At 33.7% G+C, this 144,179-nt stretch overlaps 9 protein-coding genes, 2 long non-coding RNA genes and 1 other non-coding gene across 21 annotated transcripts; 3 read left to right on the top strand and 9 right to left on the bottom strand.

Moving 5' to 3' along the window:
- Positions 1-18,800: 18,800 nt before the first annotated feature.
- On the bottom strand, positions 18,801-21,396 carry LOC133036634 (uncharacterized). Of its 4 annotated transcripts, none has more exons than XR_009687211.1 (4): positions 20,412-21,395; positions 20,027-20,331; positions 19,786-19,888; positions 18,801-19,487 (listed from the first exon to the last, which is right to left on the bottom strand). It is a non-coding gene; the product is annotated as an uncharacterized LOC133036634 (long non-coding RNA). The 4 variants fall into 4 exon arrangements; XR_009687209.1 differs by having other exon boundaries at positions 18,801-19,177; positions 19,455-19,487; positions 20,027-21,391; XR_009687210.1 differs by having other exon boundaries at positions 18,801-19,523; positions 20,027-21,396.
- Positions 21,397-24,742: 3,346 nt separating this feature from the next.
- LOC115712318 (cytochrome P450 71B26) lies at positions 24,743-26,616 on the bottom strand. The gene is made up of 2 exons (XM_030640577.2): positions 25,649-26,616; positions 24,743-25,563 (listed from the first exon to the last, which is right to left on the bottom strand). Exons 1-2 carry the CDS (start codon positions 26,537-26,539, stop codon positions 24,931-24,933), a joined length of 1,524 nt encoding a protein of 507 aa, XP_030496437.1. The 5' UTR covers positions 26,540-26,616; the 3' UTR covers positions 24,743-24,930.
- Positions 26,617-65,022: 38,406 nt separating this feature from the next.
- On the bottom strand, positions 65,023-67,287 carry LOC115710689 (uncharacterized). Its single transcript, XM_061113481.1, has 3 exons — positions 66,379-67,287; positions 65,188-66,282; positions 65,023-65,094 (listed from the first exon to the last, which is right to left on the bottom strand). The coding sequence occupies exons 1-3, from the start codon at positions 67,285-67,287 to the stop codon at positions 65,023-65,025; spliced, it is 2,076 nt and encodes a 691-aa protein (XP_060969464.1).
- LOC133037536 (small nucleolar RNA R71) lies at positions 66,608-66,714 on the top strand. The gene has a single exon (XR_009687623.1). It is a non-coding gene; the product is annotated as a small nucleolar RNA R71 (small nucleolar RNA).
- A 3,596-nt stretch (positions 67,288-70,883) lies between the features above and the next one.
- On the bottom strand, positions 70,884-72,742 carry LOC115711988 (cytochrome P450 71B34). The gene is made up of 2 exons (XM_030640190.2): positions 71,778-72,742; positions 70,884-71,687 (listed from the first exon to the last, which is right to left on the bottom strand). The coding sequence occupies exons 1-2, from the start codon at positions 72,675-72,677 to the stop codon at positions 71,055-71,057; spliced, it is 1,533 nt and encodes a 510-aa protein (XP_030496050.2). The 5' UTR covers positions 72,678-72,742; the 3' UTR covers positions 70,884-71,054.
- A 7,980-nt stretch (positions 72,743-80,722) lies between these two features.
- Positions 80,723-93,982, bottom strand: LOC115712068 (uncharacterized). 4 transcript variants are annotated; one of them, XM_061113208.1, is made up of 10 exons: positions 93,812-93,982; positions 93,573-93,676; positions 92,969-93,071; positions 82,374-82,625; positions 82,075-82,293; positions 81,907-81,999; positions 81,717-81,827; positions 81,528-81,640; positions 81,268-81,448; positions 80,723-81,190 (listed from the first exon to the last, which is right to left on the bottom strand). In XM_061113208.1, exons 4-10 carry the CDS (start codon positions 82,623-82,625, stop codon positions 80,999-81,001), a joined length of 1,161 nt encoding a protein of 386 aa, XP_060969191.1. In that variant the 5' UTR covers positions 92,969-93,071; positions 93,573-93,676; positions 93,812-93,982; the 3' UTR covers positions 80,723-80,998. The 4 variants fall into 4 exon arrangements, with proteins under 4 accessions (XP_060969191.1, XP_060969193.1, XP_060969192.1 ...); XM_061113210.1 differs by having other exon boundaries at positions 92,969-93,025; XM_061113209.1 differs by lacking the exon at positions 93,812-93,982 and having other exon boundaries at positions 93,573-93,791.
- Positions 93,983-97,791: 3,809 nt separating this feature from the next.
- LOC115714997 (uncharacterized) lies at positions 97,792-99,091 on the top strand. Its single transcript, XR_004011157.2, has 2 exons — positions 97,792-98,237; positions 98,397-99,091. It is a non-coding gene; the product is annotated as an uncharacterized LOC115714997 (long non-coding RNA).
- Positions 99,092-99,999: 908 nt separating this feature from the next.
- LOC115713838 (serine/threonine-protein kinase AFC1) lies at positions 100,000-104,360 on the top strand. 2 transcript variants are annotated; one of them, XM_030642321.2, is made up of 12 exons: positions 100,000-100,361; positions 101,020-101,206; positions 101,815-101,841; positions 101,944-102,097; positions 102,186-102,234; positions 102,335-102,449; positions 102,643-102,734; positions 102,930-103,086; positions 103,165-103,229; positions 103,336-103,433; positions 103,541-103,643; positions 103,727-104,360. In XM_030642321.2, the coding sequence occupies exons 1-12, from the start codon at positions 100,260-100,262 to the stop codon at positions 103,874-103,876; spliced, it is 1,299 nt and encodes a 432-aa protein (XP_030498181.1). In that variant the 5' UTR covers positions 100,000-100,259; the 3' UTR covers positions 103,877-104,360. The 2 variants fall into 2 exon arrangements, with proteins under 2 accessions (XP_030498181.1, XP_030498182.1); XM_030642322.2 differs by lacking the exon at positions 101,020-101,206 and having other exon boundaries at positions 100,235-100,361.
- Positions 104,361-105,712: 1,352 nt separating this feature from the next.
- LOC115713106 (uncharacterized) lies at positions 105,713-106,342 on the bottom strand. The gene has a single exon (XM_030641592.2). It carries the CDS (start codon positions 106,340-106,342, stop codon positions 105,713-105,715), a length of 630 nt encoding a protein of 209 aa, XP_030497452.2.
- Positions 106,343-107,367: 1,025 nt separating this feature from the next.
- LOC115714590 (NDR1/HIN1-like protein 13) lies at positions 107,368-109,151 on the bottom strand. The gene has a single exon (XM_030643336.2). The coding sequence runs from the start codon at positions 108,620-108,622 to the stop codon at positions 107,519-107,521; it is 1,104 nt and encodes a 367-aa protein (XP_030499196.2). The 5' UTR covers positions 108,623-109,151; the 3' UTR covers positions 107,368-107,518.
- A 119-nt stretch (positions 109,152-109,270) lies between these two features.
- On the bottom strand, positions 109,271-111,910 carry LOC115711978 (pentatricopeptide repeat-containing protein At1g13040, mitochondrial). 3 transcript variants are annotated; one of them, XM_030640182.2, is made up of 4 exons: positions 110,200-111,910; positions 110,051-110,108; positions 109,873-109,944; positions 109,271-109,752 (listed from the first exon to the last, which is right to left on the bottom strand). In XM_030640182.2, exon 1 carries the CDS (start codon positions 111,824-111,826, stop codon positions 110,279-110,281), a length of 1,548 nt encoding a protein of 515 aa, XP_030496042.2. In that variant the 5' UTR covers positions 111,827-111,910; the 3' UTR covers positions 109,271-109,752; positions 109,873-109,944; positions 110,051-110,108; positions 110,200-110,278. The 3 variants fall into 3 exon arrangements, with proteins under 3 accessions (XP_030496042.2, XP_060969190.1, XP_030496038.2); XM_061113207.1 differs by having other exon boundaries at positions 109,271-109,768; positions 110,051-111,910; XM_030640178.2 differs by having other exon boundaries at positions 109,873-111,910.
- Positions 111,911-130,460: 18,550 nt separating this feature from the next.
- On the bottom strand, positions 130,461-135,613 carry LOC115713539 (large ribosomal subunit protein uL30z). Its single transcript, XM_030642022.2, has 6 exons — positions 135,433-135,613; positions 132,036-132,229; positions 131,344-131,441; positions 131,120-131,257; positions 130,910-131,012; positions 130,461-130,818 (listed from the first exon to the last, which is right to left on the bottom strand). Exons 2-6 carry the CDS (start codon positions 132,219-132,221, stop codon positions 130,603-130,605), a joined length of 741 nt encoding a protein of 246 aa, XP_030497882.1. The 5' UTR covers positions 132,222-132,229; positions 135,433-135,613; the 3' UTR covers positions 130,461-130,602.
- Positions 135,614-144,179: the final 8,566 nt, after the last annotated feature.

Genomic DNA, 144,179 nt, shown 5'->3' with positions numbered 1-144,179 from the left:
GTCTGTCCGTGTGGTATACCTTAGTACCCCCTGAGTGGCATAGAAACTTTGTTTTTAAGGCACTCAGTTTTATTTAACATGCGGAGGTTGTATACACTTAGACGGTACAAACTCTTTACACAAAGTCTAAGTTACATTTTTGGCTATTGGTAATATTTTCTGAGGTGATCGGCGTTCCAGACCCTTGGTACAATGGTTCCGTCCATCCTTTTTAGCTTGTATGTGCCTGAACCGATTTCATCCTCAATTTCATATGGTCCTTCCCAATTTGGCCCAAGTACCCCCACTCCGGGTTCTTGGGTGGCTGGGAAGACTGTTCTTAAGATCCCAAATAGCAAAATTTTCTGTTTTTAACTTTGCAATTAAAATATTTGGACGCCTTCTTTTGATAAGCTTCCATCGGTATTTGAGACTCGTCCCGGAGTTCTTCCACTTGATCCAGAGCTTCTTGAAGTAAAGCTTGATTCGTGGCTGGATCGTAAGTCGTTCTCCTGTGGGACGGGAATAACATTTCTACCGGGACCATCGCTTCGCAACCGTACGCCATTGAAAACGGCGAGTGGCCGGTCGTGGTTCTAGGGGTCGTCCGGTAGGCCCATAACACTCTTGGCAACTCTTCGGGCCAGTTGTTTTTGCAGGCCAGTAGCTTTTTCTTTAGGGTGACCTTTAGGATTTTGTTGACTGCTTCCGCTTGACCGTTTGTTTGCGGCCTTGCCACCACAGAGAAGCTTTTTACTACTCCGTGTTGGTTGCAGAAGTCAGTAAATTCTTCGCAATTAAATTGCTTTCCATTGTCAGAGACTATTTTGTGAGGTGTTATGGTGAGATTTCTCTCACCTAGAAACTCGAGACAAGACTCCTATTTAAAGGACACGTATATTCAGATTTCCAATGAAAGCTGAATTGTCCATGAGAGACTCCTCGAAGTTTGAACCTCGCCAGGATAAAGCCAGCGAGATCTTGCGAGTACGACCAAAGTCGGATCGCGTAACTGTAATTCGCGTTATGCAAAATGAGAGAATGGATCCAACTCGCATGTGTCGGGACATATGCGAGTATCATCTCTATACTTCTGCGAAAGCATAGAGATCAACCCTCTATGGTGCGATTTGGTCCCAACGACCCAATAGCCTTGATAAACCGATATAGACTCGCGTGTCTAGGTTCTATCAGCTCGATATGCGATGTCTACAAGAGGCGATTGCTTAAGGACTCAGACAGTTCAAATGTAATGATAACCCTGCGAGCTCAACAACGGAACATGAACAGTCAACTCGTAGATGCGGAAGATGATTATGTTGATGGACTCAGTAACTGTCACCCATTTATTAATGTTAACGTTGTTTGGGTTTAATTATTGCAATTCAATATGTAAATAATGGATTAACAATGAATGTGATCCTTACGTAACCGATTGGACGCCTGCTTTGTATATAAAGGGGTGATCCACCATGAAATGGCACCTACGAATCCTTTGCTACAGTGGACTAAGCAGATCACAATCTGACTGAACCACTATAATTCTTTGTCTTATTGATATTTTCTAGCTTTGTTGATTGTTCTCGCATTCCCAGTCGAGTACTCGCCATTCTAGGTCGAATACTCGCACTTGTCGTTTCTCTAAAAATTCTCTTTTATATTAATTAAATAATATATTTTGGTGTTGCGAAATTCACTCGACAACATTTGGCGCCGTCTGTGGGAATCGACTAAAGATTTCATTCATTTCAAAGAACACTAATAATCATGGCTGGAAATCACGCTAACGGAGCTAACAACGGGTCCATCAATATTGGAATGATGAGTGTACCGCTGTCTGGAGCCGGAGTGCCACCTGTGGACGTCATTAACGGCGGAGTAGGGAGAAGCAATATCAGACCTCTCAACCTATTCCCTGAAACGACTGGCCCTCAAGTCGGGGACACGTCCACGCCACCAGCAGCCATGCATTTTCCCCCGTCACTCCGGCGGTGGTCTCCGACGGAATGGTCCAGCTCATTACTGATCAATATGCTACAATCAGGATCAACTGCGGGCACTACAAGCCGAAGTAGATGGACAGAGCCGAGCTCGACGCCCTCCTCGAGTTCCTGCCATTCACAACGATAACCCTCAGGTAACAACTTCTAGACGTCATACTAACCGTGTACGCAGGGAACGAAGAACTAACCCTGAAGCTCTGGACCTGAACCATCCAATGTCAAGGGATCAATCCGCAAGGTTTCCAAACCAGAGCGCACAAATCGACGAAGATCCTAAGCGCCGTAATCCTCGCAGCCGATCATCAAGAGATAACGACGCAGAATCATCCTCTTCGTCGTCGCATGGTCGCACTCCGAGCAGGTATACAAGGTCCGGCTCTGTACAGACACAACAGGGAGGACGTTATCAGGTACACCGAGGTGATCTATGTGATCATCTCAACGCAGTTTTTAGGGCACGCTCTCGCGGCCCACATAATACCGAGACACTCCGTGATCCCCATGCGGGCGATCAGGGTGTCAACACTGATAATAACCCGCCTATCACGCCGATCGCGACCACTGGGATTAATGTCCAAGCAAACCTTGCCGCAGTAGTTGCGAGCCCTGCAATTGCAGCGACTCCAGCTCCTGCGACAGGAGGAATTGACCAAAGCATGCTTCTGCAGGCTTTGAAAATGCTCGAGCAGCAACGTAAGCCTATATATAAGCTGCATGGCACCTCGGCTTTTACTATTGAGGGGCGACAAGCTCAACTTCCAAAAGGGTTTCGTCTATCCGAATCCCTCAAATATAAAGGTACTTCTAACCCGATAGACTATTTAGAAAAATTTAATACTATAATGGAAGTAGACCAGGTACCACAGCTCGCAAAGTGCCACATTCTTGCGGCAACACTCGAGGAAAATGCTCATGATTGGTTCACCCAATTACCCGAGGCATCAATATCGACGTGGGAAACTTTCGTCGACCTATTCCTCACGCATTTCCAGGCCACAATGACGTATAGGCCACCTTATACGACTTTGGCCAACATCAAACAAGAACCTGGTGAGTCTTTACAAGACTATTTCAAACGTTTTAACGCAGAAGTAACAAAGGTCGAGAAGGCCCCCGAGTCTTCGCTTGTTTGCATGTTAATAACAGGTATCTTGTCGAGGACCGACTTTTGGAAGGAACTACAAGCTCGAAGGCCCGAGTCCTTAGTAGAGTTCTTCGCCATGGCCGAACCTCACAAAAGAATTGAGAATTCTCTAGCGAGTTTGAGAAGGGGAAGGACAAGCGCCGGTCACCCATACCGCGGTCAGGATCTCGCAGTCCACGAGGGAAGAACTCCAGGGGCCGAAGCCTGAGAAGACGCAGCCCGCGAAGACAACGAAGTCCGAAGCTGGCCAAGTCTCCTCCAAAGAAGAAGTCCTCGCCAAAAAGGAAGGGTGGACCTCGCTTCGTCAATTATACTGAACTCGCAGTCCCTCGAGACCATATCTACGCGATTGAAGAAAGAAACGGAGTCTTCAAGAAGCCGCCCCCATCAGGGGAAATCACGACCGGAGGGATACTAAAAAATTCTGTAAGTACCACAAGGACATTTGTCACACTACTCTAGAATGTTGGGTCTTGCAGGATGAAATAGAGGAGCTGATCCGGAGAGGGAAATTCGACAAGTACAAAAGAAGCGAGGAAAGTCATCCCCAAGCGGATGACAAAGGAGAAAACCAGAATGCGAGTGGCTCCAGAACACCTCGCAATATCCTGACTATAATTGGAGGACCACACATCGCAGGCGACTCTCGCAAATCACAAGAACGGTATGCCAGAGAAGCCAAGGAGAAGCCGCTTACCAATGTGAATAATCTTGGTGAACGGCCCGAGAAGCTCTTTAAGAAAGAATGCGACGACATCATCTTTATGGAAAGTGATGCGAGATGGGTCCATCACCCGCATTCTGATGCACTGGTGATAGTCGCCAATATTGGTGGGGACAATGTCCATCGCATACAGGTTGACAATGGGAGTTCAGTGAATCTGCTGAATTTCCAAGCCTTCAAACAAATGGGGTTGCAGGAAAAGGATTTGCGACCTACGACATCGAGCATTTATGGCTTTTCGGGAGATGTCATAGCAATTAAAGGAATGATCAAACTCTCAATCACTTTGGGAACTGCCCCAGTAACAGCCAAGTCAATGGCAGACTTCGCAGTAATCGACCAATACTCAGCGTATAACGCCGTAATTGGTCTACCAATCCTGAAGGAGATGAAGATCGTAACCTCGATCTATCATCTGACAATGAAGTTCCCTACTCCCGCTGGAGTAGGTTCGGTGCGGGGAGTCCAATCCGACTCACGAGAATGTTATAACGCAACCGTTAAACTCGCAGAAAAAAGGACAGTAAATGTTATCTACCTTTTGGAAGCACCACCTCCTCGCCAGGAGATCCTCAGGATCGAGGAGGTGCCACACATAGACGAACCGGACTTGGATCCAAGAATCCTCGATCACACCGCCGCAGCCCAAGCCGCGGAAGACACAATCGAGGTACCTATAGATCCTGTAGATAATAACAAGGTTTTAAAAATTGGTTCTAAATTAAATTTACAGCTGCGAGAACAATTAACGACCTTTTTAAAGCAAAATCTTGATGTCTTAGCCTGGAAACATTCAGATATGGTCGGGATATCTTCGCAAGTCATGTGTCATCGCTTGAACATTGACCCCGAAGTGCGAGGTGTCCGACAAAAGCGCCGCAAAATGGACCCCGCGAGGTACCAAGCGCTGAAAGAAGAAGTCGACGGCCTCCTTGCCTGCGGCTTTATACGGGAGTCATTTTACCCCAACTGGTTAGCAAACCCCGTACTTGTGCCAAAGCCTAATGGCTCATGGCGCACATGTGTTGACTTTACAGATCTAAACAAAGCCTGTCCCAAAGACAGCTTTCCTCATCCTAGCATTGACCAGCTTGTCGATGCCACTGCAGGTCACGAACTTTTGAGCTTCATGGATGCATACTCGGGATATAATCAAATCCCGATGTATGAACCAGACCAGGAGCATACCTTGTTCATTACTGATCGAGGATTATACTGTTACAAAGTAATGCCTTTTGGTTTAATAAACGCAGGTGCGACTTATCAAAGGCTAGTGAATATGATGTTCGCAGATCTCATTGGAAAGACCATGGAGGTATATGTTGACGATATGCTTGTAAAATCACAACATGCGAAAGATCATATTACCCACTTAGAGGCCATGTTCGATATATTACGGCAATATAAGATGCGTTTAAATCCACTGAAATGCGTCTTTGGAGTTGGCTCTGGGAAATTCCTTGGTTTCATGGCTAACCAGCGAGGAATAGAAGCCAATCCTGCGAAGATCAGGGCATTGGTGGAGATGCCATCACCGACCAAGCCAAAGGAGGTTCAAAGCCTCACAGGTAAAGTCGCAGCTTTAAACCGCTTTATATCCAGATCTTCTGATAAGTGCAAGGAGTTTTTTCAGATTTTGAAAGGCAACAAAAGGTTTCATTGGAACGAAAAATGCGAGCAAGCATTTCAAGCTTTAAAAACGCACTTGTGGCAGCCTCCGATCTTGTTGAAGCCATTGTCCGGAGAAGTCTTCTCCATCTATTTGGTCGTCTCAGAATATGCGATTAGTTTGGTACTAATACGCGAGGACCAAGGACACCAATACCCAGTGTATTACGTCAGTAAGCGATTACTGGATGTCGAGACGCGTTATCCCCAAATGGAGAAATTGGCTTTCGCCTTGATAATATCCTCAAGGAAATTGCGACCCTACTTCCAGGCTCACAGCATTGAAGTTTTGACGAACTTCCCCTTAAGACAAGTTCTAGCGAAACCAGAAGCATCGGGGAGATTGTTAAAATGGGCGATGGAGTTGAGTCAGTTCGACATCAAGTATAAACCGAGAACTGCGATCAAGGGGCAAGCCTTGGCAGATTTTATACTTGAATTCCCCAGCACCGAGGTGGCAGTCGTAGAGGACAGAAGTGACATTGCTATAGCAGGCAGAGAAACATGGACATTGTACGTCGATGGAGCCTCAAATAGCGAAGGTTCTGGTAGTGGGATCTTGTTAATCAGTCCCAATAATTTCAAGGTACACGCTGCTTTACGTTTTGAGTTTTCTGCATCTAACAATGAAGCCGAGTATGAGGCTTTAATCGCAGGATTGAAACTTGCCCTCGAGATGAAAGTCGAGTATCTTCAGGCTTTTAGTGACTCCCAAATCGTGGTATGCTAGGTGAATGGAGAATACTTAGCAAGAGGCGGGAGATTGGTTAAATACTTAGCCATTGTTCGCGAAATAATGCAGAAGTTCAAAAATGTAGTCGTATCTCGAGTACCGCGTGCTCAAAATGCCCACGCAGACGCATTGGCCCGTTTGGCCTCAACTAGAGAAGCCGAATTGCTCGATGTGATTCCGGTAGACGTATTGGCTCACCCAACCATAAATCAAGAAGTAATCATGGAGATAGATGACGTTCAGGAGATTACCTGGATGACTCCTATCCTCGCATATCTGGAGAAGGGGCTCTTACCCGATGATAAAGTAGAGGCAAGAAAATTGCGACAGCGAGCAGCCCGTTATGTAATATATGACCAAAGGTTGTATCGCAGAAGTTTTAGTCAACCACTTCTCAAATGTATCAGTGGAGAGGATTGTGGTTACATACTTCGTGAAGTACACGAGGGGATTTGTGGCAATCATACCGGAGGTAATTCCCTTGCGTTAAAAATTATGCGACAAGGGTATTACTGGCCAACATTGCGACAAGATGCTGTCGCGTTTGCAAAGAAGTGTGACAGATGTCAGCGAATAGCCACTTACACCCACCAGCCTCCGAGTAACCTCCATTCTATCACGAGTCCATGGCCCTTTGCAATATGGGGAATTGATCTAATCGGCGAGTTACCCAAAGGAAAAGGCGGAGTCAAATATGCGGTAGTCGCAGTCGATTACTTCACGAAGTGGGCCGAAGCCAAAGCACTCGCAACCATCACAGCAACGAAATTGCGCTAGTTTGTCTATACCTCCATCATTTGTCGTTTTGGCATTCCGCATAAACTCATTTCAGACAATGGAAAACAGTTTGACTGCAAAGAGATGCGACAGCTATGCGACGATTTGGGAATTAAAAAGGCTTTTTCCGCAGTTGCTTACCCGCAGAGTAACGGACAAGCTGAAGCCATTAATAAAATAATCAAACACACCATAAAAGGGAAACTAGAAGATCGCAAAGGAGCTTGGCCAGACGAGTTACCGCAAGTCCTATGGTCTTATAATACGACCCCTCGATCTACAACTGGCGAAACACCCTTCTCACTTTCTTATTGGTGCGAGGCCATGTTGCCAGTTGAGGTTGGGGCAGGTTCCCTACGCAGAGATATTTTCAACATCTCGCAGAACAACGAGAATCAGCTATTCTGCCTTGATCTTTTGGAGGAAAAGTGTGACCAAGCGCACCTAAAAAATGCGGCTTACCAACAGCGAACTGCAAGATACTTTAACTCCAAAGTGAAAGTAAAAGCCCTGCGAGCAGGAGACTTGGTCCTTAGAAGAGTAATGCCAAACACCAAAAACCCGTCGCATGGGGTCTTTGGGGATAATTGGGAAGGACCATACCTCATCGCAGAAAAAATTGGTGATGCAACGTATCGACTCGCAACACTCGATGGAACTGCGATTCCACGAGCATGGAATGGCGAGAGTTTGAAATTTTATTATCAATAGTACTCGTATTATTCGATTATGTTCACTCTTGTACTTATACTTAGATATTTTTCATTCAAAAGAAAAAAAATCCTAAGTATAGGGGGGTATATATGCCCGAATGTACTATTGATTATATGAATGAAATTACTTGTTAAATTTTCAAAAATTTTATCAGCTTTGTAAATATTCCTACTTATTACACCAAGCTGTAATTGAAGTCGCAAATATATATATATAAAACGCGAGTACCCTTGTACTGCGAAAATGTTAAAGGATAGTTATCCCCGCAAGGATATAAATTTGTCCAAAATAAAAAGAAATTTGTCCAAGTACAAAAGCGCGAGTACCCCTGTACCTCATATATAAAAAAGAGAAGTAAAATTAAAAAACATAATTAAACATCTGGAGCAGTAGGAGCAGTCTCATCCGCGACTTTGCTGATGACCTCGTTCTCGACTTCTTCAGCTTCTGCACCCTCGACCTCATCAGGAAGGTTCCCTCCCCCACCTTGGGTCTGAATAGGCGACATGGCACGAAAAGCCTCGGCCATCTCAGCAGCTTCTGCCCCAAGAAGAGAGAAGTCGAAGTCTGGAACTTTGGAAAGAGTGGTATAAATATAATCAGACACTGCCTGATCATACTGCTTCTTCCAATTCTCTCTCAGTGTCCAACTCGCGGGTCATCTCCTCGATCGTCGCCTGCGATTTCTTGACCTCGAGCTCCGCCTGCTCCTTAGCCTTGCTGATTTCTTCGAGCTCATTCTCCTTCCTAGCCACTTCTTGCTTCAGCCTTTTTATGTTCTCCTGAAACTGGGCATTCTGCCTCTTCAGCGAGTCGGCTTCCTTCGAAGGAGTAGCAGCAGCTTTTATGAACAAAGTCATCGACTGCGCGGCCAGCTCAGCAGAGCGCGTAACAAGATCCTCATAAGGGATCTCGGCCAGGAACTTCTCTTGCATGGCTAGGAAGTCGCGAGCTCGAACAGGTGGATCGATTACGACTTTCTTCCCCTTGTCCTGTGCGGTCTTGGCCAACTTCTTGGAAGAGTCTGTGGCAAGGGTAGCCATCGCATCGCTCTTCCTCTTTTGGGCGACAATGGGCGAAGTCGGCGTTGCTCCACCCTTCGGCTTGATCTTCAGGACAGGTGCGGACTTCAAAAAAGTCATATCTGCGAAGATAAATGAAAGATAAGTATAAGTCAAACTCTACCTATTAGTTTATAACAAGAGATAAATTACCTGAGATTGGTCGAGGAGTTTGCTTAGAAAGGCGTTTGTCTATTCGCTCTTGCTGCCTCTCAGATGGTTCTTTGTATACTGGCTCCCTTTGAAGACTTGCGTTCTCAGGAATCAGCTGATGTTCTCGCAACTTCGCAGTTGTACACAGTAATCGCCAGTCGCGATCTTGTACCGGAAGGCTCCCGAGGATTTCAGCTGTCTCTCTGCTAGTCGCGTCAAGTGCCGGTCGAACTGGTCTATCTGCGAGAACAACAAAGAGCGAGTAAGCAAAAGATCTCAAAAGTAATTCAGAAAATGTCTAAGTTAAAAAATACGTGACATACTAGGTCTGCGATTAAAGTCAGTTCTAATCCCAGGGACTTTAAAGACATAAAACCACTTCGATTTCCAATCCCCCATGTTCGACACCATTCCTTCAACTCCGTTGATCTCAGAAGTCGCCCACTTGCTAAAGCAGTAGAAGCCATTATGAAGACCTACACTATTTATGTCGTAGAAATAGCTGAACTCTTCTACTGAGGGGGCCCTATGGACATACTCCATGTACATCGCATAGAAGGCTAGGGCAGTGCGGTAGCTGTTTGGAGTTAGCTGAAAAGGCGATACATCATATCTCCTGAGAATAGCTGCGATAAAGGGATGAAAGGGGACCGATACCCCACACCAAAGGATGGGTATTGAGACTACCACATCCTCTGTGGGAATGATCGCAGGGTTAGTAAACGGAAGATGCGCTCTCTGAGATGGCTTAGGTCGTGGAAACGCGAGTCGCAGCAAATTTAACCTCACAAAGGTGGTGAAGTAGTCTGATTTGGAAACCCTCGAAATTAAATCCTCACACGCGAAGGGCTCATTCAGCTGGGAATCGTCAACTGAATCTGTCCCACTCCCTTCCGCCTCCTCTTCGTCCTCACCTGACTCGCGAACTGGAGTCGTCCATTCATCGTCCATCTCCTCGACCTCGATGTCAAGAGCATGCCTCGAGTGGATAAGGTAGTCGCGGGCTGACACCGTGGACTCGCTGTCTCGAATGTCGATGGTCCCAGGTTCTGCGAGTTCCTGCACCATATCTTTTCGATGTCCACAGAAGACATCGGGCCTAGCTCTATTAGAGTGGCCTCCTCTTCGAAAAGCGAGGTGGGGAGAAAGCTGTCCTCCTCCTTGTTAACTTCACCGTCGAATGCACGGCCTCCGGAGCCGAGCTGTTGGCTATCCGACAAATCGCTCATCTGAAAGATAGAAGATCTTTTCAGCGTGATGGATGTGTGAAAAGCAAAGTAAGTGATCTCACCCGCATTAAACTATAAAGTCGCACTCGATAGAATGGTCAGCATCCTTGCGAATACTGACCACCCCCTCAATATGCGAGAAGAGATAATACTTTCTTGGGCGAGTAATTCACGCATCCTGGGCCAAGCGGTATACCTCCAGAAACAGCTGGGTGTATCCCAGTGACTCAAGGGGCATGCGTTTTCGAGCATAACCCTGAAGTTACTGGGATACCCCCACCGTTCCGAGACTACCTATCAGCCAAAGAGTACGATCATTTGAGTATCATCGCATATTGCAAATGGCTGGGTGTACCTCAGTATCTCAAGGGGCATATAATCGCATATATGACCATTAGAATACTGAGATACACCCACCATTTGGAACGGCGATTGATACCCTCACAACTCAGCCCACGACATATAAAAATCCTAAAAGATCTAGCTATCAGTCAAAAGAAGGTAAATCTTGGCAATTCGCGAGTATTCGAATTGTTCATCTGAATACCAGCGAATATTCGAGTTGTTCATCTGAATACCCGCGAGTGTTCAAGACGTGAAACAGTGCCGATATATCGTGTGCGATTATGTCAGTTTACAGGTCATATTCTATGAATTTACCCAGGTTTATTACCTAAAACACATAGCCTCATAAACATACCCCATACAAGCATACATTCCTAAAAAAGCCTCAAAAATACCAAAACCCAGAAAGTAAAGCATTTTTTCTCCAAACAGAAAACGAAAATGCAATGACTTGAAAACTAACCTTTAGTTTTGATTTCTGCGATTGCTCTCAATCACTTCTGAGATTGAGAATATTGTAGAAAGAGTGGTAGAAATCTGGGCAAAAAATGAAAGTGGGTTTTGAAGTCTCTGTAATGGAGGGAAGGAGGAAGTTAAGAACAAGAGGGAAAAATGGAAGTTTTGATTCGTATCAAAGGGTTTAAATACCCATATCCCTTATTAATTGGGATAACGACACGTGGCAACCAGAATGTCTAAGGTCGCCAATTCTAACGGCCAACGATGGCCACGCCTACACAAAAATCGAGGAGTTTTGTGACGTGGCACCATAAATGCAATAAAAAGTAATAATTACAGCCGTCATTTTTCGAAACCCTCGACGGGACAACCAAAAGGTCACCTCCTCGTGACAACCTTTCACCTGTCTCTCGAGTAATAGTTTCCCTCTGTGACCGCATTTGTCACATCGCGAAACTAGGGGCATGTGTTATGGTGAGATTTCTCTCACCTAGAAACTCGAGATAAGACTCCTATTTAAAGGACACGTATATTCAGATTTCCAATGAAAGCTGAATTGTCCATGAGAGACTCCTCGAAGTTTGAACCTCGCCAGGATAAAGCCAACGAGATCTTGCGAGTACGACCAAAGTCGGATCGCGTAACTGTAATTCGCGTTATGCAGGATGAGAGAATGGATCCAACTCGCATGTGTCGGGACATATGCGAGTATCCTCTCTATACTTTTGTGAAAGCATAGAGATCAACCCTCTATGGTGCGATTTGGTCCCAACGACCCAATAGCCTTGATAAACTGATATAGACTCTCGTGTCTAGGTTCTATCAGCTCGATATGCGATGTCTACAAGAGGCGATTGCTTAAGGACTCAGACAGTCCAAACGTAATGATAACCCTGCGAGCTCAACAACGGAACATGAACAGTCAACTCGTAGATGCGGAAGACGCATACGTTGATGGACTCAGTAACTGTCACCCATTTATTAATGTTAACGTTGTTTGGGTTTAATTATTGCAATTCAATATGTAAATAATGGATTAACAATGAATGTGATCCTTATGTAACCGATTGGACGCCTGCTTTGTATATAAAGGGGTGATCCACCATGAAATGGCAACTACGAATCATTTGCTATAGTGGACTAAGCAGATCACAATCTGACTGAACCACTATAATTCTTTGTCTTATTGATATTTTCCAGCTTCGTTGATTGTTCTCGCATTCCCAGTCGAGTACTCGCCATTCTAGGTCGAATACTCGCACTTGTCGTTTCTCTAAAAATTCTCTTTTATATTAATTAAATAATATATTTTGGTGTTGCGAAATTCACTCGACAACATGAGGCAGGCCATATCGACACACTATGTTTTTGATAACAAAGTCTAGTGCTTTTTAAGCAGTTATAGTCTTCATAGGCTCAGCCTCCATCCATTTGGTGAAATAGTCTACTGCTACTATTGCATACTTTACTCCTCCCTTTCCTGTTGGCAGGGACCCAATAAGATCTATTCCCCAAACCGCGAAGGGCCAGGGACTAGTCATCAGGGTAATTTCATTGGGAGGAGCTCTCGGTATGTTCGCGAACCTTTGGCACGAATCACACTTTTGGACGTAGTCTATACAATCTTTTTTCATTGTTGGCCAGAAGTATCCCTGTCTACATTTTTCTTTGAGAGACTGGGTCCTCCTGTATGATCTCCACAGAACCCTTCGTGGACCTCTAGCATGATTTGTCTAGCTTCAGGGTCCGATACACACCTTAAATAAGGAATGCTGAGTCCTCTTCGGTAGAGAATTTGATCCATCATTACATAACGATGAGCCTGATACTGAATCTTTCGAGACAGTGCCCTTTCTTGGGGCAACTCACGTTTTGTTATGTATTCTATGATGGGGACCATCCAGCTAGGTTCTTGCCCAACCGTTGTTATGGCCTCTTTTACTTTGATGCTTGGCTCTACCAAGCGTTCCACTGGTACTACCCCTAGTCCTTCGATTTCACTATCTGAAGCTAACTTAGCCAGACAGTCCACGTGATCGTTCTTTTCTCGGGGGATTCTTTCTACCTTGTAGTCCGTGAACTCGTGGAGCAGCTCCCGGACTATTGTTACATACGCGGCCATTCGCTCGCCACGTGTTTGGTATTCTCCCGATATCTGATTTACGACCAGCTGGGAGTCACTGTAGACTTCCACTCTTTTGGCCCCTACGGCTTTTGCTAACCTCAGCCCTGCTATCAAGGCCTCGTATTCGGCCTCGTTGTTTGAAGCTGAGAAGTCGAACCGTAGGGCTGCCTGGAGTCGTAGTCCGGTCGAGGATATCATTGCCACCCCTGCTCCGGATCCATTTTTATTGGAGGCTCCGTCCACAAATACTCTCCATGTGGGGACCGATGGTGTTGGCGCATTTGCGGTTGCCTCGGCTTCATTGCATTCGGTAATGAAGTCGGCCAAGGCTTGGCCTTTTATGGAGATTCGGGGAACGTAGTGTAAGTCAAACTGACTTAACTCCATTGCCCACTTGAGGAGCCTTCCAGATGCTTCTGGTTTTTGGAGGACTTGCCGGAGCGGGTGGTTGGTCAGTACCTTGATCGGATGTGCTTGGATATATGACCTTAATTTTCTTGAGGCCATCAGGAGGCAGAAAACTAGTTTCTCGATGATGGGGTACCTTGTTTCCGCTCCTATCATGCGCTTGCTAACATAGTACACGAGATGTTGGGTTTTCTTTTCTTCCCGGACTAGGGCAGCGCTGACCGTGTGCTCCGAGAACAGGTTTTGATAGGATAGGAGGCTTGGCCATATGCTCTTTCAGTTTTTTGAATGCCTCCTCGCACTCGTCCGACCACTCAAACTTTTGACACTTCTTCAGTATGTTAAAGAAGGGGATCCACTTGTCTGTAGACCGGGAGATGAAACGGCTCAGGGCAGCAACCTTTCCGGTTAGGCTCTGCACATCTTTATGCTTTTTGGGGGATGGCATGCTCAGGAGAGCTTGGATTCTTTCCGGGTTTGCCTCGATCCCCCTCTGGCTGACGATGAAGCCTAGGAACTTCCCTGACTTGACCCCAAAGGTGCATTTCTTTGGGTTGAGCTTCATGCCGTATCTCCGGACTACCTCAAAACACTCCTCTAAGTCGTCTGCATGGCTATTTCATGCTTTGGACTTGACGAGCATATCGTCCACGTATACCTCCATGTTTCGCCCCAAGAGGCCTTTGAACATCCGGTTGACCATTCTTTGGTAGGTTGCTCCAGCGTTCTTCAGTCCGAAAGGCATGACTAGGTAGCAGTATACCCCCTTATCGGTCCTGAAGCTAGTGCACTCTTGGTCCGCCGTGTGCATCATTATTTGGTTATACCTGGCGTAGGCGTCCATGAAAGATAGTAATTTGAATCCGGAAGTGGCGTCTACCATCTGGTCGATCCTGGGGAGCGGGAAGCAGTCTTTTGGACAAGCTATGTTTAGAACAGTGAAATCTATACAAACTCGCCAAGTTCTATTCGGCTTGGGCACCAGGACCGGATTGGCTAGCCATTCTGGATAGTATACGTCGCGGATCATGCTGTTAGTCAGAAGCTTATCCACCTCTTTCTCTAGGGCCTCGGCTTTCACCGAGTCGAGAGGGCGTCGCTTTTGTTGGACTGGTGGAATGTCCGGGTTGACGTTGAGGAAGTGGGTGATGACGTGGGGACTTATGCCAGTCATGTCCTCTTGGTGCCATGCAAAAATGTCGATGGCACCCTTCAGTGTTTTTATTATTTTTTCTTTTTCCTCCGGATCTAGGCTCTTTCCCAGCCGGAGTACTTTGGTGGAGTCGAAGTCGCACACTGATATTTCCTCGACATCCTCCATTGGTTCCACAATTTTTTCGGACCCCACTCGGGGATCCAACACATCTTCTTCAGCCATTTCTGGCTCAATGGTTTCTCGGACCATCAGTACGGGCAGGTGGGTTGCAACATTGTAACATTGCCTTGCCTCCCCCTGATTTCCTCTCACCGTCCCTATTCCAGCTTCCTGGGTAGGGAACTTTAAGCACAGGTGCCGAATGGATGTGACTGCGCCAAAGTCTACCAGGGTCGGTCGGCCGAGGATCGCGTTGTAAGCGGTCGAGAAGTCCACCACCACAAAGGTACAATACTTGAATGTGCTCTGGGGGGTGTCCGGGCACAAGGTGACTGGAAGTGTCACTTTTTCAATTGGGATAAGCGTCGTTCCATTAAACCCTGTGAGTTGGGAACCACTGGGTGAGAGGTCTCGGTCCGTCAGGCCTATTGCAGTGAAGGCCTCCTTGAAAAGTAGATTCACGGAGCTTCCGTTGTCAATCAAGACTCTGGCCACCACCTTATTAGCGATGGGGGTCTCGATGACCAGCGGATCATGATGAGGGAAGCGCACCGTCTTGGCGTCTTCTTCCATGAATGTGATGGGTTGATCCATCAGCCGGGGCCTTTGAGCTGGGAGTTGAGTAACCTCCCAAACCTCATTGTGCTTTACGGCCCCAGCATACCGCTTTAGTTCTTTGCGGGTGGTTCCTCCAATATGGGGTCCTCCGGAGATCATGGCTACCCTCCCATTTGGTCTGGGCGGCAGAACAAGGACGTGCTGGGCGTCGCCCGCGGGAGCAACTGGAGCCAATACTCCTGCTGCACCCCCGGTGTTCCCTGGGGCACAACCCCTATCGCCTGGCCCGGATTGAGGTGAGGCAGCCGATTCTTGATCCACTCATAGAGGTGGCCCAATCGGGTCAGGTTTTCAATCTCCTCTTTGAGATTCTTGCATTCATTGGTGCTATGACCAATGTCGTTGTGGTACTCGCATCTTTTGCTTGGATCCATCCGGGAGCTATCTTTGTACAAAGGATGTCGTCTCCGATAGTGCGTATTTTGCCTAGTAGCAAAGTACACACGCTCTTGGGAGTCTGTCAGCTCCGTGTACTGCGTGTACTGGGGAGTGTACCCCCTTTTCTGACGCTTCTCTCCCGTCCGGGTGCTGCCTTTGGAGGATCTTTTACTCCTCGAGCCCTGGGAAGGGCCTGCCAGGCTAGTGGTTGGAGCGGAGTGCGAGGGAGCTTGCCCATTTATCCCTAAGGGATTTCCAAAATGGGATGATGCGGGTGCCAAGGCCTGGCCCTGACTATATCCGGGAGTGGCAGAGAACTGTATGCCACTCATCGGCGGAGCCGCGGTCGGGACAGTACCCGAGGGCGGTGCTCCGGGCATGTACCCTGCTATCCCGGTGGGATAGTATCCTCCATAGGTCACTATTTGGGCCTCTTCAAGGTTGATATATTTTTGGACTCTCTTCTGGAAGTCCTGAAGGCTAGCAGCCCCCTCTTGTTGTAGTTCGTTCCAGAAGGGAGTCCCTGTACGAATGCCTGCCTGGAGAAGGGCAAGTTGTTGTCCGTCATCAACTTTCTTGGTCTTTGAGGCTTCCTCTCGGAACCTCTTTATATACTTTTTCAAGGTCTCGGTGGGCAGTTGCTTGATGTTAGTCAAGGCACTGACCTCTAGGTTGACCTTTCTTGCAGCGACAAACTGTCTCCGGAAGTTGGTCTGTAACTTGTTCCAATAGCCTACGGATCCTGGTTCCAACTTCTTGAACCATTCCTCTGCGGACCCACTTAGAGTAAGCGGGAAGCACGGACATTTTGCGTCATTGCTGACTCTCATGACCGTCATGGCACGGTTAAACCGTGACAAGTGGTCGCTTGGATCGGAGTTCCCGGTATAAGCTGCCATTTCGGGCATCTTAAAGTTCTTGGGGAGCTCGGCCTCCAGGATGTGCTTAGCACATGGCTCCCGGTCCTCACATTCTGAGTCAGGGTCTTCCCCTTTTTGTCTCCGGGAGACTCGGGCGATATCTTTTCAGAGTATGGCGAGTTCCGCCATGATTCCTTCATTTAACGTACCCGTGGAGACCGCGGGCCCGTATCTTTTTTGGTCAAGGTGATCTCGGAGGTCACCTTGATTCCCATTGATTTGATTTCTCAAATCAACAGGAGGACATCTCTGTCCTCTTCTTCCTCTACCTCCGGGCTCCTAGTGCACGGAAATGCTTTTTCGGTCCTCTCGATCCTGAGGGCCAAGACTCCCTTTTTGGAGCTTGCCCCTCTGCGGACCTTTCCCTTTAGGGAAATCTGAGCAGACCTTTCGCGAGTCCTGCGCCTTTTTCTTCCGCCCAGGGGTAGAGGTAGGGTTTTTCTTTTGGTTCCCTTCAGCGGGATACCTTATGGGGCTAGGCTCCCTAGACTTTTGCTGTTGGGTGCTAGGCGAGGATTCCTCTGGTTCCTTGCCGAGTCCAGCAGTCATTGCTTTGGGATGGACGTGAATACCAGCCGTCTCCATGGCTTTTTGCATGGCCAACATCACTTCTTGCATTTTTTAGTTTTGTGCTTTTTGGGCTTCGATCTCGGCTTCGTGATCGATAGCTTTTTGCCTTAAAAGCACCAACTCTGAGTAGCTACCTTCGTCGTAGGCATACTCATCGAGATTTCCATCGTATTCGTCATCAGGAATTCCTTCTTCTCCCTCAGAACCCTCAGCTGCTCTTGAGGCTACATCCTCCTCATTTGGATCTTGAGCATCCTCTAGTGGGCGAGGTTGACGAGTACTTCTAGTCTCCACCATTTTTGTAAAGTGAAGTGTTTGTTTGCAGAAGCTTTCTTCAGCTCTCAATGAAAGCACCAAAATGTTGACCGAGGTTTTCGGCAACCAATAAAATATTATAAGATTATAGAGCTGTGAGAAAATTAGAGAAGGATTTTTACGTGGTTCGGGCGTTAATGAGCCTTAGTCCACGAGTCTATATTATTTATGGATGTCTTTAATACAGAGAATGTATTTGGTGAGTATTTCACTCTTATAAATACAGAGAATGTTCTTGGTGAGTATTTACTCTTCTTGCTCTTATGCAACCCAAGATTCTCGACCCCATTTAATGAGCTTCGAGGGGGTATTTATAGTGTTTTTGGTGGGGTGATCCCCAGAACTATTGTACAAGTGTATCTGTAAGTATCCATAAAGTTGGGCATTCCCAATGAATATACCATGAGTAATGCATAGTCAAATCCCTAGGTGTTGTAGGGCTTTTATGTGGAATGTCCTTATTGTCTTTTGACTGATGTGACTCTTCACAGTGTAGGCGTCGATCTACTTAAATGATCATTACTTTGTAGCTGCAGATTGGGGGTTGTGTCGTCAGACTTTATTGCGTGTTAGCAGTTCCAACACGTTTCCTCCCATGCGGCATTAAATGCGACTTGATTGCTCAGGGGAAGCCTGACACCTCGCGGAGATGCCTTAGTATTACTTGGGCTTCCGGGAGCGTATGGGGCTACAAAAAAACCCATTTTCATTGACTAGTTTTTTGGTCATTAAAACTCGTTATTTAGTCACCCAAAACTTTTTGTGACTAATTATTTTTAGTCACCATTTAGTCGCTGAATGTCGGTTGTAAAAGAGATTTAGTGACTAATATATTTAGTCACAAATAATATTATTTTCTATGACTAAAATTTAGTTACAAAATATATTAAAGTTAGTCACAGTAAGATTGATGTATTGGTCACATAAATACAAATATTCACTTTCAACAACCAAAAAAGTAAACTTTAACAACTAAAATTTAGTCATAAAAAACTAATATTTTGCGACTAAATAATTTAGTTGACAATAATAAATAAAGAATTACATAAATTAATTATTCAGTGACTAATATTTAGTCATAAAAACTAATTTATAATTTCTTTTAATTTAAAATATATTCATTTAAATTATATAATAAAAACAAATTATTCAAAAAGCTATATTTAAATAATATTGAACACATTTATTCATTACATAAAAATTACAATAGAAATCATAAAAAATTTAATTACATAATCTTTGCTTGAATTGTATTGTCTATGAACTACAACAACAAACTCCATATGGATCAGAGTTGCTAACATGGAAAACAGAAAAAAGTTACCCCAATACAAACCAAACTAAATGAACAAAAAAAACACTAACACTAGATTAGGAAAACAAACAAACATAAAAAAAAAATGTGAAGCCCCTATCTCCAACTCAGAAGCTAGAAGCCCCTATACATTCTTGTAGAAATAGGTATACACCTTTTTATAGTTGAAATAGTTCGTATCCAGCAAGTCCAAGCACTGACCAAAGTTCTGGATCAAAGAACACCTGTGAAAGTACCCCAACAATAACATTTTAAAATCAAAACAAATTTAAAAATGCACTTAAACATCAAACATCAAACAGCATAACAGAGCATAACATCAAAGTATGCATATTTACTTTTCTTTAAATTTCCATATTCTATTGTGTATATATATATATATAGGGAAATGTAATTCTTAAATTCACCATCAATGTGGTCCAAAGTCTGCATAATTTTTTTTTTGAACTAAATATTAAAATTAGATATTGTGTGCAAGTTGAATCATTTACAGAAGTTGACCTCTTCATACCACCAGCATCACCACACCAAAGTCTGCATAATAGACCAACATATCAGGATATGAGCCATCTACCTTTGCCAAGCGTACAAAGAAAATAAAAGCTATCATTCACCAAGGTCTCCAATTTGAAAGTTTGGCAGCAAGTTACAAAGTCCTTAATACAAATTAACTTTAATGCATTTATATCTTGGATGTACATATATTTCATTAAAAAATCAATCACATTATTAAGGTTTAGAATAATACCACTTTAAACATCACCATAAAAAACATAAAAGACGTACATTTCCATTCGTATTAATACTAATAAGAAACTAACACGAAACATACCATACAAATATGATTATGTCATTGTTTCAGGCATTTTTCCAAACAAGGTATGTACACTAGCAGATGCTTTCAAAACACCCACTATTGAATCCCACTTAGGCACCTGCGAAGCAAAAAAAAAATAGAGTGAGAGTGAGGGCGAGAAGAGAGTTGGCTTTGGGTCTCGAGAGACGAAGGATGATTCAGATACAATGAGGAGAGGGTTTCAGATCAGAAATTGAATATAGCTTATAATGTATACCTTTGCTTGGAACAATTATGACTGGAGCTGGTTTGCAATTGTGGAAGCAAAACTCACTTACGCTTCCTTGAATAACACTGAACACAATCCAATTCCACATATATATTTATGTTAATAATAAGAAAATACTTAGTATATGTGTATTATAATGGAAGCAGCCTCTGGAAACTACATGACACTATGAGATTAGTCAATGAGTATTGTTATAGTGCTTGAATGATGAGGATTAAGCTTAACTGTATCAAAGTCCCCACTCGACACTATAAAACGTCCCTCGCAAAATTCTGATTCTAATTGAATAAAAACTAAACACAGCAAATCATTTGATTATAACACAAAATTTTTTAATTATCAAAATCTAATAATGGCAAGTCAAAATAAATACCAGTGACAAACCACTTTGCATTGATCACAGCGAGTAGTGGTGGAGAAATAAACAACGACACATTAATTCAGAGTAACCATGGAAACGACGCTGTAACTTGATTCCGTATTCACCTCGAGCTCAGCCTAGCCACCTCTTCGGAGGCCAAAAGGACCAAACTCCTAATCTCTTCCTTCCTAGATACAGAAAGGCTCCATTTTTTGTGGAAGCCAAAATATCGTTTGGGTTTAAAAGTATATATATTGCAGATATTTTGTATATATATAATTTAGGATTTTATAAATACCTGCTGGCATATTAATTATATGTTTTAATTAATTAACAAATGACAAATTAATTGTCTCACATTCTTTGCAGAAGCACTAAAGGCCATATATGCCCAAGTTTTTTCACTATTTGTTGTGATTTGCAATACTACAAAACAATCAGTAACAAACAAAATATTTCACCATTTTTCTTCAGCTGGCCTATTTTATACTATTGCTAAATTGAATCAAAATTACAACAATTATTGTAAAAAAATATAAGAAAATCTCAAACCCAGAAAAATCAAATGAATTCTATATATATATATATCATTTTCTAGATTTGTTGATGAAAATTATTATTAGATAAGTTTGGATCAGATCTAACCTCTTCGTAGCCGGAGATGCTTCATGGGCGGAGATTCTTTGTGGCCATCGTCATGGTCGGAGAGGGAACAAAACGGGGTTGGGCGATGCCGACTGAGATGCTCGGGGTTGGGCGACGCCTCCGACGAGATGAGGATGAGAACGGGCGTGGGTTTCTTTGGGTATAAGGGGCGTGAGTTTTTCTGGGTATAAGGGGTGTGGGTTTCGTGGGTTTCATTGGGTATCAGGGGCGTGTCATTGGGTATCAAGGGACCTGGGTGGTGGGGTTAGCGAGCTGTCAAAAGAGAAAAGAAAAAAAACATTAGGCGGGAGATGAAAATGATAGGCGGGAGTTTTTGGGTGTGTAATATTTTTTTTCAATAAGCAATATAAAAAATGTCATTTGGTTTGCAGATGAATACATTAATATTTATAAAATTATAAGTTTTAATATTTTTCTCAAAAAAAAAAGTTTTAATATAATTTATGTTAATCATATTTTTTAAGGATTAAATTAGTAGTTAATATATATTCAATATAGCAATAATTAACCTTATGTTTTAAAAGGTAACTAAATAAATACTTGGTACATATAAATTATTAATAATTGTAAAAATAAATTATTTTAAGACTGATATTTTAGTTGTAAAAGATCATTAACTTTTACTGACTAACTATTTCATCACAAATTTCAAATTTTTAGTGACTAAAAAATTTTAGTCACTAAAAATTATTAGTCTCGCTACTATTATAATTTTGTGCCACAATTTTAGTGACTAAATACTATTTTAGTCACTAAATATAACAAACTGTGACTAAAAAATTGGTCATTGATTTTTTTGGTTCTAATAAAACATTGTCTCATGACTAAAAATATTTGTGACTAAAAATTAGTCGCAAAATCTATCTATTAGTGACTAAGTTGATTTGGTCACAAAAAATCTAGTCGCTGAAAACTTATTTTCTTGTAGTTGTCTTCTCCGGGAGGCATGTCCCGAATGTTGCCTTATTTACATAAAGACTTAGCAAATAATTTAAACGTTAAGTTGTTTGATCCACGTGTCCTTGTCCGGTTGGTCCACGTATATTGGGCAAAATCAGGGGCAACAAGAACAAATCAAGAGAAAGAACAAAGCATAAAGTGTAAAAGAGAGAAATCGAGCTTACCTGATCAATTTCTGTGACAGGAAGCTCCAAAACCTTGTAATCAACCATTGATGATAGTGGATATCAAGCTAATCTCTGAGACGAGCTTGACAGAGACGTAGCCCAGTTTTTGGGTGAACTCTGAAACAAATTTCTGGTGTTTTCTCTCCTTATTTTTCTTTTTCACTCATTTAATCTAACTTGTGTTTGTGTGTGGGTGTGGATCTGAGTTTTTTGGCCTAGAATCGAGCAAGTTCTTGAAGAAAACTTGCTCTGCTAGGGTTTCGAGTTTGGGAGGCTGAGTGTTGTGTCTGTGTGGCTAGGGTTTCTAGACTCTTCGATCAGAGTCTTTAAACCAAAAGTTCAAATACGATACTAAGTTTGGTGTCGTGGAGTTTGAACGGTGCTGTTTTAGTCTAAGGGTTAATTTAGACGAGTAAAGGTCGTTTTTGACCTTGATACTGATATTATATAGTTTTGTTGGTGTAGGGTAAAAGGGTCAAAATCCTACACTCTACATATAGTTGGGGTTGGAATATTCCCAGAAATGGTGGCTAAGAAATGGTGGCTAAAGATAGATAGACGTTCATAGATGATGGCTGGGTTTTGATTTCTTCTTTGTTGGGGTCAAATATTTTTGGATTTTAAATAATGAGTTTAATGTTTATATTTTTTTGAAATATTGATATTTTTTTGAGTGTGCTGTTATTTTTTTTTCTCTTTTCGTTTTAGTTTTTTTTTTTTTTGTTATTATTTGTGAATTTAATCTTTATATCCTTCATATCTTCAGTGTGTATGTATATGTCAATATATCCCTATTTTATATTCAAGGCTTCTTCAGTTTTTTTTTTTTTTGGTTTTATTATTATTTTCTATGATTTGATGTATGGTTGTCAATTGACAAGGACAATTGATAAAAATAATAATAAAAAATATAATGGCGACTCAATTGTATTGAACTATCTTGAATTGAAACAATGGACTGAAAAAAAGTCTTAATACCGATAACCATGTTAAATATATATATATATATAAATTTATATATATATTTATTTTGAGATGAATGTTAAATATTAATTATATAAATATTTATGATATTATAATATATATTTTTTAAAATTAAATAAGGTTTTTTTTTTTATGTAAAATAATTTAGGTGTGAGAATATCGCTTTTAAAAGTCAAAATCACCATTTGATAAAAATATTGCTATTGAGCATTAATAGTATCAAATACATTGTATAGGTAGCGCTTCACGATTAGTTAGTGATATTATCTAAAAATTATTTTTTTAAAATTATATAAAAACGTATACTTAATTAAACTAATAAAAATATAACACTAAAAAAATACTAAGCACTTTTACCAATTCTCATTTGATAAATACTAATAGAGTCGTCCCTAATAATATCTCTTAAATATGGTAAGAGAAAGACCAATTTCTTTTCTCATTCTCTCATAAGCAAAAATTACATTATTTGGTTGATATTTCGTCGATATTTTCCAATATTCGTTTTGTCCAAAAATGGAAAAATATCTCCGATATTTCCATGAAAGTATCTGAGATAATATTGTTCGTTTTTTATTTAGAAAAAGAAAAAAGAAAAAGAAAGGAACAATCAAGAAATGTTAACTCATGAATGCGATTTAGTGATAGTGATTATTTATGTGGCTATGGGATTTTTTTATTATCCTTGTTCCCAATTTTAGTATGAAGTTTGTACAAGTAATTGGATCACAATTTACCATTTATGGAGAAACATGGGTAGAGAATATCATCAAGGACTTGATCCCCTGTCCATTTCAAACATTTATTCATGACATGTTCAAAATTACATGCAGATATATATTCAAACTTGGTATCAATATTTTCTACATTAATTAGATTGTACTTTTGAACCTCTTTCAAGTTAATATTGATGTTTCTTATTGAAAATGAATGTCAAATATTATCATATTTATAAGTTAGTGTAATCAAAACGATATTATAATATCTAATTAATAGATTTATATTTATTATTTAATTAATTTGTTCTATAAGTCTATTATTAATTTTCATATTTTTTGTTAAATATATGTATAGATGTTTTCATCAACATCAATATTTTCTTCCTTACTCATATTCAATAGTCTTGTTTATTGTTGTAAAAGACCTATTTATTTATTTAATTATTCAAACACATAAAGAAATACTTAATTCTACGTACATGCAGTTCTGTTTGATGTGTACCTAGGCTGCTAACTCTTTCAAACACAGTACGCTATAAATATATATACTAATATACATATATATAAATTTTTATATATAGATGATACATATCGTAACAAAAAACTCTATTACAGTTACAATATAATAAATATTCAATTTTATTTTTTTTTTAATAATAATACCTAAATTATATTTTTAGAACTTAATAGTTAAATATTAAATTATTATTTACATCTCATTTTCTTATTAGTATATTTAAATTAACTTTTTAAAAAAATTAAAAATTTAATGACTTGAACCAATCAAGAATTATGACGTGGTAATTTATGTAATACTTAATGTCCATGTACTTAAATTAGGTATTATTACTGTAAAAAAATAAACTTATGTATTTATTTGCAACTGCAAATTAAACTTAAATATTTATACCGCAAATTACTATTACATTATTATTTTTGTGAGTACAAGTGCATACAAGCAAGCATGTGCCCATATTTATTATGAGACAAAAATATAGTCAATTTGCATACAATAAAAATTATGAAGTTGATTAGCTATGTTTGAATCTCCAAGGGCCATTGATAGCTAACTGGGACAAGTTTAAGAGCAGATTTCTTAAAGATTGTAAATCCAGCCCCCTCCCCCATTTCAATATCCGACTCCTTCATCCCAACTGGCAATTTCCAATCAAAGCAGCACAAGAGATTGGCTAGTGTGAACTCCACCATAGTCAGTCCCATAGTCATCCCTGGGCACCCTCTTCGACCTGATCCAAATGGCAAGTACTCAAAGTTTTGCCCTTTGAAATCAATGGAGTTATCATTAAACCTTTCTGGGATGAACTCTTCTGGGCTATGCCAATATTTAGGATCCCTTCCTATGGCATAAAAGTTTACTTGAATGAGTGTTTTTGGATTAATTTGATAGCCACCAACCTTGAATTGAGATATGCTTTTTCTTAGCAAAATTGGTGATGCAGGGTGTAACCTCAGAGTCTCTTTCACAACCATTTTGAGATAATGAAGTTGGTCAATGTCACTTTCAGTGATCATAACTTTGTTTTTCTTCAAACAATAATTTCTGATTTCATCTTGTATTTTCTTCATCACCCTTGGATTTTTAGCTAGCTCTGCCATTGCCCAAGTTACTGTGATCGAAGCTGTGTCCACTCCAGCAACAAATATATCCTAAAACATATAACATGAAATTATTAGCTCAAAACCTATTGAAGTTTAAAAAAATAGGACAAAGTTTATCTATATATGTTATTACCATGATGAGTGCCTTAGTACAATCTCTAGTGAAAGGTTCTTCATTGGTGGAGTCATCTTCACCAGTCTCCATGCTCAGCAGCAAATCAACAAGATCTTCTCTCCCTTTTTCTGGGGTTCGATTTAGATGCTCAGCAATCACAATTTGAAAGAAATCATCCAATTCACGGAAGATATTCTCACATTTGGCATGAGCACCACTCAGTCTATCAACAATCCATCCCACATGAGGAAACAGATCAGAGAATGCAAAGGTTCCGACGACACCCATTGCGCGATGAATCATTTCTTCAAACTCGTCGCTGTCGAGTCCACACTCAGGAAATCTCTTCCCAAAGGCTGTCCTGAAAGTCATGCTTGCCATAAGAGTAGACATCTTGACACTGAGATTAACAGGAGTGGCTGAAACCGATGACTCGCGGAGAAAATCATTAAGAGAATGAATTTCTTCATCTCTAATGAAATCAAAGGATTGAACACTCTTGCTGCTGAGTAACTTGAGAGAACATAGTTTCCTTATCTGCCTCCAATGTTCACCATAAGGTGAGAAAGTTATGTCAATGTTGTTGTAAGAAAGTTTTGTAGGGCCAGTTAAAGTTGGCCTATTGCAACAAGCCAAGTCATTGGTTTTCAAGACCTCTTCTGCAGCTTCAGCTGAAGATATAACTATGGCTGGTACTGTCCCAAAATGAAGCCCCATAATATGGCCATATGTTTTTGAGAGATTCCATAGAGATTGATGGGGTAGTGAACCAAGTTGGTGTAAGTTACCTATGATTGGAAGTTTTGGAGGAGCAGGAGGAAGTTTTGGCTTGTTTTCATTATTGGCTTTGATCTTATTTTTCACAAGAAAAATTAGAGTTAAAAGCAAGGCAAGAAGAAGAAACAACATGTTAGGAAACCAGATATTGATTAACTAATCTATGTGTCGTGGTGAGACTAAAGGCAAATATATAAAGATATTTAAAACTTCATAACTTCATAACTATATATAGAAAAATAATGTGGACTTTACTATTAAATTAAAGACTTTTAATATGATTTCAAAAAAAGACTTCAAATATGAACAATAATTTAAAATTGTTGCATATGAACTTTTTTCTTATTTGAACAAGTTACGTATGAAATGTTCAAATATAAAAATATTAGGCATATTATATATACTAGCAAAAATTAGCTGCGAGGCACGTATACCAAATTTTATTCTAGTTTTTTTATATGTTATTTGAAAGTAATACAAGTAAAAATTAAAGAAAAAATATTATTAGTTATTAGGTGAGATTATTATTGTGTGTATCTAAATATTATAGTTTATAATGTTGTCAATTAAAAGTGAATACCGAATGCAATATATTAGTGTTTAAGAAAGCTTGATGATTTAAATATGTTCTTAAGTTAATCCAAAAATAAATTTAAAATTGATGTTCCAATACTTAAAGAAACATTACTTAAATGGGTGTAAGATAAAAAGAAAATTAAAAATCAATATTTAAATTGTTGATAATTGAAGATAGCATTTGTCTAAAAATTGTAGATAAGAAAACTAATGATAGTCATTGGTGGATTTCAATCTTCATTTGCTTCGATAGACACAATAGTGTAATTTTTATATTTTGCACTTTTCATTCTAGCTGGGTCCGCATATATGTGGATTGTCTATTTTTTCGTTGATAAATTGAATATGGTAGTGCGACAAAAAGTGAAAATCATGTTTAAGAAAAAGTGATAGTATTCTATAACAAAATACTATTAAATTATTTGAATTTAAATTATTTAAAAATACTATATTTTATTAAAATAAAACTCTATACGATTAAAATTTCATATTTATCTTTATTCAAAAAGAAAAAAAAAATTGATAAAAAAAAAAGAAAAAAAATGAAAAGTTTCTATTATTATCTCTACTGCCTTTCTAGATGTAAATAATGGTCTCTTCTTTATTCTATATTCTTCTTTATTTTTTGTATATTGTGTTTGCAGCATATATGTAAATTATTACGTAACTTTAAAAAATTTTCTCCTCGAAACTAATGCATATGCCGAGCACTTAGAATCATTTATTTATTTTATTATATATAAATAAAAAGTGACCCATGAATTTCTCATAAACTATTTTATTTTTAATATAAATAAATAGTCACCCATGAATTTCTCATTCTGTTATATAGGCACACTTTATATAGAATAGACATAAAGAAAAATTAATTTTTTATTTTTAATTTCAATCACACTCAAAGTTTATCCAATTATTATGATTTGGTAACTATAAGAGGGTATTTGTTATAAGTTGTGGTCTGTGTAGGAATGTTGGGAGGGTAATCAAAGGGAACATATTTTGATATTACCCATTAAAAATTTGTGGGACCTACCACATTCTTACATAAGACACTATAAGAAATGTCATTTTTGCCAGTACATTTTGGTGTTGGCAAAAGTTGGTATTGCGCTGGTAAAATAGAATTTACCTATGTGTGTTGGCAAAAGGGGGTTGGCAAATCAATGTTGGTATTAGAAATTTTGCCAGCATAAAATGAAAAGCGCAGGCAAAAAAAACTTTTTCCAGTGCATAAATGTGCTGGTAAAAGTTAGATTTTAGCCACTGCAAATGTACGCTGGTAAAACTTTGATCTCTTTGCCAGCGCAGTTTGCGAAATGCGCTGGTAAAAGTTACTTTTACCAGCGCAGTAGCGAACTGTGCTGGTAAAAGTGACATTTCTTGTAGTGAGAAAAAGAGAATTAGTAAAAGTAACCGTTAGTGGATAGCACCATCCTCAGTATCATACCGATATTGGTACAGTGCAATTAAGTATCGAGTCTCATATAGCTTAAAATTTTTTTTTTAAGAAATATCGCTAACCAATCGTACGACACCACCAAAGAAGATGTTCTCTTCAAATTCCCCACATTCCAATATTTCCTCCACAACAAGGACCCCCTAAGGTGTTGATTGGAATGGATCCTAATGACTTTTCTTAAAATGAATCCATTCACATGTTTGGTTTGGCATTTATAATTGGAAAGTTTATTCCTTTATAATTATATTTGTGTGGCTATAAGTGTTGGAAATATAATCGATTCAACAGATGCATTTAACTATGCATGATTGTATATTGAACTGAACACAGTTCTTCAAACCAGAAAGAAATAGATAGAGAGACTTTGTTGAAGAAAAATGAAATATTGGATACAAGTTAGTCATGAGGGAGTGAGATTTCAGATATATATATATATAGCTTGTCCAAAAACTAAGAAAATAATAGAATAAACTAACAAGCTTTCCCCTTATTGTTCTAACTGAATAAATTGACCATGACTAACAATTTCCACCTTGGTCGAATTATTCAGTGTATACAAAAGAATGAACAACAAATAAAGCAACCAAAAACAAAAAATTACAGATCACAAATGGTGGTGATCATTAGTAGATTCAGACAATGTCTGAAATTGGCAGTGGTGAGTTGCTTGATGAGTATGTCCGAGGCATTGTCCTCTGTTGAAACTTTCTTGAGCTTCACTTCTCCTTCTGCTATGACATCTCTAATGAAGTGAAGTCGCACATCAATGTGTTTGGTTCTTTCATGGAACATATGGTTTTTGGATAAGTGCAGAGCACTTTGACTATCACAGCGTACCTCAATGCACCTTTGTTCTAGACTAAGTTCCCTGATGATTCCTTTCAACCACATAGCTTCTTTCATTGCTTCAGTACAGGCAATGTATTCTGCCTCAGTAGTGGATAGGGCAACAATGTTTGGGAGGTTTGCTTTCTAACTGATTATGAAATTACCTAGTTGAAAAACCCAACCAGTTTGTGATATTTTGGTGTCCATATCACCTTCATAATCAGAGTCTACATAGCCTTTGACCTCTGGTGCTTGAGATTTTGAGCCATACATAAGTCCCATATCAGATGTGCCCTTTAAGTACCTTACCACCCACTTTGCTGCCTTCCAATGTTCTATCCCTAGGTTTCCCATAAACGTGCTTATGACACTCACTGCTTGGCTTAAATTAGATCTGGTACAGACCATGATGTACATCAGGCTTCCCACCAATTTAGAGTAGGGTATGTTCTCCATGTAGTTGTGATCAGATTTTGTAGTGGGGGCTTGTGAGTGAGACAATTTTGTCATGTGAGTCATAGGTGTGCTGACTAGTTTTACCTCTGAAAAACCAAATTTTTGCAGCACTTTTGAAATGTAATCTTTTTGAGATAGCATTAGTCTCTTTCCCTGCCTATCTCTGAGTATCTCAATGCCCAAAATCTTCTTGGCATGCCCGAGATCCTTCATTTCAAATTCAGAACTCGGTATATCTTTCACTTTTCTTATCTCACTCATAAGTTTGCTTGCTATTAGCATATCATCAACATATAGGAGTAAGAAGACTGTACTCCTGGTGTTGGATGTTTTGACATACACACAAATGTCGTAGGCACTCTCTTGAAACCTGATTTGGTGATGAAATCAACAAATCTTTTATACTATTGCCTAGGTGACTGTTTTAGGCCATAGAGTGATCTTTTTAACAAGCAAACATAGTCTTCTTTGCCCTTCTCCACATAGCCTTCTAGTTGCTGCATTAGAATCTCCCCTTCCAATTCACCATGCAAAAAGGTTGTTTTGACATCCATTTGTTCCAATTCAAGGTCATCCATTGTTGTTAGTGCTTGGATTAGTCTTATAGAGACGTGTTTCACCACTAGTGAGAAGATTTCTGTGTAATCCACCCTTTCTCTTTGTGTGAATCCTTTTGCCACTAACCTCGCTTTGTATCTTACTTCTTCAGAACCATGAATACCATCATTGATCCTAAGAACCCACTTGCAGCCAAGTACCCTTATTCCTGCAGGTTTTAAAATCAGAACCCAGGTCTTTTTTTTCTTGAAAGATACTATCTCTTCATCCATTGCTCTTCCCCATTTTTTCTTATCAACTGACAGCATGGCTTCAGTAAAGCTTTTAGGTTCATGCTCAAATTTTCCTATGTTTAGAGGATAGTGAATGATGTTTGCAAAGCCAAACCTTTGAGAAGCTTTGTGAGGCCTCTTGTCCTTGTTTCTTGTCAACTGATAGTCATGGACAACAGTGGCTCCTTGATCCATTTCATCTTCTAGTTCTTCTTGTGATGCTTGTATGTTATCTGTAGAGGTTGGTTCATCATCTGTCTATTCATGGAATGGTTGTTCCAGTGTTGAATTGCCTAACAGTTCTACCTCAAATAGCATGCTCTCTTCTCTGTTGATAGAAGCATTATTTTATTGAGTTTTGAGAGTGTCTTTGTACACTTTGTCTTCTTCAAAGATCACATCTCTGCTGATAATAAACCTATTTTGATTCCCTGGTTCAAAACTCAAAAGCTATCTGTTAACTCCATCTAGGTAGCCTATGAACACACATTTCATAGCTCTAGGATCCAACTTTCCTTTCCTTTCTTGTCATGGACATATGCAATACAGCCGAAGGTTTTTAGATTTTGGTAGTTTGCATGATGACTAGACCATCTTTCCATGGGAGTTGGAAAATTTGTAGCTGAAGAGGGACATCTATTATTAGATGACATGCTGTAAGGACAGCTTTTGCCCAAAAATTCTTGGGCAAACCTGAATGGATGAGCATGCATCTAACCCTCTTCATGATAGTTCTGCTCATCCTTTTTGTAAGCTCATTCTGTTGGGGAGTCTTTATCACAGTATTGTGTCTCATAATCCCAACTTGCTTGCAAAAATTCTTGAACTAATCATCACAAAGTTCCAGGCCATTGTCAGTCCTCAATTTTTTAATCTTTCTACCAGTTTGAGTCTCCAGTAGAGTCTTCCACTCTCTGAACTTGCTGAATGCTTGATTCTTGGTCTGCAATATGTGAACCCAAACATATCTAGAGTAGTCATTTATGATTGACATGAAGCATCTAGATCCTCCCCTTGAAATGATTCTGGATGGTCCCCAACCATTTGAGTGGACATAATCCAGTGTTGCTTTGGTAGTGTGCATTCCAGTGCCAAATTTGATCCTTGTTGGTTTTTCCAGGGCACATTGTTCACAGAATTCTAAATCAGGCACCATATTCTTTCCAAGTAACCCTTGTTTGTCAAGAATCCCAAACCCTTTGAGACTTACATGATCAAGTCTTCTATGCCATAGCATAGTAGAGTTGATCATGCTTTTCGAGGCCATAGATGCAAAGTTGCTAGTGGAATTTTTTGAAGAACATAGACCCCATTGATCATAACACCTTTCAACAATAACACTGACCCTTTTTGCATCATTAAAGCCCGTGATTCCACCTTGATTGAGCATCCCTCCTTGTCCAGCATAGCTACAGAAATTAAATTTCTCTTTATGTTGGGAACATGTCTCACATTCGGCAATTCATGTTTATTGCCTCCTGTCAATTGTAGCCTTACAGACCCGATCCCAATGATTTGACATGCTCTATTGTCCCCAAGTCTTACGAATCCTCCATCAATTCTCTTCTACTCCAAGAATTGATCCTTGTCAGGACAAATGTGAAAGGAGCATCCTCAGTCTATAACCCAATCAACACTAGAATAGTCTTTTGAGGCAACCATTACCCCTGCACTATCATATCCATCAAAGTCACTGCCTTCTGAAGATATGTCAACATTGCCATGCGTCTTAAAATCTTGTTTCTTTAGTTCAACATTGCCATGCGTCTTGAAATCTTGTTTCTTTAGTTCAGGACAGTCCTTTTTAAGATGGTTAGTTTTATGACAGATATAGCATTTTTTCTTATATTGAGAACTAGAATTAAACTTACCTCTCGATTGTCCATGAGAGTTCCCCATTGTCTTGTTCCCTCTTCTATTTGTTCTTCCTCGTACAATCATCAACCCTTCACCAGAGTTTTCTTCCTTCAATTCTGACTTTCTCTTTAACTCCTTTGACATCAAGGCACTTTGAACCTCCTCCAATGTCAAAGATTCTCTTCCATACATCATGCTGTCTACAAAGTGCTCATAGGACTCCATTGGAAGAGAATTCAGAACTATTATAACCTGGTCCTCATCCTCAATTTTATGTCAATATTCTCAAGATCAAAAATTATCTTGTTGAAGTCCTCCAAATGATTTTCAATAGATTTTCCAGGAAGCATCTTAAAGAATAACCTGTTTGCGAGTGATCTTGTCATGTATAGACTTTCTAGCTTTGTCCACAATCCAGCAGCTGAAGATTCCTTCAAAACTTCTCTCAAGACTTTGTCTTCGCGGCTGAGAATGATAGCACTGTGTGCTTTGTCAAGAATCTCTACTTTTTCTTTCTCTATTTTATCCTTTATCTTCTCAGCTCCAAGCAATGCATCTTGAATGCCCTGCTGTACGAGTAAAGCTCCCATCTTCACCCTCCACAAACCGAAATCATTCTTTCCTGTAAACTTTTTTAAAATCATTGCATTTCCCATGATTCCCACCTTGCGTTCTTCACACTATATGCAAGAGCTCTTCCCCCGATCTTTAAAGCTCAAGAACACTTCTTTAACTGATCACCAAGCTCCAAGAATCCCTAGCTCTGATACCAGATTGTTGGGAAAACAATCGATTCAACAGATTTACTTAACTATGCATGATTGTATATTGAACTGAACACAGTTCTTCAAACCAGAAAAAAATAGATAGAGAGACTTTGTTGAAGAAAACAGGAATGTGTTTTATTATTCTAGTCTTAATGAAATATTGGATACAAGTTACTCACGAGGGAGTGAGATTTTAGATATATATATTTATAGCTTGTCCAAAAACTAAAGAAATAACATAATTAACTAACTAACTTACACTTTATGTTCTAACAGAATAAATCGACCATAACTAATAATAAGATTTATCATTCCAGAACAAAATGAGTTGAAAAGTAATTCATTTCCAACATTTTATTTAAATTATATCAAATCTAATTTTTTTTCAAATATAAACAAAGTTTTATTATTAGAGTTTACTAATTGGAGCTTTAATAATTAAATGTAAATAATTATATAAATATATAATATATGTGATGATTAAATCATATAAATAATATTAATATTGATACTTAAGTATTTAAGATAAAATATATGATTAATTATTTGTTAAATATTTATGTGTAATTATATTACTTATTTTTTAATAATGGAAACTTTGAAAATATAATTGATACATAAATATATATTATTTATTTAATTTGTTTAATTTGTAAAACAATAATAGTGTTTGATTAACCAAAAGTCGTTTTTAAAGAGAAAAAGGTAATTTGGTCAAAATAATAATAATTCCATTCAATACCTATAGTAATTCTTATTCTCTTGTTGATGACATAATATTTACCAATCAAAAGAATAAAAATTTCTTGAGTAAGATGAATTTCATGGAGTCTATATGCAAGATCAAGTTTGGTGCGATTATGAAGCTCACAAAAAATAGTAGCTAATATTAGAGGAAGATAGTTAAGTTAAAAATCAACTCAATTTTTTGTTTACTAAAGAGGAGTTTGAGCAGTCTAAATACTCTATCAAACAAGTACGTGTTCTAAAATCTCAACATACTGCCTCTCGGGGAACTTGGTATGTCTCTAATATTTGGATGCGATATAGTAGATTGGCAAAGATTGAAAACAATTGTGGCTGATTCAACATGCTTGTTATGTGGTCAAGGAATTGAGAATCGTGATCATCTTTTTTTTAGGTGTTGTTTTGTACAACCGTTGTAGTCTTAGACTGGTATTGGGACATTTCAGTATATCAATACAAAGGTCTTTTTAATTGAATTAGGCCTTGCAAAACTAGTAAGATCAAGAGAGAAGTCTACATGCTTGTGTGTTCAATGCATATGCACTTATGCTATTTGGAAGGGGCAAAATGGAGCCTTATGGAATGCTAAATTAAAACCATTTGGACTATAGTTAATTGTACAAAAAAGATTGTTGTGAATAGGATTTAAAGTTAAAATAATAATCATGTAGTTGAGAGAACTAATAAAGATTAGTTAAACTTAAGATTTATAATTGTAATTAAATTGTATTGTTGTAGGTTGTAAAGTTTGTTCTTGAGGAATACATTGACTTATTTACCCAAAAAAAACAATTCCATCCTATTACCATTTTTATTGATAAATATACATCAAATTTTATATTTGAAATAAAAAATTCAAAAATGAATTTTCATGTAAAATGAAAATCTTAAGGATCAAGTAATAATGACAATAAGAGTATTATTAGTAATTTTCATCTACTATATTCAGTGTATTTATAAAATATATATATATAATTATAATTATAATTATTGCAACATATATATATGCACCAATATATAGATATAAGTCGTCGTTATCAAAAGAAGCCCCCAAAGTCAATAATATTAAGAGGAGGACATAAATAAATAGTATAGTTAACTATTAAAACTACTTATATATAGGCAATATTACATATCTATTACAACATTTTTAAGGAATAATATAAAGAATTGATTTTGTACAAATAAATATTTTATATTTATTGAATTTTGATAAAATTAATTATATAATATTTTATATATAGTCAGATTTTAATATTCATTATTTGATTTGATTTTTTGAATTAACTGTCAAAATATTCTGACAATTAATGTGGCGCAAATACTGATATGGAGCATCTCACTTATAAGTATAGTGTCTCGTTTTTTGAGCTCCTCACTCATTTTGTTCATAACAGCAAAATTTCATTTCAAGAGAGTTTAGAGGAAAAAAGATTGAATACCCACACATCAAGCTCATTAATTAATACCCATTGATACCCACTTTTCTTCTAGTGTATCAACCCAATATATATATATATATATATGTATTTATTGTTTGCGCCTATTTAAGATTAATTAAAAGTATAAATTAAAATATTATAGATTAAACAAGTTAGTTTTAATAATTTTTAAAATATATGTATTTATAGGAAATTTCTTAAGTCAAACCAAGGTTCCCTCTATAATAAATGTAGACTCTTATGCCAACTTTGCTTGACGTAATATAGATATAAATTTTCCTTGTTGAACAAGTCTTATTTTGTAGGGGACCATTAATGTGGTTGTAAATAGATTAGGGTGCATACTTTTGGGATGAATAAATAACTTGTTTGATTAGACAATTTTTCTTTGTTGTCTTTGGGATGCTTAATTTATTATTTGTTATTAGGTTGATAAACATTTTTTTTTATTTTACTCAATGATATATTCATTATTTTTAAAAGGCTAATTAGTAATTTTTCCTCCTGAACTTTAACATGTACTAAATTGTGCTCCCTGAACTTTTTTGGCCGTTAAAAATTCCCCTCGAACTATTGAGATTGTTAAATTTAAGGATTTTTGTTTAATTTCATTCAATTTACTGTTTCAATGATTGTTTATGTGCTAAATCATGCTCCCCAAAATTTGATATTTACCAAATCATGCCCCTCAAACTTTGATATGTACTAAATAATGTCCCTTGAACTTTCATCCATGTTAGAATTTTTTTACTAAAATTAGACAAAAGTCCTTAAATTTAACAATTTCAATAGTTCGAGGGGAATTTTTAACGGCCAAAAAAAGTTTAGGGGGCACGATTTAATACATGTCAAAGTTCGGGGGGAAAAATTACTAATTAGCCTTTTTAAAATAATTTATTTGTAAGTTACTACAATTATTTAACCCTAGGCCTTTATAAAATTTCTTGGATCTTCGATCCCCTAATCGTAGAAACAGTATCCTTTTTCGATACTTAAAGAAATTATATACCAACCATTTTATAGATAACCTTGTTTATATCTATTCTATATAAAGTGTGCCTATATAACTGAAATTCTTGGTTTATGAGAAATTCATGGGTGACTTTATTATTTTTATTTAATAAAATAATAAAATATTATTTATATATCATAAAATAATAATAAAACAAATTCTATTAATATTTGAACTGATATTTAACAAATTTCAACTCTATATATAATCACAACTATAGATCTATATATAATCACAACTATAACTCTAGAAATTAAAAATATATATATAAAATAAATTGAACCTTAAACCGCATATACAATTAGTTTGTTGAGAGAGATCAGAAAAAGAACGAATTATATATGGAATTTTTTTTTATAAAAAAAAAATGGACAATCCAGTTATATGCAGACTCGGTTAGAATGAAAAGTGCAAAATAAAAAATTATACTATTATCTCTGTCGAAGCAAATGTTATCTTCAATTATCAACAATTTAGAAATTAATTTTTAATTTTCTTTTTATCTTACACACATTGTGTTTCCTTAAGTATTTGAACATCAATTTTTAGTTTATTGTTGGATTAACTTAAGAACATATTTAAATTATCAAGCTTTTTTAAACACTAATATACTGCATTCGGTATTTACTTTTTATTTATATTAAAAATAAAATGGTTTATTATTAAAAATAAAATGGTTTATGAGAAATTCATAGGTCACTTTTCATTTATATATAATAAAATAAACAAAATAAATCCCATTCAATCCAAAAAAAATACGATTGAGTTTTTGCTGTTGTACATCTACGATTAGGTTTTCTTCAATATTTATTGTATTCCTTTTCCTATTACAATTTGGACATTCCCATGGGATCACATATAATATTCCAATCCGCACTTCTCTTTTTTCTTCTAGAATATGGAAGAAAGAAGAGACCATTATGCACATCTAGAAAGGCAGTGGAGATAATAATATAAACTTTTCATTTTTTTTCTTTTTTTTTATCAATTTTTTTTTTCTTTTTGAGTAAAGATAAATATGAAATTTTAATCACATAGAGTTTTATTTTAATAAAATATAGTATTTTAAAATAATTTAATAGTATTTTGTTATAGAATACTATCACTTTTTGTTAAACATGGTTTTCACTTTTTGTCGACACTACCATATTCAATTTATCAACGAAAAAATGGACAATCCAAATATATGCGGACCCGGCTAGAATGAAAAGTGTAAAATACAAAAATTACACTATTGTCTCTATCGAAGCAAATGAAGATTGAAATCCACCAATGACTATCATTAGTTTTCTTATCTACAATTTTTAGACAAATGCTATCTTCAATTATCAATAATTTAGAGATTGATTTTTAATTTTCTTTTTATCTTACATCCATTTAAGTAATGTTTTTTTAAGTATTGGAACATCAATTTTTAATTTATTTTTGGATTAACTTAAAACATATTTAAATCATCAAGCTTTCTTAAACACTAATATATTGCATTCGGTATTCACTTTTAATTGACAACATTATAAAATATAATATTTAGATACACATAATAATCTCACCTAATAATTAATAATACTTTTTTTTTAATTTTTAATTGTATCGCTTTCAAATAACATAGAAAAAAACTAGCATAAATTTTAGTATACGTGCCTCGCACGTAGTTTTTTGCTAGTATATATATATATATATATATATATATATATATTGTAGTTATAACAAATATTTTACATATTTTGTAAAAATATTCTAAATAAATTATAGAGTAGAAATAAAATTTAGAATCGAAGTAAGCGTGTGTGTATATATATAGAACATTTTTCAATAGCTATTATCCATTAATATTTATTAAACAATTTTAACTATAAAGATTAATTTTAAAAATATTAATAAATTATTAGATTTTGATCTAATAACGAATAATAAAAGAAAAATTTTAATATCTATACTAAGTTTAGCTACTTAATTAAAAAATATCAAAAAAATCTATTTTTATATTATATCAAAAATATGTTTAGATACAAAATATTTAAGTCAAACTCATTTTTTTTTTGCCGAAAAACTTTTTTTCTTAAATTTTTTTCAGCCAATGGAACAAGCACAACCATATAATGTGAAAAAGAAAGAGATTAAAGTAATTAGATAGAAAAATTAAACTTAAAAACTAAAATTTACTCATTCATGAATAATACCCGTTAAAAATACACCCATACATATATATATATATAAAAAAAAACATAGTCTCGCTTTTTGAATTTCATCTTCATTATTGTACATTATTTTAAATTTTCCAAAAACAAACATAAAATGCCTACTACAATTATAATATAAGCTATTATATATACATATAGGATAATACTACGGTAGAACCTAGCAAAAGTTCCCTACCGGTAGGGAACTTTTTTTTTAACCGTTGATTTTAGATCTTGTGGTCATTATGATGTAAGGTATATACTCTTACTATAGGACTGCTTGTATACAATTAAAACTTTATCCATATTATAATAATATTTAATAATATATTTATTTCAAAAAATAAAATAATATTAATAATTAAAAAATTTATTAATTCATCTCAAAAAAAACTTATTAATTTTAATTTTTTAATTATTATTATTTTCTAAAATAAATTTAAATTATTTTTATATAGATATTTATTTTCAAAAAAAAATTTGATGTGGGATCGCTTGAATGATTTTAGATGCTCTTTAATTGGAACCGTACCAACTTGCTTCTCTTAAACTCAATTATTTTGGTAGAAAAAATAATATCAAACTAAATTAATTAATTTTTTTTATAAGTGGCATCTCAAAAGAGCAGCCAAATAACAAGATAAAAACCACTGAAAAATGGTCTATAACATCAGAACTACACACAACTTAAAGGCAAAACAAAGAAAAGACTAGGTGTAAACATAAAAAAAAAACTAGCAGTAAATTATGAAAAGCCAAAAAATAAGAAGCAAAAAAAAAAAAAATGAGTTTAGAAAAAATAATTCTTTTTTGAAAATAAATACCAATATAAGAATAACTCAAAGTAACTTTAAAAAAAATAATAATAATTCAAAATAAAAATTAATAAAATTTTTAATTATTAATATTATTTTTTTAAAAAAATAACAATACTTCAAAATTAAAATTAATAAAATTTTTAATTATTAATATTATTTTTTAAAAATAAATATCATTAAATATTATTATAATATGTATAAAGTTTTAATCGTATACAAGCATGTCCGATCGTAACAGTATACACCTTACATCATAATAACCACATGATCTAAAATCAATGGTCAAAAAAAGTTCCCTATCGGTAGAAAACTTTTGCTAGGTCCTATCATAATCTTGTCCTATATATATAAAAAGATAGAATTATAATTTCTCTATGTACATGAAATAGAAAATGATTTAAAGTTGAGCAAAGTAATCCCCTCACGTAAATTTTTTATACGTATATCTTAGTTGTAATTAGATTTTTTATATATATATAAATATTATGGGTGTTTTTTAGAGAAATATTATGGGTGCACTTAGATATTACTTATAAATGAGTATTATTAGAATTTTGAATTTTATACTTAATTTTACTATTTAATTAAAAAAAAATTATTTTTACATTATATAAAAATATAATAATGAATGTAAATATATTTTTAATATAAATGTAAAAAATTATATATATTTTTTTAATTAAATAATCAAATTAAGCATGAAAATTAAAATTTCTTTTATTAATAGAACAAAGTCTTATTGTTGATAGTTATAGCAATAGTAGTTATTAATTAATTTCTAAAAATGTATATTTTTAGAATTGATATTTATAGTTAATTTTTGGGGAATTATCTCATATACTATTTTTTTTAACTTTTTTTTCTTTCAAATTTACGATTTGGGTTTATAAAGTGGTTGTAGCGCTAGTTGCAATAGGAGTTTTTATATGATTTTTTGTTACAATTTAGGTTACAGTACTAGTTGCAATAGAAGTTTTTATGTAGAATTCTCTAAAAATACAAAAAAAAAAAAATAATATTTTAAAATGTAAAAATAAAAAAATTCCTTAATTTTTTCCGTAACTATCAAAAGTGGTCCATATCTATATACAAGTCAAAGGTTATATAATTTATCATCCAATTCAACAAAGTTATTATTTGTATTTTTTTTTTTTTTTGAAAGAAAAGTTGCAACTTTTATCAATCAAACATCCTGCAACATCAAGGATTTCACACCATAAGAAGGTCATCCACCAAATACAATCAACATGTAAATAGGAGTCCAATTTTAGCAAAAAAAATTGACAACTCTATAAAAGTGGCTTTAAATAAGATGATAAACTTATATAAGTCAAAGATTATGTAGTCTACCCACCATTCAATTCAACAAGAGATAGATATTTTTTTTTCATAATTAAGTAAAATTAATCATAGAAACTCAATTTTTTTATTATTATTGGCCATTTATATTAATTAATTTCTAAAAGTTAATAGGGAAATTTGATTTTATATACTTAGAAAATCAAAAAATTTGATTCCTAAACCAATAATTTAAACCCTAAAAAAACTATACCTTTTTTTTCAAAACCCCAAAAATACCCCCAAATTCTCACAGCATCTCTCTTTCTCTCTCTATCTCGGCCGGTCCCAAGAATCCCACACCCCAGGTCCGATGGTCGGACCATGGGGTCCGATGGGGTCTGACCAATCGGACCCATCGGACCCCAAGGTCTGACCATCGGACCTCTCTCTTCCCCTCTCTCTCTCAAATCGCGGGGAAAAAAAATTTAAAAGACGGTCGGACCTTGGGGTCCGGTGGTCGGACCCCAAGGTCCGACCATCGGACCTCTTTCTTCCTCTCTCTCTCAAATCGCAGAAAAAAAAAAAAAAATCACACCGATGGTCGGACCTTGGGGTCCAATGGGGTCCGACCAATCGGACCCCAAGGTCCGACCATCGGACCTCTGTCTTCCTCCCTCTCTCAAATCGCAGGAAAAAAAAAAAGTTTCAGAGAGGGTCGGACGGGTTGGGGTCGGACTGGGGTTGCTCTTTCGGGTTGGGGTTGGGGTCGGAGGGGTTGGGGTTCGGGTGGTGATCGGCGTTGGGGTCGGAGGGGTTGGGGTTCAGGTGGTGATCGGCGTTGGGGGGGAGGGGTTGGGGTTCGGGTGTGAGATAGAGGGGGAGAGAGATGATGCAGAGAGAGAATATTGTGAGGGGGGTATTTTTGGGGTTTTGAAAAAAAAGGAATAGTTTTTTTAGGTTTTAAATTTTTAGTTTAGGGGATTTTTTTTTTGATTTTCTAAGTATAGAAAATCAAATTTCCCTTCTAAAATTGATAGGGTTGTTTTTATTAGTGTAATATAAAAACAACATAATTACAAAAAAATATTAAAAATATATACATTTGAAGATATATTTACATAAAATCACACAAATTGATCATCAAATAATATTATGTGTTAATGACTAAACTTACTATAAATATATACATAATTATATCATTAACAATAATAGTTTTTATAATTTTAATACAATACAATAAATGTTAACATTGATATTAAATATACGAACGTGATCGTAATAAAGTTAGTAATATTCAAAATGATTCTTAAATAATAAAAAACAAAATCTCTATTAAACATGTAATAACATTAATATGATCATGATTAAAACCCAAATAACTACAAAGTAAATTTTTGAAAATCAAACACGTGATCATGTTTTATATTTACTGTAACAATGGCATAGAAATTTTTAATAATATATATTAATGTTTATAAAAACACAAAATAAATAATTTTGTGAAATAGTTAAATAAATATTAAACAATTTTACTATTTGAAAACAAAAAAATTTTGTTATTGAGAAATATATGTTTATTTTTTATTTTATTATAAATTATTATAATTTAGATATTTTTTTATTGAAATATAATATCAATTTTTTTTTGAGTGAAATATCAAAATTATAAACATCACCATTAATTAGTAGAATAAAACCTAATTGTTGATAGTTATACCATGTAGTTATTAATTAATTTCTAAAAATGTATATTTTTAAAATTGATATATTTATTATTTTATTTTTTTGTAACTAAGTATTCCATATAATTAGAAGTCAAAGGTTATATAGTCAACCATTCAATTCAACAAATTTATTTGCATTATTTTTTTGAAAAAATTAAAAGTTGTAACTAATCAAACATCCTGCAAGTAAGGATTTCACACCAATAGGAAGATCATCCCTACCAAAAGTACAATACAACCAACATGTGAATAAGAGTCCCTACCAAGAAAATTGGCAAAGATGATAACTTTGGCAAAATTAGTCTTTGGTTTCCGTTCCCCTTATGTGATGCAATCAAATTTAAAAAAAAAAAAACAAAAACAAAAACAAAACAAAAAATTACATCATTACAAATTAATACTAATAATTATCTCCTAATTAATTATTTTTGGCCCCTTATCTAAATAAAATCACACCCAATCAGCATTTGAATAAGAGTCCTTCACAAGAAAATTGGCACTCTACAATCTTTGAAAAAGATGATAAACTTTGCAAAATTTAGTCTTCCCTCCCTTTATGTGATGCAATCAAATTAAAAAACAAGAAAAAATCACATCATTACAAATACTAATAATTATCCCTTAATCAACTATTTTTGGCTCTCATTTGCATTGCCCTATCTGATATTAAATTATGAGCATTATCAGGCATTAAAGTGTCTAGTATAGACATGAGGTGATGCCTTGTAATTAGTTAGTAGTTCTCTATAATTTTATTAAATTAAAATATATAAGACCCAATATACAACTATACTGATAATGATATTACACTTTACAAAAGTACTACACATTAATTTTGGGATAAGATGAATGTGGTTCCATCTCAAAACCAATTGGCAATAGGAGAAATAGCCCATTCATCTTATATATTACAATTTATTTCCACACATTAGCAATGTGGGACTAACTCTTAATAGCAGTGTCTAATAACCTATAAAAAGAAGACAATACAACGGTACTCATCAATGGAAAATTTTCATTCAACTAAGCTTATATATTGTCAAGCCAAAATACGTAGCATATTTATTTCCTTAAAAAATAATGTTCCGCATGAGATATAGATGCACTAAAAACTTAGACAAAGCTCTTATAAGAACACCAATGTTTATTTGGTACCTTAACTTAAGGTGTTTAACATCACATGAGATGTGGTGCCTCATTATTAATTAGCGATTTTAAATATTATTTATTAAATTAAAATATATGAGACCTGATATTAGAATGCAACAATAACAATTTGCTACCTTTTGTAGTGTTTGGCAGGGGTGGGCAACATCCAATCCAATCCAATTGAATCGAATCGATCTAATCCTATAAAAACTCGATCAAAGCCTCCTTTTTTAAAAAAACAAAAATAATAATAATAAATAAAATAAAATAAAGAGAGCCAAGTCCCTCCTCTCTCTCTCTCTCTCTCTCTCTCTCTCTCTCTCTCTCTCTCTCTCTCTCTCTCTCTCTCTCTCTCTCCAAGACACAAAAGAAAAACTCACAACCACCACCGGCAACCACTTTTTGACCACTATCCAACCCCACACGCCAGGCCATTCAAATCCCCAAGCGCCGACTGTTGAGATTTTATGCCCTAAATAGAACTTAATTTTATTGTGATCTTATTTACTTTCAATAAAGATCAAAAATCATATCTTGACCTTGTCATGTTTTGTTCAAAGACAAAGTAAGATGCCTAACAAACTCAAAGTTGTTCAAGATTAGCAAGTCTCTTTTGGCTACAAGTTGTTGTCCTCAACTACTGATCGAGTAAATTGGAGTAAACAAGTATGGTGCAGGATGCAGGCTGGCCGGCCATACAAGGTCTGCAGGTTGAGGTCTGGCTAGCCATGTTCCTACTAGGATCTGGCAGGTCCTTTTCCTGGCAGGGTCTGGTAGTTCATGTTCCTGCTAGCTTTATCAAGAGTTGGTCAGGTCTTTGCATGTGTTGGCCAACCATGGTAATGGGCAACCTTTGTAGATGGAGGCTAGCCCTTAGAGGTGGAGGTCAGCCTTTAGAGGTGGAGGCCAGCCTTTAGAGGTGGAGGCCAACCTTTAGAGGTGGAGGCCAGTATTTGTACACCTTTTCCTTATAGAGGTCAGGCTTCCTTAGTCGAACGAACCCTTCCGTGGTCTGAAAATCACCTTTTGGTCAACCAGCTTGTGCTCAAACCCTGGCTGGCCATACAAGCTCATCCTAGCCGGCCTATAGACTCCCCTTGGGCAGCCAGACATGGTGGTACAGCTCCTTGACAGCTCGCTTAAATCCTTTCACTTGTTGCTCAACAGTTTTAGCATACCTTGTAAGGAGACTTTGTTCTGCTATTGGTAAGGTTGTATTCCACATGTACTCTATCTTGGTTTACGTGGACTTTTCACGTTAAGTGGACAAAATTTAGGATAACATTTGCCCCCAAGTCTCTATTCGAACATTTGGTAAGATAGGGACTTTCTAGCTCTCGTCTTATTTGTAGTAGTCTCTGTCGAGCAGCCTTATCTAGCTAAGTGTTGACTTTTTGCATGACATGCTTTTAGATCTTTGATCTTATCTCTATATATACGTCTCATCTTCTCGTCTTTGATATCTCTTTTTCGTACCAGCTGCCATTAATAAGTTTCAAGCTTTATAAGCTTTTAGAAACTTTTTTATTCTCATGTTAGATTGTAATCTTTTTGGTATTTTAATCCACATGATAGTTTTAGAATGTATTATGTGTTATTCCCTAATGGAAAATGTTCAATTTTGGCATTCGTTATGATTCTTGACTCTTTGAGTCATAAAGAACATGAGGCGACACGTATTCGAGTTTTGAAAAAATACAAATTTCGAGGGAAGCTTTCTCTAGATCTTTGATCTTATCTCTATATATACGTCTCATCTTCTCGTCTTTGATATCTCTTTTTCGTACCAGCTGCCATTAATAAGTTTCAAGCTTTATAAGCTTTTAGAAACTTTTTTATTCTCATGTTAGATTGTAATCTTTTTGGTATTTTAATCCACATGATAGTTTTAGAATGTATTATGTGTTATTCCCTAATGGAAAATGTTCAATTTTGGCATTCGTTATGATTCTTGACTCTTTGAGTCATAAAGAACATGAGGCGACACGTATTCGAGTTTTGAAAAAATACAAATTTCGAGGGAAGCTTTCTCTCTCTTCTTTTTCTTAATCTATAATTTTAAAAGCTTTCTAGACCATATCAGTTTTCATTCAAAAGTTATAAAATTATATGAGCTATAATTTAAGGTAATTATTTTGATATAAAGTATATGTTTTTTTGTCGTAAAAAAAGATGTTTGAAATCAAATTGTTACATTTTAACTTCTTTTCTATATAATATTAATAATTAATTTAAATTTTTAAACTTAAACAAAATTTGATATATCAACCAAGTTTATAGAATACCAAAAAATATTTCATTATTTTATATTTGAAAATTACAAAATTGTGTTTTAAATAAGCATTTTTATAAAGTAATTTCAATAGATATATAAGATAATTTAGAAAAGAGATAGTATCATAAATATTATATAATTAATTAAAATTTTTAAACTTAAACAAAATTTGATATATCAACCAAGTTTATAGAATACCAAAAAATATTTCATTATTTTATATTTGAAAATTACAAAATTGTGTTTTAAATAAGCATATTTTATAAAGTAATAATTTCAATAGATATATAAGATAATTTAAAAAATAGATAGTATCATAAACATTATATGAGTTACATTTTAAAAAATAATAATTACATATCTAAAACAACAAAATAATATCTGACCTAAAAATTTAAAGTTAAAATAATGATTCTAAAAATAAATAATCAAACTAAGTAACCTAACCTAATGTGTGTGATATAATATTATCTTGAAATAAGAGTATTATATATGTTTGTAATATTTATGAAAAAATAACCCATTGATATTTTATTTGCATCAAAAGTAATAAAAATTAATGTTACGTTTTAAAACTTAGAAAAAATAAAAAATATAAAGAAGCTAGGTCTAGGTTTGGCACCTGCATTTGGTACGGGTCCAGGTACTCCGGGTTCTAATTCGGTGGTCCGAGTTCAAGGTATAGGATTGGGTTTATGTCTTGATATGGTGTAAAATATTGAAGTATTTTTTTTTTTAAAAAAAAAAGAAACTTAAAATAATTTTTAGAAAACATTAACCAAACATTATTAAAATTTTAAAATGACAAAAATATTTTTTTTATGCTCTCACTTTTAAAATTACAATTCGGAAAACAAAAAATACAATCAAACAACCTCTAGATTTTTCAAATTTTTTCTATTTTCCAAAGGAATTGTTTTGGAATCCAATATTTCTGCTACTGCTAATGTGGCATTGGTATAAATAAATTTGAAGGTATTAATGTAAATAAATTAATTTTAGAAATAAGATTGAGAAAAAAAAAATACTCAATATTGACTTTTTTTTAAGTTGCGAATCAATATAAGATTGTGTGCAATTTTGTTTAATTTGTGTTAATAAACATGTTTTTCATCTTTCGACCATTTAAGTTGAGTGTCCTAATTTTTTTCTAAGGTTAAGTGATGCTTTGTATTTATGTAATAAAATAAAAAATTGTAGTTGCATAGTATTAAATATTAGTTAAAATTAACAATCAACATCAAAATTGGAAGTTGGAGGTAAATTAATAAGTTATTTAATACTAAAATGACAATCAAATCTCCACAAAAATATTGAATATATATATTCAAAATAAGTTGCTTATATTTAAAAAGAATATATAACAACATTATATTAATTGAGCCCTAATGAAATGAATAAGGCCAAAGATTTTATTATTATATAATTAGAAGTTTATTAATTTGAAATATATATAATAATTGACTGAAATAGAGATATAATTTTTTTTTTCTTTTTTCAGCTGGGGCGGCTCTCTCTATTAATATGTGAGTCCAGCCCTGTGTCTCAAGGGATTATATTTGGTTGACCACATTTTATAAATATGTATATATTTTTTTATGTACATAATATTAAATATTATTGTATGTTGTGATTATTATAGATTGGCTTACAACGTATTGTATGTGTTGTTGTTATTTTATTTTGGTTGACAATATATATTGTGTTGTATGTGAATGTGTAGAATCTCTTCTAAGGAGATGGTCAAAGTTGGAGATTTGGAATCCTACAAAAATAAATAAATAATTTTGTTGAAAGGGAAATAACTTCAAATTTAATATAAACATTTTTTGAACAGAATTTCAAATTTAATTAATAGTGTTCTGTTATTATTTGTTAAATAATAGAGTGAAATAGAATGTTTGGCCCGGCCCTAAATTATTATTGTATTTCTGAATTTTCTTTTGTTGTAAAAAATTCTCTATTAGCAATGCTGAATTTTGCTCATTACATTGTTTTAGTTAGAGCGTTATTAGGTACCAGTGGTGTTTAGCACCTTCTCGATATGTTGCATTGTGATTGACTAGCGGTATTCTCTAAAAGCTATTATATTAAATTATATGGGACCCAATAATACTTAGTTGGACTAATAGTGATACTGATACATAGAATGATGCTAATCACCATTAGTCTCCTTTAACATATTTCTTTTAGTTATCAGAGCAAGTTTAATGGGGTGGTTTTTGAGTTTCTTGTCAGGTATGGGGTTAGGATTGGGATGAGGTGGATGAGAGAGATTAAAAATTGTGAGTTATTATTGTAATGTGGCTGTTGTCTAACGCTAACCAATATTTTTTATTTCTTTTAATAAAAAAACATATTGATTGGTTAGTTTTTTATGTGGGTCTTCTATAGTAATATTGTATTACTTGCGTTGATAATAGCCTTATCTTACATGGTTAACAGGAAGTTGACTTGACACATGCTGATTTGGCCTTAGCTAGTAATGTCTTATGTGTAATTCTTAATAAAAATAATTTAGTAATATATATGTATATATTTAAGAAAGCTAAATACTTAATAAAAATTAAATTCAACTTTTTAATTTTCTTTTTCAAAAAAGTAACATCATTAAGTATAGTATAAAAAGCTGACAGATATTTAGCTGAAGACTTTAATATATTAACAACCAATAATAAATTAGTATTGATCAACAGTTAGACGATGAGACACCAGCAATTTGAAACTCCAAGCCACAACCAACACTTCCATTTCTTCAGGTTTTACACCCTTTAATTGATTTAGCCATTGCAGCAATGACATCACCATTAGAGTTACGAAGTAGAGTACCAAGTCCATACACACTGGAAAAAATATTGACAGCAGCATCTGTATTTAGTTTAAGCCTACCCGATGGTGGAGCAAGCCATTTAGGCTTAGTTGGAGGCACCAAAGTATGCTGTGAAGTTGCAGCAGTAGGAACCTGAGATCTTGAACAAACAGAGTCTTACTGATGGGTAGATAAACTCTTAGTCTAAGCATGCCTGAAGTCAGATAGGTAATTGCCAGCAAAATCCAAAATTCGAGAGGCAGACTTGGGAGTTTTAGCATGAGTTTCTGCATTCTTTTCCGTCCAAATGCACCAAAGAAGTGTAATAAAATGTTCAACCTTATCAGTTGGAAGTTGAGATGAAACATAGATTAAAAATTCAGAGAAAGAACAGATCTTCAACAGATGCCAATTAATTACTAAATCCCATTTTTTTCCAGACTTGTTTAATTTAAAAACTTATACTAAATAATAATGAAATTAAATTCAGTTCAAAATTAAAAATAGGACAATTTAAATTTAGTTAATTTAAATAGGACAAAATTTAATAGAATGACCAAAATTTAGTAAGGATAATAGTTAAATGAGAATTTTTAATAACGAAAAAAATTCAAAAGTACAATACAACAATGGTAATAGTTAAGGGAAAAATTATATTTACTCTAAATAATATAGGCAACCAATTTGGTGTCATTTTTGGGAACTAGGAATTGGTCTTGTAGTATTGTAGCGCAATAATCCTAGTGTACTTTATTAATATTCTATTGGAAACCATAGGTAACTTATAAAACATTGTTATGAGACATCCATAGTATTTAGTAGTATGATGAAGTATCACTTTATACTTGATTAGCAATTTTTTATAATATTTATTAAAGTAAAATAAGCTGAACTTCATATTGAGTTGCATCAATATAGTAATATTACACCTCACAAAAATACTAAACACCATAAGTGCTCCTTACTCTTAGCATTTCTCTAATTTATTTTTTTTATATTGAGTTTATGAGACTTGGGACTGCCCTTGTTTTTCCATCTTAACATATTCATATACCCAAACTTTGAAAACAAAAGGACAACCCTTCAAGATGTAAAAATAATAGGACATCTTGTTCTCAGTATATCTCCTCTTCTTGGCAACGCTATAGATTCTATTTGTTAAATTCTTTCCCTTAGCACCATTTCGAAGTGACCTAAATGTTACATCAAATTCCAATTTATCTCGTGGAAAATTCTCACACTCATTCCATCTAACAAGATTTATCTATTCAATTGCTGAGAAGAAAATTAGATATGAGGTACAACTTTGCAAATTTGACAGCAACAACATCATCTTTAAACTTTCCAAGAAATCTAGCCGAAATGTCTTTAAAAGTCACATCCTGATCTGCAAAATACCTTCCATTCCCAAAACTAAAATAATAAACAAATAAGTTTCGAGATATTACATTAAAATAAAATAGTGATTGTCTTTACACAAATCAAAAAAAATAAAGAACTTAAAAATAAAAACTCTTAATAAGTATAGAATAAACAGAATAAAGTTAGGACAAATTTTAACAAAATAATATATATTATAATAAAACTACCACCAAAAGAACCAGAATAACATACACTATGAATTCATACATTCTATTTTCAATTTTCACAAACCGAAAAACATTGCTGTCTCCAATGGAGTTTAATTAAACTCAACAAGACTGAACCTAATCCGCTTAATTTTTTTTTTTTATTTAAGCGTTTTATATATTACAACAACCTAATCTGCTTAAGTAGTACTTATGAGAAACCACTTTTGGTTCGTTCAAATTTAGTGACTTAACCTCTCTCAAGAAAATATTGTGTAACAACTGTGATTGCAAATTAAATGATTATATCTTAAGCAAGTGCCCAACACATGTATCTTTCAATATTTACAATTGAGCTTTCGAAAGTGAATTCTTAATCCACTCAATTACACCATAATCAAAAGATTACAATTTTTTTTTTAAAAAAAATAAGTAAATAATTCAATATACTCAAGTATAAAAAAAATACTAATACAAAATATACTGAAATGTATACATAACTTCGATTAAAAGGAAAAACTGTTCATAAAAAAATATATAAACAAACATGTAAATAATAGAAGCTGAAATGTTTGAAAATGTATAAATGACAAAAACAAAAACGTTTAGGTGCCGTTTGGTACTAACACTTTTTTAATCAGTTTTTTGTTTTTAAAAGTAGAAAAGTGAAAATATTTTTCAAAAACATGTTCTATAAAACTGTTTTTACTTTTCAATTTTATAATTAGAAATCAAAATTTTAAAAATAAAAAAAATCACTTTTAATATTTTTTTAAACAGTTTTTTTTTTCTTAACCAATCTTTTGGATTACGACCAGACCCGGACTCAAATCCCCTCCCAACGGCCCTGGCATTGAACCCGGCTTTTGACTTGAACCCGAATCCGATCCCGGACCTAGACCCGACTTAAATAAAATCAAAAAATAAAAATAAAAATGAACTTTACAAAACACACTTTTGTTTTCTGTTTTTAAAATTGAAAAACAAAAGTGGTCACAGAACGCATTTTTGTTTTTCAAAAATAATTTTTTTAAAAACAAAAGTTTTACTTTCATTTTGTGATTAAAAAATTAAAAAACAAAAGTATTACCAAACGGCACCTTAACAAATAAAAAGGTTTAACAAATTATTATTTTTTTTTAAAGAAATATATTAAACAATACAGTATACTCAATTATAACAATAATATTAATAATACATAATATACTAAATTGCATGAGTAGCTTCGATAACCAGAAAAAATCTTATAAAAACAGTATAAACAAACATGCAAATTATATAAAATCATAATAAACAAAAATATATAAAAATTTTACGTAAAAAAACTCTATAATTAATACATAAAACATTATTATAAAAATACCATGACAATATTTTAGCATATAATAAACATAAATTAATGTATTAACAAAACAGTAGACAATATATCTTTAATCAAATGTAAATTTTTGAAACTTTATATAATAAAATCTGAAAAAGAGAAGACCATAACAGTAACCAGACAAATATAAATCTTAATAAAAAACTCATAAAAATGAAACTTTTTATACTCTTTAAAAAAATTACCAAACAACAACCCACAAAATAAAAAAAATGAAAAAAAAAGAACACAATACCTCCAACGAAGGAGTCGGCGGCGAATCATCCAAGCCGGGAATCGGAGTCTCGTACAACCTCTCGGAACTCATTCTTCTTCAATTTTTGGTATCTCATTTTGTTGGACCCCGTTCTTTCACCTTGTCGGGCCGCTACCTCACCTTGACTCCAAATTAGTATGATATTGTCCATTTTGGGACTAAGCCCTCACAGTTTTGTTTTTGGACACTTTCCCAAAAGGCCTCATAGTGTCTATCCTTATATACCCATAATTCTTCCCATTCCTAGCCAATGTGGGACTTTGGTAGTCGTGTTCATAAAATAACCGATCCAATCCAATCCAATCCGCACGATGCGATCCAATCCAATCCGCACACTACTACAAAATTGGGCTTTAGAGGCAGTTTTTAAGGGCTTTCAGCGTCGGTATTGGTAAAATTCGCTACCGACACTGTTCCGGGTGACGCTAAAGGGTTAAAAACAACCGACGCCATAAGACCCCTATGGCGTCGGTTATTTCATAATAACCGACGCCATAGGGGTCCTATGGCGTCGGTTGTTTCATATAACCGACGCCATAGGGTCTTCCTATGGTTTTTTTTTTCAGCTTCTAATTTTGTATTTTAGCATAATTTATATATATATTATTTCATTATTAATATAATTAAATTAAGTATAAATTATATATAATAACCATAAATACAAATTAAATTGAAAAGTTGAATAAATACACATCTACATCACTCTAAGTGTTTGTATATTAGCAATCTTTTTATTAATATTTTATATTATGTGTTTGTATTTTTGTAGTATATTAGTATATTTTTATAATTTTTTTTAATATATTAGTATCATTTTTGTAGTGTATTGTATTTTTGTAGATAAAGGGTTAAACTTTGCATGAAATTTTTTGAAAACTTTGAACATTAATAACTTTTGATATTGCTATTTTTTTTTTTTTTTTTTTGAACTTGGGTATTTTTTGTATTTTATTTTGCTATTTTACTTAACATAAACTAATAGAATTCTTATTTTATGTATTAGAATCAATGTTTATAATGTATTTATTAATTCTATTGTATTTTGGTATATTGGTAAAAACTTATCAATCTATCCTTTCGGTCACAAGTTCAAATCCCAATATAGACTTTTTTTTGTATTTTTTTTATAGCTTACTATATCTATCCTTAGCACTCAACAATATATATCCTATGTATTACATCAATATTATTCTAAAATTACTCTAAGCATTTAAAGATTATCTAAATATATATGAAAAATATTTTTATAAAAGTAGGTTAAAGAAAGCATACCTTATACCAAAAATTATGTACTTGTCTTCCGATAAAGTCACTTCCGATAAAATCCTAACAACCAAGTTTAAGAGAAATTAAAATCAAATATTATCCTAATTTTACTGAAATTTCGGCAGCATAACGACTATAATTGAACGTTTCCGAAAAATTCAAACCTATTATAATAACAACAAAACACAATTCAAAACAATATGAAATAATCACAACAACATTTAGCAATATAAAAATTTACCACCCATTCGACTGCAGTACATGTATTCACAGAACCTACTTCACTAAGGATGAATATTGAAGATATTCAAACTCATCTAACATGCATATTATTTCACCCATCAATCCGGCGCATTACAATATATTACAGAACCTACTTCACTACGGATGAATATTTAAGATATTCAAACTCTACTAAGCATTCATAATTAATTTATAATAAAATTTAGTGAGTGTATACCTCGAGCTAACTAGAAACTGATCAATACCAAATAAGTTAGATCCTTGCAAATTGACCTCATAACCTACAACATCAAGAAATACTACAAAATTACAAATTTTTTTTATTTAGCTACTTACTAGTTATATAATTTATGAGTAATTAGTTACTAACTAGTTTATTTATTACTAACTAGTTAAAAATACATGAATAGAATGAAAATTAGTAACTTGCTAAGTAGTTGTAATTAACTATCTACTAGCTACTAAAAAAAAAAACACATGAATAAAATTGAAAATAGAAAAAAATTGATACAAAATAGAGTTAATTTTTAAACTTTTGTTTCTAAACTAATTTTTTAGAAAACAATTTCTAAACTTTTATTTTAATACTCTCTTATCTCATTCTCATTCACAATATTTAACAAAACTATTAATTAGTTTAAAATACTCAATATATACATGTACAATATATAAAATACTCTCCTATTTATCTCATTTCTCATTCACAATATACACACACACAATACATATTCAATACAACACAAAGTACATACATATATACTCTCCTATATCACATTTTTCATTCACAATATATACACACACAATACATTTCTCATTCACAATATATACACACAATACATATTTAATAATATAGAAAAACCCTAAAAAAAATTATAAAATAAAAAATAAAGCAATGTACATTACTAAAATTAGTAGAAATTAGATTTATACCTTAATAGACGTTGAAATACAATGTTTTCTCCACTAAAAACGGTAGACGGAGGTATAACCACCACCACCACTACCTCCACCTTCGGTTTACCCTAAAAAATGAGGAAAAATGTGATCTTTTCAGGTATATAGTTTTAGGTATGAAAAATAGAAGATTTAGAAACAAAAATGAGCTAAAATGGTGAAAAAATGGTGAAATGGGAGTGGTTTTTCGTGGTGGTTGGCGGAGAGGGTTTGGGGTTCTCTGGTTTGGGGGTTTCTGGGTTGGCTGGTCGAATGAGGAAGATGATGGGCTGGGCTAGGGTTATAAACCCTTTAGGCGTCGGTTTTTTTAGAAATAGCAGCGCCATAGAGGACACCCTATGGCGTCGGTTATTTCTAAAAAACCGACGCCCTAGGTGGTGTCAAAATCCCTTCTGAAAAATTCCAACCCTATGACGTCGGTTCTTTAATATTTGCTGAAAAAAGAGCCTCTAAAAGCTTGGTTTGTAGTAGTGGCAAAGTGTGGATATCCGCAATTGTGCGGATTGGATTAGAAAATTCAAAATATGCACTTGTGCGGATTGGATGTTGATTGACATGTAAAAGTAACCGATCCAATCCAATCCACACTTATTTATAAAAAAAATTAAAAAATTATATATATGTAAATAACATTTTAATATAAAGAAAATAGTACTTTAGAAGTCTAATACATGTACTACAATTATATTGTAAAACTTAATAGATCAAATGTATATTTTATTCTTATATATATTTATTTTCTACATACAATTTAAAATAAAATTAAATATTTTTTATACATATAATTATTTTTTCTTCCTTTGAATTTGTTATTTGTTATTTTATTTATTTTAATGTGTTTTTGGAGACATAAAATAATTACAATTTGTTTTATTTTGTTGCTAGTTATGTGAAAAAAAATGTTTTTCATAAATATTAAAAAGTAACCAATCCAAAATAACATATCCAATCTACACTTTTGCAGATTGGATTGGATTGGATTAGATTTGAGCTATTGTGCTGATTGGATTGGATCCAAAAAATGAAATTCACAGTTAGTGCGGATTGGATGCACTATGAGCAAAATAGTGCGGATTGGATTGGATGAACACTCCTAGACTTTGGTTGCATTCCCAACAATCCTCCCCTCAAACAAAGGACTACATACTTGTGGCCTCCCCTCCAGAGAAATCATCTTATGTCGTCGCTATCAAAAAGGGAACTCGCCGCCTGATCATCACCTTTGTCAGGAAGACTTTTGACACAGGTCCTAACACTGATTTCCATCTTGTACCGCCGTAATCATCAACGGGACACGCCACCTAAATACCTCAATATCAGATAGACTTTCGATACAAGGCACCATATAGATCTTCAATCGCGAGGTCATCACATTGAGGGTTTCTTTCACACATCGCAAATAGAGCCCATTATCCCAACGCTCTTGAACCTTTAGCTCTGATACCACTTGTTGGACCCTGTTCTTTCACTTTTTCGGGCCGCTACGTCACCTTGACTCCCAAATTAGTATGATATTGTCTGTTTTGGGCCTAAGCCCTCACGATTTTATTTTTGGGCACCTCATACTAATGGAATAGTGTCCATCCTTTTATACCCATAATTCTTCCCATTTCTAGCCAATGTGGGACTTTGGTTGCATTCTCAATACATTTATTAACAACCGGTGATCCATGATGTTTCTTCTTGAGATCTTAATTTTTCATTGACAACACCATCTACTCTCACTTTCTCCTGTAACTTCAAAATCTTCACTTTCTAGTGAGTGACGTGAACAAGTGTCACCGACACTCCTCAAAATAGCCATGTTCTTCAACTGGGATTCTCAAAACTACTGGTAATAAAAGGAAAATAAATGATTTACATGGTCACTAACAATTAAAAAAAATAATGCAGAAGAAGAAAATAAATAATGGAAATACACATTTTCTTTTTTTTTTTTTAAAAAAAAAAAGAATGAAAATAGTGAAGAAGATGAAAATGAATTTTAAATAAAAAAAATGGTGTATGATTGTAAATGTAGGAATCTAAGAGAAAATAATTAAAAAAAAAAAAGGAAACATCGAGCCACTAAGAGGCTGTTTGGCTATATTTTTAGTTTTCAGTTTTCAGAATTGTATTTTTAAAAGTGAGAACAGAAAAAAGTTTTTTGTCATTTTAAAAATTCAATAGTGTTTGACACAAGTTTTTCAAAATTATTTTTAGATGTTTTTCTTACTAAAAAAATTCAATATTTTACAACATACCACGATATTAACCCATCCTACCTCGGACCCAGACCCAAATCCAGATCCCAAACCCGGGGCTAGGTCCAAAGTGTTTAGTCGGGTTCGAGTATGGGCTTCGGGTCCGAGTCGGGATCTGGGATTCAAGTCGGGATCCGGGGTCTAGGTCTAGATTCGGGTCTGGGTCTGGGGTCCAGGTCCAGGTCCAGGTCTGAGTTCCTAGTTTGGGGTCGGGGTCCGAATATGGTGTTCGGGTTTGAGTCGGGATCCAGGTCTGAGTCAGGGTCTGGGTCTGGGCCGGTCTTGGATCTAGATCGGGGTTTGGGGTCTAGGGTTTGGGATCTGTTGCGATATTTAGCACACGCAAGTGTACGTATCGTTTCAAGTAGTAGACTCACTAGGAGTGAGGTCGATCCCACAGGGAGTGTAGTTAAGTACTTTGAAATTAAACTTTTACTTCTATTTGATTAAATAAAAGATAGGAAAAAAAAAACAGTGAAGTATAAGAAAAATAGTTGGAAGCAACAATTCGAGAAAATTAATAGTTAATAAACTAGGGTGTCGATTTCAATTGTTTCTATTGAATATGGTCTAATGTGATTATTTTCCTAATATCAATTCCAATGCAATAGCAGGTTTACTAAGGTAATTTATAGTCTTCTCAGATATATAAACCTCAATTACATGCAAACTTTCTACTCTCGTGATAAATTTAACATGCAACAGGCATTAAACACAGAAACCCTATAAGCTATCTAAACCATATAGGTACTCTCGTCCTATATCGAAATTCAGTTCTATTCTACTATAGCATATTTGACACTCACTTCTCAGATCTCGCATCAAAATCATAAACAGTTAATTGGTGGCCAGACAATTAAAAGTAATTAAGCACAAATAAAATAGAATGCATAGAAACTAGGGGGAAAACTAATCATATTAAAACCATAAACAATATCAAACAATATCCATCTAACCCTAATTAAAGTGTTTAGTTACTCATGTTCAATGAAGCACAAATACACATATTAACTGATAGAAAAGAGATGAAAAATAAAGAAGAGAAGAAAAGAAGAATGCTGAAAAACCCTGAGCAGTATGTCTCCAGTATTGCAGCTGATCTCTCTACTCTGTATCTGAACTCTCACTTTTTCTCTCTGAGATTGCTTGCTTAAATCCACTCTCTACTGCTCTTTATATAGGTATTCAGGTCCCTCAAAAGGTGGAAAACCGCACTGTTTAAATTCCATTCGGATTTGAAATATCTGGAAAAATCTCACGCCAGCTTTTCCAGATATTTCTCTCTGTTGAAAAAGAGGCGGGCCGCGGCATGCTAAATCCATGCCGCGGCCCGTGTGGCCATTAGATTGCTTCCGTGGACTTCTTCCAAGTAGGCGGGCCGTGGCATGCTAATACCATGCCGCGACCCGTGTTGATCTCTGCACCCAACTTCCACTTGTTTCTATCTTTATCCGAATTTGATTCTGATATTTTCCACCAGGATATTTTCATTCGATATTTTATCCTTTTTCTTCTGATATTTTCTAACTCTTCATCTATTTTAAATCTGCAAAACTAAAAGATAAAAGCGTAAAAATGCTCCAACCATAATTTAAATTAAACCGAAAAATGTGCTAAAATTAACCTAAATTAAATACTAAAAATATCCTAACAAAATTCCCCCAAACTAAGCAATGACTCATCCTCGAGTAAAACACTCACTAAACAAGTCAATCTCCAAAACATGAGAAATTTCAAGTAGTCTCAATAACATGATTATGAAAAAAAAATTCACTTATGCATATAATCCAGAATTTCAGTTCAATTACACCCTTGACAGATTTCAATTTATTTTCATTTAGCTCGTGAAACCATAGAATGCAATTAACTAACAATTAAACCACTTTATGCATGCCAATTACAATCATCAATCCACTAACCCAAAATTCCATATGCTTGCAATACTTACTATTCTCCACTAATATAGATTAATGCACAACCAAGAATCAGAAGGTCTTTCTAGGCTTGTATTGTTAGACTTAGGTAAAGGTAGTTGAAATGGTCATTTAGGCTTGTCTATACCATAAGCTTCCCCAATCATGTCACCCAAAATATATTTCACACAATCCCAATGCCCCTTTTTCTGATTACATGAGAGATATTTTATTTTTATTTTTTTCAGCAAGATTGCAACAACTTTCTATTTATTTTTTTTTTCTAGATTTGACACTGGTTGTCAGATTTTCTTTTTTATCTTTTTTTTCAAGTTGTTGCTAATCATCATTTTTTTTCACATTTTTTTTCTCACACACATACAACAAACTTCCCATCTGAATTCCCCCAAACTAAAGATCTACTTATGGTATGGTTAGGGTTAAGTTTTGGATATTCATGGGTTTATCTTTTTAGGCTCAATATGTGCAGAAACGAAGAATAGGCTAAGGCTCAAAAGGGTAACTAGGATAAAAATTACAAGGATGGCTTGAAAGGCACAATCGGTCCAAAAAAAATACCTAAATCACTTTCCTAGTCATGCATAATTTATTATTTCGCCTCAAATAGCAAGCAAGCAAGTTCTAGAATTTATTTCAAACAACTTTCCACATTCCACAATCAGCATACATAAAATAATTCAATTACTAGCAAATTACCTAATATGATTCCATGTTCTTTCAAGTATAAAATTGAAATTAGTCAAGAATGTAATATCACCAAGCACACTGATGTTCTGAAAATAAGTGAACTTTTCAAATCATGCTATCTACCTACTTTTAAATTGACTCATATTAAGAAAATTGACTTAAAACAATAAAAAAACTAAATATTTTTTTTTTTAAGTAACCCCCCCCCCCCCCCCCCCAAACTAAAGTGACACATTGTCCCCAATGTGACATTAAAGAAAAGAGAAAGGAAACTTACCTGAGCGCCACATCAGTATGGCGGTGGAGGTGGTGGTGGCTGGTATGGTTGCCACGGTGGGGGCTGCGAGAAATGGTCAGCATCCTCTGAGTTCATTGTCCACCTCGAAAAAGCAGAATTCAATTCTTGGACTTGTCTCTGAGAAAAATGATGTTGTTGCTCAAGATATGCATTGTAATACGCAGCTTGTGCTTGATGAGCCTGAACAAGATACTGGTTAGACTGAACCAGATAATGGTTTTGCCTTATGAGGTGATCCAGTCTATCATGAGTGCCCTGGGTGTGGGTGTCCAATGGTGGCTCAGGCTGTGATCCAGTCTATCATCCTTTTGGCGTTTGCGTGCTTCTTCTGGCGGCTCTAATGAGGCCAGAGGGAAGTCATAGTAGATCCGACGAGAGATGGTCTGCATGGGCGCTTTTAAGACATCTCCTTCAATCCCAGGAACACCCTGTTGCAAGCATAAGGCAGTGATTAGGGCACTGTGCACTGGCCCCGCTGTTGTCTTCATCTCAGCAAAATGGTTGACGTTTCTCAAGATAACCCAACCAATGTCGAATGTCATTCTAGCCATAATAGCATAAACTATGACGCATCGCTCATAGTCTAAGGATGAAGTGTGTAACGTCGGCAGTATTCTAGAGTTAACAAAATATGTCCAGGCTCTGGGTTCTGGGTTGAGTTGCCACCGGTAAAGGAATTTTTGGTTCTGATTCCCTTCAACATGAAATCGAGTGCCCTCCTGCCCCAACTCTTGGGCAATTGCAACATCAGATAAGACCTCTCTATCAAGTGCTATCCTTCATGTGATACGACATGTAGTTCTCCTGCAGGGTTAAAGATTAAAGAATTCTTTTTAAACACTAAAAATTAATTAAATTGACTAGTTTTCACGATTTCCACGGTTTTTACACAGCTTTTTATTATTTTTTTTTCTTTTTTCTTTTTATTTTTTTTTTATTGTTTTTTTAACTAAGAATGTAAGATTTAAAACTAAAGTTTACTAAAAAAAACTACCAATAAATAAATAATTTAAAATGCTGAAGGTCCCCTTTACAGAGGCACCAATTGAATAACTTTCTTGGCTTCATCAATGTGGCCTCCCAAATAAGGTTTCAATCGTTGACCATTGACTTTGAAAGTCTCTGGTTTTTCTCCTTTAACTTCAAAAACTTGTTGCGATATTTAGCACACGCAAGTGTACGTATCGTTTCAAGTAATAGACTCACTAGGAGTGAGGTCGATCCCACAAGGAGTGTAGTTAAGTATGATAAAATTAAACTCTTACTTCTTTCATCTTGATCTGCACTTAGAGTAGGAAGGCTAAAAAAATTGTTGATGGATTCTACAGTGACTGAGACACTTACTCCCCGAACATAAACAGTGTTGTTGCCCCCTTTGTATGGGTAATTTGCAAAAAATTCACACACTATATTCTGATTAGCTCTCCCAACATTCTCTGCATCACAGAATTTCTGCCATTGCCGTCGGGCAATCTCCCCTCTAATTACTTCATACCCCAAATCACGCTCAAAAGGTGTATCTTGATATTCAAAACCCCTTTCCCGAATTATACTCCTCTTAATCAACTTCTCATACCTTTTAGCCGCTGGGTTATTCACAAACCTTGTAATTTGTTGATTTTGATCATCTTGAGGATTAGGGGCATGTGATGATGAACCTTGCATGCAGCGGTTAGCTCGTGTTTTGACTCTTTTGGTGGCCATACCAATCAATTAGCCAATAATAATTTTTAGTGTAAAAAAATTGGGCAGCACCTCCCCTGTATTTTCCTCTTTTCCCAAATTATTTTCTAACAAAAACTCAAATGAAATCCCAGCAATAATTTCACAACAGCCAATATAGTTCTCCACAGTAATCAAATAACACACAATCCAAACTAATTTCTCTTAAAACACCACTGTTATGAAGAGAAAAAAAAAACTTACTTGAAGAATAAAATCTGGTTGCACCCCGAATTTCCAATGAGCTTCTCTGAAATTGGTGGTTGGGTTTTGGTTGTGGATGATAATGATAATGATTGGTGAACAAAATTGGTGTTTTGGGGGAGAAAAAAATGGAGAAAAATAGGATTTTTAGGGTGTTTTCTCGTGGCTGGTTCGTAGCTGGAAAAATAAAAAAAAAAGAAAAGGAAAATTTGAAATTTTCATTGGGGACGAAGCTCTTTTCCCCTGATTTTTGCTTAGCGTGCCGCGGCATGCTTAATAAAGGGTGGAGCATGCCGCGGCCCGTGTCTCTTTGCAGGCATCTTCTAAATTGGGCATGCCGCGGCCCGTGTTTTAGCATGTCGCGGCCCGTGTGCTTCCTTCATGTGATACGACATGTAGTTCTCCTGCAGGGTTAAAGATTAAAGAATTCTTTTTAAACACTAAAAATTAATTAAATTGACTAGTTTTCACGATTTCCACGGTTTTTACACAGCTTTTTATTATTTATTTTTTTTTCTTTTTATTTTTTATTTATTTATTTTTTTTTAACTAAGAATGTAAGATTTAAAACTAAAGTTTACTAAAAAAAAACTACCAATAAATAAATAATTTAAAATGCTGAAGGTCCCCTTTACAGAGGCACCAATTGAATAACTTTCTTGGCTTCATCAATGTGGCCTCCCAAATAAGGTTTCAATCGTTGACCATTGACTTTGAAAGTCTCTGGTTTTTCTCCTTTAACTTCTACCGCGCCATATGGGAAAACTTGAACCACAGTGAACGGTCCTGACCACCTTGATTTCAATTTTCCAGGAAAAAGCTTCAATCTGGAATTATATAATAAAACTTGTTGGCCAGGCTGGAACTCTTTTCTTGCTAAATGTCTATCATGCCATCTTTTAGTTTTCTCTTTATAGATCTTGGCATTTTCATAAGCCTCGTTACGAAACTCATCCATCTCATTAAGTTGTAACAACCTCTTTTCTCCTGCTGCCGCCAAGTCCATATTTAATGTCTTCATGGCCCAGAATGCTTTGTGCTCTAATTCCACTGGAAGATGACAAGCCTTACCATAGACCAACCGATAGGGAGACATTCCTATTGGTGTTTTGAACGCTGTTCTATAAGCCCATAATGCATCATCCAGCTTCTTAGCCCAATCTTTTCTTGACCGTTGAACCGTCTTCTCCAGAATTAATTTAATCTCCCTATTGGAAACTTCTGCTTGCCCATTACTCTGAGGATGATAAGGGAGTGCAGTTCTATGGCGTACTCCATATCTTGCAAGTAGAGCTTCAAACTGTTTGTTGCAAAAGTGGCTCCCTTCATCACTAATAATTGCTCTAGGCGTTCCAAATTGAGTGAAAATATTTTTCTGAAGAAAGTTGAGCACTGTTTTACCGTCATTCAAATGTGTTGCTGCTGCTTCTACCCATTTGGAGACATAATCCACAGCTAGTAGTATGTAGGCATTGTTGTAAGATGACGAAATAGGTCCCATGAAATCAATGCCCCAAACATCAAAAAGTTCCACTTCCAATATTCCAGTCAAAGGCATTTCATTCCTTCTCGAGATATTCCCAGTTCTTTGACAACGATCACAAGATTGGACAAATTGGTGAGAATCTTTAAATAAAGTAGGCCAAAAGAATCCACTTTGTAAAATCTTTGCAGCAGTTCGATTCCCACTAAAGTGTCCCCCACATGGCAAGCTATGGCAATGAGTTAATATGGAAAACATCTCCTCTTCTGTCACACATCTTCTAATAATTTGATCAGCACAATGCTTATAGAGGATAGGCTCCTCCCAATAATAGTGTTTGACTTCGGAGTAGAATTTCTTCAATTGTTGCCTTGTCAAGTCTGGTGGTATAATGTCTGCAGCCAAGTAGTTCACATAATCAGCAAACCAAGGTACAGTAGAATTCAAGAGAAATAGTTGCTCATCAGGGAAGTCCTCATTAATCTGAACCTCCTTTGTATTCTCTTCAAGTTCCAACCTTGATAAATGATCTGCCACTAAATTTTCCGTGCCCTTCTTATCTTTTATTTCTAGATCAAATTCTTGCAAAAGAAGAACCCATCGAATTAGTCTTGGTTTGGCATCCTTCTTAGTCATCAAGTATTTGATTGCTGAATGATCTGTATACACTATCACTTTATTGCCTATCAAGTAGGGTCGGAATTTGTCACATGCAAACACTATAGCCAGCATCTCTTTCTCTGTAGTAGCGTAATTTAGTTGAGCATCATTCAAGGTTCTGCTTGCATAGTAAATAGTTCTGAATACCTTGTCAACCCGTTGTCCCAACACTGCTCCCATCGCATAATCACTTGCATCACACATGATTTCAAAAGGTAATTCCCAATTTGGTGTAGTCACGATCGGTGCTGAGATTAACTTATCCTTGAGAATCTGGAATGCTTCAAGACAATTTTTCCCAAATTCAAAAGGTACTCCACTAGCGAGAAGATTAGATAAAGGTTTGGCAATTTTGGAGAAGTCTTTGATAAATCTTCTGTAGAACCCGGCATGACCCAAAAAGCTTCGAACTCCCTTAACTGAAACTGGAGGGGGCAAGTTCTCAATTGTAGATACTTTGGCTCAATCAACCTCAATACCTTCTTTTGAGATCTTATGTCCCAACACTATTCCTTCCGTAACCATGAAATGGCATTTTTCCCAGTTCAACACCAAATTAGAATCTTCACACCTAGTTAGTACCAATTCCAAGTTGCTTAGACATTGGTCAAACGATGAACCAAATACTGAAAAATCATCCATAAACACCTCGATGCATTTCTCTATTAGATCTGAAAATATGGCCATCATACACCTCTGGAATGTTGCTGGAGCATTACACAGCCCAAATGGCATTCGTCGAAAAGCAAAAGTACCATATGGACATGTGAATGTCGTTTTCTCTTGGTCTTCCGGTGCTATAGCTATTTGGTGATACCCTGAATACCCATCAAGGAAACAATAATACTCTTGGCCTGCCAACTTGTCTAACATCTGGTCAATGAATGGGACTGGAAAGTGATCTTTTCTCGTGGCTTTGTTGAGTTTCCGGTAGTCTATGCAAATTCTCCATCCTGTGACAGTTCTGGTTGGGATGAGCTCATTCTTTTCATTCTTTACCACCGTCATCCCTCCTTTCTTTGGAACAACCTGGACTGGACTTACCCATTTACTATCTGAAATAGGATACGCTACCCCAGCATCTAACCACTTTAAGACTTCTTTTCTGACAACCTCCTTCATTGGTGGATTTAATCTTCGTTGTGCATCGATGGTAGGCTTCACTCCTTCCTCCATTAGGATTCTATGCATTACAGTTGAGGGGCTGATCCCTTTTATGTATGCCAAAGTCCATCCAATGGCTTTCTTATGCTTTCTTAGAACCCGTAATAGCTTATCTGTCTCTATAGAAGATAGGGAAGATGCCACAATGACAGGAAGTGTCTTATTTTCTCCCAAATATTCGTACCTGAGATGATCCGGTAGGACTTTTAACTCTAGTTGAGGAGGCTTTTCAGTAGATGGGGCTGGCTTTGTAGGTATGACTCCTAACTCTTCATAGTATCTTCTATTCAAAGGTCCATAAGAGTCGAGCCACATAGCATACTCATAAGCTTCCTTACCGTCTTATTCCACCACCTCCTCTTGTACCAAAGTCAAATTAAGAGGGTCTTCAATGTGCGTCTTTGTCTCCACCAACTGGTCCACCACATCAATTGCGAAACAGTTGTCACTTGCCGTAGGGTAAGTCATTGCCTTGAGTACATTAAATACAACTTCATCTCCTTGTACTCGCAACTTTAACTCTCCTTTCTGGACATCAATTAGTGCTTTCCCTGTTGCCAAGAAGGGACTCCCCAGGATGATAGGAACATTGTTGTCTTCTTCCATGTCAAGAACTATAAAATCAGCGGGAAATATAAATTTGTCCACCTTGACAAGAACATCTTCGATTACTCCTCTTGGATGGGCTAAAGAACGATCAGCTAGCTGTAGTGTAACAGTTGTAGGTTTTGCTTCTCCTAGTTGAAGTCTCTTAAATACCGACAAAGGCATAAGGTTGATACTAGCCCCCAAATCACATAATGCATGAATATTCTCAATCTTTCCAATAGTGCATGGTATGGTAAAACTCCCAGGATCTTTCAGTTTAGGAGGGAGTTTCTTTTGAAGAATAGCACTACACTCCTCTATTAGGGCCACTGTCTCAAAGTCTTCCATCTTTCTTTTCTTTAACAAAATCTCCTTCATGAATTTGACGTAGCTTGGCATTTGTTCAAGGGCTTCTGCAAAAGGAATGTTGATGTGCAGCTTTCTGAATACTTCAAGGAACTTACTAAACTGCTTGTCTGTATTAGTCTTGCGCAACCTCTGAGGATAGGGAATCTTTATATGATGGTCAATACTAATAGGGGGAGAAGTTTCTTTTTGCTGAAGACCATCAGTAGTCTTTTGCTTTTCTGGTGTAGGTGCTGGTTGTTCATCTTCATCATTCTCTGGCTTGGCTTGGCTCGGGCCATCATAACTCTTTCCACTTCTCAGAGTAATTGCTTTACAGTTCTCCTTAGGATTAACTTCAGTGGTGCTCGGCAGGTTTCCCTGAGGACGAGTTGCTATCTGAGTTGCTAGTTGCCCCATCTGAGTTTGCAAGTCTTTAATGGAAGATCTCGTCTCTGTCATGAATTGCAATAGTAAATTTGTTTGAAGACCAGAATTTCCACTATAGTTTTGAGTCTGTGGTTGCATCTGTGACTGGTTCTGATTTCTCTGTTGATAGAACCCATTATTTCTACGATTACCTCCTTGATTAAACCCATAGTTGTTGTTGTTTTGAGAGTAATTTCCAATGGCTTTCGCTTCATCCATTGGTAAATCATCCACATCTGCCTGGCACTCAGAAAAGTGATGAAGACCTCCACATATCTCACAAACCACTTGAGCTTGTTTTACTTGATTGGACATCAATTTTGTTAGGGCCTCTACCTGAGCTGTCAACTTGGTAATAGCATCCACCTCATGCATACCTGCAACTTTTTTAGATGGACCTCTTTCTGTTGACCATTGTTGGTTAGTCATGGCCATCTCTTCAAGTAGTTCAAAAGCCTCATTAGCACTTTTCCTCATGAAAGCTCCACCATCAGCAGCATCTATGAGTGTTCGGGTTTCATTCATCAACCCATTGTAAAAGTTGTGCACTTGCAGCCACTTCTCAATCCCATGATTAGGGCATTTTCTCAGTAAGTCCTTGAACCTCTCCCATGCTTCATAAAGAGATTCACTGTCCTGCTGGGTGAAGTTATTGATATCAGCTCTCAACTTGGCAATCTTTGCAGGAGGAAAGAACTTGGATAGGAATTTCAGGGCCAATTCCTCCCAAGTGTTGATAGAATGGGTTGGTAAAGAAATAAACCAACTTTTGGCTCGTTCCCTTAGTGAGAATGGGAACAACCTTAGTCTGATGGCGTCGTCGCTAACTCCGTTCATCTTGAACGTTTGGCACAATTCTTCGAAGTTGGCGAGGTGCATGTTTGGGTCTTCTGACGGCAGTCCCCCAAACTGGACTGAAGATTGAACCATCTGCAGTATGGCTGGCTTGATTTCGAAGTTGTTTGCGTCAACAGCAGGTGGCCTTATGCAGGATCGGGCCCCTGTCAAGTTAGGAAGTAAGTAGTCCCTCAGGCTACGGTCATTGTTGTTATGTCCATTAGCCTGGTCTTCTACACCTCCTCCGTTGTATGCATTGTTACCATTATTGGCGTTGTCAGCCATGACTTCTTCTTGTTCAATCTCTAGTGCCGCTCTTTCCAATTTTCTCCTCCTTCTGTTTCTTCTACAGGTCTTTTCTATCTCAGGGTCAACAGGTAATCTGGCAATTGGTCCTTGACTTCTCATAAACTATTGAACCTGAAAGCAGAATAAGATCTTGAGACAACAGAGTTAGTACTTAAATTAGAAAGAAAAATCAAATTAGAACAAAATTTAATTTTTAATAATATTAACTATCACTCCCCGGCAACGGCGCCAAAAACTTGTTGCGATATTTAGCACACGCAAGTGTACGTATCGTTTCAAGTAGTAGACTCACTAGGAGTGAGGTCGATCCCACAGGGAGTGTAGTTAAGTACTTTGAAATTAAACTTTTACTTCTATTTGATTAAATAAAAGATAGGAAAAAAAACAGTGAAGTATAAGAAAAATAGTTGGAAGCAACAATTCGAGAAAATTAATAGTTAATAAACTAGGGTGTCGATTTCAATTGTTTCTATTGAATATGGTCTAATATGATTATTTTCCTAATATCAATTCCAATGCAATAGCATGTTTACTAAGGTAATTTATAGTCTTCTCAGATATATAAACCTCAATTACATGCAAACTTTCTACTCTCGTGATAAATTTAACATGCAACAGGCATTAAACACAGAAACCCTATAAGCTATCTAAACCATATAGGTACTCTCGTCCTATATCGAAATTCAGTTCTATTCTACTATAGCATATTTGACACTCACTTCTCAAATCTCGCATCAAAATCATAAACAGTTAATTGGTGGCCCGACAATTAAAAGTAATTAAGCACAAATAAAATAGAATGCATAGAAATTAGGGGGAAAACTAATCATATTAAAACCATAAACAATATCAAACAATATCCATCTAACCCTAATTAAAGTGTTTAGTTACTCATGTTCAATGAAGCACAAATACACATATTAACTGATAGAAAAGAGATGAAAAATAAAGAAGAGAAGAAAAGAAGAATGCTGAAAAACCCTGAGCAGTATGTCTCCAGTATTGCAGCTGATCTCTCTACTCTGTATCTGAACTCTCACTTTTTCTCTCTGAGATTGCTTGCTTAAATCCACTCTCTACTGCTCTTTATATAGGTATTCAGGTCCCTCAAAAGGTGGAAAACCGCACTGTTTAAATTCCATTCGGATTTGAAATATCTGGAAAAATCTCACGCCAGCTTTTCCAGATATTTCTCTCTGTTGAAAAAGAGGCGGGCCGCGGCATGCTAAATCCATGCCGCGGCCCGTGTGACCATTAGATTGCTTCCGTGGACTTCTTCCAAGTAGGCGGGCCGTGGCATGCTAATACCATGCCGCGACCCGTGTTGATCTCTGCACCCAACTTCCACTTGTTTCTATCTTTATCCGAATTTGATTCTGATATTTTCCACCAGGATATTTTCATTCGATATTTTATCCTTTTTCTTCTGATATTTTCTAACTCTTCATCTATTTTAAATCTGCAAAACTAAAAGATAAAAGCGTAAAAATGCTCCAACCATAATTTAAATTAAACCGAAAAATGTGCTAAAATTAACCTAAATTAAATACTAAAAATATCCTAACAGGATCCAGGCTTGGGTCTGGGTTTCGGGTTTTGGGTTTTGGGTTTGGGGTATGGGGTTAGGGTTGGGTTCAGGGTCCGGGTCTAGGCTGGGATCTGGGGTCCTAGTCGGGGTTCAGGGTCTGGGGTCCGAGTCTGGGTTTGGGTTAGGGTCAGGGCGTGGTTCCGGGTCTGGTTCCGAGTCTAAAGTTTGAGTATGTGAGCAAAAATATAAAATATACAATGTTAGACAAAAAAATATTTTTAAAAATTGAAAATAACATTTTAATTTTTTCTATTTTCTAGTTTTTTAAATTTCATTAAAAACTGTTTTTAAAAATTTTGAACAAATGACTCCTATTAATTTTAAAAACTATTTTCTATTTTTTAAAATTGAAAAATAATTTTTAAGTTATAAACCAAACAACCCTTAAATATTCAAAAATGAAGACTTTCCAGAAGGAAAAACTAAAAAACTAAAAGACAGTACGTATAAAAATACATACACTAACAATTAATCAATAATGGAATTAATAAAAAATATAAAAAAGAATAAAAAAAACCCTAATCGATGCACAATATTAACTTATCAAAACTATTACAAAATCATGTATTAATGTTATGTATACAAAAAGTAAAAAAGAAAAATAACAAAACATTATTTTTGAAAAAACATTATAAAATATATAGACTAATAATATTAACATTAGTAGTATTAATTTAGTAATATTAAATATTAATGTAATGGGAAATATAAATAAATTTTTCATATATTTATGTTGAAATTTTTTTATTCAGATTTAATCTAATCTTTCTTTTTTTTTTAAAAAAAAAAAGAAAATAGTATTTGTGGCATAAAAGAAGAAGAAACAATCAGTGGCAAAAGTGATACCAAAAACTATGGAAAAGATGACATTTTTAGAAAACTAAAATTAAGGCCCATTGATTATGGCCTAGCACCCCAGGGGCGGTGGCCTAGCCCAATTCGTACTTTCTCCTCTGTTGTTCTTCCTACTCAGCCTAGACTAGAGCACTTCAACTTTTTTTTTTGGGGGTTTCTACACCAGATACTAAAATTTTTAATTTTTTTTATTGTGAGACAGAATTTTTTTAAAAATATTGTATAAGTTTTATACTGTGTACTATATAAAATTTTTACTGTTGTTCAACGATTATTTTTTTAGTTATTCTACTGTTATTTTTAATTGTTCTATTTTTGTTATTTTACGGTTGTTTTATGTTATTTTATAAAAAGACTGCATTTTTGTAAAAAAAATTCTGTATAACAGTAAAACTGTAAACTTTTACCTAAAATTCAGTATTTTTTGTAAAAATCTCATTTGTTTGTTTGGTTAACTTTGTGAGGTAGCTAAGCTAAGCATGTGACGTGCTCCCTTACAAAAACAAAAACTCACATCTTTATCATATACTATTTGCTATTAGAAATAATGCAACTTAGAAAACAATTTGTAAATGCACAATTATAGTAAACAAAACTATATAATAGTTATTGCAGTTAAAATAATTCAAAACTTCTTATACTTTTTGGTTAGCTAAAACTAAAATCACAGCCAAACCAACGAAAAATTATATAAATTATTTTTTTATTAAATATTTACATGTTTAAAGTTTTTTTATTATTATTACATTTTTATAGTATTCTATAAAAACACAAAAAATTTACATGAATGTAATAGAAAAATAATATTAAAACAACATTAAAAATAATGTACAAACAACAAAAAAATTAACAGTAAAATAACAAAAATACAAGTATACAACTTAAAAATATATCAAAAAATCATAGTTTATGTAAATAAAATCTTAAAAACCGTAAAAATATATAAAATTCCGTACATAATTTTTTTGTTATTTTTATGTTTTTTTTTTTTTAAATTATCCCAATATTATACATGCTGTGTTTCTTACCTAAAGTCGAATTAAATTTTTGGACTCTCACTTTTAAATATATAGATATATAAAATATTAAAAATGAGTGTCATGAGATTTGAACTCATGACATTGTATAATGAGTGTCATGAATATTTATTATTTACAATACATTTAATTTTATTTAAATAAAAACTTAATAATTTTTTTTATTTTTTTATTTTAGGCTCCAAAAAATGTGACCTCTAGACCCGGGCCAAGCATGGGTAAGAAAATTTTTATTGATACAAAGAAAATACAAAACTGAGGACCAATCACAATCAGCTCTTGCAGAGCAAGCAAACTCTATAATTATTATTTTCAAATATAAGACCATACAACCAAAACATGTGGCCATATTTATTCTGATACAAATATATATAAAACTATATTATCTATGTTTGAACCTCTGATGGCCATTCATAGCTAACTGGAACAAGTTTAAGAGGAGATTTTTTGAAGACTGTAATTCCAGATCCCTCCTCCATGTCAATATCTGACTCTTTCATCCCAATTGGCAATTTCCAGTCAAAGTAGCACAAAAGATTAGCTAGTGTGAGCTCCACCATAGTCAGTCCCATAATCATCCCCGGACAACCTCTTCGACCTGCTCCAAATGGCAAGTACTCAAAGTTTTGTCCTTTGAAATCAACACAGCTATCAATAAACCTTTCTGGGATGAACTCTTCTGAGTTTGGCCAGTAATTAGGATCCCTTCCTATTGCCCAAACATTAACTTGGATGACTGTTTTTGGAGAAACTTGATACTCACCAACCTTGAATTCAGATATGCTTTCTCTTAGTAAAATTGGTGCTGCAGGGTGTAACCTCAGAGTCTCTTTCACAACCATTTTGAGATAATCAAGTTGGTTAATATCACTTTCAGTGATCTTGAATTTGTTTTTCTTCAAACAATAACTTCTGATTTCATGTTGGACCTTCTTCATTACTCTTGGATTTTTAGCTAGCTCTGACATTGCCCAAGTTACTGTGATTGCACCTGTGTCCACTCCTGCAGTAAATATATCCTAAAACATATAATATGAAACAACAGGAACTTATTATTAGCTCAACATTTATTGAAGTTTAAGAAAATGAAAAAGTTTATATTATCTTACCATGATGACTGCCTTAGTACAATCTCTAGTGAAATTAATTTCTGTGGAGGAAGTGGAATCATATTCACCTCTCTCTATGCTTAGCAACAAATCAACAAGATCTTCCTTCCCTTTTTCAGGGGTTCTATTTAGATGCTCAGCAATAACAATTTCAAAGAAATCATCCATTTCACGAAAGCTCCTCTCAAATTTGGCATGAACACCAGTCAGCCTATCAATAATCCAACCCATGCGAGGAAACATATCAGAGGCTGCAAAGGTTCCAACCACATCCATTGCTCGATGAATCATTTGTTCAAACACTTCGCTTTCGAGTCCACACTCGGAAAATCTCTTCCCAAAGGCTGTCCTGAAAGTGTTGCTTGCCATAAGAGTAGCCATCTTGACACTGAGATTAACAGGAGTGGCTGAAACCGATGATTCGCGGAGAAAATCATTAAGAGAATGAATTTCATCATCTCTAATGAAATCAAAGGATTGAACACTCTTGCTACTAAAAAGCTTTAGAACACATAGTTTCCTTATCTGCCTCCAATACTCACCATAAGGTGAGAAAGTTATGTCTATGTTGTTGTAAGCAAGTTTTGCAGGGCCAGTTAAAGATGGTCTATCACAGCAAGCCAAATCATTGATTTTCAAGACATCTTCTGCAGCTTTAGCTGAAGAGATAACTATGGCTGGTACTTTCCCCAACTGAAGGCCCATAATATGGCCATAAGTTTTTGAGAGTTTCCATAGAGATTGATGGGTCAGTGAACCAAGTTGGTGTAAGTTACCTATGATTGGAAGTTTTGGAGGAGTAGGAGGAAGTTTTGGCTTGTTTTCATTATTGGCTTTGATCTTGTTTTTAACAAGAAAAAGTATAGTTAAAAGCAACACAACAAGAAGAAGAAACAACATGTTAAATATCCTTCTTTATTATCACTAATAATTTTGGAAACAATATGTGATCATATTCCAATTTATAAAACATGTAATGTGGAATTTTTTTTGTTGAGCATTCTCGTGGCATCAAAGTGACTTGCACCAAAAATGTAATATGGACTTTTCTGTTGACCAAAGTGGTTAGCAATTTAGGGGTGTCCATCCGATCCAATCCGCACTTTTTTTTGTCAAACAACATTCAATCCGCACTAAGTGCGGATTTTATATTTTGGATCCAATCTGATCCGCATAACATTTTAAATCCAATCCAATCTAATCCGCAATAGTGCGGATTGGATCGGTTATTTTTGATCAGTTATTTTTTTAATAATAAATTATTTAATATTTCATAAAAAAAATTAATAAAAGACTATTGTTTCTTGATCTCCAATAATAATCTATTTCCATCTCTATATATATACAAATCTAACCAATATACATATATATCAATAAATATGTACTTATATTTAGATTTACACTAAAATATATGTGTCCATTACTAAAATAAATTAGCTAGTATATATATTTAAATTTATGTGTAAGAATTATTTTTCTTGTATTTTTTATTATAAAATAAATAAAATGTACCAACTCAATATATTACTAAAAAAGATTAAGAAATTAGAAGTTTGTATTTTTTTTTAATTAATATATATTATATATTATAATTTTTTAAAAATATATATAATTAAGTGCGGATTGGATTGGATCGGTTACTTTTTGAGGTCAAACAACATCCAATCCGCATAAGTGCGGATTTTAGATTTTTCAATCCAATCAAATCCGCACAAGTGCGGATATCCGCATTTTATGGATTGAATTGGATTAGATCGTGCGGATTGGATTGGATCGGATACTTTGTGAACACCCCTAGTTAGCATCACATCTTATACTTAATTTATTAACAATTTTCTATAATTTTTATTAAAAATAAAATAAATAAAATTTAATATTAAATTACACTTAATAATATTATAATTTTTATTGTCAAAAAAAATAATATTATAATTTTTAAGTCCTAGGGATACATCTCTCCCTTGTTCAAAAAATGTATATATTTTTTAATCAATTATAATATATATATATATATATTTATAATTAAAGCTAACATTAATAATAGAGCCACGATAACATCATGCATGATTGCATTCATTCTACATTATGACAGGTAACTACGTAATTGTTGTACAGATAAAAGCAACCATTTATAAAAAATCCAAAAATTCCTATATTATTTTAAAATATAACATTTTATTTTTTCTTTCATTTATTTTTTATTTGGCTAATTTTACTTTTTAATTTGCTCCAATACTAATCAACTCTAAAAATTATCGAAATAAATCCACATACTATTATTTAATAATTTTTTTAAAATATTATACTATTACACTTTTTTTACACAATTAACTTTAATGGTGAAACAACTTTGAATGCTTGACTCAAGCCTGTCAAGCTACGGTAAAAACAAGGTGTTAGAGTTGGCCTAAGAGAAAAGTTAAAAAGGCATATGTAATTCTTTGGTGTCCACATGTTAGAGAGTCCTATATTGCTAATGTGTGGAAAAATAATAGAATATATAAGAGTAATGGGCTACTCCTCCCATTGCCAATTTGTTTTGAGATGGAACCCCATTCATCTTATTCCTCAAATTCTAACATGGTATCAGAGTAAAACAAACAAAAAAAACATCTCTAGCGACTATCCAACCCTAAAAAATAAACCGATCGAAGTAGAGCCGAAAAAAAAGAGCCACCAAAAATCCAAAACAAAACTAATCCAAGAGCCAAAAGTCAAAAAATGCCACTTGTGATTTAGGGATAGTGAGTGAAAAAAAAAGTCACTAAAAATCCGAAAATATCGATCCAAAAAGTAGAGCAAAAGAGCCACTTGTGATCAAGGATAGTGAGCCAAAAACTGAGTCGCTTATGATCGTGTTGTCCAAGATGGTTAGCATATAAAATAGCCACCATCTTGAGGGGGATGTTAGGGAGTCCCACATTGCTAATGTGTGGAAAGATAATAGAATATATAAGAGCAATGGGCTACTCCTCCCATTGCCAATTGGTTTTGAGATGGAACCTCATTCATCTTATTCCCAAAAATTCTACCACCACCTAAATGCAGGTCCGTTTGAAAAAATGGAGCCTATGAAGCACCTTAATATTTATCGTAGTTAATTAGAATTTTTACACTTAAACTTTGACATGTATTAAATTATGTCCCCTGAAACTTTTAAGATCGTTAAAAATACCCCTAAACTATTGAGATTGTTGGATTTAAGGACTTTTGTCTAATTTCATTCAATTTTAATATTTCAGTGATTATTTATGTACTAAATCATGCTTCCTAGACTTTGATATATGCCAAATCAATTCTCTCAAATTTCGACATGTACTAAATTATGGCCCCTGAACTTTCATCCATGTTAGATTTTTTTACTAAAATTGGAAAAAAGTCTTTAAATCCAACAATCTCAATAATTCAGGGGGCATGATTTGGTACATGTCAAAGTTCAGAGGGCAAAATTCTTAATTAGTCTAATATATATAATACCTTAAAGCAATAATTGACTTTGTTGTAGTGATAAGAAACTTAAGAGCATCTCTCCGAGTAGTACACTAAATTTGGTGTTACAGTATTGCTAAATTTAGTGTCAAAAACTATTTCCACTCTAACCATAACACCAAAAAATTACATTAAAAAATATTCTTTATTATTATATTAATTTTTTAATAAATTTACATACAATAAATTTAAAAGTGGTTTTACATTAATGTACCCCTCCAAATAAAAAAGTCACGCGTACAACAGACAATTTGAACTTTATTCTTAGCGTGTTAAATTTTTTTGAATTTTTCGAAGTTTTGCAGGATCTTTAAATAACTATAATAATGTACGCAACTATAAAAAAATAGACTAAAAAAATCTCTCGAACACCGAAACAGGTAGGAGTACATCAATACACAAGTACATTATTTTCGGCGTGTTAAATTTTTTTGAATTTTTTAAAATTTTACAGGATGTCTTAAATAAATATAACATACACGACTATAAAAGAATTAAACTAAAAAAATCTATCAGACGTCGAAACAAATAAGAATACATCAGTACATCTTTTTTAAAAAGATGTATTATAAAATTTCCTAAAATTAAATTCTTAATTTTATAAATAAATCTAATAAAATAAATATATATAAATATTAATTAAGAAAAAAAATGATCTACAGTACACGATATATATATAGGGATGCACATTTCCCCCATAGGGGATGGGGCGTCGTGGGGACCCGCCCCTAATGGGGCGGGGATTCTCCATCTAAATGGGGAACAAGGCGGGGACGGGGATCAAATTTTGTCCCCGAATGTTAAACGGGGCGGGGACGGGGATGACACTCCCCGTCCCGACGGGGACCCGTTTAATTTATTAATTATTTTTTTATTAATATTTTATATTTTATATATGCATTTGTATTTTTTTTTTAGCATATTAATATCATTTTTATAATTTTTAAAGTTTTGTTTTTGTATAATAATACTATATTGAATAGTAAATAATATGTAATATTTTATCTTTTATGTAATTTAATAATTTTATACATTTAAATTTTTAAAATAAATTTTATTTTACAATAAGGGATTACCCGCCCCGTCCCCGCCCCATAAGGGGATTCTCCGCCCCGTCTTCGATGGGGAATAAGCGAGGATGGGACGGGGATGGGGATTAAAATCCTTAACGGGAATGGGACGGGGAGACTACTCCCCGCTAATTCCCCACCCATCTATATATATATATATACTGTGCAGTGTAGCACTAACCTTAAAATGGTATGCAAAATGGTGTGTGATGTACGACATAATTTGTCGTCTCCTTGGAGTTGGTCTAATTGACTTATGAAATAGATTTCGATTTGATTCTCTCTTCTTTTTTTTTTGACAAAGTGATTAGAATCACTCATGAATTTACGATGCCCACGTCCGCCACCGGCGCTGGAACCTCCTCGAACCGGGATAGCTCATCGTCTAACCGCAGAGCATGCTTTGCCAAGCCATGGCCCGCGCTAAGTTCTCAGAGCGAGCCACACGGGACAAAACTGCCCCCGGAAATTTAGACAATAAAGCTATAACATCTTCAAACAACGCTCCTAACTTGTTGAAATACATCTCCCCATTGCTGATAGTCGTCACCAAAGCTAACGAATATGAATAAACTGAAAACAAATCAAAAAACCAAAAAAAATTATTAGAAAATAATCAATCCGATCAAAACACTCAAAACTCAAAAATTGAAAAACTAGATCCCCATATAAAATACTATAACTAGCCAAAGGGAGACCCTTTGGCTAGTAGCAACTTAACTCTTGTATTTTACTTCATCATCATCTTAGGATTACTATCCCTTACTAAGATCCTAAAACCTAAAATTTTTTATATGTAATCTAGTAATAACAAAAATCCTGCAATGCTCCAATCCATAGGATATCAAAAGTTTACTTTGAAAATTATCGCAATAATAAAGTAAGTAACGAATAATGTACTTCAATAACCTTGATTATCAATGATTAGTGTAATTCAATACAATGAAACAAAATAACCTTGATTATTAAGCATTAATGACCCATTAATTCCATAATCCTACCCAAAATAGACAAAATCAACTATATTAATTCATTATTAATGTCCCCATTTCTAAAATATTAGAAATTCCTTTATTGTACTTATCCCAAAAGAGCAATTTTTATACATATTTATTTATGGTAAAATTTTATTATAATCAAATCAATCTATATTGAATTAAAATTACTTAAAATAATCCAATTTAGATATTATGACATAATTATTCCTATTTTAATTTCCAAAAGACAACTTGTAAAACTTCAAAAAATGGTATCCTTTTAAGTTACCATAAAAATATTTATAATGATACCTTCCTATACCACATAGATTACAAACTAAATTCCATAAAATTTGACTTCCCAAATATATCTGAACACAATAAATTCGCATTTGACAAGAAACTTCCTTTTATTACAATATCTTCGTATTTATTATTCTTTAAATTACTTAGTTAATTTTAAATAATAATATTAGTTACTGAATATTAAATTCCACCATTTTTCTTTTTTGCTAATAATTCTTAAAAATATGAACCAACTAGAGCTAAAAGCTATTATCGTTTAAACTTAATCCTCCTTAAACCTTATTTCACTTGAAAAATATTTTTAAAATATCATTTTAAAATTTTATTTACATCATACCTTAACTTAAATAATCCTTATATTCCAACTAGTAAAATTTGTCTAGTGCATAACTTGTTTATTTTGTAATTTTATTGTGCCAACATTTTATTATATTTTCAATACAAGAAACCGTGAAAATTTTAAACAAATTACCCTAAATAATTAGGGGCCAGCCATATAATAGGCACTATAGCCTTGTAAGGCGCCAAAGCCATAAAAATGGCGCAAATATCAAACAAACCAATAACAAAAATATTACAATATATCCCATTATAACAATTCAACTTCACAGAAACAAGAAATTTTCGGACAATAAATTCTTTGAAGAAAACTTTATAGTTTCATCCGTACTCTTTCCTCTTACAACAATCAAAACAAGATTATACAAGAAAAATAATAAAAATAAAAACAGAATATACAAAATTTAAAATGCAAAAGAAAAAATTGATGGTACATCTTATAAGAAAACAACACCATATAAAACTTTAAAGATTTTCTTCATATATTTTGACATTGATTAGAACAGAACAAACTTACACCATTTCATTGATGAAAAAATGACAAAAAGACTAAAGAGAACTTAACTCTAATCTTATTAAAGAGAGAACAAGATAAAAAAATGCCAGAATGAACCTTACCTCTGGTACTGAGAAGAAGATATATGTCCTAGTATTTTATATATTTTGATAGAAATGAGAATTAAAACATCACCAATTTAAAACAGGACAATAATTTATTTTATAACTAGCACTGCCATACCTATTGGAAATATACTTGAGGCAACCCCATATGGCCTGACCACCCATGGAAAATCCCATCACATAAAATTTGGATCCAAGTCCCAACTGATCAACAAGATTTTCTACATCTAAAGCCAGACTCTTTACTGTGCGGTTAGGATCCGGATCACTTTCTCCATAGCATGGCCTGTCAAATCCCACCACATAAATCTGTACTGAATAAATTTATTTAGGGAATGGAAGAGCAAACATAAATGCCATTACCCTACCCCAATTTTATGATTTATAATAAAATAAATAAATATTTATGATTTATAAATAAAATAATTTTTATTTTTAGACCCTTGTAAGGTCGGGCCCTAGACAGTCTATTCTTTGCCTACCTTTAAAATTCGCTTGCTAACGGCATTGGAGAAACTCAAATTTAATGTTAAATTAATATAAATATTATTTTAACATTAAATTTTTTTCTAACTCCAACTACAACACTAAAAAGTATATTCTTTATTATTATATTATTTCATTAATAAATTATATTATTATATTATTATTTATTTATTAAAAAATGATTATTTAATTATTAAAAAATAATAAAAATACAGTTGTCTACCGTGCCCACTATTATTAGTAGGACACTGTAGACTCCTACCAAAATAAGATTACTTGGATTGGAGGCTTTTGGTAAAAAAATTACTATCATATTTAAATTTTTAAAGGGTCATTGAAGATGGCCTAAATATTATGAGCATTGCTATTAGGCACCAGTAATGCCTAGCACCCTCAAGACGTGTCGTCTTGCAATTGGCTAGCGATATTCCCTAAAAGTTATTATATTAAATTATATGGGACCCGATACTTAATTAGACCAATAACGATATTGGCACGTAGGAAAGTGTTTGACACCACCGATACCTTTTAGCATTTCTGAAATATTATATACTTATTGGTGAATTAAAATATAAAATCTACCTAATTTAATTTAATAATTATTTATTAAATATCATTAATACAAAGTGCACCTCAAAGTACACAAGTAGTGTCATTACTAATGTTCCTGTAAAAATGGAAAAAGAATACAATTCAAGTCTGGGACGAAAATTTTCATTCAACTAAGCTTTTATTGTCAAGAAAAAGTACATATTTGGCCTATCATAATAAAAGGGTAAAGGAAAGATAGAAGATGTACCAAAAATTTAGACAACCCTATCATAATAGCATCCTTCAACGTTATTTTTTTCTTTCTTTTTTTAAAATAAATACACATATATAATTTACAATATAAATAATTAAGTTTAATTTTTAGTTACAAATAAATAATTAAGTTTAATTTTTAATCGTAATGATACTTAAGTTATATTTTTTGAGATTTTTACAAAAATACTAAATTTTATGTCAAAATTTATAATTTTATAGCTACACAAATTTTTTTTTTTTATAAAAATACTGTCTTTTTATAAAACAACTGCAAAACAACAAAACAGAACAATTAAAAACAATTGTAGAACAACTAAAAAATAATAGTAAAACAACAGTAAAAACTTAACACAATACACAGTATAAAAAATACATAAAATTCCAGTATGTGGTGTAAAAACCCTTATTTTTTAAACTTCCATAGGTTATTGACATTAAGTCTCAAGTCAACCGCCATGTGATAGTCCCTAATTAGTTTAAGTCATTAAATTTTTATTTTTTATTTAAAAATTAATTTAAATATACTAATAAGAAATTAACACATAAATAATAACTTAGGGTACTTATGAAATTCTAAAAATATAACTTACACTGAAAGTTAAACTTAAATATTTACACTGTAAATTATTCTTTTAATATTATAATTGCTAAATATTTTTTTTTTTAATTTATTTGGTACATGTGTGTACTAATTTTTTCTCTCCCTTTTTTATCCTTTTCTATAAATTTCTCTTTCACTTCTACAATAGACAAGAATATCTAAGTTGAGAACTAGGTATTGTGTGACCTAGTTGTAAACTTGTAAGGATAGTTTTACAGTTTAATGACATTTTTTTTTTTTTTGCCAGTACATCATATATTAGTTTCATTGCTGTCCCAACGTATAATTAAGTCCAAGGACACCTCTTTCCAAATACCCCATAGTTGAACCTCCACGTGAATGTTCACTACTACATTCAATTTTTGCACTCTACAATATTCCCTCACCATAAATGGAAGGCTCAAATGAATGTCTATCATGATGCTTATGTTTTTATGGCATGTAATTAGTTGGTCGTTTATCAAATTGTATTACATTTTTTTTCCAATAAAAGAGCTCAATGAGTTGGATACATACTTTTCAGTGTTAAGTGTGTGTGAGCGTTTTGTGAGGCTTTCGAGCTTTGCTCTTAGTTGTTCTTGGCGGTGTGTCTTGGTGTGTGAGATCTATAGCAGCTCCATCAGAAGCTATCGCCGAACATCTTTCACCACTACATTTCTGTTTCCCTCTTTCCTTCGACGCACTTGTTTCCAAACGAGGTTTCTTTAGTAGAGGACCCTGCATAATATGAAGTAAATTTTTAATACAATATTAATGTACCTAATAAGAATAACAAATTCAAGATCATTCCATACCTGATCTTCATCATTGTACTCATCTTCCATATTCTGAAGTTGGTCTGCTTGTTTGGTTTCCCTCTTTAGCGCATCAATTTCTGCTTTAAGCCTCTCAATTTCTGCGTCCATCTCACTAATATATTTGGCCACTGGCTGCCTTTTTTTTCTTCCAAACCAGGAAGAAATGGTGGCAGATGACCTACAATGTAACGAACCAAATTAATTAGAAACAAAAATAATGAAGAATAAAGTTAATATAGCTTACGTTGATATCATACCCAGCAGCTCTAACACGACCTGGGTGCTCAGGTGTCCCTAAAGCTAGCGTTAGGATGTCATCCCGACCCTTAACTACAACTTCGCCACTACTAACTTTCTCCTTCAGCTCATTCTGGGAAACAAACCAAGATGAAATTGACAACATAAAGGCTAATTAGTTCATTCTTACAATACTTTGAAACACTTACAATTCTTTCTTTAATTTGTCCGTCCAAATCTGTGACCATGGACTTCTTCTTTTCTCGTGATCTTATCCAAACTTCACAGCGCTCAACATGATCAACACCTAGTTCTTTTTTCTACAAAACCATCAAATAATTAATTGATGTTGGTGTGTTCTAGTTATTGAATGCAAAACTAGTGATACAAATTACTTACTAAGTCTTCTCTAACATTATGCATCCCTCTACGAGATGTTCGATGCCATGATTGATTTTGAAGAGCTCTTTTACATTGTACGTTCCTCAAGGCCTACATAATATAATATAAGGTAAGTTTTCAACACTTTTCATTGTTTTTAACATAAGAAATCATACATAATAGTACCTGAAACTCAGGAGATAGACGGTGCTTAACAAATTCAATCCAGTCTGCATGGTCAATCTCTGGATACTTGCATGGAGTAACAGAGAGTTGTTCAATCATACCCGCTTCTGCCATGGGATAGATGTAGTTGCTAGTCATTTTCGACTTAAAATCTTTCATCATTCTTCCTGCATCACGTAATACTTTCTTCTTCATACCCTCGTCAATATTGAAAGCACCCTGAAAATACAAAGGAAATGATTAGTAAAATATAAATATTGCATTAAACTACATCAATGTATTAAGAAGAGATGTCTTACCGACACATCTTCCCATATTTTATTCTTCAAGGTGATCGAGACACGCCTCCAATCACCAGCATTTAGAGAGACTGTTTTTCTCGTTCTAACTCCGATGTATGATTGCATCTCTCCGTAATTATCACCTATAGGTTGTCCTTTATCATTATACTCAAGGTTTTTCTTGACTCCCTTAGATTTTAAATTGTTTATATTGTTCTTTTGTGTTGCGCCTCGCTTCTTTTGCATGTTTTCATCTTTTGCATTACTCATCTGCAACAACAATATAAGTTAATACACTAGTACTCAATAATAACATAGATTAATACATTAAGACTCAACAAGTTAATACGTTAGCATTCAACAAAAACACAAGTTAATCACTGAACATGTTTCCTTTTTTTTTTTTTTTGTGGATTCACCATCTACCCATATTCCTTCAGTAACATCATTTCTAATATATTCACCATCATCTTCTTTCCTCAACTTGTTTGTGTATTCAACAATAAAACTATCATGACATAAGTCATCTTCTTTATGATTTTCATTTTCTAAAAATTGTCGCTCTAAGACTTGTAAAACAATTGACCATTTAGAATCAATTATATAGAAAACTTGTTTTGCTTGGGTATCCATGATGAAATGATTTTTCTTGCTACCGTTTTTTTTTAATAGATTGAATCCAAGCTCGTCAGTTCTAATTCCAACTTTGCTCTCCACCCAATAACATTTAAGAAGTGAATTTCGAAACAATGAATAATGAAGTCCCCAAATTCATTAACTTCGTAATATGTCATAGTACCTTGATCAGTTATTGTCTTTTGCAGTTGCAAAATGTATTGCCTTCGTGACAATACTTACTCTTCTATTTTGAACCATTCAAGCAGATTTCATAATAAATTTGTTATACCGAAATTAAAGACAATGAAACTGGAACGAATTGCCGATAGAATAATCTGGCTGAGTCGCGGACAATGTCGCTCTCTTTAAGACGTTTCGCGGCTCTGCCCGAAGTGTGCACGGCAGTCTAGCAACCACGGCGTCCCCAGGATAAAACAGCCTCTGTATAAGTACGATACGTTCTGCACCGAACTGTATCGCTCTATAACACCCTACTGTTTGCTCTGAAAAAAATCGTAAAGAGAGAAAAGAATTTTTTTAATGGTTGAAAAGGATGTATTCTTACGTTGTTCTGATACGACTTATATAGAAGTCGATCCAAGAAAAAACGGTAATGTTATCGTTCGTGGGAGGAGTTGGATTGTGGGAGGAAAAGGCGAATCATTGACTGATCGTGTTTTACCTCCTCTGATCACGTGTTAAAATTAATTAATAAATAAATAAATAAATAAATAATATTTATTTAATTAAATAATTTTTCTTTAGAAAATAAAGTGACACCTCACCCGCCTGTCGGCTCGGATCGGACGGCGGCGCGCGCGTGTGTGGTGGTCCAGTGTGTGAGTCATCACCCATGCGCGCAAAACTGGGTACCCCTTGGGGCCCACACCCATATCTCAAACTTGCACTAAATATACACTTCAAATGTAGTGTTTCTATCCCATGTGGGACTCCTACTCACACACTTCACTTTTCTATTTTTACATAATTTCATACAAAGTTCCAACAATCTCTCCCACTTGAAATTTTTTAAAAATATTTTCTCGAGCAACATCAAACAACTATAAGACAGTGCTTCAGCAAAGATATCTTTCGATTTGAATCTTGCATAGTGAATACGATTTAGATTTTACTAGAGTGACTCGAAGTCTTGAACTCTATCTCTAACGTCGTACCACGCACCAATCTTTCAAGGGTGTATTCAAATAAGCCCGTGCGTTAATGGCCATGCACGTCTATCCCAGTATAGTGAACGCTCTAGAAATTTTGCCCCAAATTTCATAGGAAGCGGCTCCACTCCCACATTCACATAGGTGAGTCTATCAAGAGTACTCCTGTAGCTCGGTACTCCACTCCACATAGAGTATAGATCTCATTAAGAATTTCTATTAACTCATCCTCTTATCGCTTCAGGACTTCATGCTTCTCGTATAACAATAGCATGATCAACACATATCACCTCATAACTTGTTATTACCCGTTGAACCTAATTCTTGGGATTTCCAGTCATTAGGTTGGGTTACCATTATGAGTGACTCATCTTTCTAAGGGCAATAGTCTCATTCCTTTCGAAGTTTTATAGACTTTCTCTCTAGCTAGTCCTTTCGTCAAAGGATCTGCTAAATTGTCATCAGTGCGTACATGATCCACTCTAACAGCTCCTGTTGAGAGGAACTTTCTAACAGTGCTGTGCTTACGACGGATTTGTCGTTTCTTACCGTTATAATAATGGTTCTGGACTTTTGCAATAGTCGCGGTACTATCGCAATGGATCAACACAGCTGGTATCAGCTTTTCCCATAAAGGGATCTCAGCTAGCAGGCTTCTAAGCCAACCTGCTTCTTCACTAGCAGAGGCTAGTGCTATCATTTCAGACTCCATGGTGGACTGTGCTAAAATAGTCTGTTTCTTTGACTTCCAAGAAACAGCGCCACCAGCTATGCTAAAAATATAGCCACTTGTAGCTTTGGAGTCATCTGACAAAGTGTTCCAGTCTGCATCACTGTATCCTTCAAGGACAGCTGGAAACCTTTGATAGTGTAATCCAAGGTTCATGGTTCTCTTAAGGTATCTCATTACCCTCTCAATAGCATGTCAATGCTCTATACTAGGCCTACTGGTAAACCTGCATAATAATCCCACGACATAGGCAATGTCGGGTCTCGTACAATCAGTGCATATCGAAGACTGCCAATGATGCTCGCATAATCAGATTGTCTCACACCGTCACCAGTGTTATTGAATAGCTTTACACTTGGATCATATAGTGTGCAAGCAGGTTTACAGTCAAAGTAATTATATTTCTTAAGAATCTTCTCAATGTAATGAGATTGATCCAAAGAAATTTCCTTTTCAGACCTAGTAATCTTAATACCAAGGATTACATCAGCTTCTCCGAGGTCCTTCATGTCAAAGTTAGCACATAATAATGATTTTACGGCATTAACAGTATGGATATTTGAACCAAATATAAGCAAATCATCCACATATATGCATATAATAGTGCAAATGTCATTATCAGATTTATAGTAAATACATTTGTCACTTTCATTCACTTTGAAGCCATCTGAGATAACTAAATTGTCAAATTTCTCATGTCATTGCTTAGGTGCCTGCTTAAGACCATACAGAGATTTATCTAACTTGCAAACCTTATGTTCCTGGCCTGGGATCACGAACCCTTCAGGTTGATCCATGTATATTTCTTCTTCTAATTCACCATTAAGGAACGTTGTTCTAACATCCATTTGGTGCACAACTAAATTGTGTATAGCAGCCAGAGAAATTAAAACTCTAATGGATGTTATTCTAGTGACAGGTGAAAAAGTGTCAAAGAAATCTACATTCTCTCTTTGTCTAAAACCCTTTGCTACTAAGCGAGCTTTGTATTTGTCAACAGTTCCATCAGGTTTCAATTTCTTTTTCAGAATCCACTTACAACCAATAGTTTTGCACCCAGGTGGTAAGTTTGTATAATGCCAGGTTTTATTCTTAATAAGTGAGTCCATTTCATCATCAACGGCCTCTTGCCACAGGTCAGCATCTATGGAAGACAAAGCTTCTTGGAGGTTGGTAGGATCCTCCTCTAAGGTGTAAGCACAAAAATCTGAACCAAAAGTTTTTTTTACTCTAGCTCTCTTGCTTCTTCTAGGTTCTATTTCATTACTCTCAGTGTGCTCATTATTCCTAATGGTAGGAACATTGCTAGTAGATGTACCCCCACTATTTCCTAATTTAAAGGGAAATCTATGTTCATAAAATTCAGCATCATTAGATTCCACTATAACATGTGCATTCAGATCATAGAATCTATATGCTTTGTTATTCACCGCATATCCAATAAATACACATTCATAGGCTCTACTAGCTAGTTTTATTCTCTTAGGATCAGAAATCCTAACATAAGCTAAACATCCCCAGGTTCTAAAATAAGACACATTTGGTTGCCTATTTTTCAAGATCTCATAAGGTGAAATTTTACTCTTAGTTTTAGGAACTCTATTCAGAACATAACAAACAGTTAATAAAATTTCACCCCACCAGTGAGATGCAGCACCAGAATTCAACAAAATAGCCACAACTAATTCAGTAAATGTTCTATTTTTTCTTTCAGCTTTACCGTTCATTTCAGGTGAATATGGTGCAGTCCTTTCGTGTATCATACCATGTGAATTATAAAATTCAATAAACGAATTTGATTCATATTCAGTTCCTCTATCACTACGAAGCATTTTTATTTTCTTATTAAATTGATTCTCAATTTCAGCTACGAATAATTTTAACATGTCAAGTGCATCATTTTTATTTTTCATCAAGTACACATAAGTAAAGTCAGAACAATCATCTATGAAAGTAATAAAATAACGTTTACCATTTCTGGTTAGCGTTCCATCAAGTTCACATATATCAGAATGTATCAAATCTAAAGGTTCAGTTTCTTTAGTAACTGATTTATGTGGTGTCTTAGTTATTTTTGCTTGACTACAAAAGATACATTTTTTAAAATCCTTTTCTGACATTTTCGGGATTAAGCCAATATTACTTATATTCTTAATAATACGTTTATTAACATGACAAAGTCTAGAATGCCAAACATTAAAATCACACAGCATGTAAGCAGAAGAAGATACTTTATTAAATTCAACATTTAATTTAAACATTCCATCAGTAGCATAACCCTTCCCCACAAAAGTACCATTCTTAGTGATGGTGTACAAATCAGCCCCAATTGTTTAAGTAAACCCAGCCTTATTAAGCAAAAAACCAGAAACCAGATTCTTTCTCATCTCGGGAGTGTGCATTACATCTTTCAGCAATAAGGTCCTTCCCGAGGTAAACTTTAGCTCCACATTTCCAGTTCCAGCAACAATAGTGGTGTGGGAATCTCCCAACAGCACTTTCTTGTCATCAGCAACAGTGTATGTCTTAAACATAGCACGATCATAGCAGACATGGCAAGAGGCGCCAGTGTCTACCCACCACCCTTCTGATCCACCAATCATATTGATCTCAGAGATCATAGCTGTAAAAGCTTCTTCAGTCAAGTTAGCCTGCGGAGCAGTGCTAGGCTTGTTCCGACACTTTCGTGCCATATGACCCGGCTTGTTACAGTTGTAACACAAAAACTGTGCGGGGTCATTCTGTTTATGTGGAGGTGGCTGCCTTCCATGTTGGTTCCTATTATGGTTCCAACTCTGATTATTGTTACGAGGAGGGTTGTTGCGGTTAGAATTGGAATTCGAGTTGCGGTTCTGATTCTTAAAATTTTTGCCATTAGGCTTCAGAACCGCTGGTGTGGATTTCTTAGTGTTGTTGTTTGAAACAACAAGCACTTCATCTTTTTGGTCTTGTTTTCTTGCTTCCTCCTCTATACGAAGGCGGGTGATCAAACTTTCTAAGGAAAATTCCTTAGTCTTATGCCTAAGAGTACTTTTGAAATCTTTCCAGGAAGGGGGTAACTTATCAATTAATACAGCAACTTGAAACTGTTCATCTAAAGTCATACCTTCTGAGATGATCTCATGTGCAATTTTTTGAAGCTCGTGAGATTGGGCTTCCACAGGTTTGTCGTCCACCATTTGATACTTGAGGTAGCGACTCACAGCGTACTTTTTAGTTCCAGCTTCTTCAGTATCGTATTTCTTTTGCAGAGCATCCCATATTTCGTTTGCCGATTTATCTGAATTATAATAGTCATACAGATCGTCAGATAAACCGTTAAGAATAAAATTCTTACAGAGGAAGTCGTTTTCGACCCAGGAGTCCAAATCCTTTTGTTGCTTCTCTCGTTCAGCCTCTTTATCCTTGTCGGTCGAAGCTTCAGAGAAGACTGGCTTCAGAGCAGTGAGAACGAAAGCAACTTTCTTCATCATCAGGTAGAACAGCATCTTCTGTTTCCATCGCTTAAAATGTAATTCCTCAAAACGGAAAGGCTTGTTAATATCGTTAGAAGCAGAACCAGAAAATTCATCGGTAGCAGCCATAGCAGAACTGAACGTCTTAAAATTGTTATACCGAAATTAAAGACAATGAAACTGGAACGAATTACTGATAGAATAATCTAGCTGAGTCGCGGACAATGTCGCTCTCTTTAAGACGTTTCGCGGCTCTGCCCGAAGTGTGCACGGCAGTCTAGCAACCACGCCGTCCCCAAGATAAAACAGCCTCTGTATAAGTACGATACGTTCTGCACCGAACTGTATCGCTCTATAACACCCTACTTTTTGCTCTGAAAAAAATCGTAAAGAGAGAAAAGAATTTTTTCAATGGTTGAAAAGGATGTATTCTTACGTTGTTCTAATACGATGTCGCTCTCTTTAAGACGTTTCGCGGCTCTGCCCGAAGTGTGCACGGAAGTCTAGCAACCACGTCGTCCCCAAGATAAAACAGCCTCTGTATAAGTACGATACGTTCTGCACCGAACTGTATCGCTCTATAACACCCTACTGTTTGCTCTGAAAAAAATCGTAAAGAGAGAAAAGAATTTTTTCAATGGTTGAAAAGGATGTATTCTTACGTTGTTCTAATACGACTTATGCACCGAACGGTAATGTTATCGTTCGTGGGAGGAAAAGGCGGATCATTGACTGATCGCGTTTTAACCCAACCCAACCCGGCTCGGTCGGTCGGACGACGGCGCGCGCGCGTGTGTGGTGGTCCAGTGTGTGAGTCCTCACCCATGCGCGCAAAATTGGGTACCCCTTGGGGCCCAAACCCATATCTCAAACTTGCACTAGATATACACTTCAAATGTAGTGTTTCTATCCCATGTGGGACTCCTACTCACACACTTCACTTTTCTATTTTTACATAATTTCATACAAAGTTCCAACAAAAATTAACCCAACAATTTAGGCATGATGATGGTCCTTTATCACTTGACTGATTGGTCCAAAAGATGTGTTTTAACTCTTTCAACACTCTATGACTTTCTTCACTCAACTTTGCTAGAAACTTGAAATTTGCAAAAACAATTATAGGCATGCTTAGGTATTAAATTATAAAAAATCATTTTCATAAAATGAATCCTAAAATAAATGGACAAAATTTTCTCTGTTTCTATAATAATTTTCAATTTTATAAGTTCTCAATAACACTCTAAGTTCTAATTTAACTATAATAAATAAGAAATGATGCCTAAATAAGATGGGAAGAACACTTATTTTTGAGCTCATTGACCATATTGTTACTTCCTGAATAATTATGACTATGACGTCTTTCCTTTAATTGATATTCATTCCTAAAAACTCAGGAGTTATCTATGTAAAAGAAACTCCCATCAATTTAGTGTCTAAAACTAAATCAAGGTGATTTTCCTTTTACTCAACATGGGGTGAGGTGTTGGTGAATCCAACTTATAGTTTTGTCTATCTACGGAGTCTACTTTCCAAACCCTTTGGAGTGGCTTTCCTATTGTTCCCTACTTCCTGGTGGTTAGCCAGAAATCTCTATACATTTTCTTTGTGGCTTAACAGGAAGAGGTTAGGAACACGTAGTGTCATTTCAATAGTATGGAGGACAATATACAGATGAGGTCAGACACAACTATGGAGGACGAAGAAGTGTGATGGAAGATCAGCTTGAAGAGCAGGAGCAGCCACAAGGACTGATCCACAACTAGAGGCTATGAGGCAGCAATTCCTAGATGCTATGTCTTTGGAATTGGAAGCCAACTTAGAAATCAATCCCAAATAGTGAGAACTAGAGTTCTAGCAAAGTTTTTTGGTAGAAGAATTCTCTCTCTCTCTCTTCAAAGTAAGGAGGAGGCTGAAAACTTCCTATTTTATGCAGCATGTCTCATAGGTGTGTAGCAGGCCAGAAACAAAAGAATGATAAAAGGTAGGGAGGTTGACCCCAAGATAATGGGAGATCTTATTGCATCTAGGTGGAGAGAGTTTCAAACTGTTTGTGAGAATGAGCTTCAGGAGGTTTGTATGGCTACTGCCAGAAAGCCTGTATTTAAAGTTTAAAGTCAATCTAACACTAAGCATTTCATCTCTCTGGATGCTTCATGGAAAAAAGGTAACACGGGTCTTGCTAGTATTGGTGGAGAGCTTGATCAAGGTAGGTGGACTGCATGGATGACTAGTTATAATAAAGACTCAGCGCTGGAAGGGGAGCTCTTTCCAATCAATGTAGCCCTGCTCAAGGCGCTTGAACTTGAATGGTTTCACATCGCCATTCTTACTCTGATTCTTTAATTGCTGCAGATGCATTCAACAAATCTAAGTGCCCCCTGAATTGGCATGTTGTCTTTGAAGTTTTACATTTTGTTTTATTATTCAGTTATAAATTATTTATATTTCTCAAGTAGACAACTCTATCATAGATGGCCTAACTAAAAAGGCTAGAAATTGCTCTAGTCATGAAGCTTTGAATTTTCAGTGGGAGGGAATTCCCTTGTGGTTCCCATTGCTCTTTTTCAGTAAGTGAACTTTGAAAAGTTCCATTAAAAAAAATAAATAAATAAACTAATTAAAACCGGAAACGAGCCGGAGCATAGGTGTACTAGGCCCGTGTCTAAAGCTCACATTTTTTGGAAGCCTAAAATAAAATATGAAAAAGTCTCCTTAGTCTTTTATTTAAATAAAATTAAGTGTATTATGGTGTATTGGAAGGTTCAGTATTATCAGGGCCAGCCTGACTGGGAATAACATTATTTGTACATTTACATTACTATGGGATTTTCACAATCAGGAATGATGACACATTATAGGTCAGAGGTTCGAACTCTCCTTGTAGCGTTTTATTTTTTTGTCTGTTAATAATTTCTAAAAAATAAATAAAAAATAAATCATTATAATCTAAGATTACATGTTTAACAAGGTATCTATATTATATATAAGACACGTTAGCACACAAGATAGTGTAGTGGGGCTCTTATGAAATAATTACATTTAAATGATTTGTGGCTATATTAAGGGTATAGGTGGCTATGTGCTGGCATTTTTCACCTAGTCCAACTCAATCATGTAAAACCCTATTTGCACTCTTTATTGTTACAATCAAATTGGAACACGCCTTTCATTAAGAAAGATTTGGCTCAAGGCTCAAGCCAACATATAAAAATCACAAAGCATGCTCTCCAATGAAGTGTAGAAAATAGTGTAGAGTGCTATATTCTAATAATTTTGAGAAAATTAATCCTCTAGAACTGTTTGGTTGGAGATAATGAAACAAAATAGAATGAAAAGAAAACAATTTTAATTCCATTTCTTGTTTGATTGTATTTTAAGTATTAGAATGTCATTTCAATAGAATAATTTTTCTATCATTTTAGTGGAATGACTATTCCATTTTGAAATTGAAAGAATAACAATTTCAATGCAAGATGAAAAAAAAAATTAATATTTTTTTTATCAATTTTTTTTATGTATTTTAAGTTTAATTCTATTTCTATTTCTATTTCTAATCTCACTCTCATTCTTATGTTTTATATTCCTTCCAACTAAACGCTACCTGTGTGTTGAATCTTGATATACTAAAAGTTGTGTTAAATTTAGCTAAAGATATAGAATTGTATCAAATTTAGCACACAATAAATATATCTTTTTATTACAAATAGGCATTAATACACATTTTTTAATTTAAATATTGACATTTACTTTTTTAAAAAAAAATATTTAAGGGATATTTACATAAAATACCAAAAATTGGTAAAATATTACATTATACTACCACAAGAAAATTTTTATTTTTATACTTTTAGGTTCCGTTTGGTAACACTTTTGTTTTCTAATTTTTTAATCACACAATGAAAATAAAATTTTTGTTTTTAAAAATTTTGCTTTTGAAAAACAAAAATACATTCTGTAACCACTTTTGTTTTTCAATTTTAAAAACAGAAAACAAAAGTGTGTTCTATAAAGTTTATTTTTTATTTTAATTTTTTGATTTTATTTACGTCGGGTCTAGATCCAGGGTCGGATTTGGGTTCAAATCAGAGGTTGGGTTCAGAGCCAGGGCCGTGGGGGCATTTGGGTCCGGGTCTGATCGAAGTCCAAGATATTGATTAAGAAAAAAAAAACTGTTTAAAAAAATATTGAAAGTGATTTTTTTTTTGTTTTTAAAATTTTGATTCTCAATTAAAAAATTGAAAAGTAAAAACAGTTTTACAGGACATGTTTCTGAAAAATATTTTCACTTTTTCAATTTTAAAAACAGAAAACTGATTAAAAAAAGTGTTACCAAACGGCACCTTAGCTTTTCTCTTTTATACTATATTAACTTTCCAACAACACAAAATTACTTTGTGAGTCATATCCTAAAACTTAATAGATCATATTAACGAGTACTAGTAGTACCCAACCAACTAACCAATTTTCATAATTGAGGCATTTAGCTTTTCCATAATAAAAGGCATTCATTTCAGAACCCAATTGAACATTGTAAAACAAAGAAACACGATTCTCTTAAAACAAACCTCCACAAAAGCTCCAATTCAACTATATATGTATATAATAAAAGTACTAGTAAAAGGGACAGTAATTCCATACCCTTAAAATAAACCAAAATTCCTTGAAGAACCGATTTGAGTGCTCTTTCAGCTGTAGCTGCAACACAATTATGAACCCAAATTAGATGGAAACTTGGTTCACCCTATAGCCACAAAAACAAGGAGAGAGAAATGTTAAAAGGCCATGCATATAAAAACATATGAACAAACAATACAACATTTCCTAAAATTGGAAATTGATTTCTATAACAAGACACTTAAAACACAAAATCTTAACAGTACATAATTGGACAAGAACAAAAATATACTATAAAGAGAAACTTAAGTCACTACAGAATTATTTGCCATCTAACCCACTTGATAAATAAGCATGATTTCCTCAGAGTCTAAAAAAAGCATTACTATATTCAAATCTTTATAGTGAATTCCAGGACTCAATTATCATAAACACAGAAAATGTACACTTATTATTATTCATTAATAGAGGCATTAAAAAGGGTATTTTCTATAAATTAAAACCTAACATTCCAAGGAAGCCATGGAGATAGAGATCAATGTTTTCTTTTACATACTAAAAAACCCATATGAAAACAAATAACCAAGTTCATAATTGAACAATGCATATTGAAAAGAAAAAGAAAAACCTGTCTAGAGAGCGGCACAGTTATTGAGGGAGGAGTTGAGAGAGTTCTAAAGGTCACGAATCTCTTGGTTTGCAAAAGTTTCGACTTTTCCTTCCACAGAATCACTAACAGCAACAACAACGACACAAAAATTAATTAAAGAAACATATATATGTATATAAGCAACATTGATGAAGTGAGGGAGTTTAGGGGTTGAAGGGTTGAGAATGTGTATGAAAAAGAAAGTTGAGTATCAGTACCATATGAGAGCGTGAAAAAAAAACTTAGGAGATTGGAGTGGAAGAGAATGGGTTTGAGTTAGGGCAGAAAGAAGTGAAAGTGACCTTTTAACTTCGGTTAATATGTAACAACCGACGTCGAAAGTCCTCCATGGACAACGAAATACTAAAGCCTTAGTCCTTATTTTTTCTAAACATTTAGGCGATGTTTAGTAATACATTTTTAATTAATTTTTTGTTTTTAAAATTAGAAAAGTAAAAATATTTTTTAAAAATATATTCTATAAAATTATTTTTATTTTATGTTTTTAAATTGAAAATCAAAAGTTGTTACATAACGCATTTTTATTTTTTGAAAATAAAAATTTTACTTTTATTTTGTGAATAAAAGATTAGAAAGCAAAAGTGTTAATAAACAGCAACTTAGTATTCTAATGGGATAATTAAAAAAAAAACACAAAAACAATCAAAAAAAATTATAAAAATATAGTACGGAATTTTCAATATTTTTATGGTTTTTTAGATTTTATTTACATAAATTACAGTCTTTTATGTATATTTTTGTTGTACTCTTATTATTTTGTTGTTAATTTTTTGTTATTTGTATATTATTTTTTATATGTTTTGTTGATTTTTTTTTGTTACTTCTATGTGATTTTTTTTTATTTTCATAAAATATTGTAAAAATAAAAAAAAAATAAAAAATAAAAACTTTGAACGTAAAAATAAATTTTTTTACAAAAAATAATATTTTATGTAATTATTCCTATTTTAAATGGGTATTTTTCAAGAAAAAAAAATTAAAATTTATTTTTATATGGTATAAAAAAAGGGGAATCACCCTATGCATGGTATTTTTTAGTTTATTTTTTATTTTTACGTGATTTATTATGTTAGTTTATTTATATATATTCATTTTTCTAGTTTTACGTTAATAATTATTGTACATTTTATTTATACGGTTTTTTATCTAAGCATGCATTTTTTATTCTTGTTAATTATCTTTCCTTTCTACTTTTCACGCATATTTATTGGGACAAAGTTTTAATACATGGATCAAATTTTGATTAAATAGAATATATAATATTTTTTTTATTGATCATTTTTTAAATAATTAAAAAAATAGACTAACTAATTTATGAGATAAACTGTAACAATCATAAAAACAAAAAATAAAGAAGAAAAATTATTTAACTAGTTAATTTTTCTCTCGACTCTTGCTCGTTTTGATTTTTAAAGTTATTAAAGTTGTGAAGTATACGAAAACAAAGGTTTATTGCTTAAGAATATTAGTATGGAATGAAATTCTCAAAACAGTTTTATTTAAATCGTCATCTTATGAATAAAATTTCTAAGAATAATATGTATTGCCTGAAGCCTTAAGAGTAACATATATTAGTATAAAATTTTATAAAATCAATTTTGTGATCCAGCCTATTCTAGGAAACCTTAAAGCTCCTTTGGTAAAATAAATAGAAGAGTAAATAATAATTCATCAATCTCATACTGCAATCTTTTAAGCAACCCTTACAACAATCATATTAGAAACCATTGTAACAATTTTATCTCATAAAATAACCATATTAGCAACCCAATCTCAAATATATAACAACAATATGTTGGCAACCAAATCATCGACAACAAGTATGTTAAAACTTTTATAGCAACTTAATTTCATATAACAACCATGTTAGCAACAGTTGTAACAACCCAATCTTATACATCAACAATGTTAGCAATACTAGTTACAACAACTCAATCTCATACAACAATCATGTTAGCAAATCTCATATTACAACCATGTTAGTAACCCTCTCATATAGAAACTTTATTAGCAACCCAATCTCATACAACAATTATGTTATAGCAGTAATTGCAACAATTCAATCACATACCAACAACTACGTTAGCAACACTTACAACAACTCAATCTCATAACAACCATGTTAGCAGCCCTTATAGCAACTCATGAATAGCATATAACAACTATGTTAGCAACCCTTATAGCAACACAATCTCATAAGCTATATTGTTAGCAATTCTTACAACTACCCAATCTCATACAGCAACCATATTAACAACTCTTACAATAGCTATGTTAGTAATCTAATCTTATACATCAACTATGTTAGCAACCTAATATCATATACAACAACCATGTCCAATCCAATCTTATACAACATGTAGCACAACTCAATTTCATATACAACAACCACATTATCAAACCTTAAAGCAGCTCAGTCTCATACAACAAATATTTCTTATTTGAAATTATAATCATTATACACATCATTTGATTTTTTAAGCTATAAATTTTTATTTCATTCTTATTTTCGAAAATGAAATAACATTGTAAAATACTCCAAAACATGTACTTTATCATTCTCTGTATATAAATAAATTATTATGTTGGCTGAAAGACAAAGAATCAAATAAGAGCAAAATGACCAAATGAAAACATTAAAAGTAGCCAAAAAATCATGAATAATAATTATATGTTATATCACCCTTCATATAAATGCAATATTGCATACTTGTATATAAATAATTTGTATATATAAAAAAATTTGCTAAAGTACATATATATATATAATAATATATAACACTAAAGTAATTTTATAGTATTTGTACTGCTTCTTTTTATGATTGTGTATGAGTTGTATCTTTGTAAAAACAAAATCAATGTTATATATAAATGAAATATTTATTAAAAAACCGTAAAAATGAATAAAAAATTTTGTATATATGTACTAATAAAAAAGTGGGGCTTTTTCATTTTTACACTTCAAAATAGTTTTTTTTTTTTTTTTTTGCATTTTTACGGAATTCTACATAGAAACCCCTATTGAACCTAGCGCTGCAACCACTTTAGAAACCCAAACCGTAAATTTGAAAAAAAAAACTATAAATAAAGTTGATAAAAATTTTAATAACAAATATCGTCGAAAAAGTTATCGAAGCAGATATAGTCATCGGAAAAGTCAATGTCACCGGAAAATTCACTATCGGCATGGAACCCTACGAGATGTTGTACAGAAGAAAGTGTCAGTCACCTATTCACTGAGATCAAGCCAGTGAAAGAAGATATTTTGGACCTGAGACGATCCAAAGAACTAGTGAGATTACTGAAAAGAACTCAGCTCATATGCTCCCCTCACAAAGTAGACAGAAAAGCTACGCTGATCCGAAGCGTAGGAATATTGAGTTCCAGGCTGGGGACTTTGTGTTTCTCCGAGTGTCGCGTTTGAAAGGAATTCGGAGATTTAGAAAGAAAGGGAAGCTAAGCCCTAGGTTCATTAGTTCCTTTGAGATCCTGGAAAGAATAGGTCAAGTAGTCTATCGGCTAGCTTTACCTCCTGCTTTATATAGAGTTCATAACGTGTTTCATATCTTTATGTTAAGGAAGTATGTATCACACTCGACACATGTTCTAAGTTATGACGATATTGAGCTTCAGACAGATTCATCCTACGAAGAACAACATGTCCAGGTGTTGGATAGGAAAGAAAAAGTGCTACAGAACAAGACAAATCTGCTAGTTAAAATGCTATGGAGGAACACCAAAGTTGACAAGGCAACTTGGGAATTAGAGTCACGGATGCAGGAGCATTATCTCGAGTTGTTCAGGTAAATTTTGAGGATGAAATTTCTATAAGAAAAGAATAGTTGTAATATCTCAGAAATCAAATTCTAATAATAGAGCATATTTTATAACATATGAGATAATAAGTGTGTTATGAGTTTAACAGGTAGAAATATGATCTTATTGATCATATTTTGTGGTAAATAGAAATTTTAATACAAATGAATAAATAAGCGTAACTTATGAATTACAATAATTTTATTGGAATATATGAGTATAGTATATGTTGTTGGTGAAATAAAAATATTATTAGGCCCAACAACCGTGGAGACCTGATAGGTGGCCAAAAATGTCACAACAATATTAGCTTGTTCTTTTGTTGGTTTTGATAAGTTTAGTTAGTATTGGTTTTGTCAGGGTGTTCGGGGTAATTGGTTATGACCAATTTACTCTTAGATTAATGTTTACTTAAGTACCAATTTAGTAGGTAAAAAGTATTTTAATTAAGTTTTTTTTTTTGGCTTTAGTAGTGATGTTTGTGTTGGTGATACTAGTAGATAATATTAGAATGCATTAGTTTAGTTGATAGACTTAGGAAAATCAAGAAGAAGAAAAAACACAATCTCTCTCTCTCTCTCTCTCTCTCTCTCTCTCTCTCTCTCTCTCTCTCTCTCTCTCTCTCTCTCTCTCTCTCTCTCTCTCTCTCTCTCTCTCTCTCTCTCTCTATCTCTCTCTCTCTCTCTCTACTTGGGTAAGGAAGGACCAAGAGACTCAATTCTAGCCAAATTTTTCAAACCCTTTCTCATCAATTTCCTCAAGGTTTTCAGTTGAGTTTAAGGTAGAATCGTGGAAGATATGATCAAGGTAACCTTTGTTTTAGTTTCTCCTTGAATGTCTAGGGTTTAAAGTTTGAAATTTTATAAGTTTTTAATGATTTATTTTTGTTTAGGTTGCAATAGGTTACAGTAAGTTTTCAAGCTTAAATTTAAGTATTATAGAGTTGTTTGTTATGTTTTGTTGCAGGTTTTGGTTGAGAGATCAAGCTTGAGTTCATGAGAACTCAAGCTTGAGCTCTAATGGCAGATTTGGATAGATGGAGTTTTGTGTTGCTTGAGTTGTGTTATCTGTTGTATTGATGTTAATAGGCTATCATAGAGAATGTGGTTGAAATTGGTTGAGTTCTGGTTGGTTTGTGAAGTTTAAAGTTCAATGCAAAGAGTCATTACTCTAAATTGAGACCGTAGTGACATTGGATGTCTGGTTAGGCTTATCAAGGTTGTCTCATTAGGCAACAGTAGATAGGCTTACTTTATGAGGTAACCATTACAGCTTGTCTTATTAGACATATAATTGTGTAGCTTTGAATTATTTTACATATGTGATTATTTATACTACTTATATGTAATTGATTGGAATTACTTGTATGTCGGCATGTGATTATTGCTTTACTTTTCTCGATGAGTCGTTGTAACTCACAAGTACTTTTTAATACAAGTAAGGGCAATGGTAAATTAGGGCAGCCATGAGTTAGCATTCATCTTCGATAGATGTACATTTCAATCTATCCGGATTGCAGAGCTGAGTTGTCAGGGAATATTTTGGTGTTGTATCTGTATAGTATTTTGGATAAAAATTCCGTATTAAACCTTTTGTAAAACTTTTGTAACAGGAGATCTTTGAAACGAAATATTTATTGATGTAACCTTTTTATTTTAAAAGTTTATTTTAGTAAACTTTATTTAAATAAAAAAAATTAATTAAACTATTAGTATATTATTATAAATTATTTTATAAAAGTACATATGTGGCGTCCTTAGAGGTTAGGGTGTTACACAATACATGGTTAATTAAAGAGAAATGCTAAAAGGCACCAGTGATGCCTAACGCCTTCCAAATTGTCATATCGCTTCTAGTGCAATTACATATTGGGTCTCATATAATTTAATGTAATCATTTTTATGTAATTTCACTAACCAATTGCAAATTATCACCTCTACGTGGTGCGAGACGCCTATGGCATTAAGATCTCAATATGAGATTCAGACCAAACCCTTACCGCAGTAGCTTGTAGAGGAGAGGTCCATAATCTTACAGATGTTGATGTTCTGTGTTTCGAAAAGGAAGTCACAGATGATGAAATTAAAACAACTTTTTTTGACATGAGTCATTTGAAAGCACCTACTTGTGATGGTCTCCACACTTTATTCTTTCAAAGTCAATGAAATACAGTTAAATAGTCGGTTTGTCGTATAGTTAAAATGGTATTACGGAGCCCCAACAAAACTGAGTAACACTTTACTTGTTCTCATACATTAATGTCTAATAACAATATTGGAAAACCAAAAGTATAGATTAATTTCATTCAAAAAAAAAAGGTATGTATGAATTAAGAAATTTTAAGGGATATCTTAATGTGCTACACACTACAAAAATTAACATACTATTATTAGTATAATTTAATATTAATATTTTAATTTAATAAATAATATAAAAAATTACAAACCACTTGGTCCAATAACAATACAAATGAATTAAAGGATAAAAAATAAATTGTAATATTCCTTCCAAGGAAAAAAAGAAGAAGAGGTGTAATAAGATAAGGATTAAGGCATCGGAATAGTATATTCTAATTAGGGAAAATAAAAATAAATAAAGAAATGAAAAAGAAAAAGGCAACTTAACTTAACCAGGGTTGAAATACGAGAGCTAAATAGAACGAACAACGGTCCAGATTAATCCTCGTCAACTCATCCAACGACTCATGGTAGCTCATAGTAGAACATAGGTTAGGGCTATTTCTCTCCGGTACAGAGACCCCATGGATCTCTGGGTACGACCAATCTGAATCACTGAATCAAAATCTAAAATTAGGGTTTGGTCTACGTGATGGAGATGGACTACTTGACAGAATTTCCCCTCTCTCACATAGATCGTCGTCCAAGGAAGAAGGCTAGGTTTGCTTGGGATGTTACCCAATCTAATGCAAAGGTACCCCAATTTTTTTCTTTCCTTCAAATCTTCTCGAATCGATACTTCTATGCGCTTTTTGTACTCTCCATTTGCTTATTTTAATTGAATTTTCTTACAATTGAGTTTCAATACCATGTAAATCTCACTGCTTTGGGGGAGTAATCAAAATTGCACTGTTTATTTAGAATATGACTCTATTCCTTTATAGCTTTGGTAAATTATAAATTAATGATCTATTTATGTTTATTCACGGTTCCACATAATTGAAATCTTAGTTGAAGATCTAAAAAGTTGACAATTTTAGATCAGGAGGGAGCATTATGTTGGGGAATTGTTAAATATAAAGCATCAAACTTTGTTTAGATTATCATTGACATAAAAGATATGCAAAACTTGTTTTCTATATCTGACCCCTTTTCAGTGTAATAATTGGTTTTCGTTAAACCGTGTTTGATTTTATAGACATGTGAGGATTAGAAATTTGGAAAAACTTCTTAATCTATTGTCATACCTTTGGTTAATTCTAGTACTTTTGGTTTGCTACCTGCGTTGCCTTTTCTGCTTGCTTGATTTGATAAAAAGATGAGGATTTTTTTATTAAGGTAGTTGATGGTAGAGGGATAAGTTTTCTTATAAGTATATGTTTAGTAGAGTATGAACAAATGGTTGTGTGTAGGCTCAGTCAGACTTGTTTTGTGGACAAGATGGTGGAAATGGGACAAGCTTTGGACCTTCAAGGGTACTCCCAGACCATCCTAGTCTTTTTGTTAAGGGATTGACTCAAAGAAGCTCTCCCCCATGGCGAGAAGACGACAAAGATGGGCATTACATGTTTGCGCTCGGAGAGAATTTAACTTCTCGCTGTAATTAAATTCAACCACCATTGAAGAGTTTATTTGCATTTATTATGTTCTTGTTGTTGCTATTGAAGATTTACTAACCACATTCCCAATGCATTTTGATTTTTGGTCACTTTCTCAATGGTTTTCTATGTTTGGTGAAATTATAAGGTTTTAGTTGTTAGGGGTTGGGAAACCTTAAGCACTATCCAATGCCTGCAGGATTCACAAACGTTTGAATATGTTTAGTCATTTATTCTGATAAGCTATGTATGTTAGATTCTGTTATCTTATTTCTCTTGTGTGACTAGAAATTTATATGTGAATTTGTTAAATATCTCTCACAATATGGCAATAATATTCCTCTCATCCCCTGAAGAAGACACAAAATGAATTGAGTAACAAAGTATATCTATACTAAAAATAGCACATTATTTACGTATTATTATATTTTACAAATCTTTTTGACATACTATCTTTTCCAAATTTTTTAATCAAGAACATGCCTACAGTCTGCCATTATTTGCTACTTGTTTTAATCTAAACTTGATGGCTTTATTTCTTAAGTACTATATTTGTTTGAAGGTTTTATGTCTATGCTTAAACTTACACTCTTGGTTCTGTATGTGCAGATAAAATCCACAGAAAAATCGGTGAAGGTGAGCTGCCTGTTGCTGAATTTAGATTTCTCTTTTTGGAGTATTGTAAGGATGTGTATTTGATTTTTTATATTCTCCTCACATCATAGATTCCTTCTATAGGTACATTTGGTCAGGTTTTGGAATGCTGGGATAGGGAGACAAAGGAGATGGTGGCAATAAAAGTTGTGAGAAGTATTAAAAAATATCGTGAAGCAGCAATGATTGAAATTGATGTTTTACATTTGCTTGGAAAATATGATAGAACTGGCAGTCGGTATGTTAGGTTTATTGAATGATTATATCTGAGGCTTTTAATCAAAATGAAATTTATGTTAATTGTTATGTGGGTTTTTTCTTTGCAGATGTGTTCAAATACGGAACTGGTTTGACTATCGCAACCATATATGTATTGTAAGTATATAACTGATTTTTATTGACACAATTACCCAGCTTTACAATTATCTTTTTTTGGGGTTTAAGAGTTTTTGTTGAATGTAAATGATCTTGACAGGTATTTGAGATGCTTGGACCAAGTTTATATGATTTTCTGAGGAAAAATAATTATCGCCCGTTTCCAGTTGATCTTGTCCGTGAGCTTGGTCGACAACTGTTGGAATGTGTAGCATGTGAGTAGTTGTTACTTCCAATGTTCCTATTATTTTTTTCTAATTTCTTTTGTTGTATTATAACGAAATATTAAGCTTTTGTTTAAAAAAAAATTATAAGTTTGCGTACTGCTGTACTTTCTGAAGAATGTTATGATAAAATTGTGTAGTGCTATAAGTACTTACGTTTAGCTCTGATTTATAAATCTTGCAGTCATGCATGATATGCGGCTCATTCATACTGACTTGAAACCAGAGAACATACTCTTTGTGTCTTCAGAATATGTGAAAGTGCCCGACTACAAGGTAAGTTTACCTATAGCTGATTTTTTCCCCCAATCTAATTAGCTTTCCCTTATTCTTAAATTTAAAACACAGAAGTCCTTTAGTTTGATATTAGTCATGCAATGCAACTCTTTGGTTGACATTATTCCAAATTTTAATTTTGTTTTTTCTTTGTATGTAAAAATCAGTGAATAAGCTCTTTACGTATTATTTCAGGTCTCTTCTCGATCACCCAAGGAAGGAATCTTCCATAAAAGGTTGCCAAGATCTAGCGCTATTAAGGTTATTGATTTTGGTAGCACAGCCTATGAACATCAAGAACACAACTATATTGTCTCTACAAGGCACTATCGTGCTCCTGAGGTGATTCTTGGTATGAACTGCTGCGTTGTTTTCCTGTTCAATCTACCCTTTTTCATCTTTGTTATCATATTTACGCCATGCTTTTCAGGACTTGGATGGAATTACCCATGTGATATATGGAGTGTTGGTTGTATCTTGGTAGAATTATGCTCGGTAAGCATAATATTATGGAGTCTTGTGAATGTTCATCTATCAACTATATGCTAGATATAAATTACCATAGGAAAGAACTTAAAAGAAATATTATAATCGATTGCAGGGAGAAGCATTGTTTCAGACACATGAGAACTTAGAACATCTAGCAATGATGGAGAGGGCATTAGGCCCGTTACCACAGCATATGCTTAAAAGAGCAGAGTATGTGCCATTTAGATATCTCTACTGATGTTTTAAGAAAACCTGGAGTTCATCTTTTCTAATGAATTTCTTTGTATCTCTGTTACATAATATCGCTACTTGGTCAGTCATCATGCCAATAAGTATGTGAAAAAGGGTAGATTGGACTGGCCAGAAGGAGCAACCTCTCGTGAAAGTATCAAAGCCGTCCTGAAGTTACCCCGTCTTCAGGTTTGTCTCTATACACACCATTGTTTTACATTTCTTGTATCCGAGTTTGGAGTCTTAAATGTTCAAGTTTTTGGCATTGGCAGAATCTAATAATGCAGCATGTAGACCACTCGGCCGGGGAACTCATCGACCTTTTGCAAGGTCTGCTTAGATATGATCCTATTCACAGGCTAACAGCTCGTGAAGCCCTTAGGCATCCATTCTTTACCAGGGATCATTACAGGAGATTCTAGTTGAAAGAGGTTGATCATATACATTCTCCTCAGATTATTGTTACAATGGCTTAAAGAGTGTTATACCCGAGTTGTGGTCTGGCTTATTATTATTTTGAGCCAAAGAAAAGAAAAAAGAAAAAGTATTGCCTTGAAGTCGTAAATGCCTTTGACACTTGGCATAGTGCACGGATCAAGATTGGCTGGTAGAGAGTATAATTATTATTTCTTATTATCTCTGTTGTTGTGCTATTGTAAATAATCTCGTTGGGAGAGAGTATTAATGGTCAATTTTGTAACTTCATACAAAAAGATATATGTGTAATGTAATGTCACCAGCTTCTCATCTTATATACGTATCGGCATCCCATTCATTGTAAACATGTGTGGAGTTCACAACAAGTTTGCCTCTGTTTTTTGGATTATTACTTTGTATGTATTGAACCAAAATGTCTAAACATTGAACTAGACCATTCAATACCTTAAAAATAATTTTTTTATGACATTTTGGTACTATTATTTATTTATTTTTCCTCCAATTATAAGGGATCACGCTGTTCTGATTTCTTTTGTAATCTTTCGGTTTTAGACAATTCCAAAAAATATTGAACAAGAATGAGGCATGTAATCTAAGTGACTCATATCATACATATAGGCAATGAATAAGGCATGTAATCTAAGTGACTCATGACTACCTTAAAAAATGAGAGATCAAATATTGAACAAGAATCAAATCAAAAATTAAGAAAAAAAAAGCAGAGAACTGAACTCAAAGAAGCTTTCTAGTGTAGTTTTTGGTTGTGTGATTATTTATTTTGTAAGTAACTTCTCAATTATGCAAGGTGAATATTGACAATAGTTTCTGAATTGTACTCTAGACTTAACAATGCCCATGTTGTTGAATTTAACTTTTATGCAATTGTTACTACTTTTTAAAAGAGAGTCTTTTTCAATGATCTAGAGGATATAATAAGATTGTTGTCTAGTTTGGATTTAGATTTTTAGGACTATACAATAAAACATCTTTTATTATTATTATTAAGAAACTAAATAACATTTTCAATCCTCTATTTTACAAAAGATATCGATTAAACCCTCTATTTTATTAAAAGACAAATTAAATCTTACATTTTCTAAAATTATACAAAACATTACCATAAATTTTTTTTTTTTTTGAAAAATAAAAGTTAATAAAAACTCGATCTTAAATTATTATGACAAAACTGGATGTATTTTCTGTATTTATTCGTGTTAGAAATTATCTTTAAATTGGTTATATTAAAAAAAAAATTAAATTTGAGTACATGATACTATTTTGTACCATTTAAAAAAAAGGTTATTTTTCACAAATGCACAAAAACAACAAAAAAACAACAAAAATACGGTTTCACGGAATTTTAAATATTTTTACGATTTTATTGATTTTATTTACATAAAATACGGTCTTTTCATGTTGAAATTTTGTTCATTTGTTGTTAATTTTTTGTTATATGTATGTTATTTTTTGTTGTTTTTTTGTTGTTATTTTCATGTTGTTTTCTTGTTGATTTTATGTTATTTTCGTGTTATTTTTTAGAAAACCGTAAAATTGTAAAAAAACATTCTTTGAACGTAAAAATATAAATATTTTACAAAAAATATGCCTTATGAAATTATTCCTTAAAAAAATACATGTCTAATTTATTATTTTGCAAAACAAATGATCCAATAAGTAACTTTTGCAAAATGCATTATAAAAATGATATTAACCCATTATTATTATTATTATCAAAATTCATTATTTAAAAAATAAATTAATAAGAAAAAGAAAACACAGAATTGAACCCAAAAACGAAAACTGAATTTTTTTTGGCGAGTTTAGAAAAAACTTCTGAATATTTTAGTTTTACATTTGGTAGAAACCAAGAACCCAAGAGGTGGTTTCTTGAAAGTAAGAGTACACTGACCATGCATATGATAAGAGTAACGCAAATGGTGGCGCCAAAACTTACTCTGAGCCAAAAACCTCCCTTTCACTTCAAACAAAATCTTATCTTTCAACATCTCATTCTTCAGTCTCTGAATCTCAAGCTCAAAAAGCTGGACCTTACTAGCCAACATATCAACCTCAACGGACCCAGTCCCACCTTTGGCCACAGACAAACCAGGTTCAACATTTTTAGTAGCTATAATGGTTTGGCCAAAATAAAGCTCGACCACTATGTGTTTGAAGTCCACAGCAGCCTTCTTGTTTGGGTTTGTAAAATTTGTAACAAGAGTGATGTTAACATTTAGAAGATTACCCTTTTCTAAATTGAGCTTGTTGAGCTTAGTGAGAGTTGAAATTACCCCGAATCGTGGACCCCAGTGACTTAGAACGAGGTAGAAGATCAGGAGTGAAAAGGCTGCAAGTGTCATGAGAATCACGGCTGTGAAGACTGTGCAGGAGTAGACTTTGTGGCGTTTGAGGAGATCCAGTTGGCCAGGCTCTTCTTCTTCTAGAGACATTACATGATATGATATGATATCAAATCATTTGGGATTTTTATTTATGGAAATTTTGATTCAGAAAGGGAGAGTACTATGATATCATTGTTGAAGAAAACTTCATGGAAAAGTATCAGACAGACATGGCTAAGCAGAGGAGGCAAAGTAATATTCCTTTGGTCTTGCTTCCCTTTTTTTTTTGTTTCTTATTTACTAATCTCTCTCTGCTCTGTTATTTTATATATATATTTCAATAAAGAGAAAATAATCCTTTACGCTTATAAGGGGATGAATCAGATGCTAGATCATTTTAAGTCTTAAGTCTGTCAAAGTTAGATAAAGCACAAATTAGTTTAAAATTAAAAAAAATGAATGAATCTCTTTCTATTTTTAAACGTGGCTTAATCAAAGTAATGTATCAAATTTTAATAGATGATGATACTCTTATATTATTTAACTACTTAATGTTACATATTTATAGGCAGAGTTAACAAAGGAACAGTTAATAACTTAAAATTATGTGATGTCATTATTGTCATAACGTTTAGTTTGAAAACAGTTTTTTTTTTTTTTTGCTTGTATTAATATATTTTATATTATTTTGTCTTATACACAGTAACACAGATTCTATGTAAAAATATATAAATATTAATCTATTTATAGAATACGAGTTATTCCAACTCATTGTTCACTTATTTATTTTGTGATAAAACTGCATGATTCTTCTTAACATGATATCGATGTAGTTCTATAATGAGTATATCCAAGAATTATGTCATTTATATGAACCGATAATATTGAACATTTAAGGTGAGAGAACAATAAATGAATAAATTAAATTAGCCACCATCTTCTTGTTTGTTTAAATACTTGAAAAATTAGCAATCAAAGTTAAACAGTACTAATCAGAAGTAACTTTTCATAATATCTTCTAACCATCTATATATATATATATAATTTGGAAGGAACGAAGTGTTTGATTCGTATCCACTTTCGCTTTTGTTATATGTTATTTCCATTAATCAAAGTCAAAAAAACAACACAAATTTTTCATCAAGATGTATTCTCACTTTCTTGATCATCATCATCATATATGGCTTTCAATAGCTTTTGGTTCAATTAGACCTCAAAAAAATAAATTGTAAAAAAAAAAAAAAATCTGGGCGCATTTTGTGTATACATGTCAAATAACAAAGATCAGTGCTTTGATTTGCATTTCTTTGCAACCATAACCCCATTAGGAGGTCTGGTCACCATGATAGTACATCGACCATGCAACCAATAAGAGTACCTCAAAAGACCACCAAAGCTAGATCTTGCTCTGAAGAATCCTTTTACTTCAAACAAAACACCATTGTTCATCAACTGTCTCTTAAATCTTTGTATTTCGAGCTCAGAAAGCCGAACTTGACTAGTCACAGCATGAAGGTCTAACAATTTAGTCTCAGCCTTAGGTGCAGAGAAAGGCTCAATAGATTGAGTAGCAATAAGACTCCTTCCGTAATAAAGTTCAATGTACATATAGCTGTAGTGAATGTCCACTTTCCTATTTGGATTTGTGAAGTTTGCTAGAAATGTTAGATCAGCATTGAGTAGGTAACCCATGTCGAGATATGCTGCGTTTAGTGTTGCTGCTGACACGTCGAACCTCGGACTCCTAGGACGGAAAATGAGGTAGACTATGAGTACTGCTAGGCCTCCGAGGATTATGACAACCCAAAAGATTGCACAGAAGAATGCTACTAACCATGCGAATGAGCTTGTCTTGCGTTGCGGTGGCATAATCATATTACCATCGTGGATTGGCCCACGTCGCCAATTGCCCCACACATTTGATTCTTGGTCATCTTCATGACGTGGCACGGTCGAGGCGGCGGTTGCGGCGGCTGGCGGCGGCTTGGGATGGTCCACACCGGTTATATCTGGAGGATGTTGGTGATTATATGGTGGGGATTGGCCTGCGCGTGGCTGCAGGGGTCGGTGGTCTCTTTCGTCGTATCGATCAAACGGTTGGTGGTGGGCTTGGTTTTCGTGACCACTAGGGACTACTATTGGGACCACTGGCCGGGAAGAATCTTTGTGGTGACCGTGCCTTTGTTGTTTTTGTTGAGGACGATGATACCCTTGTGGTTGTGGGGAAGTTGGGTCACGGTGGTGGTGGTGGTGATGGCGGCGGCGGCGGCCTGGTGGTGTGGTGGGGTCATGGTGGTCATCATGATGAGCTGGTGGTGGCCCTTGTCCTTGGAGTTGTGGTTGTGTAGGTCTAGCGAAATGGGGATTGGTTTCGTTATGTGGCCTCATGGTATATTATGGTATTATATGAATATAGTAATAATAAGAATAATGATGATGATGAACAAGTGTAGTAGTAGTAGTAGTGGTGGAATGATGAAGAAGAAATTAAAGGATTATGATAAAAGGAACTGTGGATGAGAAGATTAGAAGGGATCACTTGAGGAGAACTTCAAGGATGATTTATTTAAAAGGCAAAGAATATCAGAGGATCGGACATGGCTAAGCAAAGGAGGCAAGTAATAATATATATTTATATACTAGTCCTACCTTTTCAATCCAATTATATATGTACTCGTAACAACCAGCTACTTAGCTAGCTATAGACTAAAGACAATGATTTCGAATCAGATACTTGGTGAGAGAGAGCTTAATTATCCTTAATAATGAATTAGAGCCTAGTTTCATTTACAAGATTCAATTATGTACATCAACATTAAAATTTGAATATGTAGAGTTTAATATAAAATAATTAGATTTTATCAGTGTTTTTTTCCTCTCCTCTTTTAAATAAATTAAAGAATGTTATGTAGTTTAACAGTCTCTTAATGAATTCATTAACTGGAAGAGATTTAATTTGATTGGCTCTTTCATTAGCTCTAATGAATTTTGGTTCTCATTCTTTCTTTAATCCGAAAATAAGTATATTCAAACTTATAATTGCTTTCTTCCTATAATATTGATTTGTAAAGGGTATAAACTAGATTTAATTGTATACATAATCTAGTGTTACATTCAAATTATGAAGAAGAACAAGAAAAATATATTATACAACACAATGCCACTTTCTCTACCTAGTATGTGTAAAAGGGTACAAGATACTCAATATGGATTTCAAATAAATCATTCAATGTACAGGAGATTTCCACTTTCTAACTAAACAAAAGCTCACAGCACAGCTTCATTGTGTAATGGACTGAACCATGCCAAGTCAATTTTAGCCCTTAAAATGGTTAGGGCATCTCTTCTATAACATCTGCAATTAGGCTCTGATGCTACCGAGCTCGTGGATATCTTCGTTCCAACGCGAGATTCAAAATTATCTTCATTCTTGAAGTAGATCAGGGAATCAATGAACGTGAACAAAAATATTCCCTTCATTTCCTCTTACTTGCCTTTTCCCATTTGGATGAAGTAACCTGGTCAATTCAAGTACTAAAACAACTTCAGATAACTACGCAGGAAGGGACAGCCAGTTTCGGGTAAAAGAACTGGGAAAGCAACAAGTTACCATAAAAACAGAGACTTTGGAAACTTACTAAGTTCCTTCACATTCTGTTTTCCCAAAGGCAGCATTCTTCAGCTTCAGCCATCCGTGGGTGATACCAGTACTTCAAACCAACACAGACATAAGGGGACACAAGAGGTTAAAATACTTTCACACGTTACAGTTGAATAAATTTACAATCTTTGGAAGGACACAAAGATAGACCATACAAGAATTAAGAGTCGTGATCTTCAGGAACTTTTAGTCAAAGCTGCCAAATGTTCTTTCCTGTATTTCATACAGACAGAAGCATTATCGATCAATCAGAAAACAATGTTGAAGATCTTATTAGGATCGCTTTAACTTGCTCAGAGCATACCATTAGCAGAAAACAGTTGGTATGCAGCAAATCTCTTTTCTGAGAGGGACAATATGCAGGTAGAAACCATTTTGCAAGTTCACTCAGCATCCATTGAATTAATAGCATTAATTAAAGTCTGAGAAACAGCTGCTCCAAGAGTAAAGCCCTTCTCCATCATCTGATCCCATACACTACATGCCTCACGTAGCTTCTTTTCCCGAATGAGACCTCCTATTATCAATTTGAAAGTCACTTCATCTGGACATAATCCTTTAGATTGCATTTCATTGTATAGACACACAGCTTCGCTAACTCTAGAAACTTTGCAAAGCCCATTTATAAGGGCATTGTATGAAATCACATCAGGAGTGACTCCTCTTTCAACCATGTCACTGAAAACGCTAAGAGCCATCTCAATCTTCTTTGCCTTACATAGTTGATCCACTATTGCAGTGTAAAATATGCAATCTAGTGAGAGACTCATTCTCATCAACTGATCAAGAAGCATTTTAGCTACATCAGAACTACCTTCGCTAAGAAACGCTTTTATAAGAATTGTGAATGTTACAACATCTGGTTCAATTCCCTTCTGGCTCATTTCCTGAAAAAGCTTGTATGCCCTTCTAGTAAGACGAGCCTTGCAAAACGCTCCAATAATAGTATTATAAGAAACAACATTACATAACATTTTCTTCTCCATCCTACTATTCATTAGCAAATAAGCCTTTTCGGGCCGATTAGCTTTGCAAAGACCCTTGAGAAGCTTGTTATAGCTATAAGAATCAGGTGTCATTCCATCACTCTCCATTTTCTTCATCAATTTCTCAGCCTCATCTAACATCAACCCATCACAACAATAATTCAACAAAACATTATAAGTAACCAAATCTGGCTCACACCCACTTCTCTTCATAAAATCCTTGATTGCCTGAGCCTTATCAATCCTACCAACTCGACAAAACCCACTAATTAGTGAATTATATATCAAACGGTTAAACTCAACTCGACCTTTGAATTCACCAATACTAAGTTCATAAGCCAAATCAACTTTCCCACCATCACACAAACCAATGACAAGAGCCGTACAAGCAATACAATCAGGGGTAAGCCCTGTACTTATCATAGTACGCCAAACTACCACAGCAGCATCAAATTTCCTAGCTTTACACAACCCATCAATGAGTATAGTATAAGTAACAGTATCAGGCTCTCTACCCTTCTGAACCATACAATGGAAAACTTTCAACGCAAAGTCCACCTGGTTTTCTCCACACAAAACATTCAAGTATATATTAAAAGCCCAAATATCAGGAACATGACCAAGCTTATCCATGTCTTCCAAAAGTTTCTCAATAAGAAAAAAATTCTTAACCACACAAAGAGCAGAAATGAGCCTAGAGTAAGTAAAGGGGTTTAGAGAAAACCCCTGAGGGACCATTTTGTTATAATAATGCTCAGCTAAATCGAGACGCGAATGGCGGGCCAGTACACCAATAAATCGATTGTAATCAATGCTAAAAACTCGGCATTGTGATTGAGTCATTTCGTCGAACACTTGGATGGCTTGATCGATGAGACCAGCTTTGACAAAGTAGGCTATGCGAGAACGGTATAAGAGGCGGTGGGCGCCAAGAGTGTGAATCATATCAGAGGGAATGCATATCAAAAGAGTTAGAAATGGCCGCACCTGATTTGGGTCTCAAGTTGGCGTTAGGCCTGGCTCAGCATCGTTCCGGCGGGTGAATGGAGATTGGAGATGTTTCTTTCTGCTTAAGTGGGGGAAGGAAGTAAACACCCAACTGAGCAAGAAAGAGAATGTGCTTCATTTTGGGGGCCCAGTAGCTAACCATTTTATGCTTTCTTGGGCCTTTTTTTTCCCACATATGGGCCTCTTAAACTCTTGACCGTTTTAGTATTTTTTTGGGAATTTTACAAATTTTGAGTAAAGGTTTACATTTAGTGGCAAAAATTACATTTATATTGTTCTTGCCTTTTTTTTTTTTCTTCTTTTATACTGTAGACATCAAAAATCACATACCATGTCTCTATCTTTCACATTCACGGACAGAACTACCCCAGCAATATGAGAACACCCAAAAACAATTATTAATTCCGACAAGATGGAACAAAATAGAGAAATCAACGTCAAATAAATAATTATAGCAACGCAAATGTAAAAAAACACTAAAAACAAATTAAAAACACAAAAGAAAAAAACTAATCATCTTCTGCACAGCCTCAACACCAGATACAATAATGATTATATTTGCAAGCTCAGTCCTCGAAAATCAGAATAAAAAAAATGGCTAATTAGGATTTTTGCCCCTTAAACTTTGACATGTACCAAATCATGCCCCTTGAACTTTTAAGGTCGATAAAAATACCCCCTGAACTATTGAGATTGTTGAATATAAGGACTTTTTTTCAATTTTAGTAAAAAAGTTTAACATGGATGAAAGTCCAAGGGCCATGATTTAGTAAATGTTAAAGTTCGAAGGGCATGATTTGGTAGATATCAAAGTCTAGGGAGCATGATTTAGTAGATAAACAATCACTGAAATAGTAAAATTGAATGAAATTAGACAAAAGTCCTTAAATCTAACAATCTCAATAGTTCAGGGGCATTTTTAACGACCTTAAAAGTTCATGGGGCATGATTTGATACATGTCAAAGTTCAGGGAGCAAAAATCCTAATTAACCTAAAAAAATTACTAAAACAACACAAAAATAAATGTAAAACTATAAAGCAGATATAACCACTTAAAAAAAACATAAAAGAACCACACCCCTAAAAACTCTTTTGCTAGTGAGCTCGTCAAATATATTTATAGGAGAATCAGAATGAAAAAGAATACAAAAACAGCCATAGAAAAAGAAGAAGAAATGTATTTATAGCCTTCATTTTTCACATCAACGGACAGAACTACCACAACAATATGAGAACACTTAGAAAACAACTATTAATTCTGGCGAGATGAAGCAAGAACAGTAAAATCAACATCAAATAAATAAATCATGGCAAAACAACCGTAAAACAACACTAAAACAAATCAAACAAAAACAAAAGAAAAAAGGACTCAAAAATCTAACCATTTTCTGCACAACCTCAACACTAGATGTGTGGTGATTCAATCACCATTCAAGAACATAAAACCAGATCAAATTAAACCAGTAGAACAGATAACATAAACCAGAAAAACAACCAATAAACCAGAAGCAAGAAAAGAAAGAACACAACCGGATTACAAGGTTCAATCACAAGTGAATTAACACTTGGATCTAATCCTTGGGAGGAACTGCCTTGAAGCTTTGCCTTTCTTATTATGAATGTAGCTCAGTGGATCAATAACAACATACAGCAAACACACTAAATGGAGTCTTGCTCCTACACCAGAAAACTTAGACACTCGAGAAACATGAATTGGAATTAATCATGCTCTGTTACAACTCAATGTGAACCCCTCAGCTCACCACATGAACTCTCTCTTTCTGTTACAACTCACAATTACAGAACACAAGCCTTTATATACATAGGCTGAGAGTACAAACAAACAAACAAAAATAACAGAAATAACTGTCTAAGTTTACAACTGAAAAAAATAACTGACTTAACTAATACTCGCAACTGTACATAAACCCCACAAATTCCACCTGGTTTATATACATTTGCAAGTAAGGAAACTGAGCTAAAAATAACATAGGCAAAACCGTTCCATCAATAAAGTTTTCCTTCACAAGTGAAGGATCGGCAATCTCCAATGTTCAACAATTTCAGGCATAGCCTGAATTTCTCACTAGTGACTGCCTTGGTGAACATATCAGCAGGGTTTTCATGAGTACATATCTTCTTTACTTTGACTAATTTACTAGCAATAATGTCTCTAATGAAGTGAAGTTTGATGTCAATGTGTTTTGACCTCTCATGGTACATGGGATTCTTCATGAGGTGAATGGCACTTTGGTTGTCACAATGTATGAATAAATTGTCAGAATTAATGCCCAGTTCAGATGTCAAACCCTTCAACCAAATAGCTTTTTTCACAGCCTCTGTTGCAGCCATATACTCGGCTTTAGTGGAGGACAAAGCAACAACCTTTTGTAGGTTTGCTTTCCAACTAACACAACCCCCAAACAGTGAAAACAAAGCCTGATAGAGACCTCCTAGTATCTAAGTTTCCTGCATAATTTGAATCTACAAAACCAGTAACATTATCATTATACTTGCTGTCATTTCCCAGCAGTAAACCAGTTTTGAGTGTGCCCTTTAGATACCTCAGTATCCATTTCAATCCTTTCCAATGTTCTTCACCAGGATCACTAATAAACCTACTCACAACACTCATGTTATGAGCCAAATCGGGTTTAGTACACACCATAGCATACATAAGGCAACCTACACCAGTAGCATAGGGTATGCTTTCCATGTATTTTCTCTCATTTTCAGTTTGAGGTGACTGATCTTGTGATAATTTGAAGTGTTGAGCAAGTGGAGTAGTCACAGGTTTAGCATCTTTCATGCCAAGCTTGTCAATTACCTTCTTGAGGTAATGTTCTTGAGATAGACTTATATAATGAGGCCTATTTCTCTTTATTTCAATGCCTAGAATCTTCTTGGCTGGCCCCAAGTCTTTCATTTCAAATTCAACACCAAGTTGAGATTTCAAGCTTTCAATTTTACTTCTTTCTTTCCCTACTATTAGTATATCATCAACATACAGTAGTAGATAGATCCCATTGTGAAAATAAACACAAGTATCATATTTGCTTTTGGTAAAGCCAATTTTCAACATAAACTCATCAAATCTAAGGTTCCATTGTCTTGAAGCCTGTTTTAAACCATAAAGAGATTTTTTTAAGAGACATACATGATCAGGTTTCTCATCATAGCCCTCAGGTATCTCCATGTAGATTTTCTCCTCTAGATTCCCATGCAAAAATGCAGTTCTAACATCCATTTGATCCACCTCAAGATCAAATCTAGCAGCCGTGGATAAGACAACTCTAATGGTAGTTTGTTTGACAACTGGAGAAAATATGTCATTGTAATCAACTCCTTCTTGTTGAGTAAATCCCTTAGCAACCAACCTTGCTTTAAACATTGGTCCCTCACTACCTGGTACACCATCCTTTTGTTTGAATAGCCATTTGCACTTAATTATCCTTTGATTTTCAGGTCTTTTCACCACTGTCCATGTCTTATTTTTCTTTAATGACAGTCTCTCCTCCTCTATAGCATGCAACCAAGCAACTTTATTTTTACCAGAAATGGCTTCGATGTAACTTGAAGGCTCATCACTTTCCACATCTTCAGCAACACTAAGTGCATAGGCTGTAAATTCAGCATAACCAAACTTGTCAGGTGCCTTTGTTGTTCTCCTTTCTCTATCTCGAGCAAGTTGATATGAGCTGAGGCTAGGTTGAGTGATAGTCTCAACATTATCATTCTTGGTGGTTTCTGATGCTTCAATAGGACTAGATTGAGTAGTGTCCACCTCAATTTGATCACCTATATTGCTGGTTTTTGGTGCAGTAGCAGTAACATTCCTTTTCATAGCCATTTCTTCCTCATTGAACACCACATCTCTACTAATGATGCATTTCTTATGCCCTGGTTCTAGACACCATAATTTGTACCCCTTTACTCCATCAGGATAGCCTAGGAACATGCATTTTAGAGCCCTAGGTTGTAACTTGTCTTGTCTGTAGTGTGCATAAGCTGAGCAACCAAAAACCCTCAAGTGGTCAAGCTTTGGAACATGACCTGTCCAAAGTTCTTGTGGAGTTTTGAATTTCAAGGGAACTGATGGGCACCTATTTATTAGATAACAGGCTGTCTTAATAGCTTCTCCCCAGAAAGGCCTATCCAAACCAGCACCTTTCAACATACACCTAACTCTCTCAATGAGAGTTCTATTCATTCTTTCAGCAAGTCCATTTTGCTGAGGTGTATCTCTAACAGTGAGGTGTCTAGCAATTCCATGTTCTTTGCAAAATTCATCAAATTGATTTGAGCAATACTCCCATCCATTGTCTGTCCTCAGCTTTCTAATTTTGCACTTTGTTTGATTCTCAATCAGCCTTTTCCAATTGACAAAGGCATTAAATGCCTCATCCTTGCTTTTCAATAGGAATACCCACACTTTCCTAGAAAAATCATCTATGATGCTAATAAAATAGCTAGCACCACCAAGAGTTTTGACTCTAGAAGGCCCCCACAAATCCGAGTGAATGTAGGCTAATTTCTCCTTAGTAGTGTGTTGACTAGTAGCAAACTTCACCCTGCAACTTTTCCCATAAACACACTCCTCACAGAAACCAAAGTTTTCCATTCAATCCATCTTGAAACAGTCCCTGTTTGTCAAGTTCAGTGAGTCCCCTTTCACTGACATGGTCAAGTCTCAAATGCCATAGTTCTATATTGTTCTTGACATTGTTTATTGCTGGAGAAGTTGTCCTAATTACTGCTGTACCAATCATGTAGTATAATCCGTTCTTGAGTCTACCTCTAGCTATCACAAGAGAACCTTTAGAGATGTTTAGTGTGCCATTGTCTATTTTGACAGCATAACTATTATCAAACATTCCTATAGACAATAAGTTTCTCTTAAGGTCAGGAACATACCTCACCTCTTGAATTGATCGAATGATGCCATCATGCATTTTCATGTTGATTGAGCCAATACCCTGAATTTTACATGCTTTGTTGTTCCCCAATAGGACTGTACCAGCAGCATTTTCTTCAAAATCAGAGAGCAAATTCTTGTTTGGGGTCATATGGAAGGAACAGCCCGAGTCTAGAATCCATTCTCCACCAGAATCCTCACTAGATGCAACAAGAACATCTGCAGAATCATATCCACTTGATGCAACATCAGCTTCACCTCTGTCCCTACTTTTGTCTCTCTTAAGCTTGTTCTTTAACAAATAACAATCATCTCTGAAATGGCCTTCCTTTTTGCAATAGCATTTCTTTCCAGTAGCATTTCTGTTCTTGGAATTGGACTTGTGTCCATTCTTTGATTTCTTGAAATCCCTCTTATCAGGTCTCCCACGGGCAAATAAACCTTCTCCACCAGTCTCTGATCTATCATCAACCTTTTTCTGTATTTCTTTCGAGTTAAGGGCAGCTTTTACCTCAGACATGGTAAGAGTATCCTTACCATAAAGTATAGTATCCACAAAATGTTCATAGTTCTTAGGCAAGGAGCTGAGTAGAAGAATTGCTTGATCTTCCTCATCAATCTTGACTCCAATGTTGTTCAAGTCCAAGATCAGTTTGTTGAAATCATCAAGATGCCTCCTTAGTTCTTTTGTTTCCTCCATTTTCATGGTGTAAAGTCTTTTCTTCAAGTACAGCTTGTTAGCTAAAGACTTTTTCATATAGATTGCACCAAGTTTATTCCATAAACCAAGAGCTGACTCCTCTTCAGCAACTTCTCGAAGCACCTCATCACCCAAACTGAGCAATATTGCACTGTGTGCCTTCATCTCGATTTCTTGAGACACTTTCTTTACATCTTCCCCATCTTTGGAAGCAGGTTCAAGAATAGCATTGACAATGCCCTGCTGCACAAGAAGTGCCTTCATTTTGATGCGCCATAGGCCAAAATCATTCACACCAGTGAACTTGTCAATTTCGAATCTTGCAGTCGCCATTGTTGTTCTTCAAGCTTGATCTTCACAGTTCTTGAATCCTCAAATGCAACCTGTGCTCTGATACCATTTGTGGTGATTCAATCACCATTCAAGAACATAAAACCAGATCAAATTAAACCAGTAGAACAGATAACATAAACCAAAAAAACAACCAATAAACCAGAAGCAAGAAAAGAAAGAACACAACCGGATTACAAGCTTCAATCACAAGTGAATTAGCACTTGGATCTAATCCTTGGGAGGAACTGCCTTGAGGCTCTGCCTTTCTTATTATGAATGTAGCTCAGTGGATCAATAACAACATACAGCAAACACACTAAATGGAGTCTTGCTCCTACACCAGAAAACTTAGACACTCGAGAGACATGAATTGGAATTAATCATGCTCTGTTACAACTCAATGTGAACCCCTCAGCTCACCACATGAACTCTCTCTTTCTGTTACAACTCACAATTACATAACACAAGCCTTTATATACATAGGCTGAGAGTACAAACAAACAAACAAAAATAACAGAAATAACTGTCTAAGTTTACAACTGAAAAAAATAACTGACTTAACTAATACTTGCAACTATACATAAACCCCACAAGATGCAATAGTGGCTATATTTGCAAGACCAGTTTTGAAAAATCGGAATAAAAAAACCACACTCTTATCTTTTCTAAAAGCATGATTGAAAATTAAAAAAACTAAAAAAATAAAAATAAAAAGAAGATGAACTGAACAAGAAATAAAATAAAAAATTTATATGTTAATGGAGAGAGAGAGAGAGAGAGAGAGAGAGAGAGAGAGAGAGAGAGAGAGAGATAAATTGAGAAAGAAGATAGTAAAACAAAAAAATAATAACTCCAAGGATTTTGAAACACAAAAAAAAAAAAAAAAAAAAAAAAAACCTACAATGAAGAAGATGAACAGGGAGAGAGAAAGAATCAGAAAGATGATCAAAATTTGAAATGAAAACGTATATGTTTTGGGTATGATCTTTTTCATCATCAATTTTAAGTAAAAGAAAATAAAAAAATAAAAGAGAATTGTCACAAAAAGTGATAACATCAATCAAATCAAAACTTTTTAAAACTTAAAATATATTAAAAAGATTTGATAAAACCATGAACTGGCAAGTATGATTAAAATGGAACAATTTTTTTCTCAACAAAACACAATATACCACCTAGTATAAATTGAAGCAGTAAAAAAGTATCAAATAGTGTGCAACAATAAAATTAGAAAAAATAGTACCGGGTGTAAATTTTTTTTTTTTTTTAAAAAAAAAAAAATTACACAATACACTTCAAATTCAAAATCAGAAATTTTTTTAAATATAGTTTTACGAATTTTTTCATCTATATTTATATGGATTCTATTTTTTTTTATAGATTTTTACTCTTTTTTCAGAAAAAAAAAATATTATTTTTACGTTACTTTCCTGTAATAGCAACTTAAAATATAATGTTGTTCTGCTGGAGAGAAATCTTGCTGCAAAAGACTCAGATTCCATTCTTTACTAATAGTTATATATGTGGAAACTTGAGTAAAGATCGTTTCATGGAATCCATGGATCGATTCCACTCCAAATATGATCACCATCACCCACTTTTAACCGCATTCCCTGCATTAATAAATCACAACCCCAACAAATTCCTTGCCAAGTTAGTGAAGACATGCCTCCACTCTTAGCAGCCAAGAAATCATTGTTAGAAAAATACATCCCTTTTAATAAACGACTAAGAAGAGAATTGGGATATTGAATATTTCTTTAAGCTTGTTTTGCTAGCAAAGCTTGGTTAAAGTGAAAAAAAAAATGATCTAAACCCCATTCCACCATCTATTTTAGTTTTACAGAGAAATTTCTATTTTTTCCAATGAGTCTTCTTCTTATATGTGACCGAACTTTACCCAAATTAGCCATTATTTGCTCAAGTTATCGACAAAAGTAGAAGGAAGTCTAAAGCAACTCATGACATATGTTGGAATAGATTAAACAACTGCTTTCAAAAGAACTTATTTCCCTCCTATTGAAAAAGAGCTTATCATTCCAAGCATGCACTAATTTCTATTTTCTTTCCTTAATATCACCAAATAATTGTTTTTTATCCTTCTCTGAATAAGCAGGTAAGCCTAGATATTTCTCATGGCACTCACTAATATGAATCCCAAGGATTTGCTGGAAGGAATTTTTCCAGCTTTTGAAGTGTTTGGCGAGAAAGACATGACATATTTATCTGAGTTAAGCTCTTGGCTTGAAGCAGGATGATAAATATATAATGCACGCTTGATTGCCCCACAAGAACGATTATCTGCTTGGCAAAAAAGAAGATTATCATCTGCAAAGAATAGATGAGATATAGATGGAGATCTACAAGAAACAACCAACCCTTTAAGCCTTCCTATTTTTTCCTCAAATTTTAATAGTCTAGAAAGACCTTCAGAAAAAATTAGGAAAAGATATGGAGAGAGTGGATCCCCTTGACGTAATCCTCTATGCGGCATTACAGAACCTGAAACTGAACTATTAATGAGAAAAGAAAAGGTATTTGTGTGTAAACACGTCATGATGAGAGAGATCCATCTGATATTGAAGCCTATTTTCCCCATAACAGCTGCTAAAAAAGACCATTCCACCCGATCAAAAACATTACTCATATCTAGTTTGAGTGCAACATATCCTTTGGAACCTCTCTTTCAATGCTTCAAACTATGGACCATTTCAAAAGCCACCAGCATATTATCTATTATCGGTCTAGTAGGGAGGAAGGCACTTTGAGTCTCAGAGATGACATGAGGGAGAACATCTTTTAAATGAATAACCAACATTTTGAAGATCAACTTGTAAATGACGCTACAGAGACTTATTAGACAAAAAAATATTTCATGGTTTGAGGCCTTTTAACTTTGGGAATCAAGGTGATCAAGGTCTTACTAAAAGCAACATGATTACCACTATCATTTAGCACATGAAGAATAACTTTAGAAACTAATTTACCAATAATATGCCAATTATGTTGATAAAATATTGCTGCCATGCCATATATACCTGGACTTTTATATGAACCCATATTGTTCAATGCAATAAGAACCTCAGCCGATGTGAATTCCTTCAACAAAAAGTCATTATGCTCAGCTGTAATTGTAGATGGAATGATGGATAGCACATGTGATAATAGCCCAATGATCTTCCTCCATAGCAATAAAGATTTGTTCAAAATAAGAGGAAACAATGTCTGAAATTTCTTCTCTTGATGACAATATTGTTGGAATTTATTTTACCAGGATCTTAGATCTACTCACAAGTATGTTGTTTAAACACCCTAAATATGAACTTTCTAAAACGATAAATTAAACACATATAAAGTTAAGAAAACCTTACATTGATGCAGCGGAATTAATGTCTCCTTCCGCTCAGATCTCTAACCCTCATATCCTTTCTGTAGCAGAGTATAATCAAGATCTGAGCCCGAATGTCCTTCTTCTTCAAGTTTGATCATTCACAGTCTTCCAATCTATGATTGAGTTACTGCTTGTTGTGTGTGGGCATTCACTCTTACACTAGGGTCGAAATTGATGAAGGGAAAAGAGAAGAGAGGGTTTCGGCCAGGTATAGAAAGTGGGGAAGGCTCAATTTTTCTGAAGAGAGAAATTTCTGTCAGAAAACTAATGAAAAGCATGTGATTTGACTGAGCCATCACTTTCTATTTATAGGCAACTACTAGGTTTAGGTTAGGAATTATTTGGCATTAAAATAATGAAAATATTAATTTGAAATCCCACAATAAGTGGCCGGCCATGGTGTAGTTTATGGGCCCCACTTGATTTTGCAGTTTTAACAAATTTTATTTCTATTTTCTCAAAAATGCCAATTTTCCAATTCTAACCTTTTAAATGCCAAAACTAATTATTTAATAACTAAAATAGATTATTAAATAATATTGTCATTTAATTTAATTATTAATTAGACATATAAAGTCCATTAATAAATAAATAAACCTAGAAACTCTTTTCTTTACAATTTCACCCCTGCTTAGTGAAAATTCATAAAATTAGACATAGTCTAACTTTAAAATTATAATTGATCAATCACGAATCAATTAATGAGTCTTACAAGCAGAATGTTCTCAACTAGAATGGGGACCATGGATCTATATGGTGAGCTTCCAATAAGTGAACCAAATTTACCAAGTAAATTACTAGTACTACTTATTAATTCTTCGTTGAATCCACTCTTAGAACTTAGAATTGCACTCTCAGACTTATATAGAGCATATTGTATGTTCCACGATATCAATATGCTATCTCATTTAACCATTGTTATAATCTTATTGCGATTTAAAGATCCTCTATATAGATGATCTACATCGAGATGAGATTTCTTTACCGTTCTCACCCCTCAATGTATTTCGCCCCTTAAAACACTTAGCTACCTGTAAATGGTATTTAGTGATCTAATAATTAGTCAGTTAAACAAGAGCTCATCCATTTACTTCTATTTGCTAAGCTCGAAGGGAATCATCACTTGACTTCTATACACCAGTGGAAGCTATAGATTCCATATTTATGAACAACACTCCCACTCAATCATACTATCATGTTCCCAAAATATAAGTATCACCCTGACCTAAAAGTAGGCTTAACTAATAAATCAAAGAACATGAATAGCACTCAGTTGAGCCTAAGCATATCAGGATTTAGATTCTTTTAATCTTAAGATCAACTACTGATATTGACTTGGAAAGATATATATAACGGTAAGTTTGTAATATCTTAACTTAGTTGCAATATCGGTCCAGTCCAATGTATACTCCATACATTCGAAACTAGTATACTTTACTGATGTCCTGGAAAGAACATAACACTTACTCCAATTGTAAGTACACATCATCGCTGATTATCACATTAGTGTAAATCCAATAACACTGATGAAACAGGGACCGATTCTTTTGATTCATATGATCACAATCACATTCCACTGTGTTGACGATACTGTAATTGTGAATAAGCATATGATCTGGATTTAACTGATTCTGTGTGTAAAAGTAATAAACATATTAATCCATTAGCATGTAAAATTCATGCAAACATCAATCACTTCAACTTTCTTATATATATTGATAACTAATCAGATTGTAAAGAGTTTTATTTAGGGTATAAAACCCAACAAATATTACCATTTGCATCCAGTAAAGACTTGATTTTATTATTAGAGTTTCTAGCAGTTGCCTTAGCATGAAAAAATTTTGTGTTACGATCTCTAAATTGTAGCCAATCAACATGAGACTGTTGTTATCAATATTGTTCTTCATTTGCAAAGAGTTTATCCAAAAGAGATTCAACCGATTGTATTACTTGAGGATGGTCTGAATTTGGTGTAGAGGCAGTATGGAGTTGTTTGACCTTATGTTGAGCATTTGAAATAGGCTTGAAGTTGCATAAACTAGCCATAAGAACATGGAGATCATAGAGAAAAAAATGGGTAATTGACAGTTGATATGATGGCACTTATATGAGTTCATGAAGGATAACTAATCGAAGAAGAAGATGGAATTTGAAGGAATTTCAAACATATGGAAAGGAAAAACTCTAACAGCTATATAGAGCACTTCACAATAGTTTATTTGTTATCTTAGATAACAATTAATTTTAGTTTAATTTTCTTAATGACTTTAGGTGTGTAATTTTCTATTTTGTATATTAATTAGTAAAATCTTGATACCAATCACTTCAAAAGTTTTGATTCTTCCGACAAGCACTTGGCAAAAAAAACTAATTAAAACTCAAATACTATTTTAGTTTATTACTGAATAAATTTTAAAAAAGATTTTCTTTTTTATTCCAATTTATAAATCGAAAATTATCTATAATTATTTTAAACTGAAGTTTAGTATATAAAATAATAGAGAATACCCAAAATAAAATAAACCCTACTTGCATGTAAAATCAATATGAAAAAGTCGTCCATCCAGTTTTCAAAAAAAAAAAAAAAAAAAGTCGTCCATCCAAAAGCTAATTTAATAATAATAAGAAGAAGAATAACGTTTAGTGTTAGGGTCATTTTCGCCTTATCCACAAGGTCATCATCAAGTTTGGGATGAGTTTGAATAATGTACAAATGGGGAGTATTGGTATATACATTTGAATAGTTGAGTATGAAATATATACATTCGAATGTTATTAGTCACCAGTGTTATTTAATACTTTCTAAACGTATTGTTTTGCGATTGATTATTAATATTCTCTAAATATTGTTATAGTTATATAAGAATCAATACTTAATTACACCAATATGATTGTTCCAGAAGAAATAAAACAAAAAAGATCAAAGCTAAGACAGTTATTGTATGAGATCTACCCAATGCTAGATATGCAGAGGCACATAATAGATCAATATGAACATCATTAGCTGTCCCGTAATAAAACCGGTTGTTGCTGATACTTTCTTCTCGGTTCCTTCATTTCCTTCTTCCAGAACGCGAGCTCAGAGAAGAAAGAGATAAGAGGGCCCTATGAAGAATGTATACGTGTGTGTTAGGTAGTGTTTCCGCATTTCTCATAGTGCACATTATTAATAATGTCTTTTAGTATGCTATAGCTCTTTCTTTGTTCAAAACTTATGATTGAACATCATCACTCTAACGTGCTTTTGTTTTATTTGCTACACAAATTATCTCATTTGACTCATCATCGTGTATTTATAGGAGATGTCTATTTTTAAATACAATATTTTATATTATTAATTATTTGATAATTAGATATTGTATTTAATAATTTAATTGTATTTTTTAGATGATTTGATCTAATTTCAGTATTATGAGGAGTTCCAAATTCAGCAAAATATTTTGATAAAAATTGAATCTATTAACCTAATTCTAATTTTTTTTATATAATTTTTTTATGAAGCACAACATTGAAAAGTATAAAAAAAAAAAAAAAGGTTAATTTTTCTTTTAAACATAGTATCCAAACAAATTATAATGATGCAAAATAAATTTAGACACAAATAATCCTTAGTCATTAAGAAACTGATGCATGTCTCATATTGAAAAAATATATAAGATTTACAAGAATATATTATTATAATTATATATAGTAAGTTATAGTGTTATAATATTTGCCTTACTCAAATTACATTTTTATTTTTGCTTCGTCTATTACTGCTCATGCATGTGCTTCTCTTTAGGTGGAACGCTCTTCTACTCAGTGGTGTGGACCCAGGATTTAAATTGAGGGGAGGGGAGGGCGACACGTTTTTTTTATAAGTGAGGCGGTGTGTTTTTTTTATTTTTCTATATTGCATAACATATTAAAAATTAATATAAATTAAATATGCTTTTACTGGGATTAGAATTAGAACTAATGACCTCCTTTAGATGCATGAAATGACTTTACCATTATACCAAAGCTTATTTTATGTGTATAGATATCACTTTTATTTATAAATATATGTTGTAACTAACTAAAATGCATATATATTTTTTCCCAATTTTTTTTTTAGGGTGGGCGACTGTCCCACCTCGCCTCTATGTGGGTCCGCCCCTGCTCCTACTGATACATTTTTACATCCAACAACTTTAGTAAATTACTTACCCTTTATCTTTAGTGTAAGAGCACTCGATTAGTGAGCTATTAGATACCATTTCAATGGTTATTGCTTTTAGGCTAACCTCATAGGTAGCTGTCTCTATGTTATATATATGGAAGGTAAAGAAAAAACACAAATATAATATATATATATTTATTTATATATAAATATGAGTGCTTGGACGACTGCATGCATAAACTTTTGTCTAAATAATAATATATATAGTTGTGTTTGCAAAAGTTGAATTGTCTTCGTACGCACGTATACTTCAAAGACTTTATATTATAATCTTCTACTACAAATGTGTATACTAATAATTAAGTGATCATGAAGATTGAAGAGGGTATTATTTTAGGCATAATAATCACTCATTTTTCTTTTTGGCTTGGCTCTATAGTCTAGTCTCTACATATCATATATTTTTCTACATAATTCGCCAACCTTTCTTGACCCATTATTAAATATTAGGGTGACACTCTCAATATTGACTACACGACTACTATATCTATATAGGCTCTTTTCTTGTGTTTATAATATAGCTAAGTAATTTAGCCGTTTTTCACGCAGCTAATTTAATTATTTTAATATAATAAAAAATAAAATAAATAAGATTTTAAAAAAATTATTTCACTATCTAATAATATTAAATTATATTATCTAATTATATATTATTGTTGTTAATTTTTTTTTTAATTATTATAAGGTATTTTTATGATATACCCTACGCACTGGTGGTGTTTAGTTTGATGTAATGGTAATGTAATGGAATAAGAATGGTAATAGAAATTGATTATTTGTAGCTAGAATAAGCATTGTAATCAGAATTATTGTGTTTGGTTTGGCATAAGAATATAATAGAATAATATGTGTATTGACTAAAATAACATTATTGCTTTTATTATAAAATTATAAAATATTTTTTTAAAAAAAAGGATAATACAGACTTTTACTTTTTTTATTATATCTTATTAAAATATTATTTTTTTTCTTTGTAATAGAGTGTAAATGGGAATTACATTGGTATTAGTATTTAATCATCATTACAATACTTAATGTAATAAGCATTACGTTGTAATGTATTACAAAAGTTAAAAGGAAAAACAAACAATGTGATGGACTTATTCATTAATTACCATGCCTTACGATTACCATTACAATGAACCAAACATCACCTAATGTAACTACTAACTGTTTTGGTATCTTTAAGAATTTTTTAATCCAAATTTTTTCATAATCGTGTACGTTATAATTAGGGCTGAGCATGAGTTGGGTTGGCCGGGTTGAAGGTATTTCAATGACCCAACCCAATAACATCGGCCTAGAAATTTATAACCCATTCACATACTGAAATTTATCTAACCCAACCCATTTTCTCTTTTATGAATTGGGTTGGTTTAGGTTGGGTCGGGTTATAACCCTTATTTCAACACAAAATTAAATCAGATTTAAATGTAACCAAATGCATACTGAAAAAATTAAAATTTCAAATGTAAACTAATTCATCCAAAGTAACATAATATCAAGGATCAAATATTACAGTGATCTAAAGTCTTAAAAACTATTAAAATTGTCCATAACAAACTTAAACAAAACTAAATCAATTTTTACATCAGCCTTAATCAACAATCTCAAGTCTCAACGTCAATAATTTTTGCTTTTGGGAATGATTCCTTCACCTTGAGTTTATTTTCTACAATTATAAAAAAAAATAGTAAAATTATTATAAACAAATAACCATGACATAATAAATGACTATGTTCAATATTCATGAAGAAAATTATCATAAATTTGAATTTCATCCAAATACTAACTCATTTGAATCCTCTGAAGCACCCAAGTTTGAGTTAGCAAAACAATTATAATTCTAAAAAAGAGAAGATTACAAATAATAAATAAATAAATAAATACACAACTCAAACAAAAATAAAAAAAAAAAATTAGTACAAAAGATAATCAAATGTCAAATAATACATAAAAAAGTCAGATTATAAATAAAATTAAATCAGTTTCCAGTACCAACATCAAAAACAATATTAATATACACTACTATATTAATCAAACATTACAAAGATTAAAAAAAATCAGCAATACATTTTAGTTCCTAGCTTAAAATTATCTACAAAAAATAACCTGATCATAACTAAATAAAATAAAACAAACTCAATAACAAAAAAAAATTATATTCCAACACAGTTTTTAATCACAAATAAATATGAAGACCTGAACAACAAACAACAAACATTAAGACCTAAACAATAAACATCCAGATCATATTATTTTGTTCATTAGAAAATAAAAATAAGGTGAAGAAAGTTTAGATCAAGACCTGAGTTTGTAGTACTGAGTAGGCTCTACGACGATCGACGATTCAATGGCCACCTGAACAACAAACTCTTGCATCGGCTTAGATACTTCAAGCAACACAGAATAGAAAAAAAAAAGACTCATTCTTGTTTCAGCAAAGAAGAAAAAAGAGAAAAGAACAAGAGGATTAGAGAAGATAAGAGAACTTACATGCGGTGTTATCTCAGGCACGGCCTCCGGCAAGGCAACGACGATGGCAGAGGCGCGGAGGTACTACGGTGGTACTCGTGCGTGCGAACGAAGAACTTCAGCTGCTTGTATTTTTTTTTTTTGTAAGAATGAAGGAAGGGGCAGCTGTTCTCCTATGCTAGGGTTTTGTTTTGGTAAGAATGAATGATGAAGAGAAAGCAGGCGGTTGTTAGGGACTTAGGGTTAGAAATGTGTAATAGTTATATATATATATATATATATATATATACTTTAAATTGTTTATTGGGCCGGTTCGGGTTGGGTTGAATGGGTTACACTTAAGGCAGCCCGTAACCAACCCAATGATCACGGGTTGGGACTTTTATAACCCATTTAATTTCGGCCCAATAAATAAAGGATTGTTTCAGCCCAAAAACGGGTTGGGTTGGCCGGTTTGGTCGGCCCAACGGGTTAAATGCTCACCCCTAGCAAAAACTATATCACGAATAAATATATCTCATGTTAATAAACAGCGTAAAAAATATAAATAAGAAAAACATCTAAAGCTTTCTGAAAAAATAATATAAACAATAGAAATAATCTAATTATTTTCTAAAATAACATAAACAATATCACCAAATTTATTTACAAATATTAGACTACAAACCACATACTCGTTTAACTCAATATAATAAAAAAGTGAAAACACTTTACTCTATTTAATCTGATTTTCTTATCTAATGAAAATAACAATAAAAAAAAGGAAATATCAAAATTACTTTCAACAAGCTTGTGGGATCATTACATTGTTCTATTTCATAAATGTATAAAAAAGAGACTAAACTTGAGAAACAACAAATATTAATCTAAAAATTAAATCTTTAGTTAAAACTTTGGCTTGACTATATATGGCAGGTCACATAACAAACTATTTTTGAATCATTAATAATTTTCTCTAACACTACAATCAAAATTCTGGTAAGAACCCAAAATTGAAAAAAGAAACTTCTCACACTCAAAATCAAATTCTTACTAAGTCCATTGTTCAAAACGTGTTTCATCAAAAATTTACTCAACATAGATATGTAAAGAAAAATGCAATCTTTTTTCAGATTAAGTAACTAAATAAGCATTTTTATTTTTCTCCAACTTCATTAATGGGATTTCTCGAGAAAATCATCTGGGTAAAGCAAAAACTACTCAAGAAGAAAAAGAAAAAGACTACATTGATCAACTCCGAGATATTATAAAAGATAGATTACCTCACCACCTTTGACTTAGCTTTATCCCGCATAGAAGGCTGCCTACGAGTGTGAGAGATGATATGAGAGAGGAGGTTAAGAGACCATTTTTTTTTTCAATTTGAAAGGAACGATTGAGAGAGTAAGAGAAGGAGAAGAGCGCCTCTGAGTTTTTGAGCTGGTAGAGAGAATTTAGGGTTAGGGTAAGAAGAAAATGTAAAGTTTCCTTTTATATGTAGGGTGATAAGTGTATATAAAAAAGTAAAATATTTTTTTATTTATGATTGGGCTTCGGTCTGGGTTGGGTTCATCGGCCCAAATAAATTTAAACCCCATTCCGACCCAATAAATGACGGGTTGGCATATTATTCACCGATTGGACTTCGGCCTCATATGGGTTGGGTTTTTCGGCCCATTTTCGGGTTGGGTTGGCCGGGTTGGTCGGCCCACCGGGTTAAATGCACAGCCCTAGTTATAAGTTTGTAAAAATATGTCTTTCTTTTTCAAAAGAGTTAAGTTATTTTATAGGAAAATTTAAAAAGAAATTATAAAATATGAGAAAAATAGTATAAAAGTTACCCATCTAGTTACCTTAAGGTTACTTTATTTGGTTTTCTTATATTTTTCAACTTTTTCTTAAATTTTTCTCATAAAATAATTATTTTGAAAAAAAACTATATTTTTACAGAAATGGTATAAAAACCCATCAAATTTGTAACTTTTAGGACTTCTTTTCTTAAATAAAAGTATAATATACTATAAAACACGAAATTAAGATTGTCATACCATTTCAATTTTGTATTTATTTATAAAGAAAAAATCATAATATTTAATGATTTTATAAATGTACAACACGAGTAGTGTAAAAGCTAGGTATAGTGTGTTATAAATCAGTAAAAAAAGACCCACTAATATTTGGAAGTTAGATTTTAGTGGTGAAAGAAAAAATGTTAAAAAAATGTAAGAAAAAATATGAAAAAAAAAAAATCAACAAAAAGTTTCATATGTACTCAAAAAAAAAACAAAAAATTTCATACAAATAGGAAAAAATGATTTTATTTTTTATTCTCCACATTTAATTTTTTACCTACATTTTCTTTTCCCACCAAAATACAACTTCCAAACTTTGGTAATATTATTTCTCTTTTATTGTCAATATACAGTGAATGAGTCATGATCACACGTATATGTCAGATTGTTCTGCAGAACTACATGGTTATTAGGGTACCATGGAAAAGAAAAAGTAAATGCGTGCACATATGAAACGAACACAACTTGATCAAAACTTCGTGTGAACAACAGAATTATACGTACGAGTAACACCACGATTTTACTACTTTAAATAGTTTCAAGGAAAATTACAATACTAGTGACATTCTTAGCATAAAAAAGAAAATAAAATGGACCATCTAGCCGAAAGGTACAAAAATATTTCCATAATGTTCTCTGCATTCTAATTCATCTTGTCTATTAGCTCATTGATGTGATCCTCACGATTGCCAGATTCTCCTCCGTCCTTGTAGACTTTCTTTATCCCTTTTAAACCCCCTTGTGGCTTGTTGAGCATAAAGGGGTATAGAAAATGAGCAACCTCCTTAAAATGAGGACCAACATTAGCAATTTCATGCACAAGATCTTCTATGCAAAGAATTCCATGTTGCCCAAGTGCCTGCCAAATAAGAAGATATGGTGAAAGTTAGAAATTGTGTTTTAATGTAGATGATCCAACATATATTTATAAATATTAAGCAATTGAATACCTGCTCAATAACATTGTTATCCGTAAGAGGTACCCTCTGCTTGGCTACGTTTCCAAAGCCTTTCTTGTGAATCAGTTCCTTCACATTCTTGAGGTTAGGATACCTTCAAAGGTGTAAAAAGTATCATTGAAACAGTAAACAGAGATTGCAGCATAGTTTAACATCAAAAATAATACAACCAAATAGCAATGAAGAAGTCTAGTCACATACCCATAAGTAACATAGGGTTCCACCCTTTGTAATTTTTCAATTACTGAAGCATTCACTTTCACAAAGACAGCACTGAACACTTTCCTCAACCTCAGGTTGTAAAGGGTCTTCCTAACTGCTGGATGCATGTCATTTGTTCTAGACAAAGACAAATGATATAAACAGAAGACAATTGTCAATAGAAAGCCAGACAAGAAATTCATACAAATATGTTGAAAACCTACCCTTGTATGCGGATGATGAAAAGGAGCTTCGACTTTGGAGTCGCCAACTCTGGCCTCTTTTTCTTTAACCTGTGTCTCATCCTAACAAGGTCCACCTCCTAAATAGAAATAGCATGTAAGAATATTACTCAATAAGCCAATCAAGCAAGAAAAGTCATTTCATGATCTAGGTCATCAACAATTCTAATGTATTGTAGCTGTTATAGGTCATTCTATTTCCATGATCCATTTTTGGGGAAAAAACCCACCTACAGCTTGGTACACAGCAAAAGACACACCTAAAATATAATTTGCATCCCTCTGGTTATCACTCGTGCAGTAGAAATAGATGGTTCAAAACTGATTAAAAAGAAAAATGATGCTTAAAGTACATAAGTGTAGTTGTTTTTGGATATAAAGAGCTAACTGAATCAGACAGCAACTAACAAAACCTGAATGTGTATTATACCTTAATAAAGTTTGATAATTTAAAGACACCAGAGCAAGTTTAACAATGATTCTCATCCCAAATAAAACACAAGTGTTTCGAAATACATAGAAAAAACCAAATTCATAACTGTTAAGCATTTTCCATCTAAATCTCGAACAAACAATATGTTTTTCGGAATACATATCAATCTAAACAACTACGCTTGCAATTAGAACATCTTTATACAAGTACAAATATATATATATATATTAATGTTGCCTACCCTGTAGCGAAACTCTTTGACAAATTCCTCGGGCTTTTTGATATACTCCTTCTTATCTTTCTTACTAGCGTGTTTCCTGAGCTCCAATTGGGCTTTCCTCCTAAGGGCTACTTCTTCATTGGTTTTCCTCTTCTTCAATATTGTTTCTGGTATGTAGGATAAAGCCTTTGCCTCCTCTTCCGCCATTTTTCTCCCTATACAACAAATATTAACATAATGAAATCGACAACATTACCAACATAACATCAAGGCATATAATATATTCGTGAAAGGCAGTAGCCATAGTCGCAAACAATGAGAGAATAGCGTCGGTAGAACTAAATCGCGAATAAATGACTATGTTCAATATTCATGAAGAAAATTATCATAAATTTGAATTTCATCCAAATACTAACTCATTTGAATCCTCTGAAGCACCCAAGTTTGAGTTAGAAACTAATGTCTCTACCAAGTTAGCAAAACAATTATAATTTTAAAAAAGAGAAGATTACAAATAATAAATAAATAAATAAATACACAACTCAAACAAAAATAAACAAACAAACAAACAAAGTTTTTTTCATTAGTATTTCAAACAAACAAACCATTTCCACCTAAACCATTTTAATTCAAGAAATTCAAGAAATATATTATACCTTGAACCATTTCCACCTCTCATCTGTTGAATTTTCAAGAACAGGTTCAGGTCTTTTCAATAACTCTCCATGTAGCCAAATGATTGAATGTAACACATTATGAAAATATTTGCTAATTGTCTCACCCGATCTCATTAATCGAAATCTAACGACTCTATTTTTCACATGATGAGCAATTACATGTAAAAACATAGCCACTTGTTCATCTACTTGTAAATATTTAGATGCTTTTAACCCACCACTAGTTTCAAGCATTATGCATAAAGTGCTAAATGCTTTCCTATTCATCCTAAGTTGATCAAAACAAATGACATCACTCTCATAAGCTATTTGGTGCACAATTTGCCTATTGACAAAAATATCAAGTATGTATAATTGTCTTCCCAAAGAGCTTGATTCAATACTATGTTCAATAATTTTTTCCCATAATTTTAAAAACCATTGCACTACATGCAACACATTCATCCAATACATATAAAGAGTTATGATCTTCTTCTTTCTCAAAATTTGTCTTTCACTTACAGTTAAGCGAGCCATTATCCTACAATGACAATAATTGAGCAAAAGAAACTTACCATTATTCATACAATCCACTGAATAATTCCTCATCATCTCACATAAAAAAAATAAAAAAATATACATACATACAACAAACTAGAAATGCCCTTTTAATATACAAGCTCACTGTTAGAAGCTTTGTTGTTGGTTTTCATGTTTTCTCATCATGCAGGTTAGTAAAGAAAACTAGCTAGTGATATAACAGTAGTGAAATGCTAATTTTAAAGTAATTATTTGATTTTTGCCTCTGAATGTTTTTGCTTAAACATGGGCTTATATATTGTTTAGCTGCATACGATCCCTTGGATCCAAATGGCAACATTACAATTAAGTGGGATGTTATGTCTTGGACTCCTGATGGCTATGTGGTTAGTACTTAATTTTATCTTTATGAAATTGAAAAGCTGGTTTTTGGATGAATTTTAAATGTGTTTTCTTTTCCTAATCTTCATCTTTTTCAAGGCAGTAACACTATGTTATATATGGTTGTATGTTATATATGTTTAACAAAAAAAAAATCATAAAATTAAGAATTCTTTAGAATAGTCTCACATAGAAATCCATTAAGAAATTATATCATCATGTATATAATATGAGATTTAATTGATGTGTAATCAGATTATGAGAAAACCTAAAAAAAAACTAAATTGGATGAAAAAAATGCCAATCTCTACATTAAGTCAGAATATGACATCTTTGAATTCTGTGCTAATTGTTTTCCAGTTGAAAGATGTACATAAACCATATGACCTCAGAGTACTGTTAACTTCACCAAAAATTTGCCTAGATCATGACTTTTTTCTGATGTTTTAAAGTAGAAGCGTGAGACATTTTTTTCTTATGAAGGAAACAAAATTCCACACAAGCAAAAAATAAGAAAAAGATCAAATGAAATTGGATTTAATAAGAGGATTAAGTATTTTCAAGCATAAATAACAAGAAATCAGTGAGAGAGAAAAAAAAAAAAAGTAGTTTAACAATACATTCATTTAACTAAAAACAATCAAAAGCTGGAAAGGCAAAGAGCAAAGAAGCTTGAAGTTTGGGTGTTTCTCATTATGATAATTACAAATCCTTCTTTTCAAAACAAAGGTGACTCCTCTCTATTCTAAGTAGCCAATAATTACATGTTCTACAATTCCACATTACTACTGTCATCTTCCCTTTGCCAAAGCCCTCATAGGCTTCTATTATCATTAAATTTTTAAAGAAACAGTAATGAAGAATATTTTTTACAAAATCCTATACTATAGATATCAGGCGACACTACAATGGAATTTTAACTTTGATCAGTATTTCAAAAAGTGCAGCTATTGAAGTTGTATTGGTAGGGACCAAATGAAACAGTATAACTGAATTCAACAACTGAATTCAAATTCAAATACATGTGTGTAAGTGGGATATAAATCTTAAATATATGAATTGCAAATATAAAGTTTTGTACATCAAATCCTCTCTGAACTCACCTATTATTCTTCTCTCTATTTTTTCTGCCATTAATCAAAACATTATCAATTCCAAAATGAAACTTTAGACAATCATATTTGGCAGCTTAAAATTTGTGAAATAATAATAGGAAGAACACTCCTGTTCTACCCCTCCTTTTACTAGCACCTCCCGGGGCTAAATTTTCAGCCTTAGCCATGCCTTTTTAACAACTACCATGATCACCAATCTATGATTTTGCAGTACTCCAAAATTAATACTGAAACTCAAAGTGAACAATGAAGAAAACTTCAATTGTGCACACTTAGGAGACAAAAAGGCAAATTCGACAAAGTTGCCAATGCACATATGGTTGTTTATAGTTTCTCTTAACTCTCCTCATCAACAAGTATGGAAGAGCTTCTGTTTTGTCGATAGATAACCCCAAAGTTATAATTCTGAATAACCCATGATGAGTTTAAAACTAAAGCATATGTAACCTAACATCTACAAATTCAAACAAATTGATTCACAATTGAAAAGGAACAAAAAAAAAGAACTGAGCCAAAACAGAAAGTATTGAAAGCGTAGAAACAAAACTCATATATAGATTGAGGAAACTCAAATATAGATTGGTGCGCAAGAAGGAAGAAAACTAGAGGAACCTGTGTCATAAGTTTCTATGGCAAAGCTTACTAACCAAAAATAACCAAAAAACCATAATACAATGGCGGCACCACCAAACCAGAGAATGGAGAGAGAGAGAGAGAGGGAGTTACCTCTGGCAACGCTACCCCGGCACTTGCAGAGTCCGATCGATCGAAGAAGAGGAAGAAGATGGTCACAATGGTTAATCTTCAGCTTTTTAGAGTTAGGGTTTGTTGGGCTTGGTCATTATAATTGGGATTTTTTCATTAATATACAATATAGGTAAATTAATTACAATTATAACGTTAACGTGGCATAGCAACACAAATACCGTCCTCCCCATTATGAATGCCGTCAATTCACCCAGGCGAGCGTGCGTGCACCGCATCCAACAAATAGTTTCATTAATTTCATTTTATTTTTCTTTTTTGTAAATATAAAGTTTTACCTAAAATCTAAAAACTTTTTTCTGTTTTGCTTTTTTTTTTTTTTGTTTGAGCGTCTTTCTTTTTTTTTTTTGCTAAATTTCTTTCTTTTTTATTCACTTATATACATAGATCTATATTATTAGAAAATTTTATAATGTACTGATACATCTCTATGTGTTTTAGTATCGTAAATAATTTTTAGTCAATTTTTTTCTTATGGTAATGTATATTATAGTTATTTAAGACATCCTGTAAAATTTTAAAAAATTCGAAAAAGTTTAACACGCCGAAAAACAGGGTTCAAACAGTGTGTTGCACGTGTGACTATTTTATTTTATACGCATGTAAAATAAACTGTTTGAATATTACTTTTTATATTGTAAATTTTTTTGAATTTCTTAAAATTTTGTAGGATATCTTAAATAACTATAACGTACATGAATATGAAAAAAAATTAGATTAAATTTTTTTTTTGATGCCGAAATGAGTAGAGAGTGCATCAGTACATCCATTTTAAGGGAGTATATTGTATAATCACCATATATTATTTTTACACTTCAAAATAATTTTTTTTTTGTATTTCTACGGAAATTAACATAGCAACCCACATAGCAACTAATGAAACAACTTAAATCACAACCAAAATCTACATAGCAACCCACATAGAAACTACTGGAGCAACTACCGAAACAACCTAAACCATAAATTTGAAAGAAGAAAAAAAGTTAAAAAATAGTATATGAGATAATTCCCCATTTTATAATTAGTTTCTACAATAAAACTAAAGGTTACTAAAAATGTATCTTAATAATATTAAGATACTATAATATAATTTGCAAAGCAAAATACTAAAATATTATTTTGAAATAACTAATTACTAAAACAAATACTATAATATATATATATAATATTTAACCACTTATTTTATTGTAACTTATTCATTTATTTTGATTTATTAAATATGTTTAAAAATAGCATAAATGTTACTAAAAAAATATAACATAAAGTATAATAAATAATAAGAATAAATATAATTGAAATGTAACTAAAATTTATATGAGATAAATAAAATTAAGAGGTTTTTTCATTTTTACATTTTAAAACAGTTTTTTTTTTCTGCTTTTTTACGGAATTCTACGTAGAAACCCATATTGCAACTAACAGAGCAACCTAAATCGTAACCAAAATTCGTATAGCAATCCACATAGAGACCACCGGAGAAACAACTTTAGAAACCCAAACCGTAAATTTATAAAAAAAAAAAAAAAAAAAAAAAAAAAAAAAAAAAGTTAAAAAATAGTATATGAGGTAATTTCCCTAAACTTAATCTAAAACTAAAATTAATTAAAAAAGTCTTAAAAATATGCATTATTTGTAATGAATTTAAACTAATTTATAAAACTTATATGTGCACTAATTTCTTAAATAAAATTAAGGTAACATAAATGTTGTTACATAAAAAAGAAAAATAAAGTAACTTAAAAGTATCTTAAATAACATAATATAATACACAAATAAACATATAATTTTAAAGGTAACAAATTTAAAAATTAAAAATTATACAAGTGAGATATTTTTATTTTAAAGTAGATTATTTTATAAAAAGTAACCAATTAGTATTTTATTGACATTCAAAAGATGTGCATTATTAATAATGAATTTAAACTAACTTGTAAAAACTAAAGTAGCAAATGTGTTGCTACATAAAAAAATTTTGAAAAAAATGACTTAAATGTATCTTAAGCCAAATTGCAACTAAACTAACTTGTATGTTACGTCATACATTTTTCTTTCAATAAAGTATGTTACGTTTTACTTAGCCTAATATTTTTATTTCTTTTTGAAACAGAGCCTAATAATTTATTGGCAATGAATTTTGTATATGCTTATATATTTTTGTGAATTAAATTGTCACTTGTGGGTATATTTATATATTTTTGTGAATTAAATGGCCACTAACAAATACTATAGTCATTTCAAAAATACATATATAGAAAGAAAATAAAAAACCATTAAAGATATATATGAGGTAGGTGTGAGATTTCAAATACTACATATGAAAAAAAAAATGTTATTAAATATGTATAAAAGGCAAAGAAATAGCTTATTAGATTGAGTAAGGTATATTTGATATTAAGATAGAAAAAAAGGTATGATATGTAAAAATCCATTCTACTCACAAAAACAAAGTTATTTTTGTAAATAATTTCCAAATTTAGGTGCCTCATGAAAATTTCCCATTATAATTCCACCAAATAAAAAATGGAATAGCAATTCCATTAGTTTGGAGGAATAGCATTACTATGGAATTCTATTCCAAAATTGTTATTTTTCAACCAAACAAAATAATCAGGCCCATTAGTATTCCATTCCTTTCCTTTCTGGCCCATTACCACCAACCAAACGGGCCCTTAGTGGAGTAAATGGCACAAAAAGCTGGTGAAAATGTGAGACATGGACCACTTTCTTTTTGCATTAATTTGATTGAGAGGGCTGATGAGAGGTCAGGTGGTACAAAGGTGAGACACGTGGTGGCTTCTGGGCATTTCTCGGCTGCCGAAAGAAATGCATTAGGAGAAATGGATAATGGCCCACGTTCCTATTTTGAATCAATTCTTTGGGCTTGGATAATGTTCTTTGAGACCTTATCAATGTATGAATGAAGGCTATGCCTTTTGTTTTGAATGAGCCCATAACCGTAAGTCCGTGTAGAAGTCCACAAAGTGATTAATCAATGTATATAGAAACTATGTATATTATGCATATGATGTAGACCAATTTACTCAAATATGACAAATAACATAAAAATTAGAATAAATTAAATATTTCCATAAATTTATCATTCAAACTATAAAATATTTAATTTATATTAATTTAATATGCATAATTAATGACTAAAAATATACAAATTTGAGCCTTAATCATAACCCCCAACTAGCTTATTGCTAGTCTCTAGCAATTCAAGCGAAAAGAAATTATGTCAAAATAATATTTTTAGGTCAATTTTTTTTTTTAAAATGACACAAATTTTTTAAGCAAAATGTTAGTAACAAGCCGGTAAAAGTTATCAAAATTACTTTAAATAAATCTAGAGTTGTGAGTGTGTGCACCAAACCTGAACCTTCTTACCACAAACCATAGCACATAAATACTTTCAAAAAAATGTACCAAGTGAAAGTCTCAACTCCATTGACCTCACAGGTCATTGAAAATATTTATTCATGGCTAAAGATTTCACTCATGGAGTTGGAAATTAAAAAGTGAGCACTCGAAATGGATAAATCAATTTAGGATAAACATTTGAATAAACATTGAAACGAAGATAGGTTATGAATGTTGGAAATTATTTTACCAGGATCTTAGATCTACTCACAAGTATGTTTATTAACATCCTAAATAAGAACTTTCTAAAACGATAAATTAAACACATATAAAGTTTAGGAAACCTAACATTGGGTGCAGCGGAATATAATGACTCCTTCCGTTCAGATATCTAGCCCTTGATTCCTTTCTGTAGCAGAGCATTATCAATATCTGAACCTGGATCTCTTTCTCTGAATCTTTAATGCTGAAACTCCTTTGCTGATGATCTTTCTTCACGATCTTCCTCACTATGATTGAGGTATCACTTGATGTGTGTGGGCACTACTCATACACTAAGGATTTCGAAATTATCAAGAGGGAAGAGAAAGAAGAAGTGGCAGCTAAAGATAGGGAGAGAAAAAGCTCAGGTTTTTTTGAATCAGAAGAAGTCTGAAGAAAAAGTGTAATTTTCCTGAAGCCTTCACTATCTATTTATAGCATTCCACTAGGGTTATATTTGAATTATTTGGCATTAAAATAATGAAAAAATCAACTTAAAATACTCACTAAGGTGGCCGGCCATACACTTAATGGATTGGGCCTTGCTTTTTGCAATTTTGCAATTTTAACACCTTTTGTATCTGATTTTCTCAAAAATGCCAATTTCCTAATTCAACCATTTAAATGCCAATTCTAACTATTTAATAACTATAAATAATTATTAAATAATATTGTCATTTATCATATTTATTAATTGAACCATAGAAAGTATCATAATTAACAAATATGCCCCTATAAACTCTTTCTTTACAATTTCGCCCTTACTTAGTGAAAAATTCACAAATAGACATAGTCTAATTTGAGAATTATAATTGATTAATCAAAACCAATTACATGAGTCTTACAAGCAATATTATCTCAACTAGTGGGGGGACCATGGGTCTATATAACCGAGCTTCCAATAAGTAGATCAAGAATTTAGCACTAAAATTCACTAACTTATTAATTCTTCGTTGAATCCACGCATAGAACTTAGAATTGCACTCTCAGTATATAGAATGCTCTATATGTTCCACCATATAGACACATCATTAGTTATCCATTGTTATAATCCTAATGTGATCAATTATCCTCTATATGAATGATCTACACAGTAAAGGGATTAGATTACCGTAACACCCTACTATGTATTTTATCCTTAAAACACTTGACCCCGTATAAATGATATTTCAGCTTATGTAAAATGAGATCTCCACCATTTATTTTCGTTTGGTCAAGCTCGAAGGTGATCATCCTTTGCTTACTATTCGCCAGATAGAAGCTATAGATTCCATGTTTATGCTAGCGCTCCCACTCAATTGCACTACCATGTTCCCAAAAAGTACGTATCACCCTGACCTAAAAGCAGGCTTAACTAACAATTCAAGGAACACGAATAGCCTTTCAAGATTGAGCCTAATCATAACAGGATTAAGATCATTTGATCTAGGATCAACTAGGTGATATTAACTTGAATAGATATTACGGTAAGTTTAATAAATCTAAGTCAAAGTTCAATATCGGTCCCTTCCGATGCATACTCCATGCATCCAACCTGAGCTTTACTTTAACCAATGCTCTGGAAAGAACATAGCACTTCTCCAAATGCAAGTAAACTCTGTTGTAGATTATCATATCAGTAAAACCCTATGTCTGATAAATCTAGGAAACTTTATTCACATAGTCATGTTTACATTCCAATGTGTTGACAGCACAATAAACAGGATCAAGTATGTGAAAAGGGTTTCAGATGAATTTATACATTATGTACATATAATCATGAAATAAATCATGTGAACCATGCAACATTAAATGTTATTTCTGATCTATATTAATAAGTAAATCTGATTATATTGAAATGAGTTTTATTTAGGGCATAAAACCCAACAAACTCCCACTTGCACTAATATAAAACAAAAAAATGCGTTTCAAATAATCTCAACACCTTGATATACAAATCAAGTGTAGTAGTAGTAAACTCCTCGTAATAGGATCTGAAAGGTTGAATTAACCACAACCTTTCCTCCACTATTACTCTTCCTTAATCACAAAATCATTGATAATGTGAAATTCCTCTCTATATGTCTACTCTCTTGGGATACTGGATTCTATATCTTTGGCAACTACTTTTGGTTAATCAGGAAATTAACACTAGTAGTTTAAGGCAATTTGGAATGATGCCAAAAATGTATAGAACTTTCCTTAGACTGAATAAGTACCTTTCCTGCAGCTTTAACATTCAATCCCTTTCTGGTAGACCTAGAGACTTCAGATAGGTTTTTACACTTCTCCAAAATCACTATTCCACCCCCAGAGTAACCACCATCTTATCAGAAAGATTTACTAGCACAAAGGCAAATTTCGAAATCTGATATGGTGTAGTCTAAGAGTTTTAAACACACCCTTATAGACTAACATATAGTTCCTCTTCTTAATCTTAGGATTTACTTAATTGTCTTCCAATGTTCTTCTCCTGGATTAATCTGATACCTACTCATTACTCCCACTCAACAGCAGGTGTCTGGTCTAAGGCATACAAAAGCATATCTAAGACCTCTCACTGTTGATATAAGAAATTCTTTCATGGCTTTATCTTTTCTGGAATAGTTAAGACTTTTCCTTAGATAAAAAAAAATATACCTAAGAAGTTGTGAAGCTTCTATAGATTGCCATTTGAAAGAAAATGCTTCGGCATCTTACTAAAGTAAGTTGCTTGCATTAGAGTAAATAATTACCAGGTATACCACAAGCCATAGGTTTATATAAACTCAAACCTATAATACTAGGAACATGAAGTTTGTTAAGTCCATTAAATAGACTTATAAACGAAAATTTCCTTTTATGTCCTTGTAATAGAAAACTTTAGGTTACTCCATGTGAATGGATTAAACCATAGTTCTATTGGCTTTCTTCTTAGTTTCTTATCTTGACAATCCATTATTTGTTTAAACTCACAATGGATATTAATCACTAGTGTCTCCCAAGTCATAAGAAGGTGAGTTCCTAGAAACTCTCCCACTACGACAAGGCACCGTGAATTATGTCTAAGAAAAACTAAATGGTATTGATCTCTTCGGTTGTGATAAGACAACAGAGGCAGTGGGATCATCATATGTTATATAAGATGATAGAACACTTTTGGAATCAAGAATTAAATATCTCCTTTATTTGCTACTTGTTTTTCAGACTTAGTCATTTTCTTAGAAAAGTAGTATTTGTTTGAACAAACACTTTCTTATCTATTGACAATGGGATGGTCCACCCCTAATCACTTAGAATAGCTAAGAAACCATGGTTAACAGTTCTAGCTTTTCATAAGATTTTGATTAGGTCATCCATGAATCTAGTAATGATTTACATTAAGTATACAACCATTACATCATTCTGAAATTGTATTACCATAGAAGGAATTAGGCAACGACTAGTAACTAATCATCAACATGCAACTCGAAATTTCTGGGGAGGTAAGTTTGGATATAATTCAAAAAACAATTTAATGATCTTTGAACTGCATATCTACTAACTATTTCTCCACCCCTATCAGTTCACAAGATCTTTAACCACTTACCTTAATGGTTTTAACCATTGCTAGAAATTAATGAAATTTTTCAAACATTTCAAATTTCTTGCTAAAAGGTATAATCTAGAGTTATCGTTTTAAGAATACAACGAAAAACTCATATCCACCCCTGAATGTACATCCATCTGCGAATGAGATGAACTACTTTCAGTGGATATAGGCATATTAACTCTTTGCAGAGATTGATCTTGTCAAATCCACTATGAACAAGATACAAATGCCATAGATTAAAAAAAATGTGGTAGTGTCATAGGTTTAGTTACATCAAAGAGTTCTTAGAATACTGCAAGTGGATCCTGGTCACAGAATACCTAACTCATATTCCATACAGTTTTAATCCATTAATAGAAGATGGATATTAAACACTTGAGAAAGTGTAACTGTATTGTATTCTGGAATTAGAAATATAAGAAAATTTCTGTTTGGATTCTAAAATTAAAGTCAAAGACTTAAATTCAACCAAATATAATGAGTAATTCTTTCTTGGACCACCACTACTAATACAAACTCTAAGTCAGATTTGCCCATACAAGTAGGAGATTTCTAAGATTGAGGATTTATATCAATTGGGAATAGAATTTCGGGATTATAATCATATGCGTCATTTAATTTCTTAAGAGAAAATTTAATGACATGAAATGATTTATAGACCATTCATCCAATGATATATTATTGAGCTAATTCGAAATGAATAAGCTAAGAGGAATTAGGATAATTTCGTTTATAAATAAGAATCCAACGATGCTTCGATTAGCGAAAGACAAAGTAATCTTATTTATGTAATCTTCTTGTTTCATATTGTAAAAATACTAGTCTAAGGTGTCATCAATTGATGAACAGCTAGATGTCGCATATACAATATTTATCTTTCGAGATCTAACACTATTATGTATGTCTAATGGTGAAAATCCACTAGGGATTTATCTCATTAGATAAACAAACATGTTGGACCAACAATGAAGATTCGAAATTAAACTACAACTTAATAACAGAAAATAACATGGTTCAATATAAATTCATACACAATTCAGAAATTATAAGCATATAGCAAGTAGGAATGACAAGTGAAAATACTAAAACATACAATCCTAAATAATTTCCAAGGTTTTTCAACAAACTGATACAGTGTCCCGTTTAGGCGAGAGTCAAAGCATCATCCATTGAATAGAGTTGTCAGCTCATCTAAAATGATAACCATTCTAGCAACCTTTTATTCGATCAAGATTGGAATTCAGCGTTGTCCCGTTTAGGCGAGAGTCAAGGCAATTCTATCTTATGAGCTTCCACCATTGTTTCATAATTTGCAAGTCAAGTATGGTCGCCACCATTAGGGTGATCCATACCATACAAAACACTTACAAACTACTTATCATGCGAGGTTAAACGGTGCGAAATTGCTAATGAACGTTCCTCCATTAGGGAGGATTACTCACTAAAACAAACGCGGTGTAAAACCCACAATGGAGATCGAATGTCTTTTGATTAAAAGCTCATTATTTAAAAGGAGTTGTATTTTCTTTGATTCTCT

This window comes from Cannabis sativa, chromosome 4, assembly GCF_029168945.1.
Source record: "Cannabis sativa cultivar Pink pepper isolate KNU-18-1 chromosome 4, ASM2916894v1, whole genome shotgun sequence".
NCBI lineage: Eukaryota > Viridiplantae > Streptophyta > Magnoliopsida > Rosales > Cannabaceae > Cannabis > Cannabis sativa.
Note: the sequence above shows the minus strand (reverse complement) of the source record. Positions and strands in the feature narration are given on the sequence as shown.

Coding starts and splice junctions, on each gene's coding strand:
- LOC115712318 (XM_030640577.2), bottom strand. CDS start 26,539: ATGTTGTTTCTTCTTCTTGCCTTGCTTTTAACTCTAATTTTTCTTGTG. Junction 25,564..25,648: donor GTACTAAGGCACTCATCATG/GTAATAACATAT, acceptor TATATGTTTTAG/GATATATTTGTTGCTGGAGT.
- LOC115710689 (XM_061113481.1), bottom strand. CDS start 67,287: ATGAGAAGTCAAGGACCAATTGCCAGATTACCTGTTGACCCTGAGATA. Junction 66,283..66,378: donor TTACCAAGTTGACAGCTCAG/GTAGAGGCCCTA, acceptor TCTGAGTGCCAG/GCAGATGTGGATGATTTACC. Junction 65,095..65,187: donor AAGGAGAGTTAAAGTTGCGA/GTACAAGGAGAT, acceptor GTGGTGGACCAG/TTGGTGGAGACAAAGACGCA.
- LOC115711988 (XM_030640190.2), bottom strand. CDS start 72,677: ATGTTGTTTCTTCTTCTTGTTGTGTTGCTTTTAACTATACTTTTTCTT. Junction 71,688..71,777: donor GTACTAAGGCAGTCATCATG/GTAAGATAATAT, acceptor TATATGTTTTAG/GATATATTTACTGCAGGAGT.
- LOC115712068 (XM_061113208.1), bottom strand. CDS start 82,625: ATGAGTAATGCAAAAGATGAAAACATGCAAAAGAAGCGAGGCGCAACA. Junction 81,641..81,716: donor GACAAATTAAAGAAAGAATT/GTAAGTGTTTCA, acceptor TTTGTTTCCCAG/AATGAGCTGAAGGAGAAAGT. Junction 81,191..81,267: donor AGTACAATGATGAAGATCAG/GTATGGAATGAT, acceptor CATATTATGCAG/GGTCCTCTACTAAAGAAACC.
- LOC115713838 (XM_030642321.2), top strand. CDS start 100,260: ATGGAGATGGACTACTTGACAGAATTTCCCCTCTCTCACATAGATCGT. Junction 102,450..102,642: donor ACTGTTGGAATGTGTAGCAT/GTGAGTAGTTGT, acceptor TAAATCTTGCAG/TCATGCATGATATGCGGCTC. Junction 103,087..103,164: donor TGCTCCTGAGGTGATTCTTG/GTATGAACTGCT, acceptor CATGCTTTTCAG/GACTTGGATGGAATTACCCA.
- LOC115713106 (XM_030641592.2), bottom strand. CDS start 106,342: ATGTCTCTAGAAGAAGAAGAGCCTGGCCAACTGGATCTCCTCAAACGC.
- LOC115714590 (XM_030643336.2), bottom strand. CDS start 108,622: ATGAGGCCACATAACGAAACCAATCCCCATTTCGCTAGACCTACACAA.
- LOC115711978 (XM_030640178.2), bottom strand. CDS start 111,826: ATGATTCACACTCTTGGCGCCCACCGCCTCTTATACCGTTCTCGCATA.
- LOC115713539 (XM_030642022.2), bottom strand. CDS start 132,221: ATGGCGGAAGAGGAGGCAAAGGCTTTATCCTACATACCAGAAACAATA. Junction 131,013..131,119: donor GAACCCTATGTTACTTATGG/GTATGTGACTAG, acceptor ACACCTTTGAAG/GTATCCTAACCTCAAGAATG. Junction 130,819..130,909: donor ATAACAATGTTATTGAGCAG/GTATTCAATTGC, acceptor CTTATTTGGCAG/GCACTTGGGCAACATGGAAT.